Source organism: Falco cherrug, chromosome Z (genome assembly GCF_023634085.1).
Source record: "Falco cherrug isolate bFalChe1 chromosome Z, bFalChe1.pri, whole genome shotgun sequence".
NCBI classification, from domain to species: domain Eukaryota; kingdom Metazoa; phylum Chordata; class Aves; order Falconiformes; family Falconidae; genus Falco; species Falco cherrug.
Genome location: NC_073720.1, coordinates 4,663,885 through 4,808,063, shown reverse-complemented (window position 1 = coordinate 4,808,063; position 144,179 = coordinate 4,663,885). Strand labels below are relative to the sequence as shown.

Below are 144,179 nucleotides of genomic sequence, written 5' to 3'. Positions count from 1 at the left end.
TGAATCACGGAGATAGTGAGGTGGGGAGGTTGAAATTGGGGCATTTGGTCCTTATGTCTACCCAAAGATGTATGGCTTGATTTTCCCTGTTGTGAAGCCTTCCTGCCTCCTGCTGCCTTCAACAGACCTCAGACTGCACACACACAGATGAGAAAATCACAGAGACAGTTAAGATGTATGATAACAGATATTTCCATAATCACAGGCAAACATGTCAGACTTAAACGGTCCTACTCTTGGGTTCCCCACCTGTAAAACAGAAAACAAGGCACTTCACATATCTTCCCGAGGCTGGGACAGGGCTATTTCTAGAGCCGACTCCGGCCTTAGGCAATGGAAGAACCATGGTCAGAAAGTACAGAGATAAAAGAAGGTATATGCTGCAGAAAATATTATTAAGAGGCTTTCAGAAGCAGGGGAAGTTGCTCTGTACTAATAATTCCCTGAAGGTTTTGCAGCCCTTGAGTTCAGTGACATGACTGAGATATCCATAACTGTATAAACACTGCAATTCTGTAAGCAGCTTTGTTGACTGCCAAAGGCAAGATCTACAAACCAATCATTATCATGATTCATATCAACTAGTATTTAAAAACTGATGAAAAGCCAAAAGTTTCAGCTCAGTAGGTGGGCTCTTCCAGTGGCTGACCCTCAGAGGACCACAGAGCAATCCACGTGTCCCTGGGCTTCACTGAGGCTTCAACAGGGGCTTAACGTCTCTGAGACACCAGCAAAACTTGGGGCTGTGGACAGATCCTGAGCTCCAACTGGCCGTATTAATACTTACATTCTGTATATTAACACTTACATTCTGAATATTAACACCTACATTCTCACTTGCTAATTCTGAAATACTTCTGAATAGGAGCAATATTTTTGCACACCAGAGGAATTAAAACTCCATTAAGAACATACAGTCAAGCAAAAGGAATTGAAACAACTGAAATAATCTAAACAGTAACAGGGGATTTAAAATCTACAAGACAGAGACCCTGTGTGCACCAGAGTCCTCAAGCACCCACACTTCTGCAGGAAAGCATGAAAAGAGAAAGGAAACTTAATGCAGGTGTAATAACATCATTCTCCCCTCCATCTCCCTCATTTTCAGCTCGGTTAACAAACAGGGCAATCTTCCATCTTTGGCTGGAAAGCCATGTAAGAGAAGCATTTTCTGAGCTTTCTGAGGTCTCATCCCAGGACAAGAGCAGCCAGGAGCCAGATGCTGGCAGAGCTCGAGCAGCTCGTCCAGCTGCAGCTCGTTGCCTGCGCCCTGGGACGGGAGTTGAGGAGAGGCAGCTGCCAGGTTGGATGGATATTTTGGCAGGCTGAATGCAACCCAGAGGATGAACATTCCTGCTTGAGCCAGACTCTTGCTTGCCCTCTGCCTTGTGCATGTCCATTCTCCAGCAAGCCAGAGGTCCCTTGCTCCAAGTCACGGCCTGCGTGCACATCTCAGGACAGTAAGCTCCAACATGAGTCAAGGTGCTTACAAGGCAGGAACAGCAGTACCCAAGGTCCCCTCACACCGTGTCCCATGTATCTGGCTGTAAATGACTGCTCAACTTCAAAACTAATTCCCTTTTCCAGATTCTCAGCTTCTTAAGCATTCACAACTTAAAATACTTATCTCTCCCATTACCTCAACCAACTTGTTGATATGTCAATGGAAGAACATGTTGGCAAATTGGCTGCAAATGTTCCTTCTCCTTCCCCTACCATGTCCAAAACATACAGATTACACCATCCTGAACTCACATAAACTCCCAACTGTGTTTATTTCAGAGCTGTAAAGCTGATTTGCCTGTTCAAATTGATACAAGGAAATAGAAACAAATCACTTTAAAGCCTCCAAGTTGGCTTGTGCTGCCCAAACATCTTTCTTTGTGCCTCAGGCCTCAACAGTTCTCCACCAAATGGGTCTGAGCACAAGCCATGCAGAAGAATTAGTTCTCACATATGTCTTTTAGGGCTTTTCACACACAGAACTTTTTTTTTCTTCTTTTTTCTCCTTTTAATTTCCAAATATCTGGTTTTCTTTAATCATTTACATACCTACTAAGGACCTTGACAATGTCCATTTAAAGCAAACAGTGTCTTCTTGAATGGTACTGGGTTAGGCCATCCACAGAGCTCTCTCACTTCTTCTTCTTCTAGCATAATCTCTAATGAGAACTATGTGAATAACTGGAGGTTTTTTGTTTTAACGCTTGAACTGAAAAACTAAGGAAAAAAATTAATACTGGATGAGTCTTAAACGTTTCATTTTCCTCAAAGGAATGAAAACAAGTATGAAAACACAATAAATGTTTTATTGCGGTATTTTCTTCTTTGAAAAATTATCGCTGAGTTTAGCTAAACTAGGCTTTAAAACATCCAGACTGTAACTCTTTGATTTTCCCTCCCTGCATTTGATCTTTTTTATTTTCTTCTGACAAAGTACTCAGCTAAATATAGCTGTTATTGCTAGATGTGGAGTGACCTGAAACTGCTTTTTTAGCAATAAAATGTATCTTTCTCTCAAAACTTATTCTTCTATATCTAGAGAGAGAGAGAGAGAGAAAGTCTAAACTCTTTCTTTCTTATAGCACAAAACTAAGTGATACATTACTCTCTCACTACAATTATTTTTGGCCAAGATGCTCTAAAATCTTGACTAAGATCTCTCTGGTAGCTTCTGAGGTAGCTTCTGCTTTATCGTTCCCGATGGCAAAAGGGGAAGGGACGGGGACAGGAGCTCACAGCACCCTGCCTAGGAAGCAGTATTTACTCGCGGTGGGGCATGAGGACCAGCCATGGGATTTTGCTTATATTGTAGCCACAGAAAACGTAGACTATGGCCCAGAGGTGACATATCTGATGTCAAGGGCAACATTATTTATAACGTGTTTCTTTCATTGACTGTGTCACCATAGCATTTCAGCTCTTCCTAGAAACACAAGAAATCCCAGCGCAGCCTTATGGAGAGGTATTTTGGTCCGTAACAAGGACCCCCGGGTGTACCTTGACCCCAAGTCTAACCCCGACTTTGGCTCCAGATGAGGTGTTCAGGCTAAGGGGTTCGAAGCAAGTGGGATCAGCCCTTGGCTTTTCTCTTTGCAGCTGGCAAGCTTCAGTCAAACCCCTGGCTTTCCAGTACAACTTTTCATGACCCTTCAAACTATTCCCAACCTTTGCACTGGACTCCGTACAACTGGCAAATTTGTATCACAAGCTTCGTTATGCAACCTCTGGTCTCATAAACTCCATATTACTAAAGCACCAGCCATAGGGAAGGCACTCAAGACCACACAAGCCTAAGAGTATGGTGTTTAAAGAAGCTGACACTAGTTAGACATTTCCTCCTCGTAACTGGAAGTCTTCATTGAAACAAAATGTTGCATTTTGAGAACTATGCTAGAACCTAGCGCTAAACCTAACCTTGGCTACAGATAAGGCATATTCCTCTGTGTGAAAATTTACTGTGAGTAAAACAAGCTGATGCAAACTGTATATTTTCCTTCACCGACATGCCAAAGTTCAGCCATAAGCTTGGGTCTGCAATGCATGTTTCAAACCCTGCAAAAGTAACTTGAACAATAACATAGGGAATGAAAAAGGCATAAAGCACCACAAGAAACTTAAGCTTAAGGTATTCAAATAAAGTGATATCAATATTCTCCACCACAGAACTTGCAAATCTGAAAATAACTGTAGCTCTGTAGTCACCAGTTTCACAGCAGCTATCCCTAGCCTAAGCCCAGCCTGTGCCAGGAATACATATCGAGCAAAAATTTGGAATAAGGCAACTCAATCAACTGAGAGCAGCACACAGCTTTCCTCTGCAGGGTCAACAAAATTCAGCCTTAACCATCATTCTGCAGCAATTCTCTTCGCGTGCATAACCCCACCTGAACACAAACCTTCTTACTGCTCATACTGCTAACCAAAAATTAGGAATACAGCATTTAAAAAAACCAAATAACTGTGCAAATAATGAACATATTTGGCTTGAACAAATTCTAACATTCCAATATTTTTTACAGTTGGGAAAGCTTTAATACATACATTTAAATTTTCAATTCCCAAGACCTGCCTTTGTGTTCTTAATAATCACTTCTGCACCTGCAACTAACCTTAAAGCTCAGGCAATGCACGCTGCTGAGCCTAAAGGTGAGCCCCAAACGGGCTCACCCACCCAGCTGTGAGCGTCAGCGTGGTCTTGTTCACACACACAGGATGAAATTGGGGCTACATCACACAAAGACACCAATACCACATTTCCACCTCTTTCCACTTGAAAAACTAAGTGTGAATTGCAGAAACTGGCTATGGCTTTGGCTCTGCTTCCCTGTTTCACAGATCCTAAGTCTAATCTGGTCCCTAATGCCCACTCCCTCCTTCCCTTTCCTCTGGATGAGTCGAACATTGACCTAATCTTGGCTCTTCAATCTTTCTTCTCTGGAAGCCCAGCCTGAACACATCTCCAGCCCTTGGCTGAGTTATTTACAGTACTCACATTTACAAATTAAATGCAGAAGGAGGTCTGGCAAAATGCTCTTTCATTTTTCTCTCCCTTCTCTTTCCTTACAAGCACCGATGTTTCAGCTAAAATATATCGTGGCACAGACCTTGGTTTCATTTATCTCCTGTACCATGGGCACTAACCCCATTCCCAATGTTAGCTATGGACTAGGCACCTACTGGCCCCAGCTCCTACCATAGCCAAGAGACACTGGCAAAAAACACCCTCTGCATGAAAAATAAATCAATAAAGTGAGATGGGTTGTGCTGAGTTTCACAAATCTTAACACTGACCCTGTGTCTAAGTCCAAACTCAGTCAGTCTCCGGAGAACAAAAGGCAGATTCTGGTGTTAGTTGAAGCCCTTGATCAGGAGGAGCACATTGGGGACCATGAGATAACATCACCTGCATCCGTGGGGAAGGCTGAATCTCAGGCAACTCTTGGTGCAACTCAAAGCAGCCTCAGCGTGAGCCAGCAATGTCCCCAATGCCCACAGGGTGCCCAGTGCAGGTCACCTGGGAGAGGTCACCTACATAAGACCTTAGACATGACAGACCCTTATGTCTATCCAGGTCTAGGCACTGCAGGAAGGCACCAAGAAATTGGGTTGGGATGTAGAGAAACGGAGATGAAAGCTATAAGGAAGGACACAAGTCCCAGTGTGAAGAAAGCCACCACAGCTCCAGCCTGCATTGGGGCAAGCTTGGGGGGGCTCACTGAAGGTACAGATCTGCTGAGCTGTGCAGCACAGCATGTGCATGCCCCAGTGACCGCCCCAGAATGAATCCTGCCCAACCCATAAGCATGCCAGGAGAATAAGCAATTGGGCACTTGTACTTTTGCCTTTCAGTATTAGGGATGGGAGGTTATCTCAGCACTTTGCAGTGCCTTTCAGAGGAGGCCCTCACAAAATAGCTTCTCACTTACCCACGGAACAATTTCCCTGGCATTTCTGCCTGGAGAGTGAAAATTTCCTGTACCCGCCCTCCACAAATCCCCCATTTAATAGCTTTGCCACAGCAGTCAGAGCTCCTAGACCACATGCCCCCACTCATATTAGGATTAGGATTAAACTAATTTGTGCATGTCATCTGACCCTCTTAGTCCTCAAATTTAATTTAAAAACTTTTTGAATTTCTGATAAATAATACCCACTTCTAATTAGAAACATTATTTAATCAGGTTTCCTGTGCTTTCAACCTTATTAGATTCTTGTTACAACTCTGGGTATGATTTGAGCATCCCGCTTGAACACAAACATATTGGCCACCAAAATACGGCAAAGATGTCTTCTGATGGCAGGAGGTATTTGATGTTGCAGTTATATGATATTACAGTTCTCACAGCACAGCAGCAAAGCACCGGGGGTGGGGGGAGCGAAATGTAACCACAAAACTAAGAACTTCACAGAAATGTGGAAATCTCAAGAGATGGAGATTTTGCTCCTGAAAATCTTTAGTGCTACTCAGCTTCCACTGCTCTAGTTTACCATTTTGAAAACACACATTGTTTTATCTGCAGCTCAATGTTCCAAATACACAATGCTGCACTTTTAAATTTAATAATTTAAAATTTAAATATTTAAATATTGAATTAAATATTTAATTAAATATTTTGAAGGATCCAAATTTTAAAAATAAGAGCCATTTTAAATTGTTATTAGAGATTTTTGTGAAGGAGGAGGGGGTTGCTCTGTGCATCCATTTAAAGTCCTCCAGAAAATTGCACTCCAGACTTCCATGAAGCTCTCAGGCTATAGATCTGCTTTGGAACATAGATGTAGCGTACAGGCGTAGTCACCAGTGGGAGGTGATGCAGACCTGCCCCCAGGATGCGCCCAAACCCAGTAGCACACAGAAACCTCCCTCGCTTCTGCAGTAAACAAGCCCCCACTTGCAAACAGCACCAGGAACAGCTTTCACGTACAACAGCACAAATCCAGAGCAGCTCCGCTGAGGTTGATGGGTATGACCTCGCTTATGTTAGCATTCTACTATTAACTACAGAGGAATAAAACCTGAGATGAAAAGCAGACTCCATCAAGTAAACGGGGCTGGATCTGCTGCAAGGAAAGGAAACCTGGGCTGTGGAGCAGCGCCAGGGTCTGCCAGGAGCCTCCACAGCTGCAAATTTGTCATCTGCAGCTCTCGCTCCACTTCTTCCCTCGTAGGGGCTGATGAAGAGGTCATTAGCATCGGGGGAATCTCTCCCCTGCATTTCCAACAGGCTTTCAGGCCATTTCTCCAACGCCGTTCAGCTGGCACCCCAGCAGCCAGCTTGCGGCATGGGTGTGGATACAAAACCCTGTCTCCTGCAACGTGCCCTACTTTTTCATTTTATTCTAGTCGGAAAGTCCCAGTGCTGTTAGAAGCTCAGGGAAATTTGGCCTGTCATTTATTATCTTTGAAGTGCAAACTTCAGACTTATGCAGAGCAGAGAGCAGAAGTGATGCCTGTATTTTCAGGTGAGCAAAGCTGCAGACTTCAAAGGGTCGGTATTAGTCTGTGAAGCTTCTTAAAGATTGTCACCTGAGCATCTCAAAAGGTGGCTGAAAATGCATCCATACACCCAGATAAATGTGTTCTTTGATCTAAGTGATAAAAACAACTGTTTTTCTACATGTAAACTCCTTTTTTGTAAATGTTTATGAACTGTGGGAAATTATGTCTCTGCCAGAATCTAAAATAAAGTGATTCAATGGGTTTGCTTTATATTTACCATTCATTATGCTCACTAACATTGAAGGAATCCCAACAGAGTTTGCAAGGAAGGTTCATGGTGTTGTAGTTGCCACGGAAACACATGATAAATTGTTGCTATCTGAAAAAGAAAATCCCCATTAACTTTCTATTAAAGAGCAAGCAATGTGAACTAACTGGAGAAATGCCTTTATGGTTACCCTATTAAAATACTGTATGTTTTGTTTCAAGATTTAACCAAATATTGGCCAAGCTCTGACATTTTTATTCATTGTGAACAGCACCTTGCACTTTATAGTCTGTGGTTTACCGTGCATTTTTAAAGAAAGTCCGGTATTCAGCTGGATCAGCCCAGGAACAGCAGACACCAAGTGATTGTTACTGCAGTTAAAACATTTACAGGCAAAGCTTTGTTCAGCTAAGCTAGCACAACCGGCAGTGTATGTCACACCAAAATAAAGGGTTTCTTGCCAACCCCTTATGATTTGTCCAGGGTATCCCATCCTAGAAGAAGAGCTTACAGGTTGAGCAACCAATTAACTGCATAGTACAGGCAAGGTTTCTTGGTGTAGGTCTACATTATTCTTTTGGACTTGGAATACAATTGCGTGCATGCAAGTGCTGGACGTCACAGATCATCTTGGCTCTACAGATAAGTGGTAGAGACATGGGTGCTCTAACCCTACCTTGCCCGTGGTGCTCCAGGGAGCAAGAACACCACGTGGCATCACCTAAGCAGTGGAAAAAGTAGAAAACTTCCTTGTTCAAAGCCCCCTTTGACTGCTTGCAGATCAGGTGGGCAGCTTAAAGAGTAATCACCACCCTCAACCACCACCTCTGAGAGGGAGCTGATGTCCCTACAGTCTTTTGGTCAGTCCCCAGCCTTTCAGACTGACCACAGGAGCTGCTCCAACATTACTGCAACATGAATAGGGTGCCCAAAAGCACCTTCAGCAGAAGCTAAATTAAATCTGGCTTCTTCCCCACCAAAATATCCTAAAGGCATGTCGCCTTCCCTGCCCTCTCTTTCACGCCCATCAGTTATGGTACCTCAGCCAGGCAGAAGGTAGCTTCCAACAAAGAACAGTAATTTCTCCAGGTGCTCCAATGTGATTCACATTTGACTGCCCACGTCTGTCACACTCGAGCCTTACAAAGTCTCTGAATTAATATACTGAGTAAAAAGGATTATTCTCATTTAAGAGGTCACCTCTGAATTGCTGAGAAATGTTCAGTAGCTGCTTCCCCAAGTTTCCACTATGAATTATCAAGAAAGCAGAGATATCATCCAGTTTCTTGTGGTATTATTCCCACCTTGCCACTCTCTGGATTAAAGGTGGCATTAATTTCACTGAGGCTCATGTTAGGACATCTAAGTTTCGTACCACAGGAGAGGATCTTTAGAAATATTTCTGGCAAATGGAGGCAGCGTTACGGTCAGGTGAATGTAGAAATTAATTTTTCCCTCCTGATGAGACAGAGCAATCACTGGCTCCAAAATTGAGGACATGCAGCTCACGGTCAATGTGAAGAAGAAAGGAGAAGGTCATGGCAAAGTGAAAGTCAGAGAGATGGTGATACTACAAGGCAGGGATGACTGTCAAGACTAGAAAGACAGACACTGTGCTAAAGAAGTGATATGACAAGAGCTTAGGTGAGAGTTTTAGCTTCTTGGATGAGTAAGAAAATCGGGTTTCTAAAGACATCACACAGAAAGAATCTGTAAGATTTACACACAGCCTGGGTGTGAGGCTCTAGGCTGAACTGAAAGAACGGCGAGAAGTGCAGGTGGGTAGAGGTGATGGCAGAGAGAAACGGGAAAGAAGGTGGGAAAGGGAAGACACAGTGAGCCCAGGGACAGTACTGGCAGGGCTTTTCCTTGGCACATCCAAGGACCCATTCCCGCTCCACATAAGACAGGGTGGCTGTCTGAAAATGTCTCGCTCCTGCCCTGTCCTATATCTTGTAAGAAAGGGCTGGTCCTGCTCACGGTCACGTCTCTGAGGCCATAACACGCCAGGGGAGGGAGGGAAACTGCAGGCAGGGCATGGGTCCCACCTCCCTCCTCAGCTTCCAGGTCACCTTGCTGGTCCCTGTGACCACCCAGTGCCCAGTGCACTGTCATGGAGATAAGGAACTATTCAGTCAGATGTTTGACATCATGCGGCTTCAACTGGATTTAGACTTAGCTTTAAATCAGTGTCACTGAGATGTCAAATGATGGAACAAAAGTCTCATTTTAGTTGACCTGTCTTCTTTTTCCTCTGCTTATTTTTACTTTTACTGGGCTATTTCTTAAATCCATTCCTAAAACAAGCAAACCTTTTTTGTTTCCATTTACAAAGGACAAAAAGAAAAAGAAAAAAAAAAAGAGGGAAAAAAAAAAAAAGAGTGAGAGAGAGAGAGAAAGAGAGACAAAGCCAAAAAGAAACAGAGAATAATCCAAGTGGAGAGGTATGTGTTATTGGACAAGTGTTTAATTTATGGAACTTGGCCGGCAGAACAAGAGTTTGAATTGTACTTCAATAAGTGGCGCTCTTAGAATAAATGCGGCTTGTAAAGTTGTTTTACAGTCTGCTTTGCCGAGCAGCCAGCACCTCATGGAAACCTTTGAAAAACATTCTGTTTAGAAGCAACGGGTTTTATATTTCGTATTTTCTCTATTTGTTTTCCTCTCTGGTTTTATAACTGAAACCATATGCAGAAAAACAAGATTTTTGTGTCTTAAAATATCTACCTGGTCTGACTACTTTCATTATTAAAACAAAAAGTTAGCATTTTGAAAATTCTTCACGTAGTAGGCACTTGCTTCAAACATTAACATGCTCTTGTTTGATATGCCAGTCAGCTACAGTCTTCCCAAATGACCTTGGGATAGTCACTTAGCTGAGATTCATCACCCCTTCCCTACGTATACGCGGTGCAGCTGTGTGCGTTTGAGTTGTCTGTCTTTCCTATTAAACACGATAAACGCAACAGAATTTAGGACATGATTCCTTTCTGCAGGGTGGGAGGGGATGAATCATGCTCTAGATCCGTATATTGACCAGCTCTTCACTGCAAGTCAAGGCAAGCCCCTGAGATACAGAGTCACTCCTGGAGATCCCAGGGCTAGCCCCATACGCCCCACCTTAACCTCTCTGTACCACTAAAGGGATGAGACAGACCCTTCTGGAAGGAAAGCCATCCCATCCCAAGGATGATATCTGACACACTTGGGTGAACTACACAGACATGATACCGATGACTCTATGTTGACCATAGAGATTGCCAGAACTATAAGCCTTTAAATGGCTACAGGGAGTCAAGAAGAATCCCTCTTTACAAGCATCATGCAGGAGACCCGCAGTAAGGAAGTCAAACCCACCTTCTCCCAGTCACATACACACACATACACATATGTATATACATACAATCCATATACAGATGCTACCAGCACAACTACCCAAGTCACTAGGACCCTACATTAAATAAACTCTGTGCCTCCATTTGGCAGATTGGGAGATACTGCTGCGACGGGGGGAAAAGAAGAAGCAGTAAAGGAAAGTGTCGCCTCGGAGCAAAGCAACATATTGCATCCTATATTACACAGACCGGGAAAGGAAGACACAGAAGGACTCCAAGACCACATCATAAGAGCCAAGTATCTAAATAAGGATGTAAGAGTCGTATTTAGCCCCATAAGTTAAACTATCCTGATTACTAACTATTGTGTGGTAATTGTGTTTGTACAGATATGACAGAGCTGCTCTGGAACTTCTGCTTTACTTAATGCCTGTAACAGGAAACAAGTTTACTTGAGCATCTTTTTCCTTGTGGGTGGATTTTTTCTTTTTTTCCTTTTTTTTTTTTTTTTTAACTTCAGAGGTCTGTGGCTGTTTCATGCATACTCCCTGCAATTGTGTTGCATTCAACCCCAGCGACTGTTCTGAAATGCCCTGCTTTATTCATTTGTTTTCGATGTCATGGGTTGATCCCTGGTAGAGCTTTGCTTGGTAAAGTCATTACAACTCAGCCAAGCATTCTGTCACCATCCCAAAGTTTTGCCCTCTAGCTGTACACTGTATTTCTTTTCTATTTCTTTATAGTTTCTTATGAGAGCAATGTGCCCCTACAAACTGTTTCTTTCCAAGGCCCTTGTGAAGCTATGTCCCTTGATGTCAATGCTTCTCTGATCACCTCTGTGCTTTCAGGATAGAGGAGGACAGACAAACTCCCAGGCTTGGCTTCAGGTGTCTTAACAGAAAGCTGAGCCCCCAGCACAAACAGCAGCCCTGTACAAAAGCTGGCTCAAGTGTTACCCACCACCCTGGTCAAGCACCATTCCAGTGTTCACAGCCCACTTGTGTGGGATTTTTAAAATTTTAATTTTCCACCACCATTTCTGGGCCACCAGATCACTGAGGGTGCTATGCTGTGAACGCTCTCTCTAGCAGCACAAGTCAAAGAGAAACCCAGTGCTTACTGGGGGATGCTTAAAAATAGAAGGTTCCGTGCTATCAGCATCCTGCACCTCAACAGCTGTCTGTTTGGGAATGAGCAGGCACAGGCAGGTCTAGAGACCAGCACTAACCCCAGGCATTACCCCGTGGTCTGATAAATGTCCCCAAGGAGCAGGACAAATCGTTATGGCACTGATGAATCAGTGTTTGCTGAAAAAAAGGCCCTTTTCTCAAGGAATTCCCCATCAGGCCTATGTGTGCCATAAGTGATTCTGGCTCTCATTAGCCCTAATCAGCTAATTGTTCAAATGAATTCTCTGTTATTCATGGAGCTTGTACCACTGACCGCAAGCCTATCAACTGACATGTGCTCGCTGCAAAGAAATTGTTTTTTTCCAGGGTGATGCTCATGCAGGGATCACTGTGCCCATCACAGCCCTCCAGGATCTTCTCTAGTTGTTGCAGCCCCTCAGGCTGCTCTACTGTAAAGCCCCACGATTCATCGCTGTGGCAGCATAGAGGCTTTCAGCATCCCTATATCTCTTCTTTTGAACTATTCCTTACCCCCAAAATTTGCTAATTCTTCAACCATCTCCTGCAGTCATGTCCCAGGTTGCCTTCCCATCTGAGGTGGGTGAGCATGCTCCCTTCAAGCAGAGGTTTAGTTCCCTTCCAATCCATAGGGAGAAAGCAAACAGGAACCATAAGAAGAGATAGAATTTTTTTTTCTTAGCCCCAGAGCTTTGATGCCCTTCTTGATGCAGATTACAGACCTGTTACAGATGGCTCAGTGATTTAAAAGCACTAGCCTGGGACTCCAGATCCCACCTCCATAAACTACAGGGTTGACCTCAGCAAAATCTCTCAGGCTGGAATTTCTCTTGCCTGAAAATAACCCTCTAAAAGCGCAGCAGCCAGGGTCCCTCTGCAGCCAGTGGAAAGAGAGGAACAGACACCTTTTTCTTCACCTCTCAGATAGGTATGTAAGAAAAGGGACATGAACTGCTCTCTGGAGGTACCAGCCTCTCTCTGTATTGACTGAAAAGGGCTCCAACATGACTACTTTGCACTTAACTCCTAACAGGTAAATTATGCGAGCAAGGACAAGAATTTTAAAAATATACAGGTCCCACATCCCAATTTCAGAGGGAATTGAGCAGCGTGGTCTTGTTAATACAGGCTTTAGAAGCTCTATAGTGATGTTTCTGCTTTGTAAAACCCAACAGTAGTTTTTCCTGGTAAGGTTTAAAATGAGCATGAGCTTTTCAGGTGCTATGAAAACACAGCCACAACCACTCAGTATTTATTCTCCATGTTGGTAACTGCTGCACACCGTTGCTTGTGGTAGTTACTGTTCACAGCAAAGGGGTCACTAACCTTTCGTTACTGATGCATCCCTGAGACTTCAAGGTCCTAAGAGACTCTCCAGTCACCTTTATGTGGATCCATTGCAGCTATCCGAGCCCACCCCAAATCCTGAAACTCTTTGGAGAAGTCTTCTGGAAGGAGCATGAGCAAACAAACAAAACAGGCAACAGTGAATAGCTATCTCTGATACCATGCTTGCTAAATATGACTATTAAGATCTGGAAGAAAAGCAACCTCTATGACAGCCAGGTGCTAGCCTGGCATTGTTCTGGAGTCTCTTCTCTGCTTGTGCAGTTGACCTCAGACCCTGCATCCCTCCCAAAAGATATTGGGCGTTTGACCAGAGCACCCCGGTTGACCTGTCATCGGGAAGAACAGCAACTTTCAGAGGGCACTTCTGAGTTGAGATAGGTTGACTTCTATCTGCAGGTGCCCAGAGCTACACCGCCTACCAGGAAGCCCAAGGCAATGTCACATCTCATACAACCGGGTGTTTATGGGGTGTATCCAGGCACAACTACCTGGTTTTCCAGTAGGATTTGGCCTCTTCCTACCTCAGAGGGACACAAATTACCAATATCTGGCCAATGCAAATTCCCTCAGCCTAGAAGAAATGGATGAGGAGAAAGGCATGGAGGAGGAGAAAGGGGACTCCTGGTCAGTGTTCCCTACACCGATGTCCTCCTGGCTAGCCAAAAATGACAGTCACCAAGGCTGCCTTAAACTGAAACCAGGGATTAGACTCAGCCTCTGGCCAGAATCACATAGCAAAAAAAGAAGAGGGACAATAAACCCACCCCCTCCCTCTCCTTTTGCTCCTTGCTTGTTCCTGCACTGAGTGCAGCGGGGCAGAACCTGGGAACCTCCTTGCTCACAACCCATGGGACACCAGCGAGCGAGGCGTTGTGGGTGCTCACTCCTCACACGGCCCCATTTTTCACTTTAAACCACCCAACAGCTCCCACAACCCTCCTCCCCCCTTAGGATCAGGCAAACCGAGCGACACTTGGGTCTGTTTTTTGCAGTTTACACTGAACACCACCACTTGCCAGTACACCCAGCTGATGCCGGCGGGCGAAGGTCACGGCCAGGGCTCCTGCCGCGGTGGGGACCGGCTGCCGGCAGAGAGAGCCAAAGCACCGGGCAGCGAGCGCTGCGCAAGCGTTTGCAGGGCTGCACCGAGCAGTGCCGCCGGGGGTGAAGGGAAAACGCCTTTTGATGCTCAAGGATCTTCTTATGAGGCCGTTCAGAACCACAGGTGTATTTTATCCTCCAGCTGTCAGTTCCTTCCGTCCAGCCAGGCGTCCCTTCCCAGCCCGTCCTGCTGCTGCTACGGGCTGTACCGCTGACAGCCAGCCTGCTTGAGCTACCAAAAACCAGGAGGTGGTGCCCATATCCCACGAAACACGGGGGCAGGCGCTTCACAACACAGTCCGCTATCGGGCAACTCCTAGAAACCCAGCCGCACTTCAAAATCGTGACAGCAAAACTGCAGACCAGCCGATGCCAGAGTCTCTCAGAAAGTGGGGTGGCGTTTTCGCAGCTGTAACCTGCCGTGTAGCTCACTACAGGGCAGTGCACTGTATTATGTCTTAAGGGTTTATATTATAATGGACTTTTTAATGAACAGAACGAACCCTGTGACTGTAATTGGGAGGCTAGTAAGCTGCTGGATGCTCAGCTGCTAACTAAAGAGCACATAACCCTGAGCCAAGGTGCTTCTCTTTGTCTAAAGCTACACGGGGATGCTGATTTCTGTGCAATACTTTGATGCTACCCCAGTTTGCTCTTGATGGATCTATCAAAGGCTGATGTGGAATGAGGAGCGTGGAAAGGCCAGAGACTTGTTGTGATACATGAGGGCACCCGCTCAAAACATCAAAAGGGATACAGGCTTCAGCCTCTCCTCTAGTATTTTCTCATTTCCTGCTGTCTGCTACCGTACTGTCAATTTGCAACGCTTCCCTCCAGCTCGCTGCTAGCCAAACATCAGCAGGCTCCCCCCTTGGCAGCTGCAACAGCAGCTACACTTGGCCAAGCAGCACTGGTCAGCATGCAGGCACCACTCGGTTACTTGGCTAATGTTTTGTCCCCTGTCTAACCAGCAGTTTGTCACGTGCTTCATCAGGAGCTGGGGTGAGGGTGGGATGCTGCACCACATCCCTCTTTCCCTCTAAAGCTCTGTGCCACAGCACTGTGACAGCAGTGAGTCCTCACAGACAGCCTGGTCCTCATCCCCAAGAGGAGACACCACTACCCTGAACAGCAGCACACACCACTCTCAGCAGTGGTTCAGGCGGGTCCCTTCTCCATGAAAAATCTCATCTTTGAAAAATTATATCGCTGCAGGGCTCTGAAGTACAGCAGAAAGTTGTCAGGGCACAACCCAAAAGGATTTTCTAACACGTGGGCTTTGTGATTTACAGTTACCTCTTCCCACCACCCAGAAGAGATGCAGCTTGGTGAGATCGTTGTGGCTGAACGTCCTGGTGAGAGGCAGCTGTACACGGAGCAGAAACCAAGAGCCCAGGACCTGCTGGGGAAAAGCAGAAATCGGATCCACCAAGTTTTCGGGTACCTCACAGGAGAAATGAAAGAATGTGGAGAGTGGATGAAAAGTAAGCACAGGGATATATTTAGGGCTATCTGGCTAGGAAAAGCCTGCTGGGGACATCTATTTGCCAATGGTACTTTCAGTGCTGGGGCATGAGACGAGGGGCTATGTAACCCCCTGAGGCAGCATGGCCTGAGCTCACTGCACACTTCTGGCCTTTTAACCCAAATCATCTCATTCCCAGGAGAGGAATCTCACCGCATCCTCTTGCCGTTACCGTGACTGCACATGTAATTCAGCACAGGCAAAAGATGCTTTTTACGCTTAATCATGACTTATGTGTCATTAGCATCACGTTCCTTCTAACAGTGCCCAGAACCACACGTTGGGGCTGGGAATTTGGTTTTGTTTGTAAGTGCTTTGTATCAGCGACTGTCTCCTTGTCCGTGGGTGGGCTAACGATGGGCATCTGCCTCTTGATTGTGCAGGCAAAGGCTCTGGCATGAGTAGCCTTGAGAGAGCAATAGCGCTGTGGGTGTTACGATGTTACAAAATACAAAGCAAGTACCGATCTCAAAGGCTTACTGTCCCAGATAGGACAGATTGTCCACGTTGCCCACAATCATTAAGAATGTGGGGCTTTGAGAGGCTTTGTAAGACTGTGGGTCCTCCATCAAGGCTGGGTTCATTAGCAGCACAGCTCCAGCCATGGGAGAGAAATTAGACAGCCGTGCACAGCCAGGCTGTGCAGTAGCTATTGCTGGTGGAGGAGGTGGGCTGAGATGCCTCCAGGCAGGGAGCTCATCAGGCTGGCAGTGTGATCCCCAGCCACAGGGAAGTATCTCCTGCTTCCGCTTTGTTCCAGTGGTCCAGACTTTGCAGACAGCTTTTCTTACTCAATCTCCTGAAAAGCTCCAGCCACTGCCCTCTGGTTGTATCTGAATACTTTCAGTGTCTGAAGTACTGAGTACTGAGTACTCGTGTCTGAAGCCAAGTGCATCGCTGATATATTGCATAGCTCGACACCAAACATTAGCAAGAATTACTTCAGACAAGCCTGGTCATTTTCCTCTGAGGAACTCATTCCTCCTTGGTTGTAGCTGCCTGGCTCCCCGACAACACGCAGCCTGAGGGAGGGGTGCTTGCGAACCTGTCCCTCAACTTGCACTCCAGCTTCTTGGGAGGGCTCTCCCAGGGATGCTGAAGAGACAGAGAGTGGTACCCAGCCCTTCAAAGTTATTCTGTTGAAGCTGTTTTCATCAGAAAGCAAAACCTGAGCTTTGGCTGTAAATTCAACACAGGGAAGGAGAAAAGGAGGGAGGGAGGGAGGGGGAAGTTTGTAGGAATAAATCATCACCCAGATTCAAAAAGTAGTCTGACACTTCATGCTGTGTCTAATTAACAATTGAAGCCAATAGAATTAATTTGAAATATTTAAGAAGATGAAAGCTGCATGTACACGTTACATGAACATCTTGCACATGCCAGCAGCTCCTCTTTCTCCCATATTCTCCTCACATCATGTTTAATAACACACAGCAGTACAGAAATGGTTACACTTTTCCCAGAAGTGTGGCAGAAAAAGCCCTGAAGCCAATTTGCCATCAGCAGCAAAACATTATTGCAGTGGTACAAGACCCTCCCCTGCCCACAGAGATCATTAGGAGCACTGTACACAGATGCCCTCAGCCAGGCTGCCCTGAGCCCGACACACATCCCACCTACCCCTGCACACACCTGAGGGTCCTGATTTCAGCTGGGATACAGTTTATGTTTTTTTCTTAGTGGCTTGGTGCCCACTTGCCCAGGTTCAATAGTCTTCTCTAAAGAGGGATAGCCCCTTGTCCTTTGAAAATGCCTCTTTGCCCTGAGTACAATCCAAGCTATAATAACTATTTTCTTCATTTAGGTGCTTTGGTTCTCTAAATATTTTTTAGACACCTTGGACAGCTTGACCCCATCTCCTATACACAGCATACCTCCACATTCTGGGTTGCCAACTTTTTCCCTAAAACAGCAAGATTGTTTCCTTTTTGTATTTCCATGTCTGTGTACAAGCTGGTTTCAGTCTGTGCCCAAGTCTCTCTCTCTGCCTCTGAATTACACACTGAAAAGAGTCGATCTCCTCATTAAATTTATAGCACAATCTTAAGCAATGTACCATGAAAGTAAGACTGTTCTTTGACTGCCATAAATAAACCACTTTTTTATCAATCCCTCCATGAACTTTATAGCAACACCCAGTCCACCCCCATCAGCTTTTCAAGTGCCAGATGCAAAACATGCTCAGACAGCAATAAATCAGAGGCTGGTTTTACAGTCCTGTTGATACATCGTCTCTGTTCTGTGGCCAGAAAGCCAGTGTAGAGATGCGCGGGCTTTGCTGAAACGATGCCTTATCACCACTATTTTTCTTTGATCTTCTCCAGATAAGCCCCTCATGGTTCAGCTGGTGGACTGGATCTTGCGAGGGACCTCTCAGGTGATGTTTGTCAACAACCCTTTCAGCGGGCTGATCATTTTAGTGGGGCTTTTCATCCAGAGCCCCTGGTGGATGCTCGCAGGCTGCACTGGAACGACCGTGTCAACATTAACTGCCCTGGTCCTTAGTCAGGATAGGTAGGTGGTACCTCAAGTGTTAATAAAAACTGATTTTTATGATATCAGGAACCAGCTGATGGGTCGTAGCCCCATATTTGAGTATGCTAAAGGCAGTAGAGCGGCTTTCCTTATGGATGGTTTGGAAGCAGTTAGGCAAGGACAGAGCTGTGCTCCAGGAACAGCTGGCCTGTCCCCATTGCTGGCTGTCTTTGTGAGAGCAGTCATCTCTCTCTGACAGCCATCATCACAACCACACAGGTGCTTTGGGTCACAAGGAAGCCCCTAAATCGTCATCGTTCAACAGTCTCCAAAGTCTTCCTTTCCACACACCAGCACAATACAACACGGCAGCAACCTCACCGCTTTACCATCCCTCCCCTACACCCCCTTCACCAGGAGCAGGACACTCGTAAACTGCATGTCAGCGGGTCCCTGTGCCTCCAGCACAGCTTGCTACCTTCCAAACGTTTCTCTCCCTCACAGATCAGCCATTGCAGCTGGGCTGCACGGCTACAATGGGATCTTGGTGGGACTGCTCATGGCCATCTACTCTGACAAAGGGGATTACTACTGGTGGCTTCTTCCTCCTGTGGCAGTTATATCGATGGCCTGGTAAGTGCCACTTCTCCTCCTAGGGACAATTCTAAGAGAATGAGGAGTCCTGCTATATACAGCCTAAACACATTGGAACTCCCTTCTGCCCAGTCCCCTCCACCAGCAGCTCCAGCCACGGTGATGCTGGAAAGAGGCATTCACTGATGCACAGACACGTTGGTAGGAGGTTGAGTGCACAAACACTGATTATAGCACGAAGACAAAGCAACCCCACTGCCAAGCTCAGCAAATAGCCCTCAGCAGCAGGACACGTTCAGGGTGGACATCATCGTGTCCAACACCACAATGCCTCTTCCACATCCAGGCACTGAACTGACCCAGTGCTCTCCCTCGGGCTGAATTCAGTACGCCCCCACTCAGATATGCAACCGGTGATGAGCAAAATTAATTCCTCCAAGTAACTCCAAATGCCAGACAATGTCCTTTCAGGATTAAATTTACCATTTCTAAATATGGACCCTAACAGCACTGCAGAATCTATTTAACAGCCTTAACTGAAATGGATTCGAGAACTGTATTTTAATCACTGTTAGCGATAAGATGCAAGTCATTATTGCATTTCACTGCTTTTAAGATCAGATTTTTTTCATACTTTATTTCTTTAGTCACTGTCAGCAAAGGTCATTTGGTAACAACCTCTCAAAACCCAGGACATGTTGCAAGAATGTTTAGTTTGTCTTGTCTGCCAGAACTCCTTGAGGCCTTTTGTTCAAACTTTTATTCATTCTTGTAGTTCCTAAGACTCAAGGATAGAGCTGAAATATTTTAAAATTAGACATTTCAGTGATTTTTTTTCAACTGATACATTGAATTTCAGCTTTAGAAGTCAGCATTTCTTTAATTGTTTCTTTTTTTTTTTTTTTCTTACAAGATGTATAACTGGCAGAAGCTTTGTATTTCGGCACAGAAATTAGGACACTGTTTTCACTGAAGTGCTGATATTATTTTTTTCCCCTACAGCAACAAGCCAGGAAATCTGTAAACTACTCTGGGAACCAAATTTGTCATTAAAGAATAGGCTTCATCTGAGATTATACAGGGAGAACAAAGCATTTTTTCCACTGATAATATCTACACAACAGGACACAAGATGTTGCTTTTGAAATGCCATATAGTTTGGGGGGGTGGGGGTTGTTTTTTTCATTATTATTAGAACCAGCTTAATGACCTTCTAGGACTCAAACACAGCTTCCCGAAAAATTCGCATCTTTAAACTGAATTTTTGTCAGCTGCGTGATGTCCACTGCTGCTTGGGTGTTCACCGTAAGACCTGTTCAGCTCACTTCATATGAGAAAAGCTCTGCTGGAAGCAGCAGAACACAGGCCATTTCCATCACAGACAGGACCTGGCCATTCACTGTCTTCCATGAGCTTTCTGGGCCACATAAAAAACAGATATTACCTTGCCAATACGCTCCCCCAAAGTCATTCATGCAGGACACCCACTTCAAGTGGAAATAAGGCAGTCTGGAAATGTCCTGGGGAAAGCAGACCTGGTGAAGTTTATATCCCAGGTTCTACAGCCAAGAACATTGGGAAAAGCCACAATGACTCAATGTTTGCATGTTTTTAAGTCTTCCATCTCTAAATATTTTGAGGGTCACCCCAAATACTTTACAAGCTAAATATACTCAAACACGTTTCTTAAGAACTAAGCTCAGTTTTTAGAAAATGCCAAATGATTTTGGGTGGTACCTGAGCAGCACACAGTAACATCAGTCTCAGTGACAACATCAGCCAAGGTCTGGGTCACGCCTGGCACAACACCTTACACAGCTTTGTTACAGCGGTGACTTTGTCTTGCACTCTGCCAGGCTCCATATGTCCTAAGGACTCCTCATTCCACCATATACTGTCCAACATAGTAATTATTTTCCATCTTTCTTAATGGGAGATTTTCCATTCTTTCTGGTTGCCTTTCCTGCTTTATTGCTTCTCCAGAACCATCTTCTGATAGCCTTCAAACTATTTAAAAAAAACCAAACCAAAACAAAACAAAGGTGATTTCCAGCTCCCTCTTGCCTTCTCAACAGAGCAGCATTTTTAGACCATCTGAAGTTCTCCACAGTTCTACATGTGGCATTCCCAACATTTGCTTTTCTGCTTCTCATTAGATTTTTCTACCCAGAAAGAAACCAGACTACCATTCTCCACCCATGCCTCAATGCTGCACTGGGTGCGTTTCTCCACTGACCTCCCGAGCTCGGTGTAGCTAGCAGAGCACTTGCACGTTAGCCACCTGTCGTGAGAGAAGGGTGCGGAGTTACTACCATCCCCGAACAGATGTGACTGTTGTCACAAAAAGAGGAACATCATTCTGCAACTATTTGTCTGATGCAGACTAATACCTTAAGGTGTTCACTACCTGATGTTTCTAAAAGGAATGGTGTTGGCTTGCATTTACCAGCGCTTGTGACCAAAGTGGTAGGCGGTTTCACCACTACGATTGTTATGAACAAGTTATACTGGTGTCTCTTCTCCTGTTCTCAGTCCAATCCTGTCCAGTGCTTTGGGATCCATCTTCAGTAAGTGGGACCTTCCTGTTTTCACTCTGCCCTTCAATATTGCGGTGACTTTGTACTTGGCAGCCACAGGACACTACAACCCCTTCTTCCCTACAACCCTCATCAAGCCTGTAGCTTCAGTGCCCAATATCACCTGGTCTGCAATCAATGTGCCGTTGGTAAGCTTCACGCCAACACATTTATGATATTTCATTCAAAAGGTGAGCATGAAGGCATTCAGCTCTGGATAACAATTTCACATGGTCAGAACAGCTATATGACATGTACAGCCAGTAGCTGTTCACGGGAATACATGGCTGGGTTCAGTGTGTAGAGCGCTGTGCCATAAATGCCCCCAGAGACAGTCCCGGATGATCCGGCGGAAAGGCTGGTGAAGCCCAAGGGAACAGAGATCTTGAACCTCGCACTTCACCTAAAGCTGGGCTGCCCCAAAACAAGTCTTGAGTGCTGTGCTGTCGATACAGAAGCACATCTGGATATACACTGCTGCTGTCCAGATGTGGTTCGAAGAACATCAGCAAGACAGTCAGTGGAAACATGAAAAAACAGACAAAATATCTGGATCCAAAGGGACAGAAACTCATTTATACTCAGTCCCCTCAGGTCTAGCTCTAGTTCTGGAGGGTCACCTTCCCAAAGGTAACTGATACACTTCATATAATATGCTATAAACTCAAACCAACAGGCCCACCACAGTATTACTGCCGTGGGAGGCTGTCATTTTTCTCCCTCATTAAAGTCACCCAAAAAACATCCCCCCAAAAAACCCATCCAATCCTCCACCACCCCATCCACCATATTACCACCCCAAAAGAAATAAAAATCCATCTTGGATGGATCAAACATCAAATCAAACAGTAAACTAACTCTGGTTTGATGGGCATGAGCACCCACATTTGCTCAGCAGTCCAGCTCCGAGCGAGGGTTCCTTCCTTTCCTTTTCAACCAATAGCTTGGACCAACATACCTGCTGTGTCCTTGTGGGTACACATATACAGTAACATGCCCTTTTCTACTGGTTGCTGCAGCTCTTACAATCCATCCCGGTTGGCATTGGGCAAGTGTATGGTTGTGAAAACCCCTGGACTGGAGGCATCTTCCTTGTTGCTTTACTTATCTCTTCCCCACTGATTTGTTTACATGCTGCAATTGGATCGGCAGTGGGGATCTTCGCAGGTAAGCAATATCTACCAAAGTCACGTTTGTAACTAAGGTGTCTTGACCCAAGTCATCACATGTCTCTGTCCAGACTTTACAGTTGCAAGGGCTGGGATGTAGCTGGGACAACAGGCTCATTTTTGAAACTATGTGAATTTGGAAGGTCTTACTAAAGGTCATGCAACATGGTAAAGGCAAGAACAGATGCAGATTTTCTTTAAGTTTTGAATTTGTTATTACATTTGTACCTTGGGCAATTTTTTCCATCTTGCTTAACCCTCCTGCCATTGGATGTGATGAATCCCATGGAGATGACAATAAAGAAACCTAGAGAAATAGCTTCAGAACGAATCACCTACCAACACAAGTGTTTCCAGTTACCATCACGAGCAGATGTCTGCCTCAGAGCGGATCAGTCAATGAAAACAAACAGACTTTTCTACAACGCAGTTCATTCTATCCTGCTGCAGGTTTGTAAAAACAGCTAAACAAATGCCACTAAATACAGCCTGCCTCTCCACTAACCAGAGCAATGAAATGATATTAAGTTGAGGGATGAATCTGACCCTTAAAGTTAAAGAATAACAAGATTAATTGCACTTATGTGACCGACTGTAAAAAAAAAAGTGTGATGGAGTAAGTGTAGTCTGGGACAACAACTACGGAAAAGACACAGGCATCCAACAACGCGTCCTGTGCTCTGAAGCGCTTTATACAAAGATGTGAGCTGCCTTGCACTTATGTTTTTAAGCCAAACTTTACAGAATTTGTAAGGTTAAGAGCAATTGGCAAGTTTTGTACAGGTCTGACATTTAATCTTAGAAGAGAAAGGTCAGGGGAAAGTATCTGGGGATAAGCACGGTGATGAAACAGAAGACAAATGAGGACATTATAGCAGGAAAGGTATTAATCTTAAGAGTGGCGTGAAGGTGGCCCATGCACTACATATTTGTGCTTTCCTTTTTACTGGTATTCCTGAAGAAATAATCCTACAAGAAATTCTGCAGAAATACCTGTGAGGTCAGATTTGGAGCAGACCCTCAGCTCCCATCCCAGTGGAGAATTTCCACAGCACTAATGGAGTGACCACCTCTAGTAACTAGACCACATTAACAAAGGTCACTAGGAAGAGATGGGAAAACTCTCCTTATTCCCACAAAAGACATTCAGCTGTGCCTCTGCTATTCAGGATCAGAATATGTACGAGGTTTAAACAGTACACGTGAGCACAGCTTTCTGCAAAAAGGACACTCAGGTGAGAAGGTCCTCCCATACTCTGGCTGGATCATCCATCTGGTTATCTGGGACACTAACTACAACACACTTAGTGCATACGCGGAAAGTTTTGCCTGAAAGAAACCTTAGAGACTAGGCCGAATTCCAACCCTAGGAACATTAGCAGAGCTCCAAAATAGTGAGCTTCACTTGATTTCATCCTTCCTTCTGCGCGTGCATGTTATGTAAGTGTAAGCACAGATTCATTTGTCTAGATGCCATAAGGAAGAGACGACAGATTCCTAGCAAGTGACGAGTCCTCCTGCAGATACCTCTCATACCTGACCTCATCGCCTTGCCTTTTGTCTTGCAGCACTGAGCATTGCATCACCGTTTGACAGCATCTACCTTGGCTTACACAACTACAACTGCGCGCTCGCGTGCATTGCAATCGGGGGCATGTTCTATGCCCTGACCTGGCAGACTCATTTGCTGTCACTTGCCTGTGGTATGTATCTTTTTATATAAGGGGACGACAAAAATTTACACAGCCAGGCAGTCTACGAGTAGTACAGGTTTAGAGCCAACTACTGTTCTGCTGCAAAACCAGGTACTGTGCAAGAGCTATTTCTGTGACGGCATCAGAGTTGAGCTTGGGCATGCAAGGCGCAAGTCTGTAGAGAAAGGCCTTTAGGCCCCAATAGCATCAAAACATCTGGAAAGGGTGGAGGTACTGTTTGGTGAAGGAGCACAAGCTATGCTGTGAGCAGAGGTTTAACAAGTTAGCAATTCAACAGATTCATAGAAGCAGCTTTTTCATAACTCTAAGTACCATTAGAGGAAGTGTGTCATCAGAAGGGAGGTGTAGCACAAGGTCAGTTTGAAATCCACCTACTCAAAGATTCCATCTCCAACAGCAGCTAAAACCAGACCATATGGGAAGAGTTTAAGAGAAATCTCCCATTTAAGAAATTCCTGTGAAGACTGACCCCGCTTCCAGTCATCTGCATTTCAGTAATTTTCTATCCAGAGCACAGCGGCTGGATTGCTCAGCAGCTTTCCCTTCCTTGACTTTGTCCTTGGGTGCCTGACCTTACCTCCTGTTTTGCCACCTCTGACAACCCGGGGCAAGGATGCCCACTGCTAACTGCTCGGGGTTTGAAGCCACAGGACAGAGAGTTTCTGCAGTCCCCCGCTGCATACAGGTCAAGTTGGGCCAATTAAAAAGAACTTAGAGATATAAGAAATACCACCATCACTTGCTCTTAAAAAACAAACAAACAACAAACCACATGTTCTTCATTCACCATCCATATCTACAGAGCAGATAGGACTGAATGGCGTCCATACAGCCAGATGCAGCACTGGGTCATTGTAACTAATTGTTGGATTCTAACAGCAATCCTCACATCAGGTAGCTGGGAGGCTATTTGACTGTGCATTTGGACAGTACTGCTATTTTTGATAATATCTTTGGAGAGATGAACAGTATTCTCCTTATCTTGAGCTATCATTGATCTTTTTCCAGCATTATTTTGTGCCTACTCCGGAGCAGCTCTTGCTAATGCCCTGTCTATGGTAAGTTGTGGGGGGGTGGGGGGGGGTGGGGGGTTGGGGGTGTCATGGGATTTTGTGTTTGTTTGGTTTAACTGTATTTTGATTTGTTACAATATAATGTTCAAGAAATGCCTTCAAAATTCTCCATGTCAGTTTTGACAGCATTGAATTGAGAATGCTGGAGCCAGTGGCAGGTCTCACACAAATTCTGTCAGTTGAATTGTGCACTTGCAGACTCTATAGCTGATAATAAGATTTCAAAGACCTTTGGAGCATGTTATCTACAGCGGGATTGTGCATGTATATGTGAATTCCAGCAACAGCATATGGTTTGAGATGCAATACTGAGTTGCAGGCAATATTTCTGAAAAATGCCCAATGCTCTAAATATTTAGTTGCTTCTTCCAAGGTCTTTCTGCCACCCTGCCTATAGATATTATTTCAGTTTTATCTGGATATAACTAAAATGAGCAGGAGACTGTTCTCTCAAATACAAAATTGTTATATCTGGACAGATCAAGAGGTAAAGCCAGAAATGCCAAGCTTTGTTTCTTCTTTAAGATCTAAGAGATTAAAGCAAAACCATATTTTAATAAAATTTGTTTAGTCAGTTAAAAGAAAAAAAAATTTAAAACCAGCAGCTTCATGCATTAAGTGTATTCATCTGGCATTCACTCAGTACCGTGTGGGTGCCAGCAGATGGATTGCTTCGTTAAGCACACCTGCTTTTGGGTTGCACCAGGAAAAAAAAAAAAAAAGGCTATCTACTGTTTCTCTTTGTGATCTTGTTTTTGGCAGACCCAAGTCAGGTAAAGTGGTGGGGTCACAGGGCAGGACTGAGCATTGGTTGCAATGCCAGTAACGTATGCGCATTGAGGTTGGTGAATACGTGTGAATAGTGCTCTCGGTACACAACATTTTACAGGACAGGGAGGGTAGGATTTGGCTCCCTCACTAGAGAATTTAAATGTCTACGTGTGACCTGAGTTGTCTTGGCTTTCATTATGGTCAGCAGACCCCTGGAGCCTGGTTCAGTTGCTTCAATATTGGTGCCAAGCGCCATTCAGCACTAACAGCTGCATCTCCAAAATGACTCAGGTCTCTAATATGGGATGCCTTACAAAGCCCCGTACATTTCAGATAAACTAGATACCTCTGTGAGAGTGGCTGAATTGACATTTGGTAGCAGAGGAGCTTGCCCGACCAGCAGGAACCTAGCTGACATGTAGCCCCCGCCATGTCCCACCTGCATATGGGCATCCTCCTCTGGATCCAAATGGGGGACCCTGTATGGGGACGGTCAGGAGGACACATCCCATGTCCCGCTGTCCTCAGGGAAAGCACAGGCTCTCCCAGCTACCCAAACACGAGAATTTAGCAACAGGCAGAAGCAAGGGAACATGCAAAAGGAGGTACCAAAATGCACCTCTCTGTCCTTTCCCCTCCCAGCTTGGGCTGCCGCTCTGCACCTGGCCTTTCTGCTTCTCCGCGCTTCTTTTTTTGCTGATAAATTCAGACAACCCAGCCATCTACAGAATCCCCCTCTGCAAAGTCACCTACCCAGAAGCCAACCGGATCTACTACCTGAGAATGAAGCGAAGAGCATCAGAGAGCAGGAGAGAAGAGCAGAAACGAAAGGAGCAGAAACCCTCTGGGGACTCAAAAATAAACACGGGGGGCACCCCCCTGTGCACCCCCAAAAACCGCCACGCTTACTGATTTGAATTATCCACGACTGCACAGTTTGGGGGCAGTTTTTCAGATGCTAGCCAAGCACACCACAGCCACAAAACCCACCTCTGGCAGCTGTCTGCAGGCTGGGGGTTCGGCATCCCGCGCTCCGGTGGGAACACAATTTGCCCTTGAGCTAAGCTTTCCCAAAAGTACTCAGGTAACGGAATAACGGCTGCCTTATCAATCTGCATGCTGTTAACTTGAAAGTCACCTCTTATCAATAACAATTATAAGTATAAGCAGAAGAACCTTAGAGCTGACAAGAGGCTGTGTTTAATTTCAGACATGTAATTTAACAAAATAAATATGCTGAGAAGGCATCGGTATCTAATAATAATAAATAATGTAAGAACTACTTCAAGATCTGTGCTTCAAATTAAGAACATGTATATTTGAAAGTGGAATAAACAGACTGATCTCTTCCTTTCTTGTGTCCCATCAATGTCTAACCCCCTTAATCCCTCTTAACAGCTACAACAATCACAGGTAAATTTTCTTACAGAGTGCCTACTATTTTTGGTGCCATCTCCTGACTCCTCATTCAGTGCCAAGACAATGAAGGTATGAATATATATGCATTAATCAGACTAGAAAAGTGACTAGCTAGCAATGATCAAACATTTTTCTTTTCCTTGCATAATTTTCTGTCTTACAAATGAAAGATCTCTCCCCTGCTGAATGCAGGATAGCAGGTCTGAATCCCTACATGCATCCAGTGGGAAAGAGGAAAACTTCATGTAAGGAATGAGATACACATTCGCTGCTGGTGGCAGTTACTGCAGTTGGTTCTCTCCCTTTCCTAGGAAACAGTTCCCTTGCACAAAGCCGTGAGATTTAACAAGTCAAAGGCTCCCCTTCATGTTTGCTGGGTATCAGACTGCGATCTTCATATGGGTCTTCAGTGTCTCTCCTGTCCTGGAGAAACCTCATGAGTCATCATCAGAGTTAGTCGTTCGAAGCTGAGGACCCTCTTGCCAATGTATTTCCCTGGGAGCTTGGCTTCTAACAGGCATAAGGTGTGACAAGGACACTGCCACTTTATGCCTCCTCCAAGCCCTTACAACAGGGAAGGGCTAATTGCCCTGAAGAGGACTTTTCTTGGGAACTTTTCCCAAAACCTCTGCAAAACTAGCCTGACAGAAAGGCTTGCTCACTCTAAAGTTTTTTCACATGATGAGTTTAAAATCAGAGACCTGGAGATTTAAAATCCAGAGAGACCATGCAACCACAAACACACTCAGACCAGGCGCTGTCCTTCCTGCCTCTTGATCCAGGGCTGTTTGCAGATCGGTATGAGGGACTTTGAGCAGGTGGGAGCTCTAAACCAGCACTTGGACCTTTTATAAAAGGTGAGTCTGGGTGATGCTCATGGGACTGTTTGTGCCTTTATAGGTGAAAGACCAGCAACACTGGCAACTGCCAGCCCCTCTAAATGTCCCCTGGAAGCAATATCCGTGATTGAACTCATCCTGGGAGACAAAATTACGGTGCCCTATAAGTATGTTCATATGCTTTTCAAACAGGTTAGGCCATCCCAGGGACTCTGGTAAAATTTAGGTCCTACTTCCCCCCACGCCCCTCTCGATGACAACAGATTTGAGATTCCACCTGACAGGACAGCCTCACACATGCATAAAAGTCCAAATTTCAGTAGCCAAGATGACCCTTTCATCAAAAATTCAGGGATCCAACAAGCTTTGTAGCCATTATAACCTGGTCCACCCTCATAACTGAGCACCCGTGTCACACCCCTGTTCCATTTTAGACCTCAGGCTAACCTCTGAACCTCACCTGACAAAATCGCCGGCAGGAAAGCGCTAAGGGAACGAGCTGGCATTCCCGCATGCCACAAGTCTTCTTGGAGATTAATGACAGACCAAGAATCCCAGGAGTCTGCTTGATATACTAGCCGTGAGACTTTTGTTGGCCCAGGGCAAACCAAGAGGTATGGGACCGACCACCGCTGGATACCTGACCTACCTCTGTCAGAGGGAGGAAGATCTGGCAGACGTACAACTGCATCAAGCAGAAAAGCAAACACACTACAGCGGTTGAAACCTCCAGTGCAAATCCCAGCAGCCTCCCAGAGATGCTGAGCTCTGACAAGCAGCAGGAGCCCAGAAGCACAGATGTATTTCTGTAACACAAGAGCAATGGATGAAAACCACTAATTTAGAAGAAATAGATTGTAAAAAAACAAGCCAGGACCCAGGCACCGGGCAAAGGCAGTTAAGCCTTTAAACTATCACACAGGACTGTTGCAAATGGATCTGCAATCTCAGCCAGTGTTAAAAGGTGTTTGTAGGCTGCTTATTCCTGCATGGTGGCTCCAGAAAAAGCAATGACACCATCAGCAAAAGTGTCAGCAGGCAGGGAAGAAAGCGGAGAGCCGCAGGAGAACAGGCTGCCAGGCTGCCCTTTGAGCCATGATGCCAGCAAAGCAATGATAGTAAAAAAGCAGTCTCGTGTGGTTGCTACAGACTGCAAGATCAGGGACATCCCAATGATTCTTCTGCTGTAGAGAAACACAGGCAGGCAGAATAACACATGAGGTGGTATGATGTGGTCTGAACAGCTTCCCTCTATAGCAGTCAATGAAACACTGAGCACATGCAAACTAGCAGGACCCATTCATAGAACCACAGAACGGTTTGTGTGGGAAGGGACCTTCAAAGTCCCTCCAGCCCAGCCCCCTGCCATGGGCAGGGACACCTTCAGCTGGATCAGGTTGCTCAGAGCCCATCCAGCCTGGCCTTGGATGTTCCCAGGGATGGGCCATCGGGCACCTCTCTGGGCCGCCTGTGCCAGTGTCTCACCACCCTCAGTGTAAAAATTTCTTTTTTGTATCTAGTCATCTGCTCTGCACAGTTTAATTTAGCTCATACACAGTCCAACAATAAAGATTTGAGTAATAGCAACGAAAAGTCACAAAAATAATATAAAATAATGCTAGAACCATATTTTTGAAGAAAAATCTCAACTGTGCTTAGTTATGCCAAGCATATTCTTTGTTTTCTGAAAAATAAGGGTGAAGTCAGTATGGCTATTGGAAAGAATTTGTCAAGTAAGAGCCACTGCAGACATTAATTCCTCAGCCACAAACAAATCCATCCTGAAATCTATTAGTAAAGCAATTTCTGGAGTTGAAGTCATCCATAAAAAATAAGGTATAAACAGCTATAGTAAGTCTCTAGCTAATCAAAAGATTTGAGTAACTATAGCCAGTACTAATAATTCTTGAAAACAGGCAAGAGAAATCAAGTGTCCCCTGGAAGGGAACAGTAGAGAATAAAAGCACTAACAGAAGTTATCAACGGTAGCCCAGCAGCTCGCTGTCTATTGAGTTCTAAAACAATTTTTCATTAAGAGAAAGACAATGTACAGTTTTCACTAGGACTAATAATTTTGAGAGTTCCTAGAGATCTATCATAAAACAAATAAAACAATAAAAAAAAAAAAAAAGGTTAAAACCTAAAGCCTCTTCTATGGTTACAGCAGTCACTCCACCCAGCTCACCTCCACAGAAAATGAAATTAATATTCCTGTACAAACCAGTGCCTGGCCGAGCAGTTGCATATATAAAAACAACCTCCTGAAAATTTACCTTGAAATATTGAACAGCAGCAGCAAATGGGAGCAGATGAAGCAACATGAAGAGACTAAGCAGCGACTGCAAGAGACTTCCCCAGTGAACAAAGACTATCTATTCTGTTATAAATGGAGTCCAGTGCAAAAACAGTGCTTACTTTATTGCTCCAAATGTCATTTTTCTTACTTTTCTATTTGCTCCATACTCCTTAAAAGGAAAAAAAAACAACTTTGCTCCTTGAGAGGACATTTCCAGCTCTTCTCCCACAGACAACTAGTGCTTCTGCTGATAAGATCAGTCACAGAAGCTCCTACAGAAAAAGCTAAGTGCTTTAGATGCCCTGTCTTAGGCTGTTGATGGCTCCACAATGACTTACCAATTAACCACTCTTCAGCGACAATTAGCAGAGCTGTGCTGAGGGAATGTGGAGGGGAGGGCTTTGCCTTCTCTGGGGACATTCTCGGTGGCAGAGGCCAGAGCCATGCTGCCATATGAACTGGAGCATCCCAGCTGCTGGACCGTGATGTTTACCTCCTGATTCCTTCATCTGATGATCTTTTTTGAGACCCAACAACCCTCTCGCATACTATTGGGATCCAGAGCAGACAAAAACAGCAGAACAGAGGGAGACCACACTAGGAGATGGCGACACCTCTTAGCCCAGAGAGGATACCCAAAACTGCAGAGCTGGAAAACTCACTGCAATGCTTTGAAATATGATGGGGGAAAGTGGTTGCAGCACTGCATGGGAAGCAAAAGCCAGGCAAAGCATGATGGGTTTAGGTCTGCTGCCTCTGAGCAGGTTTCCTTGCTGACCCCCACTCTGAAGCTGCCAGAGCTGCTCTGCACTAGAGCCCAGGCCCTTCTCTCCCTGCTCCATTCAACACTGCTGTCCGTTTAAAATAAATATTGCCATTTTTTTTGGCCCTTCTGAAATGTCAACACCTCTTCTTCCCATACCTGCAACTACAGATCGGTGCAAACCGGAGTGTGAAGTTGTCAGAGTAGAGGAGGCGTGTGTGTGTCCCAGCCCCTGGGCTGCTGCCACACAGGGCCAGACAGCATCCCAGCAGCCACCAGCAAATATCGGGAAGGGCTTTATGCTCCAGAGGGGTATTCCAGCAACACGAGAAAAACCCAAAGCCCTACAACAGGTCCAAATAAGATAATTCCCTAAAATTTCCAGCTGCTGGGAAGTTGCTCTGTGCTTTGTCCGTGCCAGATATCTCCAGTCTGCAATAACAGACATATCCCCAGTGCTGCAGGCTGACTCGGTCCTTTGTAGATCACATTTGCCAGGGTCACAGTAACACCACCACACTGAGGGTGAGATCTGTTTGCCAAACACTGTCCCCTCACCCCACTCCTTCAACAGAAGGGAATGTTTTAATTTGGAAGATGGAAAGAGTTCAAACAGGAAACAAACCCTTGATTGTAGTTGATTTTACAGTTCTCAGGGGGTCTTTTACAAATTCCTGCAGCTGTTGCCCCAGCTGGAATCCACACATCCCAGTGGCAGGATGAGAAGGCTGGGGGACAGCTCTGTGGGAAGCAAAGGTTTCTTCCACCACATTTTGCCTGGGAATGAGTCTGGGCACCTCTGACTACAGCTCAGCAGCTCCTGAGCGTAACCAGTTACCTCGGTGCATTTCGTAGCTCCAGCTGCCGTGGAGCTGCATCCTCTCATCCAGGGACCGGCATGGACAGTCAAGGCAGACCCAAATCCATGCTCCCAAAGCATGCAGCTTCACTCGGCACAGCAGGGTTGAAGCACCACGTACATGCAGGAGCCCTTCCAGAACCATCCAACTACCTCACCCCCCCCAGGCACACAGGGGTTCAGGCTGCTTAGCACACCTCAGCAGCTGCAAACCCCATCCTGCTGCGCACCGAATTGCAAAAGTCAAAGACAGAGAGACACAGCCATCCTTCACCTGGGCAGCTTAGGATGATCTGGAGTCTTTTTTCCCCTCACCCAAGAGCACCCCAGCCTGTACCTGACCCCGCTTCTCCGCACTCCCCTCACTTCAGCGAAGTGCTGACAGCTCTGTTGCTCTGTCATCCACAAGTCTCCACTCTGCAAGACTGCTCAGCCAGAAACCAGGCAGCGACATCCTGGCTGTGGAGAAAAGCAGAAAGGCAAAGGTGATGACAAATTATCAGCAAGCGATGGTTTCTCACCGTAGCCAAGTAATATTTATTTCACTTGTGTAAATTAAATCCTATTTAGGACATATTCTGTTCCCATAAATTGAGTTATCCAACAGATAATGACTTTTTTTTTCCTTTTGTCTACTATAAAGTGTGCATCTTTACTACACATGGATTTATGTCTGATAGTGTGTGTGCATGTAAATGCTGCTCTGTATTGCAAAATCCCATAAGCATCTACAGCCAGTGTAACTCTACATCTGTCCTTTGCACTGATTATTAATTTTCAGTTGTTCCTACTGTCTGCTGGTTCCTTTCTGGACGCTACCAGTCCTCTCTTGATGATCACAGCTGCAAACCATGCTATGTACAACACCTTCCACTTCTATTAAGAGCTACTTGTCAAGAAAAGAGTAATTGCGGAGGTTTACACACCAAGTTTCTGGTTGGAACTATTATAGTATTTTGCTCTTTGCTAAGGTTTAACACATTCATCTCCTACAACATGTAGGTGTGTGAGAATGGATCATTTCCTTGAAAGCAGGCATGCCCTGGGTGAGACTCACAGCCCTATGATCAGGGGAAAAGAAGGGGAAAAGAGCACAAAACTTTACCAAGCTGGATTAGATGCAGGGAAGTCAAGCGAACTGACTCTGAAAATGCAAAAGTGTATGAAGCAGCAGAAAAACACCTTACCTTGCATCAAAAAAAAAAAATGAAGCAAGTCTAGCCAGCTTTGTCATTCTTATGCAGACTCTGCTGCCTTGAGGTAGGTCTGGAAAACAGCCTCTTCGGATTTGGCTTTTCCCTGGAGCCAAGAGAACAGGAGAGGGGTCTGAAGCTGAAATTTAGAATTGTTTGAGTTGCAGTTTCCTCTCTGGTCCTGAAATAGTGATACAGTTAACCTCCGGCTTCCAAAACCCTCCAGTATTTCACAGTGTTTCAATATGGCTGATCCAGTCTAAATGTTACAGATGACCAGAAAAATAGGCAACCTTGAGATTCAGACTCATGGCATGAAGCAGAAGCTTTCCTCACTACCAGCTCCCAGGTCCCAGGGCAAAGAAACAAACAGGATGATGCTAAGAGCCAAGCAGAACTGGTATTCCATCCTCCAGGATGAAGGGAGAGAAGGGAGGATCTGCAGAAGTTTGAAGCTGAACACAAGCATTCAAGAGGTCAGTGTCTTCCAGCCAAAGTGAACATTACTGTGGGAGCCCGTTTGCCATAGTAAATAACTAGAGCTAGGATCATGATGGTGAAAAGACTAATTCTGGAGGTCCCATGGGTGCTTGAGACTCAATCTTATTTCCACAGGCACCCAGGCCGGCCTAGAGAAATGCCCATTGCTGGTAAGAAAAGTGATAGCACTGCCTGGAGAAAAGGCAGGGAACACAAAACCAGACAAGGGGAACCAGCCAGATAAAGCATTTGGCTTTTTCTTGACCTACATTTCATTGGGTTTCTTGAGAGATAAAACTACCTGGTCTTTCATGGTGTCTCAGAGACATTTTCTGTGCCCAATGCCAGGGCCACCTCTACACTGGTGAGTGGAACAGTGCCAGGTGGCAGGTCATCATCACCTAGAAGTTGAACCACTAGCACAGTCCTTGGCGTGTGTTGGTCTTGACCAACTAACTCACTTCCAAGGAATTCTTCACTCCCACTAGCAGCAATGTTTTAAACAAATATCTTCAAAAATCTGCAACTAAGAGATAAGTTGTTTGCTAACTCAGCACTCCTGTATTCAGAGCATCAGCCTACAGGAAGAGAGTCTGAAATTCTTCCTGAAGTTGCATGGCCGTGTAGAGCTTTTTTACACTCTGCTTTAGCCACAAAACATCTACAACCCGGTCTCCACAAATTACTGCCCCACTCCCGTCCCAGGAGACAGAGATTATTGCTTTTAATAAGTGATTTCCCAGATAGCAGTTATGCACTCTTGCAGCTGCATGGCCTGAGAAGGTGGGTCCTGAGAGCACGCCAGGCTGGACAGAAGGGACAGTGGGTCTCCAGAGCAGGTGGGCAGAGGAGGGAAGTGATGCATGTGCATTAGGAGAACTGTTTATTTTGGGAGCATACATCAGCAGCAGTACCCAGAGCCCTACGCGCGCTCAATGCATGGGGAGTTTTAACTGTGCTGCAGCCAGGGAACTGCTGTCCACGAGCCCTGTAAAAAATGAGCAAAATATATTTGCTCCGATTTCCATAACCACACACGTGGCTGCGCTGGAGACAAACCGTGAGAGGCAGCCGGACACCGGAGCCGGGCGGCGCTCCACTCCAGCCACCCAGATGGCCACTTGCTAAAGCCACCCAGTTGTCACACAGAGGAATATTGAACAGCAGTTTCCCCTAGAGAACTTTTACCAGCTGAAATGAGGGTATAGAAGCTGCCCACACCAGCTTGGCTTTTGGCCCACTCTGTATAAACTCAAAACTATTTCCTTCAGGAAAACAAGTGTGAGGTTGTCACAGACCCCTGGTGCTCTGTGCTGAAACAGATTTTTCCACTCCGTGTTTGCTCATAAAAACAAGATGATGAAAAGAAACGGCCATAGATGTTGATGAGAAGAGACTTGAGGTTGCTCCTCCAGGTACCCTGCCTCTGAGACAGCTCAGTCCTTACCTGGCCAGAGGAGCTGCCATGGGCTGAGCATCAGTGTCCCTCAGTACACTGTGTGATTATCTCCCCTTCCTGCCATACCTCCATTTCCATTGCCGCCCCTCCACACCCCTCCAGAGAAACCACAAACTGGGAAAAATTCTGGAAGTGAAACAGTGGGTTTGGTCATCCTCAGACTTACCACAGGAGGCTAGACCAGAGGAGCTGCAGAGGTACCTTACCCTACTGGAACAGTTCAGAGCATCGTCTAGTTGTGACATTGTCTCCCATAACATCCTTATAGACATGCTAACGAAGTGTGGGCCAGATAAGTGGACACCAAATTGGATTGAAAATCCTTGGCTGAATGGTTGGGCTCAAAGTGTTGTATTCAGTGGCACAAATTCCAGCTAGAGGCCAGTCATCAGTGGTGTAACCCAGGGGTTATACTGCAGCCAAAGCTGTTTAACATCCAAATCAATGGCCAGGGTGACAGGGTAGAGTGCACTTTCAGCAAATTCAGGGAAGATACAAAACCAGGAGTAGCGTATGATACACCAGAGGGTTGTGCTGCCATCCAGAAGGTCCTCAACAGGCTGGAAAAATGGGCTGATAAGAACCTCATGAGGTTCAACAAAGAGAAATGAAAAGTCCTACATCTGGGGAGGAGCAGTTCCATGCACTAGTACATGCTGGGAGCCATCCAGGTGGAAATCAACCTGCAGAAAAGGCCCTGGTGGTCACAGTGGGCACCAAGTTGACCATAATCCAGCAATGTGCCCTTGCAGCAGGGAAGGCCAAGAGCCTCCTTGGCTGCATTAGGAGGAGCTTTGCCAGCAGGTCAAGGGAGGTGATCCTTCCCTTTTACTCCGCACTGGTGAGACACATGTGGGGTCTAGCATCCCCGGGTGCTCCCTGGCACAGGAGAGACAGAGATATACCGAGCAAGTCCAGCAAAGGGCCACAAAGATGGTTGTGGGATTGGAGCACCTGTCATACAAGCAGGGGCTGAAAGAGCTGGGACTGTTCAGCCTGGAGAAGTGAAAGCTTGGGGGAATCTTATCCACGTGTACAAATATCTGATGGCGAAGAGTCAAGAAGGCAGAGCCAGTCTTTTCTCAGCAGAGGACAATGACAGGAGCTCAGCTCCTGGGGGTGATTTCCCCATCCATGAGGGATGACAAGGACCTTGCAAACATTGGCTATGTTTCGTACATCCACAGCCCAACCTAGCAAAGGCAGACCAGCACTTGAGTTCTAGCAATCTGCAGAGGTCCATAACTGGATTTACATCATTTTAAAACACGTGTTGAAGTCCAAGAGCTGATGCAGCTCCCTGTGCAGACCTCATCCCTGCAGTGCAGCCGGAGCCAAGGAGCACAGCCAAAGCCAGCAGTATAATGGCAATCTGCTACCAAGTGGTTTTCAATGCACCTCTTGCAGGCCACTGAGCTTGAAGAGAGGTGTGGAAACAGAGCGTGTGAAGCTGGATTAGGGCCATTAGAGCCTTTCCTGGCAGAGCTGATGAGTTCAAGCACTGTGCCCAGCTAGCGCAGCTAGACAGCTCCTGCCTGGCGAGCTAACACAGTCAGGGAGCACTCAGGCATTTCTCTGGGACAGCTTAGGTACCAGGTCTGGTCAGGATCCAACCACCGACCCCTCTTCTGACCGTGTCAACCACTGGGCTCAGTCCAAGGCGCATTCTCAAAGCCACCTTCCCACAAAGCACCGCAGGCGGAAGAAATGCATCAACCAGCTTCACTGGCAGAGAGCTGAAGAGTCAAGCCATAGATTCAGCAGCCCTCCTAAATCACGTAGGATTTAGCTGTTGGACACCAACCCCAGCTACCTTGTCTCCTCAGCACCAAGTGATGTTCACACATGACTAAAACCAAGAGGCAACCTGCTCATTACCTGTAAGTGTTACTTGCACGCTCAGTTTGCATCATTACATGGTTACCCAGAGCTCACCCAGAGCTGGTGGTCCACTCCCAAGCAGATGGTACCCAACAGCTACAGAACAGTCATCTTGATCCTTGTGACAAGAAATGGCCTCTGCTGTTTAGTCTTCCCACCCCGAACCCCAAAGCCCAGAAGAAGACAGGAGTAGATACATATGCCCTTGAGTGCCCAGCACTGGAGGTTGGCAATGGGCACCTGACCTGGCATGGACTGAATTACAGCTGGGAGATTTTCTATCACTCCCATCCTTCTGGATCAGTCCTACAGGGAATTGCAGTGCTCAGGCAACCAGGAGTGCTTTGGCCATCTAAGGCACACAGCCATGGGCAGGCGTTCCTACACTTGACTCCAGCATCCAATCTGGAATCTGGCCCTGACCTTTTCAGAAGGGAATTGTTGGAAATTTAGAGATTCCCTAAGGCAGCTGCTGCAATAGTTAAACCTTTCCCACAGTTGACTGTACGTAAGATCCAGTAAACCCATCACGGCAGTGAAGATCATCACTGCTCTGCCTCTAGTTCACAGAACAGGCTGCTGCCAGGGACCTCATTCCCACGTAGGCATCAGACTGCGATCCTGTTACTTATTAACCAGCTGTGACAATCTAAACAAAGCATTGCTCCCAGACATCCATCACAGACCTGCAAGCCAGTGGCTTTTTTTATGAATCCCCTCCAAAGTGTCAGCAGCCTCATTCAAGCGCTAGAATCAGACAGGGCGGTCCTCAATCTGGTGCCCTGGAGGAAAAGCCACCCACTGCTCTGCAGGTGGAGGCAGCACAGGTCAGCAGCAAATCCTGGCCACCCCCTGCACTGCATCCCTCTCACAGAGAGCAGGAAGGATGCTGTTTTAAAGGGCTTGAGGCCAGGTCTGCATGTCCCTGAAACATGAGAGATGTGAAATCTAAAATTCAATCTGATCAGATTCCCTCTGAGGACCTCCCATCCAAATCACCCAGTGCATTTCCCTTCTTTTGAGATGCAAGGATTCATTTTACATGTGAGAAAAGCAAAGGCAGCACAAGAAGGAATCATCAGTAAAGGGAAAAAAAATGATTACTGCATTGGACCAAATTTTCCCCTGCCAAATTTCACGTAACATGTACTACTGGGTGCAAAGTCAGTGGATAGCAGCGTCCAGCTCACTCACCATGGCTGGTGCCTGCTTGGCTAGAGGAAGCCTTGCTCATGCAGCAATGCTAAGCTGACAACCGCTACCACATCCCCACCCCAGCCAAGAGCAGGGCAGGGGGGAATCCAGTCTGCTGCTAAGAAATCTCCATCAAAAGAGGGGCACCCTGGGAATGAACACAGTGACAACAGCATCACTCCAACTCATGAAGATGCTGGAGGGAGCAAAGTTATAAAGCTAGATGGGTTCTGGATCAATAGCTAACCATTCACTCCAGCACTTGGGTGAATTTGCAGGGTTGCTTCTCTAAGCCACCGCTGTCAAAAAGTCCTAAAGTGAATTAAACTGAGGCTTAAATTAACCTAGAAGGTTCCTTAAGTTCATTATTTTTTCCCTGCCCTTTCTCCCACAATTCACTCTGTCAAGACCTCCCCCTCCAGACTCTTCTCTGCCTTTCACAGTCTTATAAACCTCTCAGATATGCCACAGCTTCTGATATTCCAGATTCCTCCAACGGGCCAGGGAGGCCAGGTTAAAAAACAAAGGAAAAATGCTCCCTGAATTTCTTAAATAACTGAAAAAAAAATGAGTAAACAATGGAAAGTCAGGAGATCCTTGGCCCTGGTGTGTTAACAGAACAGAGCCCCAAAAAACTACCCAGAAACAAGAAAACTTGAGAGGCTGCTGCATGTGACACACTGTGATGGACATTCCCAGGTCAGTGTTTTGGGAGGGAAAGATACTGAGCTGCCTTCAATAAGGAGAGAACACTGGAGAGGCTGAGCTCAGCTGTTCCCAGAGCTGCTTTGAAGCCTTGAGTCCTTTTACGCGATAGAGGCGGAGAAGGACAGCGTTAAAGGAGAATTAACAAAAACAAAAAAAACACCCAAAACCAAACAAACCAAAAGGAAAAAAAAAAAAAAAAAGCAGCAGGGAAGAGGATATTTGGAGAAGCTGTCAGCAAGAGGCCAAGGACAGAGCAAAAGGAAAGGTGGAGAATTCAAGAGGGATCTTTTTTAACTTCTGCTTGAATCTCACCAAGTGGGAGGGGAAACAAACTAATTAGTAATATCAGGACAGGAGCCTTGCTCGCCTATATAAGCTGGCAGGGCATTTTCTTTTTCCCCCACTCGCTTAGCCCTGCTTTCCTTCTGTCCCAGCCAGCAAAGCAACAGCTACCCCTGAACTCATCGGAGAGGTAAGAGTACTTTGTTCCTTCCTTTTACTACACAGCAATGAACACGCACCCTGCTACTGACTTACCTGGATCTTTCTTCTGCCCTAAAAGACTGAACAAACAGCATTTGAACAGTCCTCCTTGAGAGCGGCCAAGGCTCAAGAGGAGGACGGAGGTTGGGGAATGTCACAAGAATTTCAATTATTGAGAATTTTCTAGCAGGGTGAGGATTTATTAGTACAGCTTAGCCCAGCTGACTGAACCTTTAAGAAAAAAAAAAAAAAAACAAAACAAAACAAAACAGAAAACCAAAACCAATTGGAATGCCTTAACATCTCCTTTTACTGCCTTTCTATTCTGCAAAATGAAAAAAGCCCTGATAGTAATAATATAGAGTTAATATGATAGTGTCTCTGGATTTCTCTGTCCCAGAGAGACAGATCTCTAAAAATTGAATTGTGAGTGGGCTTAATGAATATTTGAATCTGCGAGATAAGCTTTCTTTTGAACTAATGCTTTGAAATGTATCTTCTATGGGAAAACCTGAACTTTTTTTTTTCAGTGAGGGTCAAGTGCATTATAGTCTTTCTGTTCCAGGGAGTGCGCTTGTGCACTCATGCGTTCCTACACGTAACACAGCACTACACTTGTTCAGCTTTACCTGGGTAACATTACACAGCCTATGCCAGAAAAGTTGCTGAGAATCTGACCCTTTCCTCCTATTGTACTTCGGTGCAGGAATTCCTCTAAAAACATGCTGCACGCAGAGCTGGCTGCCCGCACGCTTCACAGCAACAATTCAGGGAATGCAAGATACAATGCCTCTAATTGTGCGGTAGCAGTTCCTTGGACAAATAAATACCACACAGTAATTTTAATCCTCTTGATTTACACAGTAACTTGAATTTTGTCAGGGAGAGAAGAACATTCCAGAAAGAAAAGAAAATACTAGATCACTTTGCTGCATTTTCAGCGATAGAAGTCTAGTGCCTAGCAACACTACACCAGCTTGGAAGTAGCTATTACCTGGGAGTATTAAAATAATTAGCCAAATAAAGGCCTCTGTTCCTTTCCCAGCTGCCAGCACAGCACCACCCTTCCCATGCATAACACATGATGGATGTGTGAGTGGGCTTGTCTCCATTTCAGCAGGTGAATAAAAAAAAAAAAAGCCTTTGCAGGCCAGATGTTGCAGGAGCGCAGCACCAGCACGGAGCCTGCTCCGCTGCAGCTTTAACAAGGCATTGCTGAGATACCATAGGGATAGCGTGACATGGAAAAAGTGTACACAAGCGGAAGAGAAATTGATTTAGGTAGACATGAAATTGCATAACATCAGTACTTTGCTACAGGACATTTATTAACTCTGAAAAGATGACAAAAAACACAATAGATTAGCTTTTTGGCCCTGCCTGCAATGATTTCATTTTCATGCAAAAGAAACATCTTTTGGTTTTTTTCTTTCTATGCTGTTCTCACAGGTTCCATTTCATAGCTGATACAAAAGTACTTAGATAATTTTAGCTGCAAAACTTTCCTTCTTGCTTATGCAAGCATTCTTAGCAAGGACACCAGAGAGATATTATGGAACAGCTCAAAGATAATCTGAGGCAAGGGGAGGCAGCAAACATCTGGAATCATGGAGGAAAAACAGCCGTGCCCCAAATTTAGCTCTCACTTTCCACAGTACACCATGGGAAAATAGTTTTAAACAGTTCCTCTGCACTTGCAGCAGAGCACAAATCAGTCCCTGCATGACAGGGATGAAAATTACATTCAGACTCACCCTGCCTGGGTCCTGCTGCTGCTCCTGTATCACACCAGTTACACACCAGCACTGGGAGACCACACCCCGTTTCCCACCAGACACTTGCCTGGAGCATCTCTCCAGAGCATGTATGAGATCAGGCTGTGCTTTTTGAGCTGTGTGTCTGAGAGCAGGACTTACACAGTCTGTAGTTAAGAATCCGAGACAAACACTTTCCCAAACTAACAGAAATAAGGAATAAAAAAAATTTTGAAAATTCCTGCCCCCTGCAGAAGCCAAGCAATCTGTTCCAGCAGAACAGTCTTTTCACAATTATTTCCATTTCCTTCCTTCGTGCACTATGAAATAAAAGCCCACTTTGACTGAAAGCCACATGTAACGTAACATCAAAAGACCTGCCATAGACTGGCCTTCATGCAATCCCCATCCAAACACACACACTTCAGCTTGAATTACAATTCAGGCATCGCTGTCTTAAAATTCCAAGCATCTCCGTTATTCTGGGGTGAGACACCTTTTGTCTTTGGTCCTTTCTTAACTAGCTGCTATCACCTACCCCCTAACACAAGGTAATGTACCAGCAGATCATTAATCTGAACGTATATGGCAGCTACTGCTTCTTACAATGTCAAAAATCATTAAAAATGCCCAGAAATGTCTATGCTAGTGCCAGATTCCAAGTGGCTCACTACTTCTTTATACTTTCTTTGGACAACTAAGTAGCAGTAGTACAAGTCCTCCATGCTCCATATTTCTGGAGAGATGGGAGAAGCCTCATGGCAGTGGTGATGGCCACATCACCACACACAGCAGGCAGCACTCACACAGGACCCGGGATGGGATTGGGGGTGGGGGGGTGGGAGGGGTGAAGCCAACGGGGCTGGATCTAGGTATTTACAGTGTCATGAAGACCCCACCAGTAAGCAAGGGGCTTTTCAGGTAGCGAGGGCGTTCCATAATTATTTTGCTCCCCCTCAGCCTATATAAGCCGATAGGAAAGATGGAATGAAGTTGATGTGATCCCCCTCTAGAGACACATCACTTGACAGACAAGGATATAATGAGTGTGAGTTTAACCAGCGCTGCAGGCCAGAAGGTAACCGTGATCATTTCACAGTCACCGGGATTTTGAATATTCCGGAAGAACAGGTACGCAGGGCATTGACGCAGCCTTCATCAGGGGTGAAGTTCAAACCAGACTGGTGAAAGTGACTCACCTGGTCTTTTTACCATGCCAAGTGCATCGGGCTGACTTCATTTCTGCCCATAGAAACTCGAGCAAAAGAGCTCTGCGGTCTCAGGCTTGGACCATTCAGTACTGCCTTAGGTACGTGCCTTCCTAGGGCAGAGCAATTCATCAGCTTTTGATGAATTAGGGCCTCCAGCGTGACTCATTTTCTTCTCCACTGTGCAAGTGAATGAGACAGGGACTCTGATACTTTGCATGCACATTACATCCCGCGCTGCAGACTCCTGTGGTGCAAACAGCTCCTCACTCAGCATGCAGGGAAACGTCTCAGGCGGGCTAGCACAGGACACACAGCATCACTCTACAAATGCAACAGCCCTTGACTTTATGGATTAGCCACAGAGAAAGCCTAAGCTACATAGAGAGGAAGATTCCTTACATTGAAAATGTAAATGCACTTGCCCCAAATGAAGAGCATTTATCTTGGATGGAAATTTTGATTCGACTGAAAGTGCACCCAATTCACTTATTCCATTATTTCAGAATAAAAGATGAGAAAAGTGAAGGTTAATTAATCAAAACAATGAATTATAACTGAGCCAGGAAAAAGCTTTCCAGCACCGAAACACCATCCCTAGCAACACTCTCACCCTTTTCTTTTCTTCCTCCTCTAGTTAATCTAATCAAATCTAACACTCTTCTACATACTGGTCCTGTCCTCAGCATCTTCCATGTGGAACCTATCCTTGCATTAGCTGGGCCCTTCCAGAAAGTAGAAAATGTCTATTTATTATTTTTGCAGGTATTTACTGTTTCTTGAAATGTCACCATCAGCCTTCTAATAATAAGCGACTGGCCAGGATGTGTATTACCCAGCCATTACCCTACACAGACTCAGAGCTGCTCAACCCCGTCTGGGTCTGCAAGGTCTGCCCAGGGGTGAGGCTGCTTTAGCTCAAGTACTCAGCACCTGTTTTTCTGAGGCATGAATTATCTTCCCCAGATGCTGAGAAGGCTTTTACTGAAGTTGCAAATGAGTCAAGGACTAAATCTAATAATTACGTGTTTGTATCATCCTGTTTAGACTATTAACTGCCAACCTAAATTCTCTGCTTCTTGCGCAAGCTGCTACTCACCAGCAAGGCCTGAAGCAGCTCTGGTTCTGTATTCACTCAACAATGCTCCTTGTCTTGTGATTTCCTTGTCTTGACAATTATCAAGAATTAGTCCTACTCTTCAGGAGACTGAGTACACTCCTGGGAAAGCTTTGGCTGGTTTTAATTTGCTGACTTCATATTGAGACTTGGCCCTTAGACAAACCATGTATTGGCTATGGGACGCTGTTCTTTAAATCCAGTGTTTACAGTTAGGTAAATCTCTGATCCATGTGCCTGAATGAAGCTGTCTAGAGCTGTCTGAGATGCCAAAGGGTAGCCCAGCAGCTCCTAAGCCAAAAGACATGTCCCCTGTATGGGACCCTGTCTCTGCCAACCCTGCATGGGATCCCCAAACATCTTATTTTGTTTGGCCTATAACATTACCCTACCTTATTTAAGTCTTGATATAGTGCCTGCTAAATTTAATATGGGTCTTTTCAATAGTCCCTGAGGGTTTCTTACTACAGGTCCTGACACGTGATCACCTATCTTGTCTTAGGCTGAAGAACAACGGCCAGTGAGGACCACCTAACACCATGCTGGGCAGCTGGCAGAGAGAAGGTGGCAAAATGACTAAGGCAGAATGGAAAGCAAGCACTCTGAATTCGGCCTTTAATCTCTTAAGCCGGTGCTGGGTACTTCTAAAAATGGGGCGGCTAAAAGTACAATTCAATAGAGAAAAGAAATAATATAAGTATGCATATGAGTAATGGAGTAAGGCACCACAAACAACCCTCAAGCTAAGCCCATGCTTGTGAAAAAGGCTGAACTGATCCCAATAGGTGCCAGTATAGAGACATAATCTAACCTTAGGTACCTATTACTGATGGATAAATTCAAAATGGAAATATGGGTTAAGCAGCAGAGGAAACAATAACTGAAACAGCTTCCTAGATGTGGTGGATCTCTAGCAAGTGAATCTTGAGGTAACCTTCAACTTCTGTGAAGCCAGCATCCTCTAATGCCATCTTGCTCTTCTTGAAGTCACCCTTTAAATGAAAAGATGCTTGATCTCTAGAAAACATGGTATATCTGAGCAGGGTGTTCAAATTGGGTGAAATAGTATGACACAAGGCTCAGTGGTTCTTTGTGGTGGTCAAATCTATGGCTGCATGAAGGTCTGGAAGGACAGCGTAGGTTCCCAAGAGCACGTAAAGAGGGAGTGTGCTCATGGAGACATGAGAATCAGGTAAGGATTCAGAGCAAGGACTTTCCTCTTTCTGGCTCCAAAATAACATGCAATGAGCAATAACATATGGGATAGAGATAACAGACAGGGATCAGTACGAGGCATTGTAATGAACTGTCTGTGGGTTTTTTTCCCCCTTGAATTTTACCAAAGGGTTAAAACACCAACATGGAGAACAGTGATGTCAAGATAGAAACCAAGGGGGAAAGAAAGACAATAAAGCAGAACACACTGAGCAAATCTGGGAAGAGAGTCTGCAGAGCTGTCGGGTACATCACTGGAAACATGAAGGAATTTGGAGCCTGGCTAAAAGGTAAAGCTACTTCATCATGACTGATTAGGGGCTTCCAAAGAGTTACATCAAAGGAGTAATAACTAACTTCTCAGTAAGGTGATTCACATCACGGTAGTACAGAAACGACCCCTGCCCTGATTTATTTCTGTTTTGTAGGGAAAAAATCAGCTTTGTGCAGAGATCCACATACTGCTTAAATCTTGAGGGTGACTGAGATGACATTTACCTCCCAACATGCCATGTACAAAGTGAATTTAGTCCCACAGAACATAGCTCAGGATGGTTATTCTGTGGTCTGTCATTCTTCATAACGCTCCCTGTCCTTTCAGCTGAGCAGTTTCTGTCAAGCCTAATGCCACTGTGAAGTTAAATTACACATAGGTAGGTGTGTTTGGTCCCCATAATAAATCAGCAACGGGATACACATACAATTTGCCATCTGAGGCACAGACATCATAAATTAGCTGGTTCACATGAATCCGGTCCAGGGTACTTTATAACACAGAACTCTGGCAACCACACTGTTCATCTCAGCTTTCCAGCTGTAAGACTTCAGTGTAGACCATAATAAATCCCAGTCAGGTTTTACAGTCTTGTTGATTCATTGCTTCAGTCGTGCTGCCAAGTTCCACTGCCAAAACTCTTCCTGACTTTCCAAAAAAACCATCCCCAACCAGTCCCATCTGTGTATTTTGGGTCTGTTGTTTTGGTTTGGGGTTTTTTTTAATTATTCAATTTGATCTCTTCCAGATAAACCTCTCATGATCCAGTTTATTGACTGGGTGCTGCGTGGGATATCCCAGGTGATGTTTATCAACAATCCCCTCAGTGGGCTTATCATAGTTGCTGGCTTCCTGGTGCAGAACCCATGGAGGACACTCACAGGCTGTTTAGGAACAGTTGTCTCAACTTTAACGGCACTTATTCTGGGTCAGGACAGGTAAGTCCATCCTCTTCCTCTTCAAAGCTGTCACTTCAGTGCTGACTTATAAGTCAGACAAGCAATGTGGATGAAGAGCATGTATCTAGCCTTCACTGGCTGCATAACTGGTGTGGTAGGACCAAATGGATGCCCCCACCAGTTGCATCTGGTGCAAAGGGACACTGGATGCAACTGCAGAAGGGGTAGCTGATGGGAGGACATGGGACTCCAGCATGGGAAACTGAAGGCTAGTGCATGGTCTTGGCATGAGCCTTGGCAGATCATCATCACACAGAGTCACAACGGCACGGGGAGGGAGGGGGTGATGTGAGGAAAGGACTTGCAAGGGAGAAGATTTCAAGACAGTTGTTTCCTTTGCAGATCAGCCATAGCAGCAGGCTTGCATGGCTACAATGGAGTCTTGGTGGGATTACTCATGGCAGTCTTCTCTGCTAAGGGAGACTACCACTGGTGGCTTCTACTGCCAGTAGCACTGGTGTCCATGACGTGGTAAGTCAGATGTCTCCTCTGCTGCTTATTCTAGCCCCAGTGTCCCCACACTGAGACCGAGCTGTTGTATTTTTATGCACTATGCAGACCACAATGGAAAAGAAACACAACTGGCATGTATGTGCTACTAAATCTGTATGGCTATTTGCACTTTTAAACTCAAATGTAATCCAGAAACAAATTAAATACCCACATAATCACAAATAAACCCCATGGAGAGAAGGAAAATCGGTGGCTGATCCTGTGTAAACCAGTGCCTTCCATGTTAGCTATATTGCTATGATGAGTCAATTCATTTTTGTGTCAAGAGGAACATTATTTTCACCATTCCCTGCCACCACCAACCACAGGTGTTTCATCTATTTAAGCCACCATATAAAAATGTCATGAAAATTTACTTCTCCAGGCACAGAGTTTACTCAGTGGTCCCAAGACATGATGATTGATGCTAATGAAAACAAACAGCTAATAATATATATTACTCATATATATGACACAATAATCTGCCAGGTATTTCAACAGTGAAAATTTTGAAAGCTGGTCTTCAGCCCCCAAATGTCTAATTGGAGTTTGCTAAAAACACGCGTAGCACCCATCTGCCTGAAGTTCATGTAGTGTTATACTCGCTTTAATAAGCACAACTCTGATGTCAGCTTTTACATCTGATCCATAAGCTTAAACAAGGACACACAGCCACCTTCATAGCTCAGTCACGCTTGGCATGGGCCTCTTAAATTCAGCCCATTTCAAACACTATTAAAACAAAAAAAAAAAAAAAAAAAAGTAAGCACTGAGCTGGGGAATAACTCCATTAAATCACTGGATCCTCCACACGATTAAAGGATCTTGTCTCCTTCATGGTCACCAAGTTCACCACATATATCGCATAACCCAAGAGGAATCTGTACGTTGATAACTGCCCTGGGAAGGGCAGGAAATTTGCTAAGTGACCCCAGCATATCCCTGATTTTATCAGAAAGACTAAGGAAATTAAACAGCTTTTTTGAAAATATAGAGTGCCTTTCCCACAGCTGTTTGCTGTTGGGGTTTTTGGTTTTGTCTAGCTGACAAGCTCCTAGTGTGACCATCTTGTCCTTCCAGCCCTGTTTTCACCAGTGCTTTAGGCTCAGTCTTCTGTAAGTGGGATCTGCCTGTTTTCACCTTGCCTTTCAACTTGGCCTTGACCCTCTACCTGGCTGCATCAGGACCACATAACCTCTTCTTCCCTGCAACTGTCATCCAGCCTGCAACAGCAACACCAAACATCACCTGGACAGACGCTGAAATGCCAATGGTAGGACTTCTTAAAGAGAACAGCCTTCTCCATTTACCAAGAAAACCACTAGAGAATCACATTATCTTCCTTTATGTTACTGCATTATGACCTGACAATACAAAATTACATTTATAAGATAATTATCCAAAGCGTAAAGGTTTACTCTAGGAGTTCACATTTTTGATACCTTGAAAATGAGTCTTTTTGGTGTCTTTCATTTGCAGTTGGGTATAAATTATAACCCTCAAAATGCGTCTAGAATCTAATTGCCAATTACTCTGCATATACTGATCAGCACCCCATAGCTAAGGCTGTGCTGGTACTGCCTGTTAACTCAGGTTAATTTTAGTTTTCCATGTACAGAGTGCTGTGTTTTTTAAATTGCATCTTTCTCATTAAAAATGGGCAAGCAGGTATTACTATGGAAGCATGGTTACAAACCTGAGTCCAGGCACACGCTGGCATGTTTTCAGTTGAACATTCAAGTGGGATCTTTCCAGAGAGACACTTTATTCTCCTGCATAGTGCTGTAACCAATATAGATACAAGAGTTATAGCTTTTCCCTAAGGCTCTGTGGACTATTTTGGCGTTCCCAGGGAGTGATTAGGGAAAGGAAGTTAATTGCTAGTGACAATTCTCAAAGAATGTTTACCATGGTGCATAATATTACGGGGACCATAAATGAACTGTTCCACATTGAGGAACACAACATTTTGAGGAAAAGTGTCTCGAAGCCATCTCTAAGCTGTGACCAAGTTGTGTTCTGTCCCACCACCCCAGCAAACCCCACTTGTATTCTTAGTGAATCCCAAGGGAGTTTCAGCTACAAGTAGAATAGGGATACCGGTTTACCTGAGTGAAGTCTTGTCATTCTGGCCAAGCCATTATTGGCCATTTCACCCTTGGAGAGATCCTCTTAGAGGTGAACGTCTTCCCAAAGGCATCATCTACCTGAGCACTTCCATTTCCTAGATTCACTGCCAAGATCCACAACAGCATGCAAAAACGGCCAAGCCAGCCCATGCGTACAGGTGTTGAGCAAACCTTTTCACAGAAGACATTTACCTTTGATATTAGAGCAAAAACCTGGAAGAGCATCTCATGGCTAGGGAACGAGGCATGAGTCACTTTCATTAGAGGGGAAACCCCGTGGAAATGCCCTGCCACCTCCCAAGTACCATCCAAGCTTTCCGCTTACAGTCCAGGAAGACAGACTGAATCCCACAAATGCCAAACACAAATGTAGCCAACAAAAAATAACATTTTTTAAAAAGATAACGAAATCACAAAGCCAATAATAAATGGCCTTTTTTTCTTTTTTTTTTTTTTTTTTAATTCCTGCAGCTCCTGCAATCCATTCCAGTCGGGGTGGGACAGGTTTATGGCTGTGATAACCCATGGACAGGGGGAATTTTCCTGATTGCTTTATTTGTCTCTTCTCCTCTCATTTGTCTGCATGCGGCAATTGGATCAGCAGTGGGGACGCTGGCAGGTAAGGATTTCACTTGTGTCACACATCTTTATAAAAGCATAGAGAATAAAAGAGGAACTGCAATGAGTGGAGCACTTAGAGTCACAAATGCTTCTTCCATTGGAGAATGACTGCTTGAAAAAAAAAAACCACAACGTATACACTTCTATTTTAAGAATTCTTTTGATTGACTTCCCCATTCTTTTATTTTACGACAGTGGAAATCTTCAGAAGAAAGCAGCACATTTTTGGCTGAAATGAATTTTTATCATTAAACACTTAATTTCTGGATATATTCTGATGGGTTTAGGAGTAGCTTAATGAAAGTCATAGCCATCAGCCCAAACAGGCAGGCCTCAGGGATATGTGTAAGGTTCCCACGTATGTTCGTTCGCTCGTGTATCTTCTGCTGTGATCACACAGCCAAATTCAGCCCAGCAGCACCCGGGGAAATCTGCCACGGCTGCACTGAAGTGGGTTTAGTCTCAGACCACAGCAGCACAACTACAAATAGCAATTCTGTGTACGTATGTGGACTAGAGCCCTTAAAAAACTGAATCCATGCCATTTCTCAGCTGGTTTTGTCTCTTTGGCCAAGGAATGACACATCTTTGACTTCTTTTCCAGCACTGAGCTTAGCAACACCTTTTAGCAAAGTCTACTCTGGTTTGTGGGGCTACAACAGCTCCCTCTCATGTGCTGCAATCGGAGGCATGTTCTACGCTTTCACCTGGCAGACACATTTGCTGGCAATTGCCTGTGGTAAGTACACTATGGGCTTTCACAGCCACCACATTTCCTTTTGAAGTGAGACAAGATTCCTTTACACGAGAGGTGGGCTGAAGCCAGATGACCACCTCGAGACAGGCAGATGGACTTAGGTGAGACTGATGAATGATGGAGCCGCATGCTGGAGCCATTGCTTTAACATACCCTGACAAAATAAAAGCAGTGCTTTCGCTTCCAGCCAAGAGCTGCCTTCAAAACAAGAGATGCAATCCGTGGGCGCTGGTTAACTTAAGGTCTTTGAAATTAGATGCTCGGTTTTGAGGCATTAATTCTGTTTGTTCAGCATTGCTGGATGGATCATATTGTTTTTTCCAATCATAGATACCAATTCAAATTCCTTCTTTGGAGAAGGACATACCTAAACTTTGAGAAAACTGGAGCTCAAGATCAGCCCATCTGTAGTTAGTGCAGTTTCCCCAGCCTATTGAAATGGATACCAAAGGCATGAGCTAAGCAACACAGAATGATTGAAGAATTATTTATAAGGCAATTCCATATAAAATTTCAATATCACAGTGAGATGGGAGTGAAACTATTGCTCATATAAAAAAGATTTAGCTTTGTATCTCATTGACCCACCTTCTAGCCCTAGAGGTAGGAGAGTGGAGGTGGGAGGGTTATTTTCCTATTTAACGCCATCCATCAAGCTACTTGCTTTCCACATCAGTGCATTTTTCAAAAGCCTCTGTTTCTATAGTCACATTTTTCATCACTCCAGTTTTGGGTTGTTTTGTTGTTGTTGGTTTGCCCTTTCCATGAGCTCCAGGTTGGAGGGGACACAGTGCAAAGGAAACAGCTTTAAGAGGGGGCTGACCAGATATGGTCATAAACATTGGTTGAGCTACCCAAGCGCAGTGTGAGGGATCTTTGTCCTTGTTGTTCTCCTCCATGAGCAACTGAACTCACCAGGAACTACTTTTATTTTTCATAGCATTCTTCAGTGCCTACCTGGGAGCAACAGTGACTAACATGCTGTCTGTGGTAAGCAGTGTTATCAGCTAAGGTCCTGCTTCCAATGGATTTGAACACTGTATATTTTCCCAGCTTGCCTGGCAAAACACCAGGATATGGAGAACACTTCAGCCAAAGGCAGAACTGATGTGGGAGAGGGGATGCTATCTGCCCAGGGGTTTGGTGTGGCTCCCACTGAAACAGGCCACTTACAATCATCCCTTCCCACTTTTCATCCTCAGAGCTTGCATAAACTTCCACAGCTCAGCCCTCAACACCTCTGAGATATTTACATGTCCGTACTTTGTGCCTGAAGCAACTGAGAAAAGGGCCCTCCACACACGTACAGAAACCGCAAACTTGGTTTGCTTTGCCCAAAGCTGTAAGGCAGCCAACACAACAGCCCAGGGAAAAGCTGAAGGTTTCTGGTACCCACTCCTGCCTCATCTCCATGCACTCCTACCTCATCACCACCCAAAAGCACAGCAGATGCACAAAGAGAAGGCAGCCTTCTCGCCAGAGCTGGTAAACATTGAAGGTTAATGCACAATGTCCAGACCTCATAATGAAGTCCTGCCTCCCCAGGGGGAGACTCCATGCGAAACCAAGACTTCCTTGAGAAAGCTTGTTCCAAGCTGCCTGGCTCTGAGCTCTCTTTGAGGGCTGGGGGACCAAATGAAAGACAGAGATGCAGTAAATAGGTGGCTTGTATTTTCCTTTGCAGTTTGGGGTGCCATCAGGAACCTGGTCTTTCTGCTTGTCTGCACTGACCTTCCTGTTACTAACCACAAACAACGCTGCCATCTACAAGCTGCCACTCTCCAAAGTCACCTATCCAGAAGCCAACCGAGCTTACTACCTGAGGGTGAAGAAACATCAGAGGTCTTTCTTGTGAGGTCTAAAGACCCAGAGAGACACTTTGCAGATATTAAGGCAAGAGTGCAAGGTGTTTCCTCAGAAAACATTATTTATGTAATATAAAGTCAAAATAAAAATAAAAATAAAAATATCACCACCTTCTGAGTTGAGTGACTTTTTCCACCACATTAGTTTATTCTGGCCTGTGCTGTGGACTGTGATAGGACTCTGCTGTGCTGGAAGGACCTTCCCCCAGACCAGTCTTAATGATTTAAAAGCACCTATGCCTGAAAAGACACTTGAATGTTAAGCAGTCGGGAAATCACTTAGTTGCTGAAAAGAAAAATCTGTTTGTGAAACTGAAGTCACAGCAATTGGACATAAAGCAATAAAGAGCAGAGCATCTCTCAGCACCTGATGGGACTCCTAATTAATGGCTAGAACCAGTTCACGCCAGCAATAGGATACACCTTAGGTTCCCAGTAGCAGAGTAAGTGGAATAAAGGCTGCTCTTTGCTAAGGGAAAAATAAGTGGTGGAGAATTCTACCTGGAGGATCTCAAGCTCTGTGGAGAGAGATGTGCACTAGCAATCATCACACACAAGATGGACAGCAGGCAGTGTGGTTAACAAACCTTGTAGTAAAAATCACAATAATGGCAGGGAGGCAGTGCCTGTCAGCCCCAGCTTTTGGATATCTTAGGCTGCACTAGGCACCAACATTCATTGGAAAAAATGTTTCAGCCCTACCCAGTTGCAAAGAAAAGTCTGTAAACCCAAGGCCAAGAAAGCAAATGCTAGTGAAAAGAATCATTTTCTACTAAAACAAACAAACAAACAATGAAAAAAATAATTCTCATTTTTTCTGTTAATCTTATGATTTTTCTTAATACTTGAACTTGGTCATGGGCTGGTAAAGGAGGGGACAGCAGCACAGTCATTGCTGTCCCTTTCCTATGCATTAGCATGGCTTTGTTCAGTCTGTGCACATGTAGAAATAATCTGAGCTGATCTTCTCGACCTCTCTCCCTGCGCCACCCCTCTCAGCCCACAAATACCAAGCAGCAAAGTGCTGCACTGTTCCAGCTTTGCCACCTCTCTCCGCTCTGCGATGGGCAGGGGGTGGCCGGGGGACTGGTGGCTGTAGCAGAGCTCTGCAGCAGACCAGCCTTGTGCCACCTCCACACAGGCTCCCAGGGTCTGCAGGGGGGTGAGGGGGAACCTGACCTTGTACCCAGCAGTGCTGGTCACCTCAACAGGTGTGAACTCAGCCACCTGTCCTCTTGGCTCATCGGGATACATCCTCTCATGATGAACATCTTCACCACAAATGCTCAGGTCCTTCAGCTGGCATTAGCCTACACACAGTAATGTCATTCCTGGGAAAGCAGATCAAAACCTGTTCCTCTTGTGGAAGAGGAAATAAGGAGCCTGTGAATAGTGTACCGCTGATTTGTGAGGTTGGGGGGGGGGGGGGGAAGGCCCATCTCTTCTTATGAATATCAAAAAGATCTGAGTGAAAAATCATTGGGATGAACTACCAGCAGTATTTTCTGGTGAAGTGCTAGGTTTTCAGATGTTTGACAGTACTTCTGTATGACTGACCCTGCAGAGATCGCTTGTAAATATATATCGTTTCCTGTGTTTTACTCGGTAAATATCTACATAACACTGTGTAGAGCTGATTTTTAAAACAAATGCTCATAATTTTTTGAGTTTGGTGTAACTTTCTCTCTATTTATCATCACTAAACTGTTCCACAAAGACAGGTTCTCTCTTAAATGATTCGTCTAGAAGATGCCAGAAAATAAAATTATGAAATCAGTGTAGGGGGGATATTTAGGAAACTTCTAACCCCTGTGTTTTGTACTTATGACATTTTATTGCAACAATACCTTCTCGAATGTGCAAGTGCAAACTTTGCTTCCATACAGGAGGCACGACCAGGCAAGAGCTATGGGCAGAGCTGGAAACCTCCTTGAGACCAGACAGGACTCATTCCTTGGGCAGATGCCAGACAGACCCCCTGATTGGGGTTAGGCAAGATCAAGTTCCATCCAGAGGATGCACCTCCCCACTTGTCAAACCAGGAAGAAAAGGATATTTTTTGGTATCTGCACCGACATCTCCCCATCCAGCTCTATGCGTGGCCCACAGAGGCAGTCCTACCAAGGCTGGCTTTCACCCTTTCGTCAAAAACTGCGCTCGGTAAGAGTACACACTTTATGGCTGCTGTAAATCAGTGGATTTCATCTGACTTGTGCTATTTCAGCTTGCTGTTGCTGAGCAACAGGGACATTTTGGCAGTCCCATAAAGAAAGAATATGCACAGAGCCGAAAAAAACCAAAGGCCACATCTCAGCCATTAGGAAGATCCTGCATGTCATTCAGAATTATTCCTTCATTTTACGTTATCCAGAGAATTCATTCTTCCCATCACTCCATGCAAAATAACAGTTGTTTGGTAATGTGACATATATATTAGTCAGAATATTCATATCATGCCTTTTTTTCCGTTATTGTTCATAACAGTCTTCACCAACAGAACTAATTTGTCTTATTACCAAAACTGTTCATTTTTTTTCTTTACATCAAATAAATGTTTTTCAAGTCACAATTATTTTTTTTTCAAGCACTCTTTTTGCATTCTTGTTACTGACATGAGTGATACCAAACTCCTAAGAAACATTTCTGCTGTGCAGGAGATTTGGGGCTCTTTCCTGGGCTACTTCCCTCCCACTGTCAGCATAGCATGGGAAAAAATGTCTCTGTGTTGAACATTTCTAAAAATAAATAAATAAATAAATAAATAAAAAAAACACCCAAGCCACAACACCAACCCACTTGGAAACATCTGCTTGGAATCAGATTTTATCCCAAAGCCTAACTCCAATGAACTGCCCCACTGCCATTTCCTAAGCCGCTCTCTTTGCTGCTGTCTGATGCACATAATTCTCTCAGAGAGTCCCAGTTCCATGTCAGGCAGCTGCCCCAGTCTCCACCATCTGACACTGGCACGTCTCCTGCCCCCCAGCACTTTCTGCAATGGTCCAGCTGCCCAGCAGCCCTGCCTGCAGCCACAGACCTCATAGTCCTGCATGGGGGCTGCTGCTGGGGATAAGGGGAGGGAAAGGGCGAATGACAACTTAAGAAATTGTGGGATGCTAAGCAAGAACCAGCAGATTTTTATCAGCAGAGCCAGGTCCTCTCCCTTCCGAAAGCAGTGCTACTTCTTCACAGAGCCCAGGGCATGCTGACACCACCAGCAGCAGCACCAAGACACGGGCTGGAGCCCTCACCTCCACCTCCCCCAGCAAACCGCTATCTGGGCAAGTGCAGGAGAGGCCAATGTTTAGCCACGCAGTGAAGACATTAGACCCTTGACGATGCTCCCATCTCCTTGATGGGAGAGGAAACATTCAGCCCAGGTGACCAGAGAAGCAGACCCAAGGCCTGGTTGCAGAAGCAGGACCAAAAGCAAGAGGGATGAGTGCAGCATTTTAGACGCCTAGTCTGGGGACATGCAGCAATGCAATCTCCTTTACCTCATCCTCCAGGACTACTGCAGGTGGTGTTTGGTTTTACCAAACACGGAATATGAAGAGTATAAAGAATGCGCATGTTGACAATTATCTAATCTTTTGAATCCTGACATTTAGTGTAAGGGGTAGGATTGACCCAGAATTTGGCCATCACTAGCAATAACTCACCCGCTAAGAAAAACACTAGCCACGAGGAAGGGCTGTGCATTCAAAAGAAATACTTGATCATTTCCTGCTCCCTCAGAATGTAAACATGGCAAAGACCACCATGGCAAGTGAATTGTTACACACAAATGAGCACCTTCCTGATGCTTTCTCTTTGCCTTTGCCCATGGAAACCTCCAGGTGGGAAGGTCTTTTTTGTTACCAGCAGTTCATCTTAGCCAAGATTTTGAATGAGATGGGGAAACAGTGTAACTCTCTTAGCAAATGCACCCCAGTGACTTCAGACCCTCACTCATCCATACTCTCCAAGGCACAGATAGCCCAAAGTGATTAGTCTCCCTTGAATAGAAATGGCAAGTGTTTAAACAGGAGTTGGAAGTCTTAATATTTCATAGACCCACGTCAGAAAACTCGGGCTTGGGTCCCCCAAGGCTATGTCCATGCTGGTAAATGGGAAGGATCAGGTGCTGGCACACAGCCAGGCACCCTGCTCGACAGAGTGCACATGCCCTGGCACCATCCCAGCCTTTGTCCACCAGGCATCCCCAGACAGAGCCCAGACACAGCCCAGCAGGCAGCCTGGACCGCTCTCGGCTCCGCAGCACTTCCTTACACTAGCTGATATTTAAAGATGGTTTCATTTGCAAAGGGGCTTCAAAGATGAAATTACCTGCTTTGAGGCTGAGGCCACCCGACTTGCTTTTCCATTTCAGCACGGAGTAAAACAACTTTGCTGCACGGCTTTGCTGCACTTGTCGCCAGCGAGAGCCCATTCGTGGCTGTTTGGTCCCGCCAAACTGGGGTTCAGTTCCTGCGCTGTGGGGCCACTGCCCACCCTGCCTCCAGCATCAGGCCAAGGATGCCCCTGGCACACACGAGGGGCAGAGCACAGCAGACGGTGCCGCTGAAGCCCTGCCCTTTGTCTGATGCAGAAGCGCTCGCCTTGGGGTAGAAACAAAGAGGGAGAGGGAATAGGAGTACCTCTGCAGCCCGGTGGTTCTGCACATCACCCAAGGGTACTGAAGAAGGATGCCAGCGAGAAGCAGCAAAAGGGAAGCTGAAAGGGGCAAACACGTGCTCACGTTGCTTCATGTGCTATGGCAAGAGCCTCAGGGACTGGGGTAACAAGGGCAGTCTGAGGCCAGTGTCAGTGCTGCAAACTGCCCTGGGGAGCGATGCAGCTTGAAAGCTGGCCCCAAATGCGAAGCGTGTTCAACCACCATGAGGAAGACTTCTCACAACAAATTCAGACGCTTAGAAGTGAGCAACAAAATCAAGCCCGTGATCAAACAGAGGTACCCGTGTGGGGAAACACAACTCAGCTGCGCTTGTCACATCAGAGAGCAATTGCTTCCACTTTCAGGCCTAGTGAGGTAAACGAGATAATTTTTTTGAGTAGAATAAAACCACACATGCACATGATTGCAAAACTGGGAGTTCAAATGCAAACACTTCCTAGGAAAAAAAATACATGTATTTTCCTTTCTTTTAGCATTAGAAAATGTATGGGCTTGGAAAACTGACAAACTACAAATACCATTAGGTTAAACATTCTTAGATCAGTCATCGGTTTAATCAGACAAGGCTGAGATCAGCAGGAGGTTAAGGATTAGATGCGTTAATTAGTATAATTAAAGAAATAATGCTAGGAAAAGCGTGCCCCTGGCATGGCTCACTGGAAGGAAAAGAAGGAATTTTACGTCAAGTGGAATTTTCCAACAAACATTCCTGGTGCCTCAGCCATAAAGCAGCTATAAAACACATTGTAGTATATGGGTTTAGTGGGGAAGGATGTGATAGTCTGTAAGAAAATCAGCCACTCTGGACTACGCTGCTGCACAAATGATTTGCCAGAGGTGCAGGCACTACCCACTCACTGCATTGTCCTGCACTGATGGTGTTCTCGTACCATATAGATGTACCAAGGTGTAGGAACACCCCACAGTGTAGTTTTCAACTTTATATAAAATCTTTGGATGGTCTCTCAACAATAGATTTTTATCTAAAAAAAAAAACCCAACCCCCCCCCCCAAAAAAAAACCAAAACCAAAACCAACAAATTAAATTGTCACATCTCTATCTTTGAACCTTCTTTTCTATTAAAGAAGCCATTCTAATAACCTCACACTACCTTCCCTTTCCATAATCACTGCTTCCAAGACACAGAAAGAGTAGGCTCTTTAAAGAGTTAACAAAACTTGAACACAGCTTCTAAGAAACAGAGAAGGAAGTTACAAACTGATGTGAGAAGCAGCCTCCCTGGTCCCTTCCTGCACTGCCACTGCAAGCTGTGCTGGCATTCACTGTCACGCACATGGTGGGATGTTTTGCATGTGTCTTGCAGTGGTTGCAATGTCTGTGAAAGGCCCTGCACACGCCAATCAGGTGTGCAGGGCAAGGCAGTTACCCATATCTAGAAAAAAAGAACAGGGAAGAGCAGATACAGCCCTAGATTTCAGGAAAAAAAAATAAATGGTTCAGGACACAAGTGAGCTACAAAATTAACAGCCTGACTAGCACTAAGGAGCTGTGTATGAAGCTCTAGGAATTCAACTGAAAAAAATCAGGATGGGAACCTGACTTTGTACAAAACACCCTGTGTAAGAATCCAACATAAGCGTGTCTGAGTACACATACACTGGCCAAACTCTCTCTGTTTCTCTTTCTCATCTCTGAAAGGAAGACTTATCTTTTTCAGCTTGCCTTGCCTATCTTTTACCTTTAGATTTCTCCATGGTCAGGCAACGCTTGTGTCCTGCTACACTGTCTATGGTAGCAGTGCCTGGTACTCACCAAATGCTGCCCCAGTAATGCCCAGATATGTCCCATTCAACTTCAGAGACTCTTGTTGAAATGCCAGACTTTGGAGTTTGGTATCTACAAACAGTTTACGCAGCTGGGGGGGAGGGATGGGGAGAGAGAGAGAAGCACTTCAATAGCTCCATGATAATACAACCCTTTCTGAAATGCCTACCTAAGTAGGAGCAGCTCATCTATCTCTGTCGGCCATTAAAGGGGTTGAGGGCAACTAGACACCCACTTTAATGACAACCAGGTTAGATGGAAGAAAACTGGGCTGCAAGTGTAGATCCAGAAGGGTCTAGGCTATGATCAAAGAGCTCCCAAGAGGCACCGCACGACCCTGTGCTGGCTGACAGCCAGCTTAAGCCTACATTCAAGATTAGGTCCTCAAAACCCCTCCCTAACCATGCTTTACCTATAAAGTATCTGGAGGAACACAAACCAAGAGAACTAAATGTAGATGTCTACTCAACGTTGGCACCTACAGGTGTACTGCCCAAGTCCTGCTCTAGTCAGCGGAGATCTGACCAGTGCAGTCCGTGGAGTGCAGAGAGCAGTTCAGCTGGCCAGATCGGGGGGTCAGTGTTAGGGTGTGCTGAATCACTCTCTAGACCTCAAGGGCAGCACTGACCAGAACTACAGTGATTCCGACAAAAGCCTGGATGACTGCTCACACACATAACCTTACCACCCTGGGAGATGACCCCACCTACACGCACAGTTCCTTGCTCCTGGACGTGTCCAGAACCACCTGTATCCTGAGCCACTCATGCCTGGACAATAACCCACTTGGAATGAAGCGCTCCTTACACTTAACTTGCCTGAAGGATCTAATCCAAGAGGCAGCACAAGCATCTCAGAGCATGCACAAGAGGAGGACAAAGTGGTGTTCCTTCCTCTGTCTTGAACTGGTACATCTATTCAGCACCCCACCATATAGGCATATACTACCCTCATTTACCTTGCTATATTCTCTAATTATCTCACGTTGTGTATTCACTTGAACAGAGACTGAAGTCTCTACCCCACTGTGTCATGAGTGCTGGAAGACTACTGAGAAAACATGGAACAGCTTAGTGGCCTAATTCTAGATAGTGGCTCAAGGAACACACAAAGGCTTTGACAGGCTTGTGTCGCATCTTCCCCAAAGCCTCCCTACTGGGTAGTCCAGGAAGCTCCCTCCCCACCAAGATGGTTTCTTGGTCATGCCAGTGAATCCTGAGAAAAGCACCAGGAGGCTAAAAGGTGGGCCAGCAAGGGTCCCAGCATTTCTGCCCTTCTGGGAAACGAGACTTCACATTATAAATAGTACCACAATCCAGGGAGTTCAATCCTGTGGAGGAGGGAAGTCCATCTAGTCTCGTTTCAGGTTGAGATTCTAAACGCTGATTTCTCACACAAGGGGAGAGAGAGGGAGTTGAGAAGTCACATTACTTTGGAGAAAGCAAGAAAATAATTCCCAAGTAGAAAACGCCTATTCTCTAAATAAAACCGGGAGCAGATCTTCATTACTCTTCAAAAAACAGAATGGAATTACACGCTCAAAGTATAACATTTTCTGCGGTTTAACTTTTCATGGGAGAGACAAATACAACATGGATTTTTTTCTGTTCAGATGCTAAAACACAAACAGGACTCTCAGCAAGCAGCCAAGGGGTGTCTAGGACCTCTTCACTGCTAGTCTATAGAAACGCTGCCACCTCATCTGCCAGCCCTAGTGAACAAGTCATCTATCTCATCAACCATCCCGATGCTGAACACCTTTTGCATGGGTAAAAAAAGTAGATGACATTTTGTTAGTGGTGACAAACAGCTTGTGTTACATCTGTCTCCCCTGACCTGAGCCTTCTCTCATGTGCAGGACAAGAAAAGAAAACTTTCCATATCTGGAATCACTATATATTTTCATTACACATTCCCAGCTCGTCCCCATCTTCCCTTTGCTCTCTGTTGTTTTCCTCTGCCCACGCGACAGAGAACACCCAGCAAATGGCAGCATCTGACAGCATCCTCAGCCACCTCCCGCTGCCTAAAACATCCCAGCATTACCCTCAGCCAGAGGAAGATACAATCCTTCCCCACATTCATGCATTCCCTGCATACAAAGCAGCAGTTTCCACCCGCACAGGAAGATCCAGAAGGATAACCCCCTTGACACATCTCTGATTCATTTCTGCATACCCCAACAGATTACTTATCTTCAATTTACCTACGCAGTTTAGATAAGGGTGATTCAACCCTACCTACACACAGAATATCTTCACAATACAAACTCTCCCTCCCTGGAGAGAGAAATCCCACTTCACAGCCAGTGCTGCGTGGTGGTGGCTTAGCAACAAGCTGCACCTCTGTGTATAACTTTTCTGCCAGGCACCGTGAGCTGCTAGCAGGCTTGCTATGTGTCATAACCACAAATTTTACCCAAGAGACGAGGAGCACAGCAGTAATTTGGAAGAACTACAAATAATAAAGAAAAAAGGATCCCCTAAGGGGGTATTGAACTTCTGTGCTTTACCCCAAGAAACCCCATCCCTTTTTGGCCATCCTACCACGAACGGCTCTGAGCCTTCACTCCCTTCTCCATCTCCCCATTCCTGGTTTGCTTGCAGTGTGGCATTGTGATGGAAGTGGTCACCCACCCCTCTGGAGAAGCATTCTAGCTTCTCCAGCACCACTAAATGCCTCAAATTTACTAACGCTTGAATATACTTAACCACAACACCCTCCAGTTGCTACCAGAGCTTGTTCTGGGGCTCCCTGCACCCACGTTCCTGCCACAGCAGCATCCATCCACAGGCATCCACAAGCAGGACCCTTGCTGGGGTTCACTCAGCCCTTGCTGCCCTCAGCAGCTTGTCGGAAAGTACATACCATTCATTTCTCTCCTGAAACACCTAAAGGCACAGGATTTCAGCTCTGTGGGGTGGAGGATGATGAAAGACATGTGACCTGGCAAGAGATTCCACAGCACGAGAGGCTATCTCCATCCAGGTACAAGAGCAGCATTCCCAGAGGGCTGGGACAGCAACAAAACTAGTACAAAGGCATTCAGTAAAGTTTTCACATGGGCATACTACATACCATTTGATCACCCTTCATCCACACAATACAGAAGACACGGTTTGGTTACATTAGTTTAACTGCAAAAGACAAAAGAATGGGATCAGGAAAGAAAGGATCCACGCAGGAGTGTGGCAGGTGGACCAGCCCATCCAAAACATAGCGGGGATTTCACATCAGGGAGCATGAGATTACATTTGGCCAAAATATGAGTGATACAGCTTTGGGATTAATTTGCTGCATTCTGATTTTTTATTTGACTAAGCCGAAACTGAAAGCTGCTACAAAGCAGAGAGACAACCAGGCTAGTTTTGGAAGGGCAAATGCCCACTGACACACCGAACAATAGATGTTGTGAACTGAAAGTTGCACGGGGCATTAAGAGCAGGATAGCAGGAAAAGAGCAGAAAAGATTTATCCTTGTCCCTGAGATGCTTGCAGATGTGCTGAAATGCAGATGTCACAGAAATAAGGTACATCGAATGTGCTTGAGAAATGGGTTCAGTTAGATTGAGACATCCAGGCTTCCTCCTCTGAGTAACAAAAGATATCTTCCTTAGTACAAAAAATGTTTAATTTTTTATATTGTTGCCTGCAATGGAAATTCCAGAAGAAAATTTTTCCCCTCACTGATACCTCCTGGAAGCTGAAGCTGTTTCTCATCTTCAGCGCAAGCAAGGCTCAGGAGCAGCAGGTGCCAGAGAAGGAATTATATGAGAGGGATGCGATCTGCATGGCTCCAGCCTCATCTCTGCTAGGATCTGTGGAATGGTCCTTCAGAGCAAGTCAAACCACCCACCAGCTCCTCTCCAGCACAGCTGAAAATCACACCTTTGAGCATTTCCCTGCGTCCCAGGGTGGCAATTCTGCAAAGAAGCAGGAATCCACCAGACCTGCATAGACCAGTCAGGCAAAACCAGTGCCACCCTTCAAGCTACAGCACATGGCAGAGCAAAGACTTCTGAAGCCTGTGATAGCAGAGGAATGTCAGCAAGAATGCCGTGCAGGAAAGGCACATTGTCCTTACAACAATCCCTCTCCCAGAGGCTGCCGCCAACCTGTATGCTGCAGATTTACGCAATAAGCCAAGGAGGTAGGAGAGGCCCCGCGTGCGACCGGCCACTAATCACGCCAGCAAGCCTTGCACCTTCATTTGTTCCATTGTCCTTTCAAAGAATGATGGCTGTTTGTCAGGCTTGCAGAAATCTGGGCTTTCAGATGAAGCTGTGAGCAAGCAACAAGAGAAATGCACCCCAACAGCCCTGACTGCAGCTACGTGGGGGTTGTTCATGTGCTCCTCAAACATACAGAGCCAGATTTCTCCTGATCATGGGAGAAGTAACCACATGCCGGTGGTGAAGAATACAACTGCACATGTCACAAAGCCAGCCAAGATTTAAATTCCTCTGGAAACCCATCCAAAAACATTCAAATGATAACTGAGAATCATTTATACACTCAGAGAAAAAGGGCCAAAGCCCTGATTATTCAAAATAATCAAGCCTGACAGGCAAATGAGTGATTGCACCTCAGAGTGCATTCTTCCTTCCCTTGCTAAATCACGGGCTAACCTTTCTACGGTGTGCTTACTCGTAACAAAGTAATGCCTTTTGCCTACAGGGACATGGCTCTACTTCATCAGCACGGACTACATCAAAACCTGCCTGTATGACAACACTGGCACAGTTTGCCCAGCAAGGCTGCAGATGGCCCATCCCTGGGAACATCCAAGGCCAGGCTGGACGGGCTCTGAGCAACCTGATCCAGCTGAAGGTGTCCCTGCCCATGGCAGGGGGCTGGGCTGGAGCGACTTTGAAGGTCCCTTCCAACCCAAAACATTTGATGATTCTATGACAAAGCCACTTGCAGTCTACTCCTTAAAAGCCTACCTGTGGATGGCCTCAGTCACCCAACTCCCTAACAGAAGGGGAAACCTCCCTCCCCCTCTTAGTGCTGGGCACTACAGCATGGGTAATCTAGAGTCACATATTTTTAACTTTTTAGGAACTTAAGGACATACTGCAACAAGGCACGGTGATTTTCAAGCACACCAAGATAAGCTCACGCCCAACCCAATGGATTGTGGAAACCCCAGGAAACCCCAGAGCCTCTCTAGCTAGCCAAGGTCTCAGAGGACGTCAGGTGGGAAGCAGAGATTTGTGAAACCTGCCTGCACAGAAATGCCATTAACTGCTTACTCTATTCATCACGTCCACTCCTAACCAGCACATTCCCTTCCCCACCCGCTTTACGCGATTCCCAGCTTTAGACCACCGGTATTCCATTTACCCTGCAACATGACCAAATTTAATTGTGCTGATGCCCTGGCTCCATCCTACTATGCTTTAAGGTGATCTCTTTGCAAAAGGGACCATGATCAAAAGTCACAATCCATAAAGGGGATTCAAGATTGGAGAGTGGAAAAATGACTGTATGGAAGCGTCCACCTCCCAAAAGGGCCATCATCACCCTCATCTCCCAGGCTCTGCTATCCTCTGACACTGCGGCATCACCCTTGCCCAACTCCAGGAAGCATCTCTTCATCCCACTTTCCCATCGTGCTTCCTCAGCTGCCGTCACTTTGCCACCTCTGTGTCAAGCAGCTTCCCACCTCTGGTGCCTTTCTGACCTCTCCTGGAGAGGAACACTGAGCTTTCAAAGAGGTCCTGCCAGTGAGTCAGCAGCCACTTGCACGCATGGTTGTGGGCAGGGTGTATTAAGTGATGTAAATTGATCTATTGTTTGCTTCAACCTCGTGTGTGGTGAGAACTGATAAGAACAATGCACTCCCCATAACACTTCTCCTCCACCTTATCGGCCTCTGATCTTTATCCCAGGAATCAATGTCATAATCCATCACTGCTAATGAGTGTGAGCTCCCCTAGGCTGGAGCCTTATCTCGCTTGGTATCTAGAGGGCCATATGAGGTTGCAGCTATAGTGCAATTAAATAAAGGTTACATTGGCCTGAAAGTGTTAGCACCGGCTCTTTGGGAACAGGCCTCTGCTATCGGGGACCAGAGGAATCAAAAGGAAATGCCTGTGTATGCTGCAGCTCACATGTCTCTTCCTGGCAGTTCCATCTCTGGGACCTTCCCATCCAGCAGATCCCAGTACCAACAACACAGAAGGAGAAGCTGCCAGTCTTGGGCATGTACCAACACAAACATAGGCAAGTGCTATGGTTTGAAGGCAGGATGGAGCACGCTGGAGAAGCACTGATAACAGTTTGCCATCTATTGCCACTGAATGTTCCTTTTACTACCAGAAATGTTTCCTGAGGTGAAGGTACACGGAGTAAACACGCAGGCAGTAATGCCTTATCAGTACGGCCTGTTCAGCCCTGTTGGCTGCATCGATAAAAACATCATACCCATGGAACACACTCAACTCTAGAAGAACAGCCTCAAACAAGATAAAACAGCAACACAAGACCATCTTTAATCTGCCTTCTGCAAAAACAGAGAGCAAAAAATGTTTCCTCCCCTAAACCCTTCCAAGGGCAGGTCACTCCATCAGGGCCAGGAATGGTGCTAGCTTCATCTCAACCGGTTCCTGTCTCAGCTAGAAAGGAGCTGATCTCACGCTGACAGGCTCTGCCAGGAATTCAGGGAAAGGTCTCCTCTTTCAATAGTACCTACACTGCTTGCCCTTCACACAGGTCATGAGCTGCCCACAAAAAATATTTGCAGTGGTGGCCTTAAAGTGGCTGCAATGCCCTTAAAATACACGTGCCTCTGCCTATGACTCAGCTGCAGATTTAACTGCAATGTCGACAGTCCTGGGACAATCAAGTCAAGGCTGTCAAAGAATATTACCTCTGGACACAGATCACTGGAAAGAGTGACCACTCTGCCTTCCCTCCTTTATTACCTCAACAGCTTGGCTTCCCATCTCCAACTCACCCTTCCTCCCACGCCGGCCCAGTGCAGCTGAGCAGGGGCTGTGGGTGCTGTGCCTTCCCTCGCTCCTTCCTACCACACGTGGTACCTCAGAACCTAGGTCAAACCCAGGTTTGGAAATTCAGCAGGAGGAAACAGATGAGAACAATCTATGTTATAGTAGAAGCTACATGCCAGGTCAGATCAGAAGGTGCAGTGTTCTGGTCATCCAAGCCACCCGTGAAATCTATCACTTTCAAACACGTGTTGGGCCATATTTAAGAGCAAGCACGATGGCAAAATACCCATGCAGGGTGGAAAACCTGTGGCTGACACAGGTGAGTAAACTGAACAGTGGTCAAAGCACTTCCAGAGCTGCACAGCAGCAGATAATGCCAAGAGGAGAAATTCAGCTAAGTTTGCCAGTGAGCAAGGGGAGATGTCCAAACAGTCGAGGCCTTAATCACATTTCAGATGACAGCTTGGGGCTCCAGGGTTAAAAAACCATCCAAAAAACAAAAAAGAAAATCAACATCGCCAAACAACAACAAAACCACAAGACCAAAACCCCAAACCAACATCATCATCATTACAGCTACATTTTGCATTTGGATCAATGAAACCCAGTAGACTATCAGACACCAGGAAGGACAAAGGACACAGAATGGTGTGTTTCTTGGAGAAGGTGCCACAATAAACTTAACTCTACAGAGGCTGGGCACAGGATCTCAGGCAAGGTGGGCTGTGAGTAAAAACAAGAGGCAGAGAGGTGTTCTCCAGAGGCACATGCTAGAGAGGTGGGTTTCTCTTCATTGCCACAGATCTAGTCTACGTGCTTTTGAATCTGCCCTGAGTGTGTGAAGTGAGACAGCACTGAGGTGGTGGTGACCAGAGCTCAGATCACACATCAGTCCTATTGCTTCACTGGCCAAGAGCCTTATGTCAAGGGAAAGTTCAGGACCTGCTTCAGATACTGTGTGTATGGATGGATATAAGCAGCCTTCACCCTTTCCCAAGCTGCAGCGCAGCTCTCATCCCAGAGAAGGGCTGTGAAATCTACAGCTGAAGGAGCACAATACACTCAAATCACCAGCTGCGCCCATTCAGCAGGGAAAGACAGAGCACATCCATCTCCACAGGCCCGCTTTCAGTAGGAAGGGTAGGCACAGACATTTTTCTGGTGGCATTTCAAGTACCTTTAATCAGACATGTCATTCGGATTAGGCTAAAGGAAAGGTTTAGTGTCTGTTTCGCCAGCTGGCTCACCCCCTTGCTCAGGCTAATCCCAGCATCACACAGAGACCAGACCTTCGGTGCTTATCTGGTTGACAGGATGACCAGGGGAGGGGAAGACAGACAGTGGTTGGTAAGTTCACATGAGTCCAAGGAGTGTTGGGTTCAGTCCTAAAACTTTCCATTCCAATCACTGAGGACATCCATACATGTCCCTTGCAAGCCAAAGGTCTTTTAGGGTCACCACTCTGAATGCCCACATCAGGCGTTCCAGGGCAAAGCAGTGATTCAATCAGGTGTACCTACGCTGTTGGTTAAGCCTGGGACCAAGCCCAGTCCTGAGATGAGACAACCCCATCCTGCAAGCCTCTAGCACACAGTTGCCTTCGCTAGCGCTGCCTGGAGAAGGTGAGCTCTAGCATTACTGTGGCCCCAGGCTCATTCTCTCAAGGGCTTTGACTTACCTCCATATGGGCAAAGTTGAGCACATCATGTCACTGCCCATCTGCAGGCTTTCCAAACAGTTCTCCGTGCTCTGCCCATAGCATGATGCAAGCTACGGATTTCATGGAGTAATTGCCCATTAGGAGAAAATTACCCCAATATGTATTTAACATTTTTTAGTTGATGCTCACCAGAGGCAACAACAGCTCACCAGCACCCCTGCTGCTGCTCCATCAATTTACCGCTGCAGCTTTGGTGACGGAACAGCTCAAGACTTCGCAGCAATGATATGGCAGACAGGAGAGTTTCCCAGGTCAGGAGCATTTGTAAGGGGCTGAGAAAACCTCACAGGCGAGCAACTGAACCTGTAGACTTTCAAAATTGGATCAGCAGGAGCCTACACGGTGGTGACCATGTTCTACAGCAACACTCAATGCCAGGAAGCAGGATCAGTGTCACCTACAATAGCAGTGCCTGGCTTTGACACCCTCCATCCCTCCCACCCCTTGTTTTCCTGGCACTGTAGGGATACCTGTGGATTTTTTCTCCCTCCAGGTCAGCGAGGATGAAGTGGACGTACAGGGGAGATGGGCAGCCCACAGCAGCTCCCCAAGAAGGGGACAATGGCTCAGCTTTCTCCTGCTCAGCTGGCAGAAAGCAGGCAGATGGAAAATTCCTGTGGTCTCCCAGCTATTTTCACAGAGCGAATCCCTTCAGGGAAGAGTGCCCGATTTGACAGAGCATAAGGCTTTTGCGTCTAACATGTACAGATCGGCACACTCGAAGGACATGGGGCAGGACTTACACATGCTACTGAAGTAATTGAAGCAGAAAAGCTTGCAACTGAAATTAAGATCCAAAGGGAGGGAGGGGGAACAACTGGCTTCGTTCTAGTCCTTGAGTAAGCAGGTGCATTACCGACACAGATACAGCCACACAGAAAATCTCATTGCTTAGATCCTCAGTGACAAACCTGGCCCCAGGAGGCACGAGCGCTTCCATGCTCATCTCCAGCTACATGTTGCAACCTGGGTTCACATCACCACCACCCCAGGACCGGGCGGATCCTCAGATCACAGCAGTTTAACACAGTGGCCAACAGAGAAGCGTGCAAGGTGTCATGGAGCAGCTTCTGACAAGTCCAAAGGGCTCTGCCAACAAGTTGCTGTTTGCCAACGCATGTGGTGCAAGGGGAATGGTTGAACGGAGGGCACGTCTGCCAGGAGATCATCCTGGCGTGCTTCTGGGTTGCCCCGCAGGTTTTGTCAACCATCCATCACAAAACACCATGGGAATTTCTAAGGGTGTTAGGAGGGATGAACACTTTACAAGAGACTAACCTTTACAAGAAAATCAGCCAACTGGGAAAAGTTAAAAGGAGCTGGGTTAAAGGTTAAAACCGACCAGCTCGATCAGTTTATCTCAATATCATTCCCCCCTTGTTCTGTGCCTTCTCCATCAGATCGTGCTTTTAAATTGCAGCCTGTATGGTGTGGTGCATAGCTCCTTACAGCATCCCTAAGACATGGTTAATGTAGTCAAAGCAACACCCAGACACCATACATCTCACCTTTCTCAGTCTCTCCTGAGGCTGTCACCAGGATCCAGGGCGGAGGAGGTACAGTCCACGGAGGAAAGGCTGGTGTCGGCAGTTCGATCCAAAGGTAACCTTCAAAACTCCAAGACTGCTGTTCTCTGGACCAGACACAGCCAGGAAGGTGATGGGGATGTGAGATACTCCCCTGCAGCTGCCAAAGAGAGCAGCAAGAACTGGCTGTAGCATTGGCAGGGTGGGCAGATGCATCTCTGCCTCTGGCTGCAAATTTGCCACTGGCCTATATTTGATTGCTATTTGCTTGTATTTACAGGTTCCTTTAGGTTTGTTTTTGTGGGTTTTGTGGGGGTTTTTTACAAGTTATTTTTATTTAAGTGCATTGATCTGTTTTCTGAGTAGGAAAACCCACAAGTTTGCATGCCTTTCTCTTTCTCCAGATGCCATGTATTTTCATAGCACAAGAAAACACCAGAAACTGGAGTGTCACTGGGACCAGACCTCTGATTGTTGCTTTTGTACAAGCACCTAAGAAAAATATTAATAAAGTAGCATAGCAATTGCTGTCATCACCTACAGCCCTTAAAAATAGATTTATCAGGAAGAAAACCAGTATTTGATGAATATGGAAGGCATCCTAGTTTGGGTGTTGGACCAGAAGCAGCCTTTCTTACGGATATCTGAGATACTATTCAAGGACACAACTGCAGAAAAAAAAAAGAAAAAAAAGTCACAGATAGCAGAGCTTGTGGATCATATAGGCAGGGATATTTTAACAAAAATTTTTGGCTTATTCAAATAGTTTGCAAACATTTTCAGCTACATGTTTTCAACTCTGTATTTTAAACTTTAAAATACTTCATTGCAAAGAGCTATCTTACAGTGTGAAAATAAAATCAGTCCAGAGATAAAACTCAAAGGGATTTGTACTTCTCTACTGACTTACCAGACAGTTGTCTAGGAGATGCTAGAGTAAAACACTAGAGAGCGAGAAGTTTGTACTAAGCGTTAACCACAGCTATGCTTCCCATTAATCATTTATGCTTCACTGTCACATGGTTTTAGCATGGGTTTCACTTTAATCTTTTACTTCAGACCACTGGGTCCCACTGTGCCATCAGAGGTGAAATGCTTGAAGACAGTCACAACACCAAAAAGTTAGTGTCACAAACAGATAAAATGAATGGAGATTTTCCATTTATTATTTTTATCCGGTTTTTAATCTGTTTTTTATTTGGTTTTTATCTGGTTTAATTTATTATTTTATTATATATTTTATATATTTGGTTTTTTATATATGGTGTTATACAAATATAAAATAATATATATTATATATAAAAAATATAATATCTGTTTTAAAACAGGTAAAAAGTATATGGAGATAAATGGGGAAGGTATGCCAAAAAGGCACATAACACAGATGGGATAAGGATTCAGGTCTCTTACTCACTGTTTCCACCACCCATATCCTCAGGTTTCTCTGGTGACAATGGCACATATTACTTTTTAGGGCTAGTAAGGACAGTTTGCAAAGCAGTCAGAGCAGTGGGTCCTGACCCTCCTGGTCGAGGATGACATGCATAGGGGCTGGGCAGGGCTCAAAGTCTTTAGTTAAAATAACACCTCTCTCTGGTGAGCAGCAACAGGTCTGAGCCATTGTGAAGGACAGCTGGGTACTCTCAGAGCCTCCTCCAAAAAGCCCAGGAAAACAGAAATCCCTCCCTTCACAGGCACGCTAACTTCGACCAGAACAGAGAACAGGTTCAGAAAGCAGCAAACATGCTTCATACTACTGAACCGTGGAGCGGTTTGGGTTGGAGGGGACCTTCAAAGCCCACCCAGTCCCACCCCCTGCCCCGGGCAGGGCCACCTCCCCCCAGCCCAGGTGGGTCCCAGCCCCAGCCTGGCCGTGGGCACTGCCGGGGACGGGGCACCCACAGCTGCCCCGGGCAGCCTCTGCCGGCGCCTCCCACCCTCACGGGGAACAATTTCTTCCTTACAGCTGATCTAGATCTCCCCTCTCTCAGTGCAAAGCCTTTCCCCCTTGTCCCCTCGCTACAGGCCCTGGTACAGAGCCCCTCTCCAGCTTCCCTGTCGGCCCCTTTAGGCACTGGAAGGTGCTATAAGGTCTCCCCGGAGCCTCCTCTTCTCCAGGCTGAGCCACCCCAGCTCTCCCAGCCTGTCCCAGCAGAGATGCTCCCTCTTCTAGGAGCTTTTGCACAACAAGAAGGGAACGTACACAGGGAGTTCAGGGCGAAGAGGTGAGGAGCAAAGTGGGGGAAGGCGCTGGCTCCTGGCACAGCAGAGCTGGCAGCAGGGACCCAGCACCATCTCACATCGGCCCTGGGAGCCCTCCAGGGGCTGCGCGCCCCCGGCCCGCAGCAGGGATGGCATGGGCGCTGGGGTCCCCAACAGGAGAGAGGGACCCTACAGCAGCGAGGTGAGAAATCAGACATCAACCCTCCCTCCAGCCTGAAGCAAAAACAGGAAACCTCAAGCGAAACCCACACAGGGAACACACGCTCCAAGGTTAAACTTCATGTCACGGGATCAGCGGATGGGAGGTGATGTGGGGGGAAGCATGGCCAGCTCTCCACGAGCCTCAGGCTCTGCAGATTAGCAAACTGCACAGTAAGTTTGCTACAGCTAAACCCAGAAGGAAAGAGCAAGCATTTACACAAGGATTCTGGGCAAAAGCTGGAGCTCAGCTTATTCGGAACGCAGGTTCGAACAACAAGGAGGAGAATGACTCACAACTCGTCAGGGTCATGGGAGTCCAGACAGAGCAGGGTTCCAGGGGACACCCCAGCGCTCTTCCAACACTGAACCTTGGCACAACCAGATGATTTCAAAACAGGGTGGTGGTGGCAGAGGGGTTTTTTTACACCTAGGGATGACAACAGCCAGTGAGCACAAGGGGTAAAGCACAGTTGGCTTGCAAGCTCCAAGTTCAGGAGGAGGAACTGCCTCAAACCAGGAGAGCAAGGGTCTTGCTTGCCACCTCCTGAAGCAGATTGTGAGGGTTTCCTCCAGGTTGCTGATGTGGTGGCACTTGAAAGCCATCCCCTCTTGCCCCAGCACACACGTGGAGTGGTTGCTTGCAGCCCCACTCTGCAGTCCCCTTCCTTTAGCTGGAAAATGATAATACTCCATATTTTTCACATGACTGACCACAAACCTATTAATAACTGAATTTAAAGCTGGTTCAGCTAGACAACTCATTGCCTCCAAGGAGAGGAAAACCACAACTTCTTCCATCCCTGGAAAAAACTTTTGTGACTGCAAGACCAGCAGCTCAGATGTAGTGGAGGCTGTTCTGGTCTGCTGATACACCTCAGTGGAGAACGTCAACCAGCATGAGAGAGCTTGGCTTTTTTCTTCTGTTCCTCCTTCGCATCTCCAGGAAGGGTGAGTTCTGAGCTTGTTATGAATCCCTGTCTGATCAGGGCTTTTCTTCTTGCTCTGGTCAAAGTGCCAGGGGAATTACCTAGTACGATAAACTCTCCATGAACTGCACCATGCCATCACATTGTTTAAGAGGATGCTGAAATTCTGGGTACAGGTGAGAATACTGGGAAAACTCAACAGCTTTCTTCTGCAATTGCCACAGAGGTCTTTGGTTTGAGAGTAGGGTGGGGGGTTTTTTGCCTTTTTTTTTTTTTTTTTTTTTTTTTTTTTTGCTTTTCTGACTTGTGCAGGGAGTTGATCTAACTTTTCTCCTGCAGCATCAGTTGGATGCAGCATTTCTACCACCACCCAGCAGCACTGTGTCCCTTTCCTAGGAGTTACTGTGCAACAGATAACAATGTGCTCCAGTTAGCACAAGCTCATGTTTACCCTCAAGTATGCACTTAAGTTCCTTTAAACTCAATGGGATTTGCTTGGATATACTGTCAAACAGTATTTGCTAGAGCAAGGCTAGGGTCTGTGGTGGTCTCCAGCTCTTGATCTTGTTCCTGTCTTCATGATTTTTCCATTGACAACTAGCAGATACCCTGACCTGACGAATCCTTTTCAGGGTTAAGTGTGTAGGCGATTTGCCTATGGCTTTCTCCATTTCTTGTGAAAGCTTCAATTCCAGGAACAAATGGAGGCTGGATATTAGCAGGAGGAAGCCACAAAACACATACCACTCTGAAGTTTTAAGGTTAAGGTTAAATTATGCACAAGACGCTGACAACTCCCCCTACTCATAACCTAGGCAAACTGTGTTTCCACAGAAATGGGTGGAGCTGGTAACGTTAGAAGTACGTGGTTTTAACATTTTCTCTCACGTAAAAGGCAAGGGGTTATTTACGTGCTAAAAATAATATTCTTTGCTTGAGATACTCAAAAACTGCAAACCGAAAAGGTGGCAGAGAAAAGCAAAAAGCAAATCATGTACTCAAAAGCACATGATCTGCAGTTCTCCAAAAGCAAGGGTTACAGTAACATGCTGTAAAACAGCCAAAATAACATGAAATACACTAGAAAGCATTTCTGTTTTCACTGCCAGCTCTTTGTGCTCAAGGTCCAGGAGCTTCCCAGAGCTCCAGTGGCCATGTAACCTTGAATATGAGATTCCCTAGGCTGCAAAAGGATCTCATATCATTATAATGAATCATAAGGCAGCCCGGCTCCAGATCTCCGTAACCAAAATACTGGCTTGGCACTGATTCCAGATAAATAACAGCACAGAACCAGTCCTACACTGGCCTTTGTCCATTGTGCAGCGCACAATGGAGTGATACAGGCTGCACCACCACCGAGGTATTTGCCAAATATTATGGAGAACAGGTATATGAACAAGCAACAAATCTTATCTTAGTGTTTACAGGAGCAACCCAACAGCTGAATGCCCACAGACCGCAGCAAAGCCAGCTAGACGAGGGATGGATGGCAACTGCTTACAGGACACCTTTACTTTTTTTTTTTTGCAGTTATTCTCAGCTATTGAGGGGGAAGCTCCTGATTTAATGAAGTCATCAAGTGAGTTTTGTAAGACAGGAATGTAAGCCACAGACGGTCCTGAAGCCACAATCTGCTGCTACAGCTGTTGCAATTAGCAAGGCAGTGGATGGATACACATATCTATACAGAAAGCACTGCCTACAAGTGCTGTTTGTTGGTGCTGGTGGTTCCTAGGGAAGAGAAATGGGTGAGACATTTAGTTTTCCGATATATTTCAAAGGTGGGGAGCATCCGTTCAGGGGAAGGCTGTTTTCATCACTAGACAAAAATGATCAGATTGGGTCTGGTGGCAGCAAGGTGCAGCTCCCCAGACTGCACTAGGATTTACTGTAACTAAATTTGGCCAAGGGAGCAAAATCTCAACCATTTGTGACACCTCAGCCGGAAAACTCAGGATTTCCCTCACCGTGACACCAGGACAAGGCCTGTCTGGGAAGACAGTGGCAGCTAGAGTCCACACCGTGACAACTTGCTCTGCTAACAGGGAGATGCCTTCTCTGCTGCCAAGGGCATCCTCCATCCGACGACACAGATACAGGGAACTTACTTGTTCTCAGCAGCCTTCCTTAAGATGAGCACCTTCAAGTCTTTATTCAGATCCTGTCACAGCTGATGAGTAAGATGCTACTTTGTGATGATAGCAGCATTGATCATGAGAAACATCAGCTGTTACTACCTTCCTCAGGGGTAATGCAACCACCGAGTAGCATAACAGACACTATAACATAATACTATATATATACAGTACGTATTACATAACTTAATACTACAGTGTGTGCATGCACTCAAATGCAGGGCTGCTACACTTAATGCACTTCAGTGCCTAAAGCCACCAGATTTCTGAATGCATGCAAAATTTTTATTTTTAGCCTTTTCTTTTTCTTTTGAAGAGATAATTTGGTTGATCTAAGCACATAGACGTCTGTTAACTGCAAAAGTGTGTTGCACAACTTCAGGTGCTATCGGTCACTTGTCAAACAAATTAAATCACTTTCAACATGAGCTGATCAGTCCCCCAAGCTCTGGTGCCAACTGGTACCACATCCAGTCTCAGTAACAGGGCTGCGCAACCAACTGCAGGTCCTCAGCGAGCAACACAGGGCCCACCACAGGAACATTTTCCGACCAACAACAAAGCAGACGCAGGAAGGATGGCCTTAAACACCCCACATGAATCAGTCGATCATCTTTTTTGCTTCTAGGTGTGCAGTCCAACGGCTGGTCCGTCCACGTCCCATCTGATGTCACCGGTGAACTCGGGAAGATGGTTATCCTGCCCTGTACTTTCACACACCCCTACAAAACATTTGACCGGACCCTCACTGCCATTTGGAGGATCAAGGAACCCTACAACGGCACAATAGTTTTCAAGTGCATCAGTCAGAGCACCAGTGAGCTCTGTAAGACTGCCATCAGCCACAAAAACAAATACAAACTGCTTGGCAACCCCCGGCACAAGGACCTTTCCATCAGGATTGACAATCTGACCTGGAGTGACAGCGAGAGATACTTCTGCCGGGTGGAGCTGTCCGGAGATATCCACAGCAAGTATGAAAGCAGGAATGGGATAAAGCTGCATTTGATTGGTAAGAGGGCAGTAGAGCCAACGCCACCCCGTAGGGAAGTGAGAGCTGCAAGATGTGGAAAATGAGATGGTAACAGGAGCTGACCTGCTCTTCCAAAGGGTTGTGTTTTCCAGCTCCGTGGATAGTTTGTAACATTGGGTCAGGGAATACTCGTTGCCTTCCACAACCTTCCAGCACAAGGTGATGAGCACAATGCAGGGAAGGGAACAGGAATGAAACTGGAAAGGAAACAGCCAGGCTCTGGCTGCTGGGGTAAGAGCCAGACAAGTCCTGGACATCCCACTTTGTCCTGCAGCACAGGGTCTGAGCAGGCAGCAGAGAGGCAAATGGGGGTCAGCAGCCCATGGGGTGGGGTTAAAGCCGTCCTCTTCATCAGAATCTAAACAGGAGAGCTTGGGTGCTGAGCACATGTTAGCAAATGTAAGCACAAGACCACCTGGATGGTAACAGGGGATCAGAAAGACAAGATACCTGGTACACAGGTGCTGTAGATCCAGACTCTCCTGGAGCAAGAAACATAAACAGCCTGAAAAACCAGCTCAGATAACAAACCTCAAACGCTAATCCCATCTCCCAGGGTGTGCTCACAGATCAAGGGAGGGCCAGGAGACCCAAGTGGCCTCGGGAACTGGCTCAGACCTTACCCATGAGGGCAGAGGTGCCACGTGTTGGATGATTTTGCTTGTGAAGTGAAACTGCCTTATACCTGTGGGCATCCAGATGGAACCTGAGGATAAGGTCGGTTACTTCTTGGGCAGTTCTGTGTAGTCAAGGTTTTCCTTCACTTGGAGCAGCTCCTGAACACCCACATACACAGCGTGACCAGAACAGGATGGCAGCAAGGTCTGTCTCTCAGGGGCTGCCTGGGGCTTAACACCAGAGGAACGATAACACACACAGATACGGCACCCAGGCTGCACCCTGCTTTGGGAATAGACCCTGACAGTATGAATGGAAGGGGTTAAATAATGCTTAAAAAGTTAAAGACCAAAACACATAGACACATGGCATACAACTAACACAGCTAGCTTCCTTACGCATCAGTCCTCCAGCCTCAAACTCCTGCATTACACAGACAAGGAAGAAGACACGATGTAGCCGGTTGCAAGCTATACATTTGTTGCCTAGCCTGACAAAAACTGAAATCAATATTGAACTCCTGCTTTTCCTCCATGAGGATGCTCATTTAGTTCTCTCCGGTTTTCACAATGCCTTTAGGAACCAAATGCATTAAATGGCTCAAGAGGAAAGGATGGAAGGTTAGGACAAGCTTGGTCATACCAGCTACGCTTCCTCAGCAGACAAGACAAAGGATGACATGTTCAGCAGTGCACCTCTTAGCATTTTGCATCTCCCCAAACAGTCTCTACCACAGTTCATTCAGTCACACAACCCCATACGCTCCAATACAGGATATAAAATTAGTGGCCCTGTCTTGGTATCAGTGTGCTACCCCAAAGCAACCAGGAACCTACACCAGCTGTTTGGTAGTCTCACTACAGGGTTGGAGAAAAACATCAAAAATAGGTTGTAGCAAGGAGTGTAACCGCTCCCTGATCAGAACTTGCTAAATCTGGCAGGTCTCGGGCACTGAGCAAAGGGCCTACAAACAGATCCATCCGTGCATACTCTGGAGGTCTGAGACCAGAGGCACAGCCACGAGATGCTTGCAGGAGCACCATGGCTGCCTTGTCCTGGACCATGCGCAGACGCAGCCAGTCTGAAAATGTCCCCAACTGCACCTGTGCCTGCATGATGGACAGCACAGGGCTGCAATTCATGGTGCATCTGCAGAAAGCCGCCCATCTTCATGGATGACTACCCTGCTACAGCACAGTGTCTCCGCCTTCTGCCACCATGGAAGGTGACATCAGCTGAAGCTGACCAAAGCTGAGACAACTGTGTGAGCCATTACAGGCATAAATCAGAGGTAGAATACACATCCTTGCACACAGGCTTTGCTAGGTGAATCCCTTTGCTTCTCTATCCAACACAGGCAGGGTGGGGAAATCTAAGGAAAGTGCTAAGAAAAACAAGGAAGGGGAGGTTGGTTCCCAGAATTACCCTGATATAACATGCTGAGGGTCCACCAAGACCGACAGCTCACTCCAGGCTACACACACCTCTGAAGCCTGACACACTTTCCCTCCCCTGTTGCGATTCCTGCAGCTGCCCCCAGGATCATTAACATCACCGTCAGCTCCAACAGGGATCGCACCTTCCAGGCACGCTGCACCGCCGAGGGGGAGCCAGTGCCTGCCCTGACCTGGACCGGCCCACCCTACAGCAACATCACCACCATCACCAGCATGAACCATCGTGTCACCAAGGAGCTCCGGTACCTCATCCACGATGGAAAATACACCTGTACTGCCGTCAACAGCCATGGGAGAGCAGAGGGGGCTGTGTACTTCTATAAATTCAAAGCATCCAACAGCTCCTTCTTCCTGATCCTGATCTTTGTGCCGCTGGGAATCAAAGTGCTCATTTTGCTGGTGATACTGAGCTTCACCGCTTTCTCAAGAGGAGGTACGTATCGCAGTTTCCCTCAGTAGTCTTCCTCCATCAGACTGGTAACCAGCGGAGGGATGCGGCAGGTTAAGTCAGGCAGGAGGGGTTGGCTTTGTTTTGGGTTGGTTTTTTTTAATGATTTTATCATTTGCCACCCTAGAAGAAGGACATTTCTAATGGGAAATATAAGTAGAAGGGACATCCTGGCTGGCTGGTCACAGCCTGCAGAGAAGATGTCTCCTTTGGGAAGGGACCTTTGGAAAAGCAGAGGGAGCAGGATTTTCCCTGTGCACGAGGAGAAAGGTTAACTAACAGATGGGCAATTAGTGGAGAATCTGTAGGCACAGGTTATTTTTTTTCTTCTCTTCGAAGCAGACTAATTACTACCTCTTCCCTTGTAGACCATAGGCAGGATTTACCTTCACTGTATCCCATGCAACAGTTCAATCTCCTGGGGTGAGCATCCTCCTTTTACAGACTGCCCCTCTCGGTCCCCTGGGCCTCGCCACCCGGGTGCTTCCCCATCACCAGTGAAATCCCACCTCCCAGCCACACCAGGGCCATGACAGCAGGGAAACCCCAGCTCACAGGAGATGAGAATCAGCTCACGGACTGAGGGGTGAGACCTCTCAAGAAGCCCGGAGGCTGCTAGCCCCCAGCCCACCACCCCTGCTGTGTGATGGCATGGGGAAAAGGGGACCAGGAGGGACCCCAGGCTCTATGTCTCAGGCTGGACAAGATGTCATCTCACCATGACTCATCTGTCAACACCTTGAAAAAGCCACCAGTTGTCTCAAAGTGTAGAAGGTCTAAGACCAACCAAAGAAATGCTTTGTTCCTTATACTCCAGTGCCTAATTCCCAGTCCCACTGGAGGACAACACACCTGACACAAGGTCTTCTCTCCATTCACTGGAGTGTCACAAACACCCCCCATTGCAGCTTCCCAACAGCTCTAGGTCAGCCCTGACTCCCCATCTCACTCTGACCACATTGCTAACCCGCATCTTCCTTCCCACCTCACAGGTCCCTCCTCCACTCCATCCAGCCTGGCCCGGTAAGGATGTCTTGCCTTCTACTCATGTTATCCATCAGGAGGGGTGGAGATGGCTAAAGAGAGAAATACATGTCCTTCGTCCTGGCAACAACCTTCTGGCCTGAGAGCGGGCTCCTGGGACAAGGACATGGTTGGGCTGATGGCCAGATGAACCCGTGTGAGGGACCAAGGCTTGGGCACTGCTGGAAGGAGGCCCTGGCTTGGGTACAGCTGAGGAGGCCCCACTGATGTGACAAGGACGGGAAGTAGGTTGGAGAAACCATGACACATGGATGCTGCAGCAGCAAAGGGCTAGCAGTTTAGGTGGGCCATAGGACCAGAGGATGGTAGGAAGCCACATTAGCAAAAGAACCACCCACCCAAGGGACGGGCTGGCACGGGGTCTGGGCCAGACTTGAGGAATGATGGACAAGAGAGGGGAAGCTGCGCAACAGAGACCTTCCCCTCCCTCTGCACCCCAGCCTCTAATGGAGCAGAAAAAGCACCCACATCAAAGTTGATGAGCTCTGCAAGGGTGAAAGAAGGTACGGAGATACAAACCAGCCCACCACAGAGCCAGGTCAGGTGTGGCAGGGCCTGATTCTTTGGCTGGCATCCATACCATGCTCCCACACAACCCTCAGCATTTCCCATTCCCCATCACACCACTAATCGTGGACGCTTCTGAAACCTGTGGTGGCCGAGCCAGAAAGGGATGGAGCAGGAGGGAGAGGAAATGCATACAAACTAAAAAACAAAACCAATCCTTAGGCTAAGCCTAAAGAAGCTGTACCTGAAATCAGTAAAATTACATCTGCCTGGGGCTGCTCTCTTCCAGCCTGGGTTATCCCTGTGTGATGTCTCCTTCCCTCACCTTACCCAAGAAAGATGCTCACAGCATCAGGACACAGCCAAAGAGGCAATGGGGAATACAATCCTACAGTTAAATTTGTCGTAATTACTCACAAAAGCACAATGTTGGTGATTTAACAGTGTCTAAACCATACTGCACCCTTAATTGTATATGTATGTAGATGAAAGCTTAAAACCCAAGATCCTCCACGCCCTACATGAGAGGATCCTTCCCAGGAGAGGTTTGTCACAACCTCCTGAGGCTCTGAGCAGCAGGGCAGCAGCAGTAGTTAGCACGAACTGCGTACGAGATCCTTCTGGATGCTTTAAAACGTAAAACATTAGATACAGCTCAGACACATAAAACCCACCTGCTGCAGCCGGGAGGATCCGTACCAGACGGTGCTGCAGACACTCTGACACTCCTTAACTACTGTCTGAAGCTATTTACAAAGTCTAGAGCAGCCAGAAATGTGTCCTCACCTTCTTCACTTCTTCTACTGCCAGGCCACAGCCGCAAGACACCACCTACGAGAACTTTGACCGCAGAGACGGCAGTGGCCAGGCTTTGCCGGCAGAAAGAACAGCATCAAGACGCAGCTGAGGACCTGGGCGGTCTCATCCGCACCCGTCTGCACGGCTCCAACTCCTGCCTGCTCTGGACAAGGGTGCCTTTTCCCACTGAACATGAACTGACGCCGACTGATACCCAGAAGGTCAAACAGGCCTTGCAGGTGCATGACTTCCAGCCCCGCTGCTGCTTATGAGCAAAAGAAGCCCTTAAAGGGAAAAACAGAAGAAGAAAAGAGGGGTGGAGCTGGAAGACCAAAAGAACTCTACATCGGATGCATAGAAGCATCCACATAGGATGTCAGTTCTAACCAGCCTGTGTGGTTTTAGCCTGTATCAGATAATGTTTAGCAAGCAGGTAACAGTCTACCGTTTTCTCACATCTTTTTGCTTTGGCATTTTTCAAATACTCCTTCTCAAAGCTTTCTTCACTGCTCCACTTGTCAAACCACACACAGCTTCCTAGAGCCAGCAAGTGTCTCAAGTTTCAAATACCAGCTCTGAAAAAAACACTACTAGAATTTTGGCTGGGTCTTTTTTGTTGTTTATTATTCTTCTTCCTTAACTTCCAAAAGGGTTTAAGAGTTTAAAGGAAATCTTAACTTTCAAGAGCAGTCCAAGCAAAAGGAAAAAGAGGTTTTCCAAAAGGTGGCGGAGCTGAAAGCCAGGCATGCAAAGGGTGCTCTGTACTGTAACTGCGCTGCAGCTCCTAGTGCCCATGTGCACGCACCAGCAGAATCTCAGAGCTTTGTGATAAATATGCTGTGAAAATGTTCCAATAAACCAAAACAATAAGCCAAATAAAAACAAAAAAATAAACCAAAAAAAATTTCTAAACAGTTTCCATCTCTGTGTTTCAAAATACAAATTTTGTGTGTCAAAAGCTCCTATAAGGCCTGACCACTCACCTCGAATTCTTCTGAGATGAAGTCACCACTACAAAGTCTCTAGCCCAACTGTGAACATGCCCCAAGACCACCTGAACAGACCCAGCTTATGCGCACATCAGCCTGGAGTCTTGGTCAAGCAAAGGTCCAGGAAAGGGCTGTGAAGAGCAACAAGTTGGCATAGAAGAGGAGGAGAAAGAATGAAAAAATAAGTGATAAGAACCTACTTTCATGTTTCTACCACTGGCTTCGATACTCTGTGCAATCATTCCAGTGCAGCAGGTCCAAAACTTTTCCCCCTAACAATCCTGCTTCTGGGAACAACCACTGCTGGCCAGAGCCCACCCTGCTACTGAATTACCAAGAAGCCTGTGGTCCCGCTTGCAAGCTCACCTCCAGCCTGGGAACTGTCATTTTGAAGTTCACTTCTTTGTAACATCTGTGCTAGGAAATTAAAGCATAACTTTAAATGACTTGGCTGGGATAACAAGAGGGGAAAAAAGAAAAAAAAATAATGCAAGGAAATATTTGAACCCAATCTTTTAAATCTGTTTAAAAATCCCAGCAGTGGCAAAGCCAGGTTTAATAAAGATAGGCAGAGATGCAAAGAGGAAAAGGAAGTTATAGCAGACAGCAGTCATGGACCAGTAAGGTCAGTGTACCAGGAAGAGACCTCAGAGATCTTAATTGGACAAACTGAACTGAATTTAGAGTATTGAGAACCTATTTCTACCCACATATGGGACTGAAGCTTGGTTTACAAGATTTTCCTTGTGAAAGCTACTTCAACTGAAGTAGCTTGGTCCAAATAGAAGTATCAGACCTCATGCCCCAAAACCTGGGATGCACCGAGCATGCTCCACTGCATGCTGCCAGCATCCTGCAGTTGAAATGCCGCCAGCAAACACCAGTCACGGAATTGCTGCAGCAAGTCAGATGCAAGGAAACTCATGGATCTGCACTGGTTGACTTTGATTTGGCTTCCAGAGCACAACTCACGTTAGTGCAGCAAACAGGAGAACGAGGACATCAAGGTACAGGCACCCACCACGTCCCTGGACACACTAGGAAAGGCACAGACCTGAATTTGCCTGAATCCTGCCTCTCTCCCCAGCAAGGGACCTCTTTAACCCATCCAAACCCCTGCAGGATTGATCTTCAGTGGGAAGGGTCTGCCCTCAACATTTCCCTCTCCGTACCTGCTGTTTTGTCCTTTGGAAAGCAAAAGGTGTGGGGTTGCGTGCAGAGGGAAACCTCGTACTGAACAACACAGAGGGCAAGGAGCCCACTTGGGTGTCGATGTGCAATAAAGTGCCCACGGGACAGTGCTGTGGGGAAATCTCATACTTCTGCAAACTCAGCACAACCAGGTGACCTTCGAGCAAGGCAGCAAGCAGGAGGAACAGAGGTCCATGTGCAGCTGCAGGGCCACGGTCTCACCCGGGTGACCGATGCTGTGGGATAGCTCACAAGCCTGAAGTGCTGCTGTGGATGGACGCAGCCTCTTCGTGAAGGAGAAGCTGGACAGTCAGGACAAAGAGTTAGAGCACATCAGGATCACACAGGGCACTGGCCAGGGGTGGGTGAGGAGCCAGCTGGCAGCTTACAGGTCAGCATTCACAGGGCAGCACAGGTGACGGTGTGGTGGGCGTCCACTGCAGACCACCGGCCTGGAAGTACCTAAGGAAAAGCCCTCTGCTGGCAAGCCCTGGTCCTCTCTGGGGACTCCAACATACAATACAGTGGTGTGACAAAACACAGCAGGAGGCATGCCAGGAGGTCTCTAATACTGACCTCATTCGGCTTAACAAGTGTGTTCCAGTTCCTCCCCTCCCCGCCGCAGTTCACGCACAGTCAGGGTTTGGGGGGCATTTGGCTGTTGCTCTGTCGAGCACTTCCAGAGCAGGCGATACCAGCTCCCACCACCACGGCCCCTGCGGGATGCTGCAGTCAGCCCGCACAGGAAGGGCTGTCTGCACGCTTCATGCATCTTGCTTCTGGTTTTCCACTGACTTAAGTTAACACCACATTCAGCTCTTAGGTCCATTTCCCTCCATTTCCCTCTTGAGCTTTATTTTCTTAATAAATACTCAAGCTGCAATCCACGCCAACGCAACAACTGCTATGCAAGTCAAACGTTCAAAAGCCACAGATATTCATTCTCCAGCTGAGGCACATGAATTATCCAAAAGGCACACTTTTTATGAAGTAGCTGACATTCCAACTTCATCTCTTTCTGCTGCAATCTACAATGCTAAAAACACCACAAAACTCAGTTTTCCTTCTGAGACTACCTGGCGAACAAGAACACTGCACTTTAGGGGTAAAGGGAGGGTGGGACATACTGGGAATGTGAAAGTTTTTCCAGTAGAACTCAAGAGAAACAATCTGTTGGGCACCATTCATAAAATAAGACCCCAATTTGCGACAGAGAACTGCCAGTGGATCTGTTAGTTCATAGAGCTGCTCCCCTGTATCTGAGGAAAGCAAAAGGTTCAGTCTTCTACAACCATGCTCACCAAGAAGCCAGAAGACTGGTTTGTGGGTGACACATTCAGCAAAAGCAGGAGCACACGGTGAATTTTCCCTGCTTCCCTACTTAGGGCCCACAACAGTATTATTCAGAGAGTACTCTGACCATGATAAAACAAAACTACTTTCATCAAAATTATGAGACCAAGAAATAGGGAAAAAGTCACCAGCATCTTTTCCATTACATTTTAAGCAATAAGTTACTAAAAAAGCTGTTTCAATGGTCAAGACAAACAGACACGATGGTGTCAATGGCAACAGCAGTGGCCCCAGCCTGGTCCAGCCCTGCCCACCAGCAAAGCCCTCGGTGAGAACGTCATACCACCAGCACTGGAGGCACAGTTTTCTCCTGCTTCCCTCCACGCTACCAGCTTTCCCCTCATTTGGGACAAATACCAAATTCCAGCCTGGGCCAGTTGCGAGTGCTCAAAGAACAGAACCAGTGCAGTGCATCACCCTACGGTCACATTACCAGAGGTAATAAAACAAAACTTTGGGGGATTTTGCCAGGATAGAGAAGCATAATTAAAAATGCATCTATGTAATGGCATTAAAAAACGCCATTACATAGATGAGCCTTCTCCTGGACTCTGGGCACAGAACCAGACTGTTGTGTCACAAGTAAGAGTCTCCAGACTTCCATCAACCGAGCAGCTGTGTGGCATTCCCCCATCACACATCCCTCTCCCAGAACGACTGGGTGTTACATGATGTGGATTCTTCCAGCAAGTTGAAGTTATCAAGCAATTTCTGACAAACACCATGGTATTTCATTTTTATTTTGCACTGTCTTCATAGATATAGCATGTTATAAATACAACATTTGTAAAAACTCATCAGCTGAAACAGCATCTTTTTTTGAAAGTGCATGTCAAACACATAATTCTGACTTTTTCACATTTTTGTACAACTGATCAGTAACATTGGATCTAATACAACCAGTGCATTTAGGTCGGGGGGGTGGGGTGAACAGCAGAATGTATTCTTCCAGGCATGAATTTTCCAAAAGAGTCTGTTAAAAAAACATGCTGCATTGGTATCTGGTTAATATACAGAGGGATGTACATATGTATATATATTTATAGGCTCGCAGATAGAGCAAAGAACTCTAAGACCACATTAAGATGAAGGTGATCCAATGACCCAGCTGGTATAGTTAGCAAAATCTGTCAAGAAAAAAAAAGGTGATTTGTTCTCCAGCACCAGAACCACAATGAAGAGCAACACTTCAAAGCATTATTGACCTGACAGTAGGTTGCACATTTCTTTCCCTTAGTGATCAGATTTTTAACTCATAACCATGTTATAAACATAAAGGCACAATTAATGGAGGAAGAGAAGCAGCAATCATTGTACCTTCACAGAGGTGTATGGGTTGGGACTGCAGGACCTTGGGCCACCTCAAATAGACCAGTAATAAAAGGGACATTAGACAACTTCCCTTCTGCTTTCCCTGAACAAAAGTATCTCTTGTTATCAGACAAGGCAACAAAACCAGTGATCATTCAGCAGAAACAACAGATTTACAGGCTCAGGGTTCATGCTTTGGCAACAGAATTTTAACAAACAAATTTAATACAAGAAAAATACCTTTTCACAGTGTCATCTAAAATCCTGTCATGTCATGCCTGGCTAGGAAGAAAAGAATAAGCTTAAGTGGGGGGTGTCCACTTGTTAAATCAGTATTTCCTAAACAAGCATACTTCCAGAGTTAGGGAATCCTGTCCAACATGAACATTAAGTGACTGTTCCCTGCCCAGGCACTGGAGATCCTGAAAATCTGTCTCTGGATTTAAATCACCTGATTTAAAAAGAACTTGGCTAGAAGTTAACTTGCATTTAATCAAGCAATATGGATGCAGACTCACTAATACTTAGAAAACAGGGAAAAGCAGAGTTCTTATTTCAGTTTGTGTTTACAGAAGTGGGAGAAGATTGTAGGCATGCCTTTCAACTACAGATTTCTGCAGGATAGCAAAAATAAGTCAAAATTTAAAATGCTATCTTTCCAAATACAGGGATTTCACAAGTCTCCAGACACACACATAAGATTCAGAGGTATCCTGGTTAAGAAAGCCAAAACCTCTTTCATACCACAAGCCTCCACTCACTTTAAACTGGCCTGAGTAATGACACGTTGGAAAATAGAAAGGCACAAAGCAAAAACTTATGCTACAGGATGAGCTTTGCCATCTAATGATTTGTACAGCTGTCCTCAGGTACCCTGCTCTGAGGTGTGTGCCACGCAGAGGAAGGTATCGAAGCATTTCCAATCAACAAAAACTAAGCAATTCCACAGGCCTACAAATCAAAAGAAAAGAAAGAAAACATTAAAGAGAAAAACTTGCCAGTGTGCAGTTCCCATACATACTTCTGACAAAGTGGAACTCTGCAGGTAAAAATTACTTGTGCAACAACATTATGTATGTAAACCAGAGTAAATCAACATTGCATGATGATTCTGCGAGCTGAGTGCTGCTATCGGATGCTGTCCAAATAATGCACTTCTGGGTACAGGGTGTTAATAAGGAGAGCCAAGAGATTATTGCCATCTTGTAGACAGTGTTCTGGATGCTTGATGAACTGAGAAGCCTGGCAGAGCTGCTCTTGATAATCCATATATTGTTTGTTTGATGCCATAGACTCAAGAGTGTTCAGTGCCTATAGATACAAGGGAAAATTGTTAGCTGTGTGAGCTTTGGTCCATAGCAAACCAGCACGTGAGCACAATTCTACTAGAAGACCCTTACCTACTAGAAAACCCAAAGTATTTGGAACATAAAATTTGTAAAAAAGAATCACGTAAGTGTTTCAAGTCAGCTCTTATTTTTCAAGCTGTTTACTCCCCAAGATTAACATACCAACTGTTATAGGAAAGCTTGCTAGGATTCTGTAACCCAAATATAATCAAATATTTACTTCATGAACTCAAGGAAATTACACTGAACTACAAACTGCAACACTTATGTTATAAAGCCCTGTTTTATCACTGAAAAGCAGTGTAATCACTGCAGCACTGTTTTTTACTCTTTGTTTTAAATTCCTACCTGCCATGTTCCAAAGTTTCTGAACTTGGGGTTTACAGAAAAATTCACCTGCACCTTTTCAGTGTGTAAGTTAGAAACTGATGCCTTCACATTAATACAAAACTCTGTATAAAACAGTTTTACCTAGGATCACTTTAGGTGAGGGCTCAGACACAGAGTCCTGCTACCAGAGTTCAGCAAATTCTTATCATCACCTGGTCTGTGCTGCACCTGCCCTTGTCTCTGGCGAATTCCAATATGGTGTTTCAATATATAGCAAAATAGTACACAAGGCTGTGATACACCCCCTTCCCTGAGAAAACAAACGAGAGCAACAAGCTATTTCTGAAAAATCAGAGCTCAAGAGCCAGGTGTAAAGCAGTAGCAAAAAAAAAAAACCAAAACAGATTGAGGGTATTTAGAGCTGAATAAAACCAACAAGCTGAGAGATGGATTTAGCTTGAAGAAATGCTTCCAGTGACTCTTAGAAGCTTCACCCCACATGCTGAGCCAGCACGCAAAGAGGGCATGTCAAGAAGCCAGCAGCTGGCGCACACACTACCTGCTGGGCCTTCTGCGACAGCTTTGGCTCTGACCCTGCTCGCAGGCGGACTTGACTCTCTGCAGGAATCTGCACCAAGAGGAAGGCAGACAAACTGCGGGCAACCACCCGGAACCTTGCGTAGGGAAAAAGACAAGAGAAAGGAAGTGATAGCAAACTTGCAAGTCTTCAACAGCAGATGAACTGGAAGTTCTCTCTCATGAGATTTCTCTTGCATGAGGAACATAGTAAAGGTTTTACAGGACCTTTTTCAATGCATTAGAAAAAATAAATCTCTTTCATATATACATAATACAATACCATACATGCTAGAGGATAATACAATAAATACCATACATGTGAAATGTTACGTCTGTTCCAACCTTAGCTGAAGCCTTCAGGTCACATCTGAAATACTTCATTTCACAGCTTTTAAAAGATTCTTATCACCCAAATCAAAGGATGAGTTGCACAAGACTAAGGTTTCAGCGCAATTTCAACAGGATTGCATCCCAGAAAGTCTTATAAACACAAAGTTATGTTTATATATGGTGCTGAATTCGTTCCATTAACATTTATGTGTTTTTTTCTGGGCATTCTTTCCACAGTGAACTTGATTTTAATACCTAACAACCAAATTTGGGGTCTCTCTTTACCTTCTAAAGCAAGTAACAAGCAAGCACATATTTCTTTGATCTTCTCTTAACATCTCTAACACTTGAAGGTTAAGATCAAAAAGGCAATGTGCGTGTGATCATACAAAATTCTTGTGAGGTCAGCTGGAAGAGTCTTCTACAGACCAGGTGGAAGTATCTTCCTCTAACACACACTCTCCCTATAAACTTCACTGGAGACGGACAGTAAGCCAGAATCACAACTGCGTTTTCTTTCCTTTTCCACCACAAACTTTGGAGAAGTTCATATTCACTTCTCAACCAAATTAAACCATTTGCTACATTTTTTTCTGCGATGGCCCGAAGAACTTTACAGATCTGGAACAGCATGGATTCAGAACATCTTCTGACATTGCACTGTACAGTCTCGATCCAGACTGCAGCTTTTTTTAACACGATGACTCAAATTAATTAACCACACCTTCAACCCTTACCTGGGTGACAAAGGAGACCTCCGGCCTAACCCAATAGCACCAAGTATTCCAGAAGTCACTCTCTCTTCAGCCAGCTGATTCTGCCTGCCCTGGATGGACAACAGTGTCCGAATGACAGATTCAATCAGCACAGTGTCATCTTGCTCCATCTGAATCAAGGATAACTGCATGGCTTTATGCCACCAAAGAAACAGCTTTGCCTCTTCTTTTGCTGAGCTTTAGGTAAGATTTAAAGAATAACAGAAATCAAAAAACAAGTCAGTCAGATGGCAAAGTTAAGGAGTTTGTATCTGTCCCCATTAGTCCCAGAAAGAATTCAGATGGCTAAATAAAGACAGCTAATCTTACTATATAAGGATAGCATAACTACACTACTCCTCCAGTTATTATACTGCTGTAACTGCTGTTATGCACTTGATGAAGACATCAGCTAAGAAGTTTTAAGGGTCCAGGAGAGGACGATGAACAACATTTCCTTTTAAGCTTTATAGCCAAGGATAAATGATATTGCAGCCATAAGCAGATTTTAACTTGTCTAAGACTCTATATAAAAGGAATGAAGCTGTACCTCTACTCTTTTTTCTCCCCCTTTACTTAACAGCTAGCACTTCCTAAAGTGTTTTATTGGTGTTTCCACTACAATTTAGACTTTTAATATGATCTTCTAGAAAAGGAAACCAAGTTTTCTGTTGAGCAAAGCACAAAGTGAAGTTCCCTCTATGATATTTTTAATCTTTCTCCAAACACTCCGCAGTTTTAAGCCAACAAGCTCAGATTTTCCACATAAAGCATCAGCATGAGTTTCCTGCATCACACTATCCTCACATTACTCTGCCCAGTTACTTCCCACCCCAGGCACTCTCAGGTTTGATGTTTAGAGCAAGGTTTAACTTGCTGTGTATGGTGGCTTTGCTCCTTTCACACTTAGGCAACCAAATTGCTATGGTATCTACAACAGTGAAAGTATTCTTTTGTATTCCCACTGTTTCTTGAAATTCAATTTCCCCAAAATATTCTTTCATGGTAAATGTGAACATTGTTAACATGAATATGGAAAAAACATTCACCACCCTTGCTAAATTCTGGCAATTTCAGCAGCAGTTGTAAATACAGTTGCTACATACTTTAAATACAAAGTATCACCATTTTAACACCAAAGTTTCCCACCCCCTCCACCCAGAACATTAACCTAAGCAAGCTGTTTTAAGCCATACATGCCCCTAAATCTGGGCAAGCCCCCAGATCCACTGAGTTTGGAGCTGCTGAACAGTCCCCGTTGAGCCGCTGTGAACACCAGGTCTCTCAGAGTGGTAAACTGAGCATTTAGCACACAATTCACCCCACACAGTGGATGAACGATGTACCACTTATCTATAGGATGATGTACTTATTTTTATCTAAAAGTTGGGAAACATCCAAGGACCCTTATTGCTAACATGACAGATGTACTAATTGATAAGTCCCTGGATCTGTCATCTTTAAAAAGGCTATCTGGTCCTAAGTTCCTGTTGTTTATACAACGTGGCAAAGACAAGGACTTAAATCATGGTCACTAGTTTAGTGAGATATGTAAATGAGTTCCTGGAATTGTAATTAATATGTAAACGATCTCCTGGAAAATTAATGAATAGGTCTGAGTTGCTTGTGTAAAGAGGGGACTGAAAAGTCCCCTCTGTGTGCATGACGTTGGTGGAGCGATCCCCCATGCACCCAGCGCTGCCGAATAAAGATAACCTCCGCTCACTCGAATATTGCTGACAGATTCTTTAAATCACGGATGTTCTGGAAAGTAGAACCCATAGGGATTTAGGGTTCGATTACAGTAATTTTTAACTGAGCACAAACCCAGGCTGCCTTTGAAATCAAGCTTCTCTGACTGAAAACTGACCAAAATTGCACCAGAAGTGTTCAAATAAGTGAAATTCCTTCTGTTTAACCACAGCCATTATTGTTGGCACTGCAGTTGGGCAGACTCTGTAACAGTGGATGTAGAAGGATAGGCCATTTTATCCAGTAGCCTGGTGAAATTAACCTAATTAACCTGGCCACCTAATTGTACTGGCTATACCACTATAGACTTAGAAGTCAAGGCATATTCAGAAGCCTCGAGTTTCGTACCTTGGGTACACTTGCTCCAGCCATTTGCTGATGGTCAGCAGGACTTTCATTTCATTGGTAAGAGTCTGGTCAGTGTTTAGGCACTGCAGCAGGTAGACATACAGGGTCAAGTAGCTTCCTAAAGACAGACAGTCCTGCAGAAATTCTTCCATGGTTAGCTCAGGAACTTGGAGGGAGGCGAGTATAGGGCCCCAGCCTAAAACCTGTTGGTGAGGACAATCTAGAAAGAAAACAAAACGACAGAACAAAGCATCTGAGAAAGCAGCACTTACTAAAACCTAAGAACTAGAGCTACTTAACTGTGGTCCTATAAGTTACAGGATTTGGGCTGGTTTAGCTGTTTTCCAGGTAATCAGTTTGGCATACAATTCTGCTGGAAAGTAAAAAAAAAAAACAAAAACCCACACAACTCCATGATCATAGGGTACCTCCCTGAGGTCAAGGTGAGATATTTTCCCAGCATTCAGTCAAGATTAAATTTGAAAATTTTAGCAATTGAATTTAAATATTTCCTTCACACCTGATCACACAGAATGTGGAAGAAATCAAGATGTGGCTCCACAAGGATTATGTAAACAGAAACAAAAACCCCAAAAAACACCCCACCACAGAATTCCAGAGTTTTACCAGTTAAGAGGGCTTTTTCTTAAGTTAGCCTACAGACCACTACATGAGGGGACTAATAGTTGTTTTATTCTCTTGGGATGATTCTTTTTTAAAAAAGTCCTCCCCTTCAGCTGGAAAAATGGCAACCATTACAGAAAGCAAATTAGTTTTCACAGAGACAGGTATAGCTCTTGAGAAAATACACAGTGAGAGCAGTTGAAAAACCCAAACCACAATAGCCCAACTTTTCTACATCTATTTACTGCAGCACATGTGACAGTTGGAAGGCATCAGAGATAGCTCTGATGACAGAAACCAGATTAAAACCACGTTCCAGCACTGGGCAGCGTGCATCTATAAGGATTCCAGTTCATTTGTATTTAATGGGCATCCACGACTGATCAAAGTTTTTGAAACAAGCATCATCAGAAGACAGGCTCCTACCGTCATTGAAGTAGGCAGTGATACAGGCTTCGGTTGTCTCTGCCATGTGTTGCACAGAGGCCAGGCTCTGACACGCCGCTGTGAGAAGGGGCATGGCTAGCAACCCATGCATTTTACTGTCTATCCACTTCCTTAAGCTCCCCCGTAGCGACTCAGCTGTTGTAACGCTAGAATTGTTCATCATCATCAGTGTTTCTGTAAAGAGGCTGCTGAGGGCCATATGACGTGTTTGCAGATCCATATCTGAAAGTTAGAAATAAAAGAACCATTTCAGTAAATGGACACTAGAACACAAATTCAGCTTCACCACTAAACACTTTCTGCAGATACTGGGAAAAGCCTCTCGCTCATTACACACCTCAGCTCCTTGTCTATACTTACTGCAGCAAGACACCTGCTCCTTGCAGTCACTCCCCTTGATGAGACAGATCATCATTCATTGAACACAGACAGCTCATAAGACTGTACAGCAGAGTACTGGAGCCCATCTTTCACCTAGAGTCTTTTACCATGACTACAGCGCACATAAATTGAATGATAAAGCATGTTTAGTCTCCAAGAAAATGTGAGTATTAAAACACAGTCTAAAGCACAACTTAGAGTGAAACAATCTCCCGGTTTCAGCTGTGACAGAGTTTGTTTTCTTCTTAATAGCCGGTACAATGCTGTGATTTGGATTTAGCATAAGAACAATGTTGATAACACACTGATTTTGACTGTTGCCAAGCGATGCCCATCCTAAGTCTGGGGCTTTTCAGTTTCCCACGCTCTGCCAGTGAAGGGCACAAGAGGTCGGGAGGGGCACAGCCAGGAGAGCTGACCCAAACTAGCCAAACTGGTATTCCATACCACAGGATGTGATGTTCAGCGTATAAACTGGGGGGAGTTCGCCAGGGGGCTGACGGCTGCTTGGGGACTGGCTGGGCACCGGTCAGTGGGTGGTCAGCAACTGTACTGTGCATCACTTGTCTGTCTGGTTTTATTCCTCTCTCCTCCTCTCTCCATTTCATTACTATCATTATATTTTATTTTGTTTCAATTATTACATTGCTCTTATCTCAATCCATGAGGAGCTTTACCTTTTCCCAATTCTCCTCTCCATCCCACTGCAGGGGAAGGAGGGGAGTGAGCAAGAAACTGCGTGGTAGTTAGTTGCCAGCTGGGGTTAAACCATGACAACCAACCAGTGATGATGATTCAATCTGAAATATGACCGAGATGAGCCCTGAAATGCCAATGCCTCCACACATTTCCAGGATTCTCAATTTCCTGCTAGTCTCAGTGTTCAGCCCCAGAATGTTTTTTTGAAACCATCTCTTGGCATTGCCTGAACACGTTATCATGGGCCATCTGTAACAGTACCCTCTAAGCACAAACATCTCCTGCACTTGGCTCTCCAAGGCTGGACTACACAGTAGACCTTTGCACATATTGGTGAAAAAAGCCACTATTGTTCTAAGTTTTTCAAGCAACATCAGGCATTGTAGGCAGAAAAGTTTCAACTGGTTATGAAAAAGTTGCGCAGAAAGAGAGATTAATCACTAGAAAAATATCGCCCTAAGAGGTTAAGACCTCCAGACCTGCCAGATATTTGGAAGCTCACTGGACAAGGCCCTGAACAACTTCATTTAACTTTGAAGCTAGCCCTGGCTTGAGGAGGAGGTTGGACTATACACCCCCAAAGGTCACTTCCAAACTAAGCTATTCTGTCTGTATCTACCTACAAAAGGAAAACTTAAAAAAAATAATATAAAAAAAGCAGCCAAATAAAGTTCCCAAAGTCACCTGTCATGGCACAGCTCTTCAGTAAGGTAAATGTCTCTTACCACAGATTAACCAAGAAAGATGATGCCAGGTAGTTAACTGACTTCCCTACGGTCACAACTAGTTTTACAGCCAAGTCTCACTCAGAACCAAGAACCACAGAACAGTCAGGGTTGGAAGGGACCCCTGGAGATAATCTAGTTCAATCCCCTGCTAAAGCAGGGTCACCTACAGCCGGCTGCACAGAGTCGTGTTCAGGCAGGTTTTGGATGTCTCCAGAGCAGGAGACTCCACAGCCTCTCTGAGCAGCTGTGCCAGGGCTCTGCCACCCTCAAGGTGAAGAAGTTTTCCCTCACATTCAGACGGAACTGCCTGTGCTGCAGTTTGTGCCCATTGCCTCTTGTCCTGTCGCTGGGCACCACTGGAAAGAGCCTGGCCCCGTCCTCCTGACACTTGCCTTTGTAGACGTTGTACACTCCATAGGCTGCAGACCATCGAGCGGGACCACCACCAGACACCTGACAAACCAGGGCCCACCAGATCCCCTGGGATAACCTCTGGCACAGTGCCCACATGAGAAATCCAGCTTTCTCCTCTCTAGCTGTTGTCAACAGAAGGCGATGCCCTGGAAGCTCTTCAAAAAAACTCCTGCCAGCCTGCTCCAAAACCTCACAGAGAAGCTAAGCCCGATACGTACCACCACTTCCCTGCCACTCTCTATCAGTGATCCTCCTGCACTCCACAGCCTGGTCATGCAACACAGAACATGCTCTCTTTCAGCCCTTTAGCACATACAAGTGTGCAGGGGGGTTCATGAAACAGAGCTGCTCCTCTCTACTGGAGCCCCTGTCTCCTCCACAATTTCTCAGCTACAAGGAGCGTCAGCAGCAGTAGGTATGCCTTCACTTCTCTTCAAGTTAAAGAGCTTTACTGACCGCGGTGCTGTCCTGTAGAGCTTCCCCAAGTAGCAAAACAACTACCGAGAGGCAGTTACCACTCACAGATTTCCAGACACTTTCTCTTCACTCTCATGAGCACACCTGTGTGGGTCATGGACAGGAAGAGACATGACTCCTGACAAACATCTCTGTCTAGTACAGCGAGACGACTGATTTCACCTGAAGTTTTAGTTTGATAGAGGAAGCTCAGGATGGTACTGGTACTAAAAACAAAATCAATGTAAGTGCCGTGGGTGCGGACATACCATACTACTAGTGGAAATCAACAGGATTCCCATACTTCAGAGCCAGTGTTCCCAACAGCACAACAGTTTAGAACCCTTTCTTAGAACCTGACCCCTGAGGACCAAGACAGTGTATTTGTCATCCTTCCTTTCAAAAAAGGATGCAAATGCCAAAGAAAACACAAAAAGATTAAAAAACTAGACAGCAAAGAAAAGAATCCCTCAAGCTCCTGTACAACAGTCAGTTTTACTCACAACACAATCCCTTTTTTTCCTGTTGGTTTTGCCACTCTTGACAGCTCTACAGGGTAACGATCACATTTGTTCTGTGCCAATGTACCACCTATATATACACATCAAAGCAACATGCCCTGCTGCCCATAACAGAGACGTAGTAATGCAAATAATTACAGTCACAGATGTTCAACAGTCCATGCAATAGAAAGGATCTTGACAGCTTTAAAGTGATTTGCCACTTCTTAAACACAAACCTGGAGGATTAAAGATGACTACATCATCTAGCAACTTGGACATTTCTTGTTCCAAAACTGCAAGAGTAATCTTTCCACTCTGTTCTAAGGTGCTGAGAAACTGAACCACCTGGCGAATGTATGCTTGGCACTTCAGCGTTGCATCCTGTTAATCAAAATTAAAATCAGTTAGGGGAAAAAATAAAAATCACACCTAGAACTCTTCCCATACTCTGTAATATACAAAAGCAGAACATTGCAAATGACAAGAACAGTTCAGAGACACTGCAAAACCAGTTCAACTTACAAGGTGGATATGACTATCCGAAGATGCACCAAAGCCTGCTGAGATTTTCAGGAGCTTCACGATCAGTTCAGCTGCAGTATCCTTCCCAAGGATAACAGAGGGAGGGTAGTGACTGTTGCAGTAGCTGATGATGTTTTGATAAGATGAAATGCCCACAAGCTGCCAAGGAAGGGAGCTGGTCTGTCCCAGAAGATTTATGAGGGGTGATTCCTGGAGATTTAAAGACATCAGTATGACTAATTTAAAACAGCAGAGAAGGTGGAAATTTAAGTACTCAATACTGGAAGAAAGCCCAGACACCAAGATTTGAAGGTGACTGAGCAGAAACCCCACAGAAATAGGTGACCACTGGGAGGCCTGGCTGAAAAGTGACTCCTCATTCAAGCAGTGACTCAACACATTTATGTGAGTGCTAGAGATGACATACCAGTATTCAATGGCTGCAGCAGCTCTAGCCAAGCACAAAAGTCAGCAAGAGATGTTAAAATCTGATGTGTAAACACCTAAAGGCAGCTAGAAAAAAATGGTGATCCTTTCAAGGTAAAGTCACTTAAAGGTTTAAGAAGGTATTGTACTAATTTATTTTTAAAAATAACTTTTTCAAGTTCACAGTAGAACCAAGGACAGAAGCTGGGTCCCTCAGTCCTCCATTTGGTGAATCACATACCAACCTGGGGGACTACTCAAGTGCTCAGCCTCATAAATACCATCCTGAAGAGCAGAGTAGCCTACAGCGCCCACCGCTTGCACAGGCAGTGCCACTATGCAGATGGAAAAGCCTCTCTGTCTATAAGCAGCAGAGTCTAGCCTCAGCTACCGCCACCCTCCTCTCACGGGTAAGTATACATCTGCAAAAAATACAAAAGCCCCCCTACCCTAGACACTGAGAAACACCAAACTTCTTCATGTTACAGAATGAACAAATACTGGAATTGCGCTGATGGCCAACACAACCCAAAGACTATAAGGATCCAGAACTAACCCAAATTAAATGATATCAACAAGAATCTGACACTGGTATATCAAGTAATTCTGAAGTTTCTCATGCACTGGAGCATAGGGCTGAGAAAGTTTGAGATTCAGGTCAAGGTGTCACAGGAGTGTTCCGGGAAGTAAAAAAGTGACTGCATGTTAAAATGCAGCTCAACACATTCCTGGAGGCTAGGAGGGAATTCCTGAGGCTGACTCACACACAGGTATCTTTTGAAGCTTGTGAAGCTTCTGATAAGCAAATACATTCAGGTCAAAGCACGTGAACTCCAGTAATTTTCCTAAACTGGAATACAATGTTGATCAAAGGTTGCTGGTGGCACCTCTTGACACAGCATCTCGTACTGTCTCAGAGGAAATTGAAAACAAAAGATGCTGCGAGTGGGAGAAAGCTGGCAAGCGTGACATGGGACTTCTTGAAGATCACCCAGCCCCTCTGGAAGAGTCCTCCAGAAGCAATGGACTGTGCTAGATCATCCCAACACCTAGTGTTTCTCTTTTTTATTCCAACAATTTAGAAATACTGGAAGGCAACCATAAATGGGAAAAGTGCCGAGAAATCAGGGATGATCAAATTCCCCCTCAGAGCAAGGGAACAAGAAAACCATCTCTAAATCCTAGATTAAGTAATCTGTCCCCAGTAACTCATCAGAATTAGGCAGTGCCAAGCTGCTTAAAGACATATCTGGTCTTCAAGATGTTGCTACATCATCGTGACTTGTCATCACATCATATGGAGCTAAGAAGGGAGCATTTTATGGTAAGAAATAAGTGTTTGCAACAGCAGTTCTGAGTAAGAACCAAACACCACTTATAACTCCTGAGAAAACATGTTCAGGCAGACAAATATTTTCCTTTTTGACAGCTATGAAAATAAACTGCACTCAAATGAAGTACTGATCCTAACCTCACAGGGACTACTCCCATTGCTGAGTTGTGCTTAACACAACCAACCTGAAGCGCAACCAGTACTGAAGATCAAGCTGGAGAACACCACGAACATGCACAGCAAGACGGCAGAGCCAGGCATAAGATTTTTGTGAATTATTCCTTACCATCCCTCCATGCTTTCACATTTGCCACTCAGAAAAAGCAGTGGAGATTTACATGACTGGCCATGACGGAATGAATGTGACTGAGTGAGCCTCCCAATTCCTCTCACAGCACCGCATGTGCTACAGGCATGAACGCCACAGCCAAAGCTGCTCCTGCACTCATGTCAGCAGATGGCCTGAATCAAACCAGACAGATGCTAGACACTCTTTTCACTGACATTATCAGAAAAAGCTTCACCGTAAGTTACACATAATATGTATATTTGTTCTTTCCAAAACCCAGAACGTCATTTTGTTACTCCAGGAAACTGTCTATTTATTTGCTTACTCTTTACAACACTGATGGATCACAGCACCTACAGAAGCTTCTTGAAATGAAGAGCAGTTCTTTTTTCCACACAAGTTGTACAAAATGCCTCACGTAAGGAATTAAGTCTTGGCCATCTCTGGAATACTGTTTGTCATTTTACCCACGCAAAACACACTTCTGAGTTAGTCATTCTGCAAGTGAGAAAAGTCACATTCTGTGCCCTTGCTAGCAAAGGATTATTCTTTAAGACAATTGGTATGAAACTTCATAAAAATTACCTCTTTGTCTGTCAGTTGTTCTTCCTTTGCCAACAGGACCATCATATACAGTAAACAGACAATCATGTTGCGAGTCTGAGGATGAGGGTTGGGATTCCAGGCATCAGACAGGACACTGACCCAGTTTATTTCACATAAAACATAACCCAAGAATAAGAAACAACTCTTGGGGCTGCCTCTTTCAATCTAGGAAGAAGAAAGGAAAAGAGACAAACAGATACAACAGATTCAAATACTTTCATCCTCTCCAGTTCCTTAGCCAATTATAAACCCACAGCAGCATTTTAGGTCAGAGTAGGCAGATGCTACTTCATCATCTTGTCCCCCACCGGAAGAGTTGCACATGCACCTTTTTAAGCCTCTCAAACAAGTACAGATACCAAGAAATAATATATTACAAACTCCTAGCTGCACAATTGCATCCATTTCTCTTCAAAGAGAAACTAAGAAACTCTAGCCTGTTTAGAACTACCTGAAGAACTCATCTCAAGCAGCAAATCCTAGAGCATTTCCACATTTATATGTTGTCTCAAGACAACTTGGAAGTGAGAACACCGTGACAATAGTAAAATACATTAACTCTAATGAAATACGTATTAAATATATATGTAATAAGCGAGGCATTCAAATAGAGCAATGACAGGTTACAAAGGCTGCCAGCTTTACAGCTCCCCACAACCTTGTCTAAGACTTAATGGCATTCCTTCAGAAAAATCAATCATGACATGAGCAGCTGTGAATGCTACAAACACTTTAAAAGCTTACTTGCAAAAACAACTTTCTTCAGCTCTCCAGTTATTTTCAAGGGCAACACTGACTGTGAACTTAATTCAACAAATGCTGTGTACTCACTTTGAAGAACTCTTCCATAAGCATCTGGTCTGGATGCATTTCCTTCCATGGAAGCCTTCTGAACTCAGTATGGAAAGTATAGAGAATAAACTCTGGCATTTTGGGGGCTGTGCAACATTCACAGTAATGCATCAGATGTAACCAGAGAGCCCCACGGTGGCTTGGCAACAGCTTACCTAGATTCAAAGAAAACAGCTGAATTAACAACAGAAAAAAATCAGAGAAAGCTTGATTACAGAAGGAAGTCCAATTTTGAAGATGAAAAACCATAAATGCAAGTTACACTAAAGTGCATTTGCCAAAGAAAGAAAAAAATGCACATTAAGCTATTTTTTTCTCCAAATCAACAACTGGCAAAGCTTATGATTTCATGCCCTCCCTCAATCTTTTGTAGAGTTGCTGGACAATAACCTGAAGTTATAAAATACTCCTTCCATGTAGAACATCATTGGTTTTATGTTGGGCTGTTTTGCGTTTTTTTAAAAAAAAAGATCTTATGTAGTTCACATAAATAAAATTCACAAAAATAAAACAATATGTTATTTTTAATTATTTTTACAAGATAACTCTGAATCTAGCTTGTCCCTGAAAGTTGTTAAGAGGTATTGTGAAATTCATTTTTTCCATTCCCATGTCTAATTACACATTAGGCACAAGCAGCAATGCTAAATAGGAGCTCAAAACGATCAGTCCTGGAGATTAAATTACTCTTGAGACCAGCTGTTGAGACACATGTATTGGTCATTGTGACATGCTGCTGCATATGATGTACGGGAACAACACACAGACCTGGAATGAAGTCAGGCACTTCTCATGACAGCTCATTTTATTTCGCTTTCCTTCACATTTAAGTTTGTTATCTGACAGATGCATTTATCAATCACATTATCTACCCTTGTCAAGGAAAAAAGTTGTCTTTAAGCATGAAATAAAGAAATGCTCTTGGTACCACTGCAGTGATCATCTTGGCTAGAAGTTCACAACAAACAAAATCTCTCACATCCCACATCTAAATCAAAAATCTTTTTTGGTGTATCGAACAGGAAGTGCCACCACATTAGAACAGTGTGGACTTCACTCACCTTTAAAGCTCTCATGCAAAAGCCTGATGCAATCTGTGAACAAACAGACCACGGTGGATGCTACAGGAGTGTCACTCTCTAACCAAGGATAGGAAGGATGGTTACTTAAAAGAAGTGAAATAACACAAACGTCAGTGCTGAGTTACCAGATCATAAACACTTCAGTGACTTAAATATTCTAAAGCACAGTAAATCAATACAGTACAGGTATCAACAGTTCTCTCAAAACTATTTTTTGGTACTGTCCTTTTCTTCCATAGAACATGTACATATCTAACATCACACCGAAGAGCCACAATACCACTGAGCAAGCAGAGATTACTTGTTTGGCATTTAATAACTGAATTGAAGACCAACACACAGGGATTTCTGAATGACAGCACGTACCACCTGCAATCAATCTTCTAATTAAGCGCTGAAGATGCACTCACAACCCAAAAAGCTTTTGGATTTGAAAGAAAGTAAAATTTACATGTATAGTATTACAGATAACTGTCCATGTGAAGATAGAGGTACACAAGACAGTAGAACATCACAGGACTGATTTAGTCTGAAGTTTCTTTACATACCACTGGCATTTGCAGTTGTTTTTGTTTGGCTTTTCTGTTTTAAACCAAGGTATTATAGATATTATGGCAGCTAAAATAAAAAGGGGCAGGGAAGATCTAAAATCCAGGTTTCAGTGCTTTTGGAACCAATTGTAATCTGTATTTTTCTCATCACCAAGCTCTGACAGTTCTTACATCTAAATTAACTATTCAATCCAAGCCTTGGAAAATTTGACTTAAATTGTGAATTAGTTCCATAATTAAGGATATGACATATGGCAGGATATAAGTAAGGTGACAACAGTCAAGCATTAGAAAGTAACAATATGGCTGAAGTTCTTATTTTAGCAAAAACTCATTTCATTTAAAATGCAATATATACCTTGCATTTTCCTTATCCAAGACCAGTATCCATGGTTTGAAGAGTCCAGCAATGACTGAATACAAGGACTCCAATCCTAGAAGAAAAGAAAACAAAGAAGCTGCTTTCCATCCCCTCAAATCAGCAAACATATTATACTTTTCCAAACTTGAATACAAGGTCCTTTGCTTATTCCAACACTTAATCTGTTCTTCCTGGTCAAATAAAAACTTAAAATACAATATGCTTATTAGTAACTCTGGTTAATAATAGTTGTTTTAACAACAATCATAAGCATTTTGCATTGCTCTAGGTGTTTTATTAATATCACTTCACACATCTGAGATTGTGGGGGTAATGATGACTCACAATTTAAACGTACATATACTAAAACAAAAGTGTTTTGGCAGTTTCCTCCAAATCAAAAAATCATACCAAGGTGACATTCAATAGTCCCTTGTTCCCAAACCCCTGCTCAGTGCAAAAGGCTGAAGAAAGTATGATCTCTTCATAAAATAAGTTTAAAACAAGCTCAAATACAAACAAGCTTTCTGCAACAAGCATAAAGATAAAGCATAAAGTCCCACACAGCCATGAAGTAGCATCAACATTTCCCACCTGTATTTTAATGTTCTCAGCATTGTACAAATACAGAGTAAGAAGATTTTACTGTATATTTAAATGACGTTTAACATAGGAAATTAGAGAAACTGAATGCCTGTTCTTAAGTAATTTGCTTTTAAGACACATTACCTGCTAGAATTTTATTACTGCCAACAGGCTCTTGGGCTAAATTGGCAACTTCACTGTCAATAAGTTGCTGAATAAGATACTCCAGAAACTTATTCACTTCAGACACATACGGACTCCATTTTGAAAACAGGCCAAAAGTCCTGAAGTCTACTGAAGCCAGTCGGAGTTTGCAAAAAGATGTCGAAAGCCATTCTATTGACTCTCTAACCTGTAAAAAGAAGGAACCTATTAATCAGCTACAGAAAGACTGCACAGCAGTGTTATTTGTCACTGGTGGGCAGCTGTTGCACCTGAAAAACATAATAAACCAAAAAGGCACACACCTGCTCTTCAGAGAGAATAATTTTCACAGCATCCCGCCGTACAGGACTTTCAGGAGAATCACTTTTCTTGATAATTCCCTGTTCAGTCACTGGCGAAGCACACCCCAAAGCTTTAAGTGATGCCTTCCAACAGTCAGGGCTTAGAAGCTGCTCTGATGAGCCTTAGGAGAAAGAGAAGGGAATGCATTTTTGAAAATCGGGAAAAGGTATTAGTCCCTTTCTCAATAAGAGTTAGAAAATATTGAAATTAGATGTCTCTACTACCTGAAAAAAATTAGGCAAGGCATGAGTTTGAAAGGCCCAAGTTTAAGGGTGAGAGATTCTCCAATTCCAAAGCATAAGTAATTTAACATTCCCTTTTGGCATCTGCATGTTCTCTTCTTAGAGAGTTTCCCAAGCACTTAGTACACCCCAGGCTACAAACACATATTAAGAGACAATTGCTGCCTCAGCACATGCAGTTTGACAGAAAGTAAGTACTTTTCCTCTCATTTTAGAGACACATCAGATTATAGGTAGCATCTAATGTCAACTACGACAATTTCTGCAGATTTCAGTATCAGCCCCTGCTACCCATTAATCCTATTCTCAGTTTGACATGGAAGGGTGCTCATGATGCTGCAGTACAGATTGTGGCATAATTATAGTTAATAAGCATTTCCATTAATAGAAACCTTTCCTCCATCCGTCTCCTGTAATATGGGCTGAAAATCTGTTGTCACTGACACATGTACTTTGATCTGCAGAAGAGTGTTTCTTTCTAGTAGAGCTAAAATATGGCTCATAAAAACACATCACATAGCACGCACATAAAAGTGCAAAGAGAAACTTAAGAAAGTTTAAATCATTCCGTGTTTGTTGCTATTTAACTACTGCATGCAGTTCAGATTTTTAAGCCAGATTTGTGTATGAAAGGCTTTGTACGCATCGATTCGGATACTCACTTTGCACAAACAATCTTAGGAAATCACTGTAGTGATCAGGGAACTGATACTGGAGAAGGTTAGTCCAATGCTTGCAGAAGATATTAAATGGCATCGAAATATCTTCTTCAGGTTCAAGGCCACATATATTGAGAGCCAAGTGAATAGACTCCAGAAGCTTGGTACGTTCAGACAGAGGTGGCTTAGCAATGCTTAACCACTGTGTAAGGTCAAACTAGAACAGAGGACAGGAAGCATTGGTAAGTAGAAGCTTTAACAGCCACAACACCTTTAGAAGGGAGAAATTGTCAGGGGAAAAGAAATCCTGAAATTTGTATGTTTAAGAATGAGAATTTGCACCTCATTAGCCTTAACTCAAAACCAAGATAATGCTCACCAAAGGTTATAATTTAACATATTGCAGGAGTCCCTGAACTTAAGAAAACAACCTTGGCAGGGTCCTCAGATTCATAAAGACAGGTATGAATTTCCACACTTCAGTACCACTGCCAAACACACGCTTACAAGCATCAGACCACACTGATCGCCGCAGCCCATGAACTTGCAGGTAGGAGGTCACAGCTGTGACCTCCAAGCCATCTGTTCAGACCTAGGTCAGCAGGGACAGTGCTGATCACTGCCGCTAAGGACAGCTGTGAATAGCAGGCAGTCAGCACTGGGCATGACTCTGAGCTGTCCTTAGCGCCGGTGTAACTAATGAAGAGAATCAGAGACACGTCAAAGTATATTAATTTCTCCACTGACAATACAGATAGGCGTACCACACAGATCTGAAACTAGAGATGCACTAATCACTCACTCTTACCTAACTCTGTATGTTTTACGATTGGCATCCATATCCTTCCTGCCTAACAGAAATGGAAGATTCAGACACTGTTCCACATATGAATTTTTATTATTGTTAAGATAACTGGGATTCACTTGCTGTTTTGATGAATGTCTCTGCAGAGATATCAGGCAGAAGCTGCCATCAAGAGCCTGCTCTAATTTCAAGAGTAAGAGTGCACTGATGACTAAGCCCTAGGAAACACATACCATCTGGGCTTGGAAAGGGTAGTTTAAGCTTCCTATTTGCTTTTGCCTCCAGTTCCTTTGGAACTTAAACACAATCTAAACCATTCAGGATGAGCAACACAGGTCTACAGAACCTACCAATGTTATTTTAACCTACCAGATTTGCACCTCTTTCTTCCTTAGCCTGAAGTCACAGTCTTCAGGGAAATAACACCCACAAAAGCAACTCACAAACCAGATGTGGTACTCATGAGTACTTTACCTTTGTCAGCAGCATGAAGACAACATCACTGTTACCCTCACTCAGAAAGGCCACAACTTCTTCATATAAAGTCACAAATTCATCAGGAGAGGCAACAGGAGTGAAGTAAGGAGAAAGGAGAGTACAGAGCCTTCGATCCTGCAGGATTGTCTGGAGGAGACGTTTGCACTCTGACTTTGTCCCACTGATGAACACCTGAGGAAATTGGGAATGGTCACAAAAATGGCCCATTATGAATCTGTCAGAACACACCTCTTAGAGCTTTCTGTCAAGACAAGCACAATTTTGGTCCTTTTTTAAAAAGGAAAGCTTTCTCAAACAGACTGTATGAGATAAATCATAAAATACTGTTGTACCACACGATATAATGTAAAACAAACATGTTTCTCTAGGATACTTACGAACAGCACTTGTGACCATGCAGTTGTCTAAAAATACAATTTTGCTGATGGGATAGCAAAATAAAACAAATCCAGATTTCAGCAGCCCTGCCTGATATTAGGAAAAATTTAAACAGAATTATGACTATGAAGATTTTTCAGCACTTCAGCTGTTAGCTGCACATGGAAACAAACAGTATCTGAGAGATTAAAGTAAATACCTGGACCCAAACTAGAGGCTAATGCTTTTTCTCAGAGCACCCACGTAACGTGTTCCCCACAGCAAAATTTACCACCACCACCAAGCACTATGTTCTCTATCAGTAAACTTCTGGCTAACTCTCTACAGAGAATACTGCAACGCTGTAGAAGAAAGGTATCTAAATACAGAGGCTGGCAAGATATGCATCAGCTACAAAGTGATCAGTAACAGCAAAATTTATGCCAAAATACTGTTATGCACTGGAGGTACCCAAACTTTCATTAACTGCCAAAAAATCCAGCTTGCCTTACCATTTAACTAACACGGTAAGCATCTATTAGCATTAATCAGGCATCCAGAGCAACAGTTTTTATTTTGCTTATATGTAAAATTAAACACTCCCAAAGACTATATATTATACAACTAGTTGAAAGGAAAATGGGATAGAAGCTTAATTTCCAGCCTTCTGAATTTTTTAGGATCCCCCTCCCCCCAATATCAGCAGGCAACTGGAATAAGCATTAGGAATCCAAAAGTCAGAGAATAAACTCACTTGGCCCAGAATCTCAATGCAGGATGTGAAGAACTGCCTTGTGGGAGGATTGCGTTGAGTTTCATCACACACATATTCCGCTAACATAAAAAACAAACTAATTCCAACTTTCTTAATGGCAGACATAGGCTGCACCTTGTAGATATTTATTAAGGCCCTAGGGGGGAAAGAAAAAACACCCAGATTAAATTTATGTATGGTAAAAAATGCGTGACAATATAAAGGTTTCTTGCCAATATATGGCCTTGAGATGGGTATTTCTGGCTTACATTGTAATCAAGCACGGGTTCACAGAATGAGAGCATGGTTGAGGTTGGGAGGGACCTCTGTAGGACATCCGGACAAAGCCCCCAGGCTCAGCCAGGGGCACTTACAGCTAGATGCCCAGGACTACGTCTAGATGGCTTTTGAGTGAGTATCTCCAAGGACGGAGACTCCACAACCTCCCCTGGCAGTTTGTGTCACCTCTCACAGTAAAAAAATGTGGTTCCTGACCTCCAGAGGGAACCTCCAGTGTCTCAGATTGCACCCACTGCCTCTTGTCCTGTCACTGGGCACCCCTGAAAAGAGCCTAGCTCCACGTTCTTCGCACCCTCCCTTTGGTATTTCTATACATTGATAAGAACCTCCTTGAACCTTCTCATACTCTGGCTTGAACAGACCCAGCTTTAGCTCAAGTAATTTTGCTGCCTGAAATGGTTACCTCCAAAACTTAGAAAGGTTCCATAATCAGTCAGAAAGTGATCATCAGATTTTTCACGGCACAGCTCCAATAGATTATTTCTCCCTCAAATCATGTGTTCATCACTGTCGTAGGCCATCTCAACTATATTTGCACTACACGAAAATTTACTTCCTTTTACTTAACAGGGTCAGCAATACAAGAATTAAAACAGAATCAACTTTTTCTTGTGTACTACCACATAAATATTTTGTTGAGCTCAAACTCCTATATTCACTGAGTCTGAGGTAAAACATCTGAAGAACATGCAATTCCACAAATGCAGATCCAAAGAACTAGCTCATCCACAGAATTTTTCAGCTTAACAATCAAGAATGAACATGTAGAAACAGTAAGTAAATATTTTTACTTGTACAGTGAGTACAATCTATAGGGAACCAACTACACTAGAAGAATCTCAGCAGAGATCTACAAGATTAAGAAGAATGGTGTTGCAAAACTGGACCTCCGGGATGAACTCTAAAAAGTATTCAAGTTGAAAAGGGCTATGGAATAATCCATTTATTCACACCCCTCCCAAAAAAAGTAGTATTATGTATTCCTCTTCCACTGCACGACTTAGTTCTTTAATAGAGGGTTATGATTTGAAGAAGCTTTTCAATCTGTGAAACAATCTCCTGCACTGTAACAGGGAAAAATAGAGAGAGATTAGAAACATAGTTCAATCTATGGCCAAGAAAGCTGTGGTCCAAGTTTGCTGTTTCCTGAAGTTTAACACAGCACCCTTGCCATCATTCAACGTACTTTTGCAGGGTTAGAAGGGCTATTCTAATACACAGTACAATAAACTGAAGCGGAAAACAGTACTGTGTGCCCTGTTGAGGCCGAGGAACCTTCTGATAATATAACGGTAATTCCTGTAGAGGTCTGTGTCACAAACATACAATGCAGGTCTCCAGATTCAAGCTCTGTCATTGACCCAAGTTGATAAGCATTACGAGAAACACGCAAACAGGTTGCACATTTTAACTCGAACATACAGAAAAAAATAAAAAACACTACCTAAAACAATTGTCTGAACAACCTACGTTATAAAATTTTCCACATGTACTGCTGCTTCCACAACACCCGGAGAAGGTGGCTTCGTAGCTTCTGCCTGCAGTTGTCTTGCTTCTTTACGCAAAGCATGAAGCTGCTGGCTCACTGCTTCATTTTTATGTTTCCTTTCAAACTAAATGACAAAAAGACACATATTCATTTCAGAATAGTATTTTTTGCTAAAACTCTTTGATGTTATACCTATTTGTAAAAATGAAGCAGAGCTCAGTAAAAGAACTCTGTATATGCAGGGTTTTCCCCTGACATCTTTGATCAGATTTAGTATTTCACGCCCAAACACACATCCTTGGTCATGTTCCTATTTAATTATCACACACTAATATAATTTACATCTTTTATAAAAGACACAATCCACAAGGACAGAAACTTGTATGATTTCCTTGATCCCCTCTACTAAGCAACATGAGAAGACTCCTATAAACATTTTCACACGTCTATTCCTACCAATAAGCATATTCACACATTCACACATTGTAAAGCAGTTTTAGAATGGATACTAAGAGCAAGACAAACTATATGCAACAACTTATTCTTCAGCTGTTGAACTGCATCTCCTTTTAAGCATTACATACGACGTATTTCAGGTAACTACTATGTGTGTATGGATTTATTTAGTCAACAGCTACTACTCTTGTAACCACTCAGCCATTCCACTGTCATTATCCACACCCAACAGCCCCAAAACAGAAGCTATGCCATGTCTCTAACCTGGATGGTTAGAAGAGCTGCTCCCTGACAGCCTTTATTTGAAGTTCCTCTGCACTCCAAATGGAGAGTGATCTGCTCTTCCCGATTGACATACAGCTTAGGTACTGTGTCCAATATTTCACTGTTAAGAGCAACATGCTGAGATTCCCAGAGTGCTGCAGTTCTGAAAAGCATTTATTAATAAAGTTACCAAAAGCTTTACTGAAAGCAGCAACGCTAAGAATTTGTAAGCAAGAGATGAGACTTCAATGTGCTGTACAAAGACTCGTGACACTTTTCTAGAAAACATAAAAGGTTATTAAATTAGTGTTAAAGCCTCAAAGTAATAGCAGTTCAAGGTAATAAAGAAATCTGTTCATAAGAACAAAACTACTCAAGTCTGCATGAGTTCTTTTTAATTATTCTATAGGACAACTTGAAATGAAATCAAATAGATCACCTTCTGTAGGAAATGCAGTTTTACACCAGACAAAGAGCTGGACTGTAGGATGATGCAGTCAACACAAAAAAAACACCTAAAATTGCTGCTGGAATTGCTTAGAAACATCCTCTCTTGGGCTTAGCAAGTGTTGTTTTGGCTTGTAGCATCATTATTAAATTACTATATTGGGTGAGAAGAGCTATAGTGCCATGCACTTTGTTTGAAAACAACTCAGCTGGATTCTCTTCCGAATATTAAAAACAGGAAGTCTCTCACTCACAAAGCTAAGTCTCAGAAATCATACTTCTCTCTTGGGGGCTCCAAGTGCTTCATATTGCAGCTCCTACACTAGTGCAAAAGGGTTAACTAACCTACTGTTACAAATCTAGGCTAAAGTGAGGCTTTATTTTAAGAAGTATGCAAAAAGAGAAAAGAAACTGGGAAAGTTAGATATCTAATGACTGAGATTACATCAGCTGACAAGACCTGTGTAAAGGAATGAAATAACATGATAGCCAAGAAGAAAGAAAAAAGTAAAAAATGGGACAAGAAGCAGAAGTCAAGCACTGCAGTCTTGTGCCAAGACCACAAGTGAGGTTGCTGTAAAGGGCACCTGAAAACACAGCTGGACATGCTAGTGAGGCAGAAGGAAAACAGTTATGTCTTACTTGGCATGTTGCTGCAAGATGTTAAGGTCCATGCGCATGAGCTGAATTGCTTCCTTCTGACTTACTAGACTGGCAGAGGAAATAACTGGCACAGGAGTTTTCATCGTCTGGAGCGGAAGAGGGGGCTTGGGAGTATCAAACTTCTTCAAATGATTTATTATCCTCTCCTTGGCTAGAAGGGAAAGCAGAAGCAATTTCTGTCAATAATGAAAGTTTATGAGAAAAAAAAATTCTGCATGAAACATTTTTAGCAGCAGATAAATATTTCTCAGGATAAAAAAAGTCACTTAACTAATCTTCCTATTTCTGCTGACAAAGTTTATTTCACACAGCTGATTTTTGTGACCAGCTCCATCACACAAACATTAGGATGCAAGGCCCCACTGCTTTCTTTGTTTCCCCTCAGCCACTCCTACCTTCTACCAATCCAATTTTCTTCTTATCACCACATTTATACCCTCCATCTGACAGAGGCTCCCACACCCACTCTAAACCAAATTCATCTTCCTTTCCCTGCAATTCATCCTCATCTCTAGTCATGTCAGCTCCAGTTTCTCCCCAAAGCATGGCCTCTCTCCTCCTGCTGATTCACACTCAGTTCCTTTGCCCAAACAGTGCCAACACACATAGGAAACTATTCCAATTTCCTTCTGTTCCCTCCCTCCCCTTTTTTAATCAGTCCTCAGAAAAATCCAATCTCTCCATATCCTTAATATTCCTAATTAATATCCCTACCACAACTATTATCCCCTTCTGTGCTAGAACAAACGCTTTCACAATGCCAAAATTCCAGGGAAATGTATTGGGAATAACAGCAAAACAAAAAAATCCACACAAATGAGAGAACCTTTCTGTTTTCAGTCACAGTAGTTTTTGCCTTTGCTTACAGCTGTTTACCTAAACTTTGCAAAAATTCAGCCTGTCTGGAGCATGCTCTGTGCAGAGGAATCTTTAGGGTGCTCACCCACAAAGCTCTAGGTACAACATGTCCTGCTGTTCTACGATGTGGCCAAAATCATCAATGCTAGCTTCTCGCGTGAGCATCTGAGTGAGAACACCACTGAAACTTCATGCAAATACTACACCCATGGAAAACAGGCTATGTTATCATCTTTATTCCCAGACATCTTTAGGTTCCTGAAGAAAACAGGGTTTTAACATGCTAATCATTCTTTCTGGCCCAGTTTCACTAACAATATTCTTATCTCTTACCTAAAAAAGGGTTGGTGAAATCTGTTCGCCCTGTAGAAATACAGATTGTATGTGATTCAAGCTGAACTCGAAACCAAAGCTTTAGAGCTTCCTGAAACTCATGGTGTATGAGTTCAACATTGACATACTCCATCCACAAATCCTGAAGCACAAAAGAATTACATTATCATTCCCATTTTAGTCAGTACCATATACTATACATCCATTCCAGTAGCTGGGGAACTCAAATAAGCACATAAAAGTAGACCCTGCAGGTTTAAGTCATAGGGAAATTATTACTAGGTGAAAAAAAAAGTATACTGAAGAGCTGCAGAATTACTATCACATATACAGATAAGCTACTGAAAAGTATTCGTGACAGAAGAAATCTGACAAGCACATACGGCATAATTTCTAACAAATAAGAGAGAAAGGGTACAGATGATTAAAACAGATGAAACAAAGATAGTCCAAACATAGTGGCATGATTAACTGTAGTCAGGCTAAAGCAGGCTGCCATCTCCAGTAGTCACATACACTGAAGGAATAAAAACTAAGCAGGCATGAGGAAACACCCTTTCAAAATCTCCCCTCTCACAGGGGTTTTTTAGTTATACTAACTCTTTGGGCTTACTGCACAGAGTACTACACACTTCTCACCCATTCGCTTATATTTGAACCTGACACATTACAGACTACCAGTATGAGATTTCAGTTTCCAGTCTTTTGGCATTTAAAGTTCAAACTTCAGTAAAATTTTCTTAGAATACAGCAAGAATTACAGAAGAGTACAGAATAAGTACTGTGTTCTCATTAAGACATGCAAAAAATCTACTCACTATTTCTCAATATGTTTCTCAAATATAAAGGCAGGCGGTTTGGGACTGCACAGGATTTTTAGGAAAAAAATTAGAGCTGTGAAGATATCGTACATGCTGTATGCATATTAAAGACCAGTGACACCAAGTCTCTCACTACTTTAGAGGACCCATTTTAACAAGAGACATGAATTTTGGATCCCAGATTGCCAGTGCCATTAGCACTTCACCTGTTGATTCTGCATGACTTTAGCCAGTCTATGTGCATCATACTGCTTCGGTAAAGAAGGAATGTATGTGTCTCCTTCCTGGAAACTCTCTTCTTCCAACCACAGAATAAAAGTGTTACAAAGCCTGAGAAGAAAACAAAAAAGGAAAAACACACAACAATGTGAACTTCGTCTGCAGAGCAAGTATTACACAGCAGTCTCATTCTGGGGTTCAGAGTTAAGGCAATAAATAATGCCACTGGGTGACAAGGCTCAAAACGTAGGTGTTTCAGACGCCTTGTGACTAGCAAGTCAGCAAGTGTCAAAGACCATCAGTGGAAAGAAGTTATTTAGAAAAACATGAGGGGCAATAACAAAGAACATCAGAACAAATTCTGAAAAGGAAAACATTTGTGCAAGTTAGCACATGACGCAGGACTGGAATAGTCTCTCATGTCAGGGAATCTCAACCTCAACCCCATTCAAAAGATCTAAAGAAAAATCAGTACATTTGAGCAAGTCTGGCTTCCCACCCCATGACTTCTCTAGAGTTTCTGCTACAAAAGGCCAAACCTGAGCTGAGTTACATCTTTTAATTTCCCTTCAGACTAATTCATGGCTAGGTGATTCTCATTTCCTTCTCTGTTAACACTGTACTTTAATATAAATATACCTCTTTTTTCAACTGGCATTGTTCTACTGAGTGGTACCCTTTCTATGATCATACCATTCAAGCTTTCCTGACAAGAACTAGAATGCCACTATATCTTCACACTGTGGTATTAAATACCACTAGCAAACTGCTGTTTTCTGTATAGTGTCATTAGTGAAAAAAATGGAAGTAGTCTAGTTCCAGGAGTCAGACGTCATGAACTCTACGAATATTTTCCCTCCTGTCTAGGTGGTCATTAAACTTCCCAAGCATAATATTTACTTGGCTGTAGAACAGTCTGGTTTTATGTTGGAGTGGGGAACTCCTTTGAAATGAAAGATTGACAATATTAATCAAGTTTCACCCAGTGAGCATCTCTGGGTAATTTTTCCACAAATGACCAGGGAGGATGTATGATGTCCCTTGTTTGTTTGTACAGCGCCTACTGATTGCTGGGGTGGGAAGAACTTAAGCTCAGAACCCACGTGCCCAAACCCTCTGAATGAAGGACTCTTTTCGAAGAATCCTTTCAACTAGTTTCTGGGAGTATGTAGATACTGTCATACTGCAAACATTTAAGGTAGACTTGTCAGACCAAAAGCCTCCGCGTAACAGAATCACGGACTTCTGAAAAGCATAGTGACAGTTTCAGTGTGCATGAAATACGAAGCTCTTAAGTTATCACCCCTTACACAAGTGAGCGCTCACCAGCTGCGTCGCGGTGACCATGCCCATCTCCTCAGTCTATTCCAAGACAAGGAAACAGTTTTGGGCTAACATTTTGGTTAAGCTTTGGTATCACTTTCTAGCTGGCACAGAGACCACTTGTCACAACTCAACTTTAACATGTTAACGGGGTAAGCCACACCAATGGACTCATGTGTTGAAGTCCCCAGTAAACTCCCTGATGAAGTAATCTTACTAAGACATAAATTTAGACCCTGGTTTGTAACAAACAGGTGTATACACACAAAGGAGCATTTCACACTTATAGCTAATGATGTACATACTCACCAGGCATGTCTAAACAACAAGTATTTTACCATCATGGGAATATAATTAATTAAAAAGCAAAGCTCTCTCCTAAGGGGAGCAACAACTCTATCAACAATGTTTTATTTTTAGCAGTAAAATCATCACCCTCTCAAACAAAACAAGTTGTGTCAACAGTCGAACGGATTTGACCCCAGCTATGCATGTAACAACTGCCTGCGGTACATCCAGGTCAGCCAAGCTTTGCATCTCCCACAGCTAAGGCTGTGCTTTAGTAGTTAGTAAGTAAGACTGAACCGGGCAGACTTTTTTACCTGACAAGTTCCTTATGCAGTTCTGGTGAAGTCAGGTAATCTGGTGAGCAGCTTGCCTTCTCTGGTGATCTGTCACTGCCCTCTGCGGGACTCTCCACTCTTAGTGCTTTACTGGCAGCGTGGTGGAAGTCTGCTACCTCTGTTAAGCGCTGCTTCATTTCATTTAGTAAGTTAACATGAGTTGCACTCTGGAAAAAACGTCTTCCAATACAGCCATCTACAGGTAATCTAAAAATTAACAAAAAAGCACAACAAAGCCTTGTTGCAAGTGTCAAATGAGCATCTCTGCAAATAAATCCATTCTGTAAAGCAGCTGCTGGTACCCACTGCTTTCAGCTGCAGCCTTAGTGTGAAGCACTTAATCTCACCTGCAGTGCAAACTTACTAGTGCTTGCTAATGTACTAGAACCCTTATGATCACACTCACCCATACTGCGGTCCTGGTCGGTGAAGGTAAAGGAAGAAGAACTTCTGCCAGATTAGCGGCATGAGAGGGTGATCAGCGGGGGTAGCAAGGGCCTGGTGAGCCCAGCGGTAAATCATCAGCCTCTGAAGGGAAGGCACAATGGGCAGCTTCAGCTGGGTCTGTGCTTTCTGCAGAAAGAACATTTTCAGACAAGTGTTCTGCTGCAGTTCCCTGTAACAGATTCTCACAGGTTAACTTAACAGATTAACACAACTACAAAGAAGAAAACTTCAGAAACATTAGAGGCCTTAGAGGAAGAGCTGCCCAGCTCATGGTTATGCTGGACAGCTGTTAGACAGCAGTGCTACACCTCTGATGCTTAAAAAAGTGTGACACTTCTGCGAGGCAAGGCCAACATATGGACCATTGGTATTAATTACAGTTAATTGCCATTCTCCCTCACAGAGTTAAGGTGTTCCTGATTGACATCACTGGTCTTGTGGGAGTCTGAGAACAAAGCAACAGCAAAGCACACTGCATGTTCCAACCAGCAAAAAATAAGTCTTAAGCCATATGAGAACACAGAATTCTATAGTGTTACTTTTAGCTTTTTCCAAGACTACATTACATACAGCCCTAGTGAAAAATCTAAAACATAAAAAAGTAATGTGAAGAAAGAATACATAAGGACAAAAAACTTCCTTTTGCAAAAGCAGACAAAGGCAAAGCAATGTATGAGCAGCAGCATGCCATGTTAGCAACACAGAACACTACTCCAACAGACCCACTAAATCATTAAGAAGTCACACACCAAGCTTCCACAGATCGTGCCTGAAGCAGGGGAACAAGAGGCTTTTCCAAGTTCCCAGGTCTCAGCACAGACCCTGGCAGTACCTCAGTCCCCTCACTAGACCTCTAGAACCCTCAGCACCCTCTCCCACACACTAACTACATACCATCTCATTGTTTTCCAGCTAAATGAAGGCGTACAAGCCAAGGCAAAAACATTCTCCAGACTAGCCTCCAAGGATGCAAGACATTACCAGTCTGGACACAGCCCAGGCAAACCTATTTCCATAGAGCTTCCCGACCACCTTCCTCATTAAAACATACTGTAACAGCTGCGATGAAGGATTGGCCAAAAGTTACACTTTGACTCTAGACATCTTTGGTTTCCACTTGCTTCATTCCAGAATTTCTAACTGAATTTGGGCAAAGAACCTAGAAAATGCTGCAGCATGGCTTAAAACACACCCGACTAAGTGCCTTTTTAAGAGAGAGACCTAAGTAGTTCCGAAAGCCTTGAAAAATAATTCAGCAAATACAGAGAAAAGTCCAGTCTTCTGCAAAATTTAAATGATCTTAGAATGTTCTTCGAAATGTAGGCACATTTTCCCAGCGGTAAATTAAGAGTATCTGCATTGTCTCAGTGGTATAAAATCCACTGAAGACAGTGAGGCATTCAGATGACCCAGAAAATCATACAAGAGCACTAACTAGTGAAGTTTTCTGTAAATAATGATATATTAAAGAAGATATTTGCACAGTAGTTTCAAAATGTTCAACTCAAAATGTAAAGGAAAACTACCCTAAGGTATACTTTCTCCTGGAAAGCCAGATAAAGCAGTAGTTATGCTTTTATCCTGGGTTAGAAAAACTACGTAAGATCAAAATCAAACAATACAAGAGAACACTTCTCCAGTAGTTCTCTCCAACAAAAGCGGATGAACAGTTCTCTCACCTTCAAAGCTTGATCAGGAGTTAAAGCATTAACAACCAGCTCCCACTCCACAACTCTGCGAAGCTGTGAATCTTCTTCAAATATTGACTCCATATTTAACACCATCCATGAAAACCAGACCTGTGCAACACAGTAACAACAGAAACACTGATAAAGTGACAAGGGTAGGATCAAGAAGCTTGCTGTTTTCTTAAGAGGAATATGTCTTTGCCAGATTCTCGTTACCAAGCTGCAAAAGAAGCCCATACCACACACAAAAACCAGTTTCCTTCTTATCTACTTTAAAAATTCTCCTTTGTATTTTGTAAAATCTTGGGAAAGGAGGAGGAAACCATAGAGTTCTGGAGGCAACAACCTACTCAAACCCAGTAAAATAAGATCTCCTCTCTCCTACCTGGCACTACACATCTGCAGTTGAAGTACTGCAGGTTTTTTTCCTTTTTGCTCAAATGAGGAACTTTCTTAAGCAGACAGAAAGCAACTAGTATTCAAAATATTTATCAGAGACTGATCTAATAGAAAGTCAGGCTTCATGTACTTTCTCTCATTAAACATACTGAGAACAATTGAAGATTAAAAAAATCTGAACTAACAAATCCTATTATATAAATTCTTGGACACAGATCAGACAAACTCTCTGTGCAAAATGTCCATGTTCCCCTTAGTGTAATAAAGGCACAGCATTCTGTTCAGCTACATTAGGATTTTATCACAAGAAAACACACAAACACTGGGATAGGAAGGAAGAGGGAACAAGAGAAAATCTGCAAAAACCTGCCAAAGCAGGAAAACAAAAGCCACCTAGACACCTGTTTATTGCTTATCCCAGGGCTGTTCATACATCATCATTGTGCCACTTACCTGTGAGGAATTGGCATTGCCCTCAACAAAGGAAGGAGTCACATTGCTTGCCACGATCCAGCTGACAAGCGAAGACAGCAGACCTTTGTCACAATGATAGCCCAAAGCATTCTGCATGGAAACAGAAAACATTTGGGGGATGATTTACAAGCTACAGGTATGTCACTCAGCCTTCACCCAGATTCCTTTCTGCCTCGTGTTGCTACTTCCCAACTTTAGCTCAGCCAGCTAGCACTGAAATGCCTGCTTATAGATTGTTACAGTGACAGTGTTGGTCTTTTCAGGAGAAGAAGCTCTGGTTTTGTGCTAAACACGCTATCAAACATTTGAAATGCTAAAACCAGAAAATACTGCAGAAGAATGGCTGCAGAAGCATGGCTTTAGAATCTCTGAAGACCTGCACAATCCAGGCCTGGTATCAGAATAGGCCTGCAATCAGAATTGTGCTGAAGTTGCTGTGCTGGAGGTAACAAGAAAGGTAGCCTTGAGCTACTCTTGAATCCTGAGACCAAGTCATTATGTTGTGCCAACAGGCCGTGGCTGTAACGAGCTACAGCTGCTGGGAAAGAGGTGCAGGGCCAAGAGAGATAGGGACCGTATGGGAAAATAGGGAGTAACAAACTACAAGGCTGAAGCACAGCAACACGATTAGCTACATGGATAGAATGCTTATTTCAGTCATGATAATTAGGGGAGTGAGAACCGCGCGCGTTTAGAGACTACTAACCAATTCTATTTCTGCTTTACGAATATGCATGTGTATCGGTTCTATGTGAGTAGTGTTAGAAACTAATAAAGCTGAGCAGGATGCATAACTCGTATTGAGCGTCTTCTTGACTCCAGCGAACCCTTCTTCCAACAAAATACTACGATAGAACTCATATGAATGAAACCTGTGTTCCAAATAGGTTTTAATAATAATGATTATTGAAATATCAGACATTTCATTACTCTTGGACCTACTCAGAAAGAGATCAGAAAACCCCATTATCACTCAGCATCACGAATGTTCTTGTTACATTTCAGGAAGATACATTCACACCAAAATTAGAATGAGTAACAGAACTGATTATTTATTCAATAGCCAGACCAATATACCACACCCATTTACCTTATGTTGTTGGTAAAGCAGCTTTTGTATACAGTCCTCCTGACTGTACTGAAAAGCAGCTTTACACAAGTCATCCAGCAAGAAGAGTGTTGCCTGGTCCCTGTGCCACAGCTGCTGGCTGGTGAGGAGCTGAGCCCAGAACTCCAGTACTGCAGCCGGCCCCACTCCATTTGGCTGGTCACTTAGGAAAATGTGCGTCTGCCAAATTGAACGGTAAAATTACTCAAGAGACTGCAGCTTCAATTGAAGTTTAAGAATTTATTGGTAAGTGTTTAACTTGCACAAGGCTATGGGCTTATCCTTTAAATAAAAAATTCATAATAATGCTCTCTACACCCATGTAAAAACAGCCTTGTCATCTCCAAACTCCAAACTTTTGCAGATTCTGCAGCCTGGAGAGCCGAGCATCTTGCACAATCAGCAAACACAGATGCAAAAGTCGTAAGCGGGACCCCTGTGACCTGCAGACATAAATGGCACCTATTTCTGTAGCACAGCCTGATGTTCTTGCAAAAGGACTTCCCAGAGCAGGTCAGTTTTCCTTTAGTCCTTAACCCTGTCTAACATTAGCAGGCCTTGACTCTTGACCTCTTTGCAATTAGCAAAAAATACTACTATTCCTTAACATAGGAACATTTTATCATACCCCAGCCATAAATTAATGGACAAAAGCAAAGCTTTCAAACATTAATGTATCTGTTGCGTTCCTCAACTAACACAAGCAAGAAAGTAGCACTGCATATCAACATTCCCTTTTTAGGCAGTTTTGACCGGGCATTAGAAAATAAGTTTTCCAAGAAGCCTGGAAAGCACATATTGTTGTTACATCCAGTGTCACAAGAGTTGCCAGATTTAGGCAAGTTTAAGCAGAAGTATTTCAGGAAAACAAATCCAACTATTCATGCTTGATGAAGGGTATTCTGTGGCTGCAGAAAAGCCAGATTCAGCATTCTTGCTAAGCTTAAACGCTAACTCAGTCAAAAAAGCCTACCTGTTTTTAAAAGAAAACTTTGCCGCCCCCCCCCCCCCCCCCCCCCGTTTTTGTATGGTCTTCTTACCTGTATCATACTACTGAGCAGCTTAACATTTTCTCCATAGCTCACTCCTGTCAAGTGCTGTGTAACTTTGTGGGTAACCTGCAGGGTCATGCCTTGAGGGACTCCACTATCCAGATGAAGGAACAGTCGGACATAAGATAAAAACCTAGGGATGTCAACAAATTAAAGTAATTCTAAAATTTCTCCTACTGTGTAATAGAAAGCAAGCCTGCTTCTAGAATATTTAAAACCAGCTCAGCAGCACTGGTGACACCAATACACAAGGTCTTTAATTCACAGCCATACTGTAGATTTAATTACTTCATTTTAACCAATTTATAGGCACAGTGTGAGTAGTTCATGGCACACTAATTCATGGCAGCTCATCCGGACTGAATACAATTCTTGATCAACATCAGCACCCAAATCTAGCCCGAGAGTTGTCTGGGAGACTGGCAGGTGGTTCAAGTCAAAAGCCCCCAGAGACCACACTATTAATTGACCACAACAGAGAGCTGAGGTCCAGCGCCTGAGAAAGCTCCCAGCCGTTGCCCAACTTACCCAGTAGACAAGCAGGCAATACCATTTTACTGTGTCACTTTCTCACCCATCTAAACACAACAACTACTTGCAAATACAGTTGTCTGAAGACCACTTCTGTGACACAGCATCAGCATCAGTGACAATTGTACATATGATGTCAGGACACACTTCCACTACTTCCTCAGCCAGAGTCAACATCAAAATGTAACTCTGCAAGGAAACCAGATGTACTCCCCCATCATGTATCACATTCTCACTGGATGCAAAATCCAGAACGAAGCCTGACAAGTTTAACAGTTAAGATTAACTTTCATTGTTCTTTATCCATAAATGTATTAGGAACATATAATGCTTACTGTTCATTCTTCAGGAGGTAATACGGGCAAGAGTAAAATAAGGGTAAAATTTTATCCAGCACATGGACCACTGTTCTCAGATATCTAGACTGGACGAGCACACCCAACAGACGGATCCCTTCAGCACAGAACTTCTCAACACTGTAAAGACAAAATAAGAAAGAAAGAAAGAAAACCACAATGACTATCAGTAGAAAGGGAAATAGGGTGTTGATTTTTATGTGAACTGAGATGCAAAGACATCCATATCTTTACACTTAATCTTTGAAATCCTAAACAGCTAAATACAGAGTTCTTTCTTCAGCTGTAGGAGTCATTCAATTGCTGACAGATTTGGTAAGTATTTGCTAACCTTCTGAGAGTTTGTGTCCTGTCTTCCAAAAATTACTGAAAATGAGGGTCTTCATCAAGTTTCAATCAATTTAAAGCTCAGTATTATTGCTTAACCTGGCCAATGAGCCTCCCTCTCCAGACAAAGCAAGAACCTAGAGAAGGAGTTTCCTATTTTCTAGCTTTGACATGTCATCAGGACAGATGATGCTCTGGACATCTTTCTTATCTAGACAGAGCTCAAAGGGTTTCCTTACAGTAGCTACTTAGCCATCTGCAGTCAGCTGAGATGAATCCTACCTTCACTGTCCAGAAAAATCACCACGACAACTTAGTTGTGCTCTGCATCAAGTTTTGCTAAATGAGAAGGGTTGCATGCTAGGAAAAGATGTAAAAAAATTAATCCTATGTCTATTCTGAGATCATGAAAATGAAATATTGTATTGTCACCAGCACAGAGTGCATGGCTTGGTTCTCCTGCACATTAACATAACTGACCTCACACCTCTGCATGTGGTAAATGTTAGTCAGTGTTGCAGAGTGGCAGGGGGGAACCACTAAAAAAACCCAACACCCATAACATTTGCTTTCCATGCTCAAAGTCATGTAAAAATTCCTACTCTCAAACTACAATACCTTTGTATCAGCCTCAAACTACTCTAGTGTTTTGAAGAAGCACCTATGGATCTATGGCACAACCTTAGCATCAAGCAATGGCTTGGGGAAGGAGAAAAAAGCCAAGACAGTTTCTCATTAAAGCATAACGCAACATCACACGCAGCAAATAATTCTGTGAAAAGTTTTAATAGAGAAGAGAATTAAAAAGATCAGATTCAGGGAAAATAGACCTGGGAGAGACCGATTAACCTATCCATGGCTCTGCACCTTAATCAACTAGTACATTTGATTAAGTTCAAAAGCCCTACCTACAAACCAGCTTAAAACACTGGAAAAGCCTGTGTTGGAACACAGTCAGGACTAGGAGGTTCAGTATTAAGGTTATAAAGCTCTCTATCATTACAAGCATAAGTTGTTTTCCCTCCTCACTATGTTCTGAATGCTCTGCTGCATCCCTGCTTAAAGAAGTTACCTGTAGAACAATCCTCTCAATAAGTGTGGTTAAAGGTTATTCCTGTCCGTAGCAGTCACACTAAACCCTCAGTTTCAATTTTATTTCTAATGACTATTTTGACCCTAACATGCAGAAGGCAAAAAACAGTATTAGCAAGTCAAAGGAAAAGGCATGTTGCTTGCAACTACAGTCCCTGAAAGACTGCTCAACCCCTTGCATCAGAAGTCCTTTATTCTTTAAACATGCATAAAGCCATTAATAACCCTCAATTCATCGTTACGTATGCTGCTCAGCCACTGGGGCCGTCCATCCAAGGCAAACACGAAAAAGCACACTTACCTGTGACCTAGCGTGGTCATTGCCAGAGCCAGATAACAGCCAATAGGGATGTCTGCTTTAACAGCCTTCAGGAGAGGGTGAAGCACAACCGACTCAGTCATGTCGAGCACATTGTCAGACGCAAGGACTGCAAGCCAGCCGTGCTTCATGCTGCAGTCATTTCTGTGAAGCTTTAACCTCAAAATCAAACCCCATGCCCACTGATTAAAGGAAGTCTCTGGTGTTTCTCCATATCGAACAATGCTGGCTAAGTAGGAGACCTGGAACAAAGCAACAGGAACAGAAATGAGAGGAAGCACAACCATACCACAGCACATCTAGGATTTGGGTCAGCTTGGATGAGTTTCCTCTTCTATCACAACACCGTGACACGAGATCAGAGCAACAGTAGTCGATTTTCAGACACACCATGTAGCACCACCAATTAAGTTTATCAAGTCTATGTTTCTATGGCCTTCATTTCCACCTCACCACCACCACCCCAATCTCTTCTGGTAAAGGCTATCAATTTATACTGTTTGCCTGAAGTTTTCCAAGCTAGATACTGGTCTCAGATTAAATTTTATTTTTATGAAATTTATGAAACGAAAGTGCCACACTCAACCTTCAGTAAAGTTTAAGACTGCTATCAAAGGAAAAATAAAAAACTATATAGACAAAAATAACATCTGTCAATAAAAAGCCTAAAATCCGTCAGCCTCTCCTTAGGAAGACTGTGATGTGGACAGCAGTCTCTGCACTACGTACACGTGTCCATTGCAGTGAAGACCCTCTCTAGATCAGAAGGAATTATAAATCTCTGGGAAAAAATATTGTATATGCTCTGACAGACAGTGTAAATTGCAGAGCCGGGGGGGGACAATTAAGATATTTCATCCTCTCCGAGCAGTGGTACAAGAACCTAAGCATTATTTTCTCTCAAGTTAAGAGTTACAAGCTTATGCAAGTCAGGACAGAATCACAATACATAATACAAGTGCCAATCAAGGCTGAGACAGGCTTAAAAAACCCCATCTAGCTGGCACAAGACAACAAACCATGATTAGGTAGTGCAGAGAAGCAAGTCAAAAAAGAGCAGAGACAATAAGGAACATGCAGAGTGTTGGAAGAAAAGACTGGGGGAAAAAGCACAGGGGAGGAGGGGAGGAGAAAGCACTGTACAAGAAGTACTGAAAAAACAAAAGCATGGCACAATGCTAAAAGCTCTGAAAAAATAAACAGAAGCATCTTGGATTGAATATCCAAATATGGGATTTTTAATCTTGATCCTTCTATTCTTCCATTCCCCTCCTGTAACTTGGAGCCATACTCTCTTCAGGCACCAGTGTGCAGTAAAATCAATATAATAAATGTCTGTAGGGTGTTCAAGTAACACAGCACTGATCACTGCTGAAAAGTTCCTAAAGAGATTAATACTGGAGTCTTCAAATAAGGTAAGCCTAAGAGCTGGAGACACAGGAAGGATGTCTCTTATGTTCACCAGTAATAATAAGCAGTCTTTCATTAAGCAAGTACTGGCCAACTCTGCATGAGTAAAGGATGCTTTGGAAGAACAGCTGGCAACTATGCAACTACAGGCTAGACAATAATGCAAACCTACAAGAGGGTCAAATTTAAAATGTCTATTTCTCATATAGATGTTCAATATAAGTCTAACATTATGTTTCAAATAGCTCTGTGGGTACAGGAATACTAAGAGTTGATATGTTCTAGTAGTATCAAGATAGCATAGCTTTTAAAAAGTAAAAAAAAAAAAAGGGGGCTTGGCCTGCAGTTTTTCCTGTCTCTCAGTGTCAATAAACTAAACTCTGTAGCTCTGAAGGAGGAATACCTGTTTTATGCTTTCAGAAAGCAGCCCAGTATATGGCTTCTGGGAGAGATATTTCTGGTATGCTTCCAGGACCATCAATGCAACTTCAGAATGGACAGCTGCATCCAGATGAAGAGCATCCTGTTAAAAAGAAGAATCGCATCACAAAACTTTGCCTCATTTAAAAGGTCTCTACATTACTGAGTTGCACTACAGAGAAATAAATCTTAATTTGAACAGCCAGAAAAACATTAAATATGATAATACCTAGGCAAAATCTTGGCCAGTAAGAAAAGTTTTAGCCCACCATTGAAAACTAATGAGCTCAGACCGGGCAATACAAAGCTCAACAGTTAGATTACTTCCAGAAAAGGATGACCATAATGACTTCTCATGTGCATTTTCTGAATTTATAGCAATCAACCCCAAGATCCATAGCTGGCATTTTAAATTAGATAGTACAGACACTGGAAATCTTGCCCTCAAAAACAAAATAAAACCAAAAAAATATATTACGGGGGGTTTTGGTATCAAAACACAGTAATTCTTCTTACGAGCTGCCACGTTAAAGGACTATTTTTCCCCATATCAAAGGGTACAGACATGACAGTCATTGCACAGCAAAGACCTCACAGCTCATTTTCCCTACCATTCCTTTATTTTCACATGTCATCAAGAAAGAGGGAGAAAAAGTGAGGCAATCTTCATGAACAAGGATCAAGCACAGCAAAGACTTCAGTACAGCCAATAGCACAGATTACAATGCTAAAACGGATCACTGAACTCAGGCAACAGGATTTCCCCCCCATCCAATCTATTTCTGTTTCTCTCTGAAAAAGCATTCACCCTCCACTGGTTCCTGAACTGATGGAGCTCTTAACCGACTCTATGGAGTATTTTCCAGTCATTTAAATAATGTTCAGAGCCTTGAAACCTCTAATTTAAATCACTAGTTGTCTTGTATTGTAAAACACATAACTGGATACCAGCCTGCAAACTACAGTCACACCAGTCTCATACACACTTCTTGAAGGACTTTTTGCAGCCACAGATACCTTAACCAAGTGACTATAAAAAAAATTGTCCCGTCAGCTGTTTCCTCTTGCTCAGAGAGGAAACTCCTGCTTAAACACCACTTTTAATCTCATCTGCAGCAACACAAGAAACCAACACAAGCAAATCCTCAGGCAAAATGCTGCAAAGTTACAGTGAAGCTCCCATCCTACGCCATCAAGTGCACAGCCACCACATAAAAGCACATAATTGACTGTTTTCAAATTCAATTATAGTCCCAGTTCAGTAAAACTTTTGCTCTGAAAGCCAGACCAGGTTCAGGCCTCCTGTTTTTAATACGTACATGCTCACCGAATCCCCAGTTTAGCCCTTCCAGGATAATGCAGGCTAGTTTATTCTCCACTGTTGTTAGAGTGTAATTTAACAACCAGTCACGAATCAGTGCTATCTCAGATGAAGTAGGCTTCCACAGATACAATGGCAGTTCCTTAAACAAATATAAAGAGACCTTTGAAGACAGAAAACAAAAAGGCTAATCAATACTCAGTATGGAACAATAATCACCATTATGCCCTTCTATCTTTAAGAGTGATAAAAAAACCACAAACATGGAGAGATCTTTAACAATCCATCCATGTCAAGCTGTATCTTATAACATAGCCTGTTATGGCCTTAAGTTTTAACTGGGCACCTGCTTTAAACAATGAACGTTAGCACTTACCATCCCAACTTTTTCGATGGTCTCTCTAACTCGATCCAGCAACACAGAAATAATCTGTGTGTGGAAGCTGGCAATTGCTCCCAAGAGTTCTCGACCAACTTTTGAAAACGTCTCTCTTGTGGAAAGGCTAACATAAGACACCTGAGAAGATGAGCAGCGAGAAGTTACTGGTTATGGCCGACTTTCACAGACACCACGATAAAACGTCTTTTGGAAAATACAGAATCAAATTGCTCTGGGTGATCGGATAAAGTTGATAAATGTCAGTATTAAAACTGAAACTGATTGCCCTAGAAGATATGGAAATTATTATGTCACAGTGCCAAAAACAAAGTCCAAAACTAAACATAGGAACAACACCAACACACACACAAAAACCTCCCAAAAAACTACACACTGCAACAGAAAACACACCACACAAGGAATTTCACAGCTACAAGCCAGACCTGCAGGAGAACAATAAAGTAAAATATTTTTGTTCATTTGTTTCATTCTGGCTTGGTCTACAGAAAAGCTGTTCTTTCTCCCAGAAAAAGATGCACTCCAGGATATTTTAACTTGGTACTAGATTATAAACCTCACAAGCAGCACTTTCTTAGTTCCAAAGTAGAAGCCATGAATGTTTCACATCTTCCCCTGTTAGAAAGAAAAAGGGCATACTCATCCTTTTCCTGAATGGACCAGTAATGTTACTCACCTCATATATCTCCAGAGCAACAATTTTGATAAAATCCTCATCAACATCATCCCGTTTGGTTTGTGCCATCTGAGCAAATGTGATGAGCAGATAAATTTCTTCCGAGCAGTTCATTGTTTTGAGATATTTTTCAAAATTTTCAAGGTGCTCTGGGTCTACAAAGAAGTCACATGAAAAAAACCATGATACAAGGAGTATTATAGAACATATATCATCAACATTTATACATTTATTCACAGTTCAATCCCAGAGCAGGAACCAGTGACAGAAGAATTATCACTGCAGGCTTGTAAATTAGTATCCTCTCTTCAGAAGTGGCTGGTACCAGCTGCTCTAAAATAAGGTGTAAGAAACACTGTAATATGCAGCAACGCCATACAATTCAGTAAATATGTTAGTAATTACTAATGAAAGCTAGGACTACTTCAAGAACAGCTGGAATTCAATTTTTAATATTGTTTTAAGTACACCATGCTTATTATCCACAGTAAAAACTGCCTGAATCTCTTTGCTTTTTAAAAAATGTTATGACAGTTTTGGTTTCCATTACATACTGGAGCAATTAATTCCACAGATTAAGCCCAAATTACATGAAAGGATTCTAGTTTTAATCAGCAGTCAAGACAAGATTAAAACTAAGCCCATCCAAGCACAGCTGAGAGGTTTTGATCAAGTTGAGAGACTCTGCCCATTCCACATACCATGATCTCAAGCAGCAATTAAACTGGGGAGATCACTATGACAATTACAAATAAAAATACTTCAAGCATCTAGCCCTGGGCCTAGATCATGTCCAAGAGTTACAAGGAAGGGTCAGCTTCATTTTCTCCGACTCAGTACAAAAAAAAAATCATTGAATGCACTTATTCAGAAAATACCTCTGAAAACAGAGAGCCAAAGTTGCGCAGGACAGGAAGGCTAAGAGATGCTTTCACTCAAATTCAAGGCAGGTTTACTCTTTAATTCCAATAGTGAGATACTGCCAAATGCAAATAAATATTTCATTCCTCAGGGTGGGGACAACAGGAAGGTAAAAGTACAAGGAAACCTGTAAAGGACTTAAAACATTTTTTTTCTCTTCCAAATAACTTGAAAGAGTCTGTGCAGCAAAAGCATTGAAAGTTGTATTTGAGCTGTAAAACAGTTTGGAGAGCGGTCTACTTCTGAAGCATAACATGCCAGTAAACACTGTTTACACCAATCTTACAGCAGCTGAATAAACCGAAGAAGCACTCATTGTGGCACTTAGCTACTTAATCTGCACAGGCACGTGCTCAGCGTGCTTGTGATTAAACACTTCCACTTAAGTTACATTCTATTTTAAGGGCTTTCAAGAATTTTGCAACTGTACTTCAACCCGAGCTCAGATTTGTACAGCCAAAACATCTCATCAGTGTGGTACAGGATTGTGCAATTTACATAGAGTTTTCCATACAGTCAAATAAACTACACTCCTGAAAGACACCATAGACAGACAGGGGATATCTCCCTTCACCAATACTACCTTCTATCTTTACAGCAGAAGCTACACAGCACTCTGAGTTTTGCTGTTGTCTGAGATTTTTTTTAAGGTAATGCACAAGGGAAAATAACCCAAAATATACCATTACTATATATAAAGGCATGGTAGAATGACCCAGAGGGTGGGGAAGGGGTAGGATACGCAAGTAACAAATGATGACCATGACAGCAATTGTATGATGAGCACCATGATGTGTGTGTCTGTGTTTCATTAGGCACAGACCAGCGAACAACAGAGAAGGTGGCTGGAGAAGAACAGAAGAGAAAAATGGGATCAGGTAAAGTGAAGGACAAAGTCCGTAAGAGGAAGGAGGAGGGCTGGTGTCAGCTGCTGGGCACATGTGCATCAAGACCTTCTCTGCTGCAACTCACAGCTCTGCAGTCTCCCAGCTTCCTGCCTCAGCTGCACCTCCTCTTCATCACTGTACCTGGGGTCATCTGTGAGCTCCACACACTGCAGACCCCATGCCAACCTCAAACCCACAGCAAGCCATAGCCTCGACTGAAGGATGGGGACAAGGAAAAAGGGAAGAAGAGAGACTCTGCTTCACTGTGAAGTGATAGGATTTAGGCAATGACATCTTCCCCACACAGTTGCTAGTGGAGCCAATGCCCTTCCTCCTCTGTGCATCTGATGACACTACAAGTTTAGAGAGACCCCAAGAATCAGTGGCTCCTCAAATTTGGTACTGGCAGTAAAGAAACCGTAACAAGAGATGTTGTTCAGCAGGTTCTCATTGCCAATTGCAATGGACGCAAAGACAAAACTGTTCATCCTACATTCATAAAACTTAAATATACATGCTCATACTCCCACAGGTATCAAACATCAAGAAGAAACTACTAAGTCATTGCTTGTCAGCAAAAACCACAGTAAATTTACTAACATTTGGTCCACTCAAGAACACCTCAAGTAACCAGACTTCCCATATTTCCTCAGCGGGTTATATCTGGTAGTTCTCATAATCCAGAGGTTGTCCTAGTAAGTGTAGCTCCATCACTGTGCTCCATTTTATCATGCTATTTCTACTATCCCTTAAAAGTAATTACGCTCTCACTTCTATATACTCAAGTCTAAAGCTTCCATCTATTACCAAGGTTTGCTACCACCTGTAGATTCACCACTCAAAAATGCTCAAACAATCTGGGAAGGGAAACCAATAAAAAAAGGTTCTCTCCCAGGAGAAGGTTAATGTCATGGTCTTCTAAGGTATGATTACAAAAAATTAAGTCACCATTATGTTGGTGTCAGTCAAAAGAAGCTAATTCAGAAGATAAGACTGATTTCACTGAAAGAACGGTTGATATTCCCTGTCTAGACATTTGTGAGAAATAGTATCATGCTGACATAATCCACTGAAGAGAATGAAGAGGAAAAAAATATCCTGCATCAGCATACCAGCAACTTTAAAACAAAAGATTAAAACGTAAAAACAATTTGAAAAAATAATCAGTGTTTATTACTGTCAGAGCTGCAACCCACCATACATACACCACATACAGAGCTGCAATACACCATATTACATTCTCTTTGAGATACAGGAAAAATTTATTGCAATAACAAAAATAAGTCCTACTGAAACAGTGTAACTGTTACAGTTTTGGTTGGCAAGTATTAATCAGATCAGCACTTCATAAAGTGAATGTAGTTACCATCTTGGTATTTCTCTCCCACTCTGTGTAAATTGCCTTAAATATCAGCTGAGCTTGCACAGAGTCAAGACACTCAGTAACCCCTCAAGATCACCATTTTCTCCTGCTTCTCCATCAAAAGACTTAGTTGATGTGGTAACAGCTCTCCCTGAAGACAGCAAAGAGGCTGGGAAGTAGGGAGTTACTGCTTTGTTTACCCGTCTCCCTGTTAATCAAGTCTTGAAGTATTTTCCACAAAGGCAGCAGCAAAGGGTAAGTAGCATTCCAGCTCCTTCTAAATAACTGTTATAGCTGGTCACCACAGCCACAGTGGAGATCAACACAGGACAGAAGTCAAGGGGAAACAGGAAGAAAAGGTGGCATATAGGACAGGAAAAGCATCAAAAGAAGGCGTGAGATATGGGAAACATCTGTAGTTCTGGACAATAAGCAGATGTTCCCTAATGTAAGATAGTGAAGCCAAAACTAGCAAGTTTAGAGGCAAAAAATAAGGACTGTGGTATTTATAGAACTATCAACAGCTCACATAAAACCCAAAACCCTCCAAAAAACCTTAAACCAACCCTAAGCAATAGAGAGTTCTGCATTTTCAGATTTAAATCTCTCTCTCCAAATACTACCAAAGGTCCAGATAGGAGCTGATACAAGAATACACAAGATTTATCTACTGCATGGCATTCCTGCATCTCTGAGGCAGCCAGTAGCAGTCTCTGTCAGAGAAAACCAGAAGGCCAGCAGATCCAACAATTCCAGTTAACATGAGTGTTTGGGCAAACAAGTACTGGAAGATCATGAACTGCTCAAGACATTTCTAAGGCCCCTGGGCCAGTCATGCTGCTGAGGATGTATTTAACAATGAAACCTACAGAAAAAGTAAACTTGTAGCTGATGCAGCAGTAGCCAAATCAATAATAATTGGTTCCAAGTGTAGGAATTCTACCTTTGAGTCTTTGTTTGCAGTCAGCAGGATGCAGAGTAGAGCAGAGATTTTCCAGGTGCTCGCTCTCCGCACAGTGCATGACAAAGAAGAGCCTCCAAAGCATGTTGCTGGATAAGGTTCCATAAGGCATCTCAGACATGAACAACCAGACTCCCAACCTGTTGGATTTGAAGAGGCAGAGAGAAGCAGTTTCTCCCTGATAAATCCCAACATTTGAAAAGGAGACATATGCCCACATCTCTGCCACAGTAACAAATCAGGAATTTGAGGATGTGTCTTAGCATCTTAAATTCTGAGGTAACCTCATTCTGAACTGGACAAGTCCTCAGAGCTTCTGTCAGATGCTAGAATTCAAGACATAATACCTCCCCATACTGATGCCACCAATGTGCTGAAAAATTGTGCATAACGCAGCCTTGTTTAAACCATTAAGTATTTAAAGGCATTCCAAATCCCAGTTTCAAGTATCTAACTTCTCCAAGGTGAAGCCATTATCAGTCACATGGGACAGCCTACCTTTTCGCCTTCAGAACATGTAGAACAGCTCTAAAAAACAGCTCATCAAACTCCAGTTGCAATTTTTCCACAGAGTAGGGATGCATAACTGATCCATACTGTTTATTGTTGCTAATGTATTGGGCCCAGTGGTCACTCACATGACAAAGTGTCATCCTACACAGAAGAATAAGCAAGTTGAAGTAGTATGTCATCACCACATAAAAATACTGACAAGTACAACTAGATCAGAGTCTAATCACAAGACGTGTTCAACCCTTTGTCCTCTGGTTTTCAGACACTTCCAATTAAATAGCATGTCTAAAATTCCTGTGTTATCCTTCCTTGGTATTGCAAGCAAAGTGCATAATATTTTGTTACACCAAATTAGTTGGTGTATGAACTCTGGAGACTTAAGGTAATCCTACATGAAAGGGCAGTAAGTGCAAAAAGTTCATACAGGAATAGTTATACTGAGAAAGCTCCTGCTCTAATAACACAAACAAAAACACGGATTTTGTTTCTGATTTAACTCTATCCCCCCTTGAAAACACAATCATAGAAGCTATATAAAATGACAGCTAGAGATTTAAAAACAAAGAGCAACTTTCTGGTTTCAATTCAATTTCCCTACTGCAACAATATGACAACTTTCAATGAGCAAATTAAAAATGCTAAAACAATTCCAGATAACAATGGAAAGTGCTAACACTCATTATAAATAGCGGTGATCTGAGATACTGTTTGTTGGATAAGCACATCCGTGATGGAAGTCAGCCTGGTGTTCCACAACTCATCCCATCTCCACTAAACCCACAGCACTTAGATTCTGCAGTTTCCCACTTCACAGGCAGCTTTAGAGTCAAGGACCCTGGGATTTCAGATACCCAGACTGGCTAACCCTAAACTGACCAACTCGCAGAGCAAAATCTACCCAAGAACTAAGTTTGGGCCTTTTGTTTTGTTTTGGCTGGTGGGGTTTGGGGTTTTTTTTTGTTTGGTGGTTGGACTTTTTTGTTCTTTTTTAGCAGCTCTGAACTTTAAACCTGACTGTGTGAAAAAAAAAATTAATCATATCACAGAGAATATATTCTCTTACTTGATCAGCTGACCAATTCGCTTCACAAACTGTCGGTACCGTGCTCTGTTAAATGTTTCTAACCCTGCAGACAGAAGTTCCACTAAGGAGTTCGCAAAAGCAAAAATCTTCATCATCTCCTGGGGAGTTGTTTTTTCAGGAAAATAAGCACCTAAGACAGAGACAGAAAAATAAGGCTCAAAAAGAATGTGTGAATTCTGGTTCTTCTTAAGTAACTTAACAAGCACTCAAAGCCACAATTCACCATATACTTGGCAATCAGTTCATTGATGCCAACTATATAGCAAAGCAAAATCTGTTTTGTTTATGAAATGAACAACAAATACTTGTTGAATACAAAAGTACAAATAAACTATACAGGTTAACAAGACCTCTAGCAAGCAATTATCTTCATGTACTTGTCCAGAAATAAAGAATGAATAAATGACTGGGGAAAAAAAATCACAGTAACATTACAGCTAAGAGACAAAGGGGAAAAATTAGTTCTGGAAGCACATATGTGAGTACAACTACCGAACAGATGAAAACTAAGGGAAAGGACTCTAGCATTTTGCATCCTACCATTGCTACAGGTTTTTAAGTCATCCCATACACATGGTGTACACTTCCATCTCATCGATTTAGTCCCTGAGCCATCGCACAAGCCATTGCTTCACTTGGAGACTCTCATAATCCAGTAGCATTCGTGGCAGTTTTAGTCATTAATACTGTTAGCACAAGCAACACAAAGGATAACTCTTTAGCAGCTGATTTACCTCCAGACTTAAACCCAAGGAACTGCTGAAAGAGCTCATTAAATGGAAACTGTGACAACAGGGCAATCAAGTCATCTTCCAAAAGAAGACTCCAGCTTGTTTCAGGATCCTCATCCTATAGACAAACACAGTTGCTTTCAGTAGCTTTACAATAAAACACACGGTAAAAGGGCTTCACTACTGTACGAATTAGTTTGCTTGTAAGAGGAAAACAAAGAAAGTACAAAGGAACTCCTTCCCACGCACACAAGCTCCTAAATTCCTCTTCTGTGTGTGTTTCTACATAAAATCCCTCACCAGCTAGGAAACAGAACTAGAACCAATGCTGTGTTAGTCCAATGCAGCTTCTGAAGGGAAGCACCTACTTAAATGTATGTCTACTTCTGTCTTCTTTTGCATGCAATAGCTCAAACATTTAAATTCTATTGCTAATACTCATTCCTGGAAGCTCCAGTATCTACAGTAATAACAGAGACAAAAGGAGAGTAAAATAGATCTAAGTTTCAGATGATGCTTTTTAACTGAACAAGTCAGCTTTTCCTCCTCCATTTCACAAAACACAATAAGCTTGAGCAAAATAAGGGAAAAAAAAAAAAAAAAAGAAGTCGTTTGCTGTTACCTCTTCTCCTCCTTCATCTACCAGGGTCCAGTTTCCAGATCCTTTCCTAGACGAGGAAGAACTTTTCCTTTCACTTGGTTTCATATGGCACATAAAGTCCACCCGATTTCTGATTTAAAGTGAAATATCAAGTTTACAAAATATTAGAAAATTGAAAATTCTGAATTCAGTCACCTTTTAGTTAAGAGAAGATATTAAAAAAAACCAAATACAAGAGCAAGAAATTAACAAATATGTCAGAAAGCTGCATGGCAGAAAAAAAATGGGGGCTGGTCGGCAGCCGGCTGGGCATGAGCCCCCCGTGTGCCCAGGTGGCCAAGGAGGCCAGCAGCATCCTGGCTGGTGCCAGCAGTGGTGTGGCCAGCGGGAGCAGGGCAGTGCCCGTCCCCCTGCCCTCGGCACTGGGGAGGCCGCCCCTGGAATGGCGCGGTGGGCTCTGGGCCCCTCGCTCCCAGACAGACCCTGAGGGGCTGGAGCGTGCCCAGAGCCGGGCAGGGGGCTGGGGAAGGGGCTGGGGCACAAGTGCTGTGGGGAGCGGCTGGGGGAGCTGGGGGGTCAGCCTGGAGAGGGGGGGGCTGAGGGGAGACCTTCTGGCTCCCTGCAACCCCCTGAGAGGGGCTGGAGCCAGGGGGGTCGGGCTCTTCTCCCAGGGAACAGGCGACAGGACGAGAGGGAACGGCCTCACCTTGTGCCGGGGGAGGGTTAGGTTGGGAATGAGGGAAAATCCCGTCACGGAAAGGGTGGCCAAGGCTGGCACAGGCTGCCCGGGGGGCTGGCGGCACCCGCCCTGGGGGGATTTATAACACCTGTAGCTGTGGCGCTCGGGGCCAGGGCTTAGCGGTGGCCTTGGCAGTGATGGGTTAACAGCTAGACTCTATAACCTTACAGGTCTTTTCCAACCTATAACGGTTCTGTGATCCTAAATGATTCTACAATAAATTGGTATCCTCCAAGACTCACACCAATCTGCTGTATTCAGCAAATGATCTTCCAAGCAACATTCTGAGAAATGTAAATGGCTATCAGCCCTGTACAGCAAGCACATTTAAATATGCAAGAAATAACATTATTCTTGCCCGTGGCTGAGAAAAATCCTTTAAGAAAGGATATAATTTTTTTTATTATTATTTCAGACAAGGTACTGTACAATAACCATTTAAGGCTAGGGAGTCAACAACACACAGGGTGAGTGCAGGCCAGCTCCACTATACACCTTTAATTGCTGCATTAACTGAACACCACATCAATGTAAGAGTGGTCTTACACACACTGAGCTACCACAACTAAAGACCTTCCAGAAAGGAGTTGCCTCAAGTCAAGCCAGCTCTAGTTCCATGTATTAGACCACTTTAAGTCTGGGATACTAGCTTTCAGACTCTATATTGTAGAAATTCTAGTTGTGCAGATGTAACAGCAAGTCACACAAATATGCAGAAAGGTTATATAAAAAGTTTAATCATAACATCCAACTATCTTCTAACCTGAAACATCCCAGCAGAACAGTGCCACAGAAGTCCAGCGTGACATCTGCTATCTCCTGATCTCCTTTACCTTATACTCTGGTAAGATGGATGTATTACAACTGAAACAAGTTTTAATACAGTGGTTTCACAAACCAGATTCAGAATTCAAACTTGTTACTGACATGCAGCAGCTGTAACAGACAAGTCTCAGCTCTTTTACCAGTCAGTACAGCCATTGTGGAGGCTGTGTTCTTGTATCAACAGATGAGAGCATCACTCCAGACACCTTGAAGTCAGCCCTTATTCAAAACACAACCACCAAAATGCACTGGCAATACATATGCCCTCAGGATACACTTATTTCCCCGGGCAGCTCTAGACAGGAAACGCAAAACCAAAACCCTTAAATAACAGCATCCAATAAACCAGACTGCTGATTAACTCAGGGTCTGGCTATCAACATCAGAATGACAACCCTAAATAACATTTGATTCTTAGACATTAAAATTGGGGATGGAGTAATATATTTTATCTGAAACAGTTTTCAATGACTGATTTCATTAACTAGCTTCTCCCAGCAGCATCTATTCCTTCTAGATTAAAAAAAAACCAGGATGACAAATAAATTAGAAGCCCAACCAGCACACACACCAGCTTGGCAAACCCTTTAGTCAGGGAATTCTGTTGCACACACAGTGTAACGAACAGGCCATCATTCAAGGAAAGAACTCTATTTCATAAGTCACAGTAATAAAACATGTGAGGATGTCAATCTTCAAAGCTATCTGACAGCTGAACGCAAGCTGCATCATACTGCACGCAGTAGGAGAATGTACTGCCAAGGCTGTATTTTAAGATGAATGAGTAAAAAGAGTTTGAATTAAACTGTGAATCTCTTATTTGTGCCTGCTTTTATGACTTTGCCTGCAATGAACATTCAGAGTTTCACAAGTAGATCATGTGTCATGTTTTCTAATCTTAAATAATCAGAACATTTTATAAAATCATATTCATACTTACTTGACAGGAGACATAAGCAAGGCAAGAGATTGCATGAAATGAAAGACACCTGATGGGTTATCCAAGACTTTGATCTGAAATTAAATGCAAAAACCTAGGTAAATCTAGATAGGCAGCAAAGAGAATTTGAATTTCTCTGATAAAACTAATTTGCTGAGTTTCACATTTTGAACTAGCTTTTTCTTCACACTAAAAAGTAGCCATAAAAGACAGTATCCACATCCTGGAGAAAGTATTGCTATGGCAAAATACTGGTATTAGTCCAATAGAAATTAAATGAGGGAGGGAAAAAACATCAAAAATCCCACAAAAAAGACCACTTCTGTTTCACATGTACTTCTGGGCACCAGGGGGAACTGGGACGTTGAGCAGAGGCGAAGTTAGGATCCTACCACGTTACATTCTAAGGACTTGCTGATCTTTCCCTGTTAATGCAATTGCAATCATGCTCCTACACCTAGATTGCCAACATCTTCCCCTCTCTGAGGGGCAACAATGTTCGTTGCAAGAACACTCTTGTGCTTTTGGATATCTGCACTCCCTCTGATCTATATAAAGCAAACCCTTTCCCTTGCCCTTGAAATTACCTAACCAACAAACTCTTCAGGGAAACTAGTCCCCTTTCAACATGCAGCATATAAAAATCTGCTCTTCCTCATCCCTTATATATCGCAGAGCTGCCTCCAATCTCACTTGTCTCGCATACAGCACTGTTTGAAGTCTAAATATTCTTTCTATTTCTTAGAGCACTCCCAAAACCTGCTGCTGCATGAAGCCTCCTCAGGCACACCAGAAGTCCTTGACTCCCTTTCACAGGGTCTCTCTAGCCAAGAAAGAGAAGCCTGTTTCCCCGTTAACCTGCTCATGATTGGGCTAACATAGGTAAATACATTCTTTGAGAACCCCCTCACTGTTAAACATGATCCCCGCACCTGGAAACACGGTGTTGGTCAGGAGGGATTGACTAGGCACAAGACACTCTCCTACCCACTCCACTCCCACTTTCTGACAATAACAAAATAAACATTCACACCTGAATGAATGGACAAGCCCATTCGCTGATCCCAGCTGGACACCGAAGGATGTGGTTGAAGAGGAAGAGATGGTCACCTAGACAGCCAATTCTTTGCAACACAGACACCTAAAAGAAAGCATATTGGAATTTGGCAACCAATTTCAAGGTTCGTTCCTTTATAGTCCTGCTAACTCGTAATACTGTTTTTTCATTTCTCTTCCCATACTTTCTAAGAAACCTCAATTTTCAGAGCAAGTTACAGGAGAAACAGTATTTAAAAGTCTGCTTGCTTGGCTTATGAGCAACAAACTTTCCTTCAGTGTAGAGAAATTAATTACTCTACAGTTTTATTAAAAATTATTTTAGACATCAGCTAGAAGTTTCTCAAAAATGACAAGTCTGAGTAATTTTAAATTCAAAATAAGTAAAAGCATAATGAATATTAAGTCCACTTCGAGCAGTGTTGGCTGCTCAGGTACCAGTCCTCATTAATGCTGCTGACCTCCACTGACTTCATCAGACAAGGAAATACATTCTAAAAATTCACTAAAAGATTCTGTTCCTCAAGCAAAACAAACCCCAAAAATATCACTGCACATGGGACAACAAGTTAACAGTAACACTTTCAGAAATAACTCCCAAATTCATCCCATCTGTTGGATCAAACAGATATATCCAGGCTTACTCCCTCACCAGTCTCTGCAGCCACATGAGAAGGTCACTCTGAAACTGAGGATCTTCGATAACTCTGCGAGTGAAACCGAAAAGGACGCTAATACATTCCTTCAAGTGGCCCAAGTCTGAAGAAAGATTTTCTGACTGCTTTGAAACTGCAAATTAAAAACAGAATGAAGGAGCTTCAACATGCAGCTGTCAAGAGCAGTAACATTAGTAGTGGGTTTGGGGCTATATAGAGAACTTGGTCTCTGTATCTGTAGATGGAGAAATATTTCAACACAGCTGCTTGTTAAATCTGACAGATATAAGTATATATATGTGTATGTATAAGTAAATACACTTCAGTGTATTTAATCTCATAATTAGGCACTGGATACTAACTACAAGACTATACCAAGGTTACTCTCATAAAAGGCTTCCCCCCAACATAAACTTTTTAAGAACCACCATTTACTACGCATACAAACTATCTGGGAGGTGGGGGGCAAAGGGAGGAGGACTAGGAAGGATAAATATCCGGGGCAGGAGGGGGAGGAATACTTTAGCTAAAAGATTATATTGGCAAAAACTCAAGTAATACACGTAGGATGAAAACCAAAAAGATTTCTAAGTATTGGAGTTGCAAGATTTTGAATAGCCTTCCCAAGAGGAAGTAAAGTAGGAAAAAATATACAGCTGGTGTTAGAATTGTGCATAATCAAATGGGAAAGGGGACTGCATCACATGTTGCCTTTGACAACAAAAGACTGAAGTCCAGGTGTCCTATCTCACCCAGTGTCCTTCTACAGTAATCAGTGGCAGTATGCAGCTTAGAAGGCGGCACTCCTGCTTCCACTCTCCAGGTGAGTAAGTTAAGAAAATGGGAAATTTTTGTGGTGAGAAAGAAATTTCTTTGATCCCTACGTAAGATCAGCAGGTTTTAGTATCAGAGGAGAAACAATCCAGTATACAAATTCCACCACAATACCCTAAAACTGCAGGTGAACAAGGCGCTGAACACCCTGCACAGCATGGGGAATGGTCCAGACCAGCAACACACCTTGTTCTTGCTGCTGAAGAGCCACTGATCTCAGCAGGGACGAGCTGCTGAGCAACCTGTAGACATATGACTCTACTTGCAAGCGGGACAACACCGAAGTGTATGAGTGGAGCGCCAGTGTCTGATGCACGTGCTCTGCTTTGGCTTCAAACAGCTTTTTCAGTTCCCCCAACACATTGTCATTCAGCTCCACTGTCTGGTAGCGATGGTGACCTGTCACCTTGCACTGATCTGCACAGACACCCTGAAAAGAAAGCAATTATTTTATATAAGTAGTTTAGTTATTTTGTCAGGTCGAGCATGCTTACATAAATTAACCTTGACATTCCCCTCTCCTCAACAGATTTCAAAGCTTTCCACTCCACACATTGAGAAGTCAAACACCTGGGGACATCCTACATACTTTTTAAGAGCTACTGATTACTAAAGATTCATATCCCTGACTTCTGAAAATAATTACACTACAAACCCTCAGTAACTCAGATTTAGAAACAGATACCAAGTGACTTGTCTGTATCACAGAGATGTGAACAAAATCAGGTCTCTCACTCCCAGTGAGCACACCTGCTTCTCAGTTTATAGATTACAATAAATACTTGAAATTGCTATTTTAAAGCTAAAATACATACTGGAAAAAAATAAGTATTTTTCTAAGGTCCCAGAACTGAATATGTGCAGCTATTTCCCATTGTTTAACATTTTCAGAGATTAACTGCATTCTAACTGTTTCCCAAACTGTAATTAAAAGTTGAGGCCAATCTTCCTCTGCCCTATCTCTAACTCAGCACAAAAGAAAAATCACAATACATCAACATTCCTGTTATTCTTTTATGCAACCAGGAAACATACTTCAGAACCAGCACTTTGAAAGCTTAAGCTTGAAAGTAACCCCATGTTTCCTAAGTTAGTAGAGTAAGAATTTTAATTTGGTATAAAACCAACAATTATTCTGGACATACAATAAATACATAATGAACTGGGATGGAATAAAGCAAGCAGCAAGCTTAGCCAACTGCAGAATGACCAGTGGGATGTAAGTGCAAAGCCAAAACTGCTTTCAGTGTAGAAACTGATCAACACAAAACTGAAAGTCCAGTGAGGTTCAGTGTTACTCCCCAATAAAAAGGAAAAGATTCAAATCTGTTCGGTGGATGTCTCAATGTCTCAACTCTGAGGAACTAAACAGGAGAGGCACTCACAGAACCAACAGTAAAAGCTACCATGTACACAGGTATTTAGCACCCTTGGAAAATTTTGATGACATGTTGGCTACAAACAGGGTCAGAGTGCCAGAACAATGCCATTCACTCCCACTGTAACACCCAGCTCCAAAGACAAGTGACACAGAACAAGTCTGGGGAAAATCCTTTCTGATGTGTGCCCCAAAGAGCTCCCCAAAGCCCTCTGGTTTGCAGACAGAAATGCTACAGAGTACCAGGACCACCCTGGAAGTAGCTAAAACCACAGCTACACTTGCAGAGCTACAGTTCATGAATGCAGATGGACCTCACGCTCCCTCTGCTTCAAGCAACAGGGTGGGCCGCCCATGAGCATGACTCAAGCTCCTATGCAGCTGCCACCTCTGACTGCAAGACAGTCAGGAATGATGTCAATGACAACTGCCACTACAGGCAGCAGGCCAGATGGGACATCACCACTACCGTCATTCCAATGTCCTCCTCTATCACATATCCCCTGCACCTACTTTGAGTACTGTGTTACAAACTTCACCCAGCACTGCAGGCAGAACTGGGTGCACACACTCATTCCGACTGCAGACACCAGTCTGGCTCCAAAAGAGATCGCTAACAGAGACCCCACTACTCTACACTCAGAGGTTTTTTTTAAAAAAAAACCGAACAACAAACAGTCTTAAATCTCAACAGGATGAACTCTGAAGTACTAGTGGTCAGTGGAGAGGCAGAAAGCAAAGACAATCATTTCTTTTAAAACAAACCAGCTTCAATAAGATAAGCTCAACAGCAAGTAAAATTATCGTCTGAAATCACATCCGAATAGTTTGGGTCAAAAAGTAACGTAAGCAACAGCACCTGTACGGTTTTCTGTTCTTCTTTAAAAGTCCATAATCTCCCCTTAACATTTTGGCAGTCTGTCATCATAGCCTGCAGCTCTGCCTCAGCCAGCAATAGCTGCTTCCTGCAGCGCATGTAGTTTAGGAGCAGTTCATAAAATTCATGCCTGTCCTGATGAGCAACACTTTCGAATTCCTCTACATAGGAGTCAACGTTCTCCAACCATGAGCAAGGCTCAAAAATCTTCAGCTGTTCTCTGGTAAACGGCACCAGTTCTGGTTCGGATGGGAGCTCTGGATACAGCCTTTCGTTGTGCAACAGTGGTTTGACTGCTATTATGGTTGGTCTCTCATAGGACAATTCAGCCGACAAGTCTGGATAAACTGGTTTCAATCCCAATCGCTGAACACATGTTTTGGATTTCTCAGAAAGCTGTGGGATACTAAGAGGGAGCTTCTCTGAAGAAGAGACAAGAGGATTTTCAACATCTTGTACATTTTCCTTTTCTTTTTCCCGTACAAAGCCCACCACTGTATGACAGCCAGCAGTACTGGAATGAAAGGTACTACTCAATAAATCAGAGTTTCCTGATCCACTAGCAACTGCCTCCACAGGGCTGTGAGGTTTGTCCAACTTGCTTTTTCCGCCCTTCTCAACATCCCCCCCACATTTCTCATGGAAAGGACTGGCTTTGCGCTCTCCTGCATCTGTGGGAGGCTCTACAGTCACTGTCGAAGGCTCTTCATTTGCTGAAGATAAATTACTGCCAGGGATGTTACACACATCATTTATAGTTTTTCCATTCTCTGTTTCATCACTGAGACGAATTTCTGTAAATTCCCCAGGGTGCTCCACTCTCACTTCACGGGCTTGAGAAGACAGTTCTGCCACAGGAAGGAGGAAGACATCATCAGATGGTTGTATCTGGGACTCCTCACTACTTTTTTTCTTTTTTTCCTAGGGGGAAAAAAAAAAAATAATTAACAGTGTCACTACCAAGTGAATCTCTCTCCCTTGCCTCCCAAATCCCACCATCACCAAAACTAATATTTGTCAATATTACAACTCCAAAAGCCCCTCTTAATATATTTAATTTTCATAATATTAAAAGGTAAAAACAAATGTACCGAACAGATCTTTGCTACTTAGTTGCTCTTTGAAGACTGTCTATCAGTGTCTATTCTCTTGGTCAGTTCTTAAACAATGTTTCAACGTTTCTATGTAAAAAAGCTATTGTTTCATTAACATATAAAATAATCAGTTACAGGATCCTGACCTCTAAGAAGAGTCATTAATTTCACCATATCACAAAAGAAAAGTTACTTCGTGATTCATCTTAAGTTTTCCACAATATTTTAATGAATGGAAAAACATATTCAAAAAAGTAATTTCGAAACAAAAAAGTTTGGAATGCACCCCCTAACTACATTCCAAAACCATCACATCATGTGTACAATTACTGAAATATCTATTTTCAATAAGTATTACACACTAGAGATGCAGAAAAACTTAGCAGCAACATCAAAATTGTAAAGCAATTGCACACTTTTAAATGAAGATCAGTTTGGGAGTAAATAGTTCCCTTGAAGCTAGTCTAAGGCATAGATTAGCCTCTTTCCCAAAGCACAGCGTGGGAAACAGTGTTGCACAGAAATCAACAAAGATTTTGCCAATTTGTAAATCATTTCTGTATACCTCCCAGTTCATTAGGAGTGGAACTACATTAGGAGTGGAAGCTACAGCACTCCACTTTGGATGACCCTGATACTATAACAAACACCACCACTGAAATTAGGAAAAGCTTCCCATGATTGGGAAGAGACAATAGTTTTAGAAACTTGGGGGCAATATCACGAATACTTTTCACTAAACATCTGGCATGACTTCGCCTTATGAGAAGGCATACATGAAAACACTCAAATCAAGGCCCTAGCTAACCTCTATCGCAAGCCTAATTTTATTTCAAACATAAGCTCCAGCTCCTTTATGAAATGGCAATACACTGCCATTGCTTTCAGAGTATGTTTTCCAATCTATTAAAGCACGTAAACAATTATAATCACAAAACAGTTCCAACACACTCCAAGGCCAGCTAAAGCTACAGCTGAGAGGTCAAAAATAGATCAGCACAGTTCTTTAAACCAGGACTTGTTATAAAAAACATCTCCCAACACTTAAGTCCAAGTCAGTAATTTCCACAGGATACTATATCACTAATCATATTTTTGACGGTGTACTGTTCCACGTACATTACAAATACATGCTGGTCCTTTCGCCTCCACAATCTCAAAGTTCTCTCTTGCAGTCCTCACACAGAAGGAACTTCCTTTATCTTTCAGTAGCATCTTGTATTCCTCCCAAACACTACAAGTACTTAAAATAGTTGTTTTTAAAATTTGTGAAAAACCTGTCAGTTCTCACTTTCCAACGCAAAAAAATGCCATAATCATTACTAGGACTTAGTCTGAGAAAGGGTGAGAGAAATCAGGTTCCAAATTAACATGAAAGCAAAACCTGCTGTTCCCTCTTCTGAGGATTTAGCCTTTAAGTCAAAGATGCCAGCTGCTCGTTAGCCTTGTCCCATACTTAACCATCCTCCTCTCCTAGCACATCAGTGAACAACACCTCAAGCCCCAAGGACACCTATTATTTTTCAGGAAACTTCTCTGGAATAACTGAGTGCTACTCACCAAGATGCACACAGACACACCTTCACCAGTTCTGGGTTCACCAGTTTTGCCACCTCACTTTGTTTCAAACAGTCTGCTGTTACTGGTGCTGGACAAGCTCAGCTTTGGGGCTACTATTTTCAGAAAGCCCTGGGCTCCATTCCAGTACCAGGCAGCTCTGCAGCTGAGCCAGTCTTCTCCACCCCCCACCCCCCCCCCACCCCCCCAAGAATTTCAGCTTTTCAAAGGATTATGGTTGTTTCTGAGCCATGGGAATGGAAAAGTCCTTAATGTGGCTGAGCCACAAACTGCATCCTCAAACACCTCTGCGTACTAACAGTGGTGAGTGTAACAAAAAACCCAGGAATGGGTCACGCGTAACACTGAAAAATTACAGATTCTCACACATGACATCACCAGTGAATTGTTTCACAGTGAATTACACCTGGAAGGGATGGCCAAAGACAGTGGCTACTCGAGTCACTGTACACACGTCGTTAATGAACTACCAGCGTGACCTGTGACTCACCACCTTCCTGCAGGGAACTGATTCTCTTAAGCACCAGTCTTAAGATCTGACTGTCTTGCAAATGCTATGGGGCTGAATCAATGACAGAAACAATGACACACTTACTCTTCTAGGATTGCTTTTCCCTCCAGTCTTTACTTGCCTTGAGTTCAGGAATCACAGCCATAGCCGACACTGAGATCTAACCCTTGTTTTAGAGGACACTGGTCAATTAATTCATTAATCTATTCTCAGAGGACTTTGACAGCCACGATTTCAATGCTTTTACTCTATGTGGTGTAGTTTACAACATGAAAGAGGTTAAGCAATTAAGCGAAACATTTCCATTCTGACTGAACTCTGAGGTGAGATATTTCATTTCAGGTAGTTTCCAGAAATTACTGAAATTCTGCGTAGCACCGCTGCAAGGAAAATAAAGCCTTCAGAAAACTATCATGAACATCATGAACAAGGAACACACTCAAACAGGATTAAAACCTAGCAAGAGCGATACTTAACAACCGTAGCACCAACTAACAAAGAAACACTGTCATCTGCTATACATGGCCTCATGTTTTGAACATTTTAAAGCCCAGCCTATATGCACGAGTTGTAGTATAGCACAGGATGAAAATCAGTACGACACTGCTAAGTGTCAGTAAATTCTATTGCCCTATGGCTTCATGGCTGAGGCAACTCCAGCTGTCTCACTGCACAGAGCTATTTATGAAGGCCAATATGCTATATGAATAGAAAGCTTGTTTACACCCTTCTACAGCATCCGGATACCCTTTTACAGCATCAGGCCTCTCACACCCTTCTCCTGGCTGCCAGTAATTCCAAATCTTCTTGCATCGCCTCAGAAAAGCGCAGACACACAGAAAGCTTTTTAGAAAAACACACACACACACACCCCGCTATAACTGCTTTCAGCAGATAAGGATGAACTAACAGGGATACAAACACCGCCCACAACAGCCACCCCTTCCGCTAATTAAAAAAATATAACAGTAACAAAAAGTAACACCAAACACGAGAGAAACCCCTTGACCAAAGCCTCACGGCTTTTCACAGCTCCCCCACACACACCTCCCTGGTCCGAAGCCGCCACAAACGAGAGGCGGCTGTAACAGACGCGGCGGCCAGGCCCCAGCCCCCCGCCCCGGCGGAACGGCAGCCCGAGGGCCCCCCGCCCCGGCCGTGCCCCTTACCGTAGCCCTGTTCTTGGCGCGGGCCTTGCGGGGGACCCTGACGGCCTCTGCCATGGCTCTAGCGCTACGCCCGCCGCGGGGCTGCTGGGCGGCTGTGGGCGGCGCCGGAAGGGGCGGGCCTTATCCGCGCCGCGGGGCGCGCCCGGCCAATCAGCAGCGCGGCACGGACGGGAGGGACGGAGGGACATACCGAGCTGCGGGGTGGTGCTTCTCCGGGGGCCCGCGGGGGGGCCGGGCTCTGCTCTGAGGGTCGGTGGGGTAGGCCAGGCTGTGCTCTGAGGGTCGGTGGGGTAGGCCAGGCTCCCTAGTAAGACCTGCGGGGAGGCCAGGATCCACTGTGAGGGCCTGTGGGGAGGCCAGGCTCTACTAGCATTTGAGGAGTAGGCCCGGCTTCTCCATAGGAGCGCAGGAGGAGGCCAGGCTCCACTACAAGGACCTGCTGGGAGTTCAGGCTCCTCTGTAGGGCTTGGGAGGAGGCCAGGCTCCACTATAAGGATCTGTGGGGAGGTCATACTCCTCCATAGATCAGGCTTCTCTTTAAGGATCTGCAGGGAGGCTAGGCTGCTGCTAGGGGGAGTGTGGTGTGCGAAGCCAAACCCCTGCTATTCAGGAT

At 44.1% G+C, this 144,179-nt stretch overlaps 4 protein-coding genes across 4 annotated transcripts; 3 read left to right on the top strand and 1 right to left on the bottom strand.

The window, feature by feature from the left end:
* Window positions 1-15,463: 15,463 nt before the first annotated feature.
* LOC129734780 (urea transporter 2-like) lies at window positions 15,464-26,955 on the top strand. The gene is made up of 8 exons (XM_055699878.1): window positions 15,464-15,629; window positions 17,995-18,184; window positions 18,650-18,778; window positions 21,272-21,464; window positions 22,335-22,482; window positions 24,053-24,187; window positions 25,208-25,257; window positions 26,686-26,955. Exons 1-8 carry the CDS (start codon window positions 15,464-15,466, stop codon window positions 26,953-26,955), a joined length of 1,281 nt encoding a protein of 426 aa, XP_055555853.1.
* Window positions 26,956-39,368: 12,413 nt separating this feature from the next.
* LOC102049850 (urea transporter 2) lies at window positions 39,369-52,106 on the top strand. The gene is made up of 9 exons (XM_055699876.1): window positions 39,369-39,606; window positions 45,042-45,201; window positions 45,934-46,123; window positions 46,487-46,615; window positions 47,717-47,909; window positions 49,237-49,384; window positions 49,991-50,125; window positions 51,084-51,133; window positions 51,828-52,106. The coding sequence occupies exons 2-9, from the start codon at window positions 45,057-45,059 to the stop codon at window positions 51,996-51,998; spliced, it is 1,161 nt and encodes a 386-aa protein (XP_055555851.1). The 5' UTR covers window positions 39,369-39,606; window positions 45,042-45,056; the 3' UTR covers window positions 51,999-52,106.
* Window positions 52,107-71,244: 19,138 nt separating this feature from the next.
* SIGLEC15 (sialic acid binding Ig like lectin 15) lies at window positions 71,245-80,936 on the top strand. The gene is made up of 5 exons (XM_014286405.3): window positions 71,245-72,046; window positions 74,791-75,174; window positions 77,344-77,703; window positions 78,711-78,741; window positions 80,080-80,936. The coding sequence occupies exons 1-5, from the start codon at window positions 71,995-71,997 to the stop codon at window positions 80,174-80,176; spliced, it is 924 nt and encodes a 307-aa protein (XP_014141880.1). The 5' UTR covers window positions 71,245-71,994; the 3' UTR covers window positions 80,177-80,936.
* A 3,388-nt stretch (window positions 80,937-84,324) lies between these two features.
* EPG5 (ectopic P-granules 5 autophagy tethering factor) lies at window positions 84,325-143,652 on the bottom strand. Its single transcript, XM_055699124.1, has 44 exons — window positions 143,567-143,652; window positions 139,197-140,135; window positions 137,146-137,389; window positions 136,122-136,258; window positions 135,447-135,554; window positions 134,414-134,487; window positions 131,931-132,039; window positions 131,312-131,426; window positions 130,557-130,707; window positions 129,479-129,634; window positions 128,963-129,120; window positions 124,849-125,003; window positions 124,152-124,292; window positions 123,774-123,938; window positions 122,438-122,557; window positions 120,607-120,866; window positions 118,866-119,006; window positions 117,988-118,132; window positions 116,930-117,127; window positions 115,819-115,929; window positions 114,958-115,077; window positions 113,238-113,404; window positions 112,811-113,038; window positions 110,873-110,996; window positions 109,846-109,987; window positions 108,634-108,805; window positions 107,545-107,707; window positions 106,806-106,948; window positions 105,036-105,192; window positions 103,901-104,095; window positions 102,625-102,838; window positions 101,681-101,841; window positions 101,358-101,565; window positions 100,626-100,701; window positions 99,696-99,799; window positions 98,614-98,789; window positions 97,762-97,947; window positions 95,129-95,338; window positions 94,843-94,987; window positions 91,405-91,647; window positions 90,355-90,574; window positions 88,237-88,452; window positions 87,150-87,264; window positions 84,325-86,222 (listed from the first exon to the last, which is right to left on the bottom strand). The coding sequence occupies exons 1-44, from the start codon at window positions 143,618-143,620 to the stop codon at window positions 86,040-86,042; spliced, it is 7,749 nt and encodes a 2,582-aa protein (XP_055555099.1). The 5' UTR covers window positions 143,621-143,652; the 3' UTR covers window positions 84,325-86,039.
* Window positions 143,653-144,179: the final 527 nt, after the last annotated feature.

Coding starts and splice junctions, on each gene's coding strand:
- LOC129734780 (XM_055699878.1), top strand. CDS start 15,464: ATGCAGCTTGGTGAGATCGTTGTGGCTGAACGTCCTGGTGAGAGGCAG. Junction 15,630..17,994: donor ATGTGGAGAGTGGATGAAAA/GTAAGCACAGGG, acceptor GATCTTCTCCAG/ATAAGCCCCTCATGGTTCAG. Junction 25,258..26,685: donor TTGCTAATGCCCTGTCTATG/GTAAGTTGTGGG, acceptor TTCCCCTCCCAG/CTTGGGCTGCCGCTCTGCAC.
- LOC102049850 (XM_055699876.1), top strand. CDS start 45,057: ATGGAGAACAGTGATGTCAAGATAGAAACCAAGGGGGAAAGAAAGACA. Junction 46,616..47,716: donor GCACTGGTGTCCATGACGTG/GTAAGTCAGATG, acceptor TTGTCCTTCCAG/CCCTGTTTTCACCAGTGCTT. Junction 47,910..49,236: donor CAGACGCTGAAATGCCAATG/GTAGGACTTCTT, acceptor TAATTCCTGCAG/CTCCTGCAATCCATTCCAGT.
- SIGLEC15 (XM_014286405.3), top strand. CDS start 71,995: ATGAGAGAGCTTGGCTTTTTTCTTCTGTTCCTCCTTCGCATCTCCAGG. Junction 75,175..77,343: donor GATAAAGCTGCATTTGATTG/GTAAGAGGGCAG, acceptor CGATTCCTGCAG/CTGCCCCCAGGATCATTAAC. Junction 78,742..80,079: donor ACTCCATCCAGCCTGGCCCG/GTAAGGATGTCT, acceptor TTCTACTGCCAG/GCCACAGCCGCAAGACACCA.
- EPG5 (XM_055699124.1), bottom strand. CDS start 143,620: ATGGCAGAGGCCGTCAGGGTCCCCCGCAAGGCCCGCGCCAAGAACAGG. Junction 118,133..118,865: donor TACCTCCTGAAGAATGAACA/GTAAGCATTATA, acceptor TGACATCCCTAG/GTTTTTATCTTATGTCCGAC. Junction 88,453..90,354: donor CTGGAGCAAGTGTACCCAAG/GTACGAAACTCG, acceptor TCTTACCTAAAG/CTCAGCAAAAGAAGAGGCAA.